This window comes from Mobula birostris, chromosome 4, assembly GCF_030028105.1.
Source record: "Mobula birostris isolate sMobBir1 chromosome 4, sMobBir1.hap1, whole genome shotgun sequence".
Lineage (NCBI taxonomy): Eukaryota > Metazoa > Chordata > Chondrichthyes > Myliobatiformes > Myliobatidae > Mobula > Mobula birostris.
Genome location: NC_092373.1, coordinates 72,464,662 through 72,586,557, shown reverse-complemented (window position 1 = coordinate 72,586,557; position 121,896 = coordinate 72,464,662). Strand labels below are relative to the sequence as shown.

General features: G+C 41.4%; 1 protein-coding gene, 1 long non-coding RNA gene and 4 other non-coding genes across 11 annotated transcripts; all 6 read right to left on the bottom strand.

The window, feature by feature from the left end:
• Positions 1-606: 606 nt before the first annotated feature.
• ngef (neuronal guanine nucleotide exchange factor) lies at positions 607-80,625 on the bottom strand. Of its 6 annotated transcripts, none has more exons than XM_072255554.1 (16): positions 80,611-80,625; positions 74,448-74,725; positions 61,634-61,781; positions 43,534-43,887; positions 40,271-40,365; positions 35,954-36,234; positions 32,803-32,963; positions 30,053-30,205; positions 27,185-27,314; positions 26,411-26,485; positions 21,049-21,138; positions 20,281-20,444; positions 19,256-19,414; positions 16,588-16,667; positions 10,386-10,490; positions 607-4,112 (listed from the first exon to the last, which is right to left on the bottom strand). In XM_072255554.1, the coding sequence occupies exons 2-16, from the start codon at positions 74,620-74,622 to the stop codon at positions 3,913-3,915; spliced, it is 2,370 nt and encodes a 789-aa protein (XP_072111655.1). In that variant the 5' UTR covers positions 74,623-74,725; positions 80,611-80,625; the 3' UTR covers positions 607-3,912. The 6 variants fall into 6 exon arrangements, with proteins under 6 accessions (XP_072111655.1, XP_072111652.1, XP_072111658.1 ...); XM_072255551.1 differs by lacking the exon at positions 80,611-80,625 and adding an exon at positions 77,950-78,107; XM_072255557.1 differs by lacking the exons at positions 43,534-43,887; positions 80,611-80,625 and adding an exon at positions 77,950-78,107.
• Positions 80,626-100,888: 20,263 nt separating this feature from the next.
• On the bottom strand, positions 100,889-103,544 carry LOC140195944 (uncharacterized). Its single transcript, XR_011885576.1, has 6 exons — positions 103,291-103,544; positions 102,989-103,026; positions 101,974-102,069; positions 101,547-101,601; positions 101,279-101,315; positions 100,889-101,110 (listed from the first exon to the last, which is right to left on the bottom strand). It is a non-coding gene; the product is annotated as an uncharacterized lncRNA (long non-coding RNA).
• LOC140197139 (small nucleolar RNA SNORD49) lies at positions 101,397-101,465 on the bottom strand. Its single transcript, XR_011885858.1, has one exon. It is a non-coding gene; the product is annotated as a small nucleolar RNA SNORD49 (small nucleolar RNA).
• On the bottom strand, positions 101,678-101,750 carry LOC140197143 (small nucleolar RNA SNORD65). The gene has a single exon (XR_011885862.1). It is a non-coding gene; the product is annotated as a small nucleolar RNA SNORD65 (small nucleolar RNA).
• On the bottom strand, positions 102,141-102,212 carry LOC140197144 (small nucleolar RNA SNORD65). Its single transcript, XR_011885863.1, has one exon. It is a non-coding gene; the product is annotated as a small nucleolar RNA SNORD65 (small nucleolar RNA).
• LOC140197138 (small nucleolar RNA SNORD49) lies at positions 103,107-103,176 on the bottom strand. Its single transcript, XR_011885857.1, has one exon. It is a non-coding gene; the product is annotated as a small nucleolar RNA SNORD49 (small nucleolar RNA).
• Positions 103,545-121,896: the final 18,352 nt, after the last annotated feature.

Below are 121,896 nucleotides of genomic sequence, written 5' to 3'. Positions count from 1 at the left end.
GTAGTTTTATGGTAAATCATCTGCTGCATGATAAATTAGAGTTGAACATTGGTGAGCTGTATTTGTACCACAATCAAATTTTAATCCTGATGGAAAAAAAGTAAGAGAAATCATGCTTCTTAAATAAAAGTAGTTTTGACAAACATGCCCATGGTTGGCTGGTTTTTAATCTATAGTTACAATGGCAGCATTCAGACTAATGCTTCACAAATCCTGTGTTGTTCAGTAACCATCTCCTAGCTGCAGGGGATGTTAACAACTGACTATATTCCCATTCTGTATAAGCTAGTAAAACCAATGACTGAAGCAAAATTTTAAATGGACCTCCAATGTGTAGGTGGTCTCTCTATAAATATTCACATGCTTAATATTCCTAATACAAATGGTAGCTTTAGAAAATTAATGAGACGAAGATGGAGGTATTCTGGCATAGCATAATCATAAAAATATGCCTTGTGGCTGTGTGACTTAGCTCAGATTAAACTTACGGTGCTACTTATCAGCTATGAGTTGAAGCGATTTTAAATCCTACAGGGATTGTAGATCAAATAAACATGCATAATTGCACGTTTGACAGACATAACCACAAAAACTTCACTGGACTGATTTATTATAACACTGCTATTTTAATCATCCTCTTCGTGTGATTACAGAAATTCTGCATCTGTGTAAAATGAAGGACCACTTAATCGACAAAACTCTTCACAAGTTGCCGAAACTGTTTTACAATGCGAGACATTAATTTTTGTTTGTTCTTTACTCATGTTTGTTGAGATGTTTGAAAATGCTTAACAGTTAACTTAATGACTAATTCAGAACCACAATATTTATATCTGTAATTTTACACCATTTTACTCTGAACCTCTTGGTGTGCTGCATCGCTGTTAAAGAGTTCAGCCAATGATAACACTCTGTAGAACATAGATAGGTCAACTTCCTCCATGTTTCTGGGTCATTATTTATGCTCAGAGGAAAATCTGCCCCAAATAATTATAACACTACAATACATCTGATAACAAATGAGAGTAGAGTACATCTCCAACCTACATTAATGCTAATAAAATTCTGACACAATTAATGCTGAAAAGATCTTAAATCTCCCTTCATATTGTTGTAAAATTTATGTAATTTCTTCTGTTCTTAGTGATCAGCTCCGCTGATACCAAGGAAGACATGCATTTATTTTAAAGCACGTCTTTCACAGAACATCCCAGATTATTTTATAGCCAGAAATACTTTAGAAGTAAGGTCACCAATTTAAGGTAGGAAAATGGCATTCAATTTACACTTTGCAATCTTCCACAAAAAAAACAATGCAATTCCTTCATTCTTTTACTGATGTTGGTTGAGGAACAAATATGAGCCAGGACAACAGGATATAACTTTTCTGCTCTTTTTCAAAGTAATGGTGTTGGATGACTCGCATTCACTTTAAAGTGAATAAAAGACTTAAGCTTAACATTTTATCTGAAAAAATGGGGCATCTATCCAACCCTTACTCAAACCTCTACTGGAGTCAGAGATTCAGGCAATATGCGCCTTAATGATTTTTTGGGATCATTGGATAAAGTTTTCAGCATGGGACTGGTTGGGGCACAGCAGATGCAAGCTATATTTTAGAGACTAAAGAATAGGCAGTCTTTGTGATGAAGAGGATTCATGGTTGGTTAAATGAGATCCCAAGGAAGGAACAGTCTGATTCATCCTGAGACGATAGCTATAGAGCAGGTGTTGCCAACTTTTTTTATGCCATGGACCAATACCATTAAGTAAGGGGTCCATGGACTCCAGGATGGGAACCTCTCCGATAGAGCGTATAAAACTGGCAGAAACTGAGCTGAAATTGGATTGGCGCTAATACCAGTTCTTTTCCCTTTCCTTTAGACTCTAACTTCAGTGCAATTAAATCAGTGATAACATAGTTTACAGAAAAAAAACCCTTATAGTCATCAGCCTAGAAATTCAATTTTGCATTAATGTCTTCTTCAACAATAGTGTTCAACAATTTGCAAATCAATATATTTCAAGCTGAAAGTGTTTCTGAGTGGTTTCATCTCAATCCAGCACTTGTAGACACAAGTCCTCTTGGTATCCTAAGTTTGATTTCCGTTATTCACTGAACATAATGTTTCTGGGATATTGTAGGAGATTCTGCCCAGTATGATCCCAGAGCAAACTACAAAACACACCTGAGCCTGCTACACTAGACTATGACTCCTCTCATTTTGGTCCTTCTCACTTTGTTTCATTGTGGACTCTAAATGGTCTGCCCATAACCCTTTACACCCTGATGTATTGCCAGTTCACCCAAGCACTCTCTCCTGAAAAACAGATCGTGACTCCAGGACACTCCACCTCCAGCCCTCCAGTCTCCTGACTACCAACCTCCTTTACACTAATAATGCAACCTTCTGATTTTCTGATCACCTTCTCCTTTTGACCTTCCGATCTCAAGTCAAGCCAATCTAACTGAAAATGGATTGCCTTGAGTACCCCAATGAAGATCTTAGTCTTCAACCTTAACTCCATCCCAACATCTCCTATCCCTTCAACACTTACCACAACATAGTGCTTGCTTCATTTCCTCCATACTGGGAACCCATCTTGTACCTAGTGCTTGGCTGCAATCCTTTTACAACACCTTCTCACGCTATTCCTGACCACAACATAGACATCAAATCCTCCTTCTGTTGGTAACCCCCACACCCCCCGCCCTAGCTTTGGCCTAATCAGCTTTGTGACCATCTGATTGTACTAGATTGGCATCTGATCCAAATCCTATGAGGTACATTTTGATTTTTTTTAATGTGCAATTCCCTATCAGTTGGCCCAGATACTTTGCAGACAATGGCACCCAACCACAGTTTTGGTGACAAGCTGCTGCATTGCCCATGCAACATGTCTTTTTGGGTACACTGGAGTGCTGAGGCCTTGGCAAGTTAACAGTTGCCAGTTTCCCTCCGTTTTTTAACCTTTAAAACTAACTACCAGAGTTGTTTTTTGGGCTATAGAGAAATACTAAACAGTAGTCATTTTCTCTTTTCTCTGACATGTATTGCATATGGATATAGCCACAGAGTCTATTAAGAAATTGAATAAATTTTCTTGGATATTTTGGATATATAATATACAGTAGCACCTTCCTGCCCAAACTTATATGTAAGCTTTTTGCTTTGTACTTTCACTTAATTTATTTATTTCAAGTACTGGTTTCATCTTGATTCTTGTAATCAAGATTAATTTATGAGCCTTGGTTTGAAGTTAGGAGGTAACATAGCAAGTAATAATGCCACGAGTTAAAAACCAGAATTAAACTAAATTCCACATATGGAAACTTATTTTTGTTAAATCCTACACAATATTTAATTGTATGGGCTTTTATAAGAACCCCAATGGCATCAGATTGAAAGCTCTACTTCATCTTCACTGTTGTGTAAAGAGATTTGCAGCTTTCAACTATATTGCAGAGTTTAATTCTTAATGGATTTCTTTCAAGATTCTAGCTGGGGCACTCAATCTTAAAATTTATCCTCTGAATATTTGTCATATAAGTTTTATCCCAGCGCAGCAAGATTTACTCTGATTCATGTATATATATTTTTTCTCTGTCTTAATAGCTGCCGTTATATTTCAATTGGAATTAACTACTATTTGGTTAAATAAAAAGTTCAAATAATTTCCCGTCATTGTGCTTAGTGGCTACATTCTGTCGATGAAACACATTCACTTCAATCGTGCTTTCACTGTGCAGAAGAAATAATTTAAAAAGGTGCAGCAGTCTGTAAATTAAATAAAAACTGTTCACAATCTGCAGTTTTCTGGCAAAAAAATTCACTGCTAGCACTGCCATGCAGAATGGTGGGAGTTTCACAACCTGCCAAAAATACAAGCTGAACAAAATACAAAATTTGATCACTGCTGTTGGATCACATTTTTGTTGGTAATTTTTCTCCCTTCTTTGCTTTTATTGCCATGGCATTCTTCTGCCTTATAGATTCGGTAGCATTCTTTTCTGTTCTGAGCTCGGAGCTGTGGATTCTTGATCTCTTCAACCATTGGGCTCGGGAACCAGCCTTTCTCTCCATCATGCAAGCGATCTCCTAATATCCAACCTAATGGACAAGACATGTAGAGAGAAGGTAAATTACATCAAAGTCTATTCACTGAGGGGCCAATCAAGTTATGCATTGTTATTTCCTCAATCCTTCTGAAATAAAATTTTATAGCTTGTCTTTTTGAGGTGGGAGATGTTAGAGGATAGCAACACATTTATCACTTTAGTATCTCTTACCACCATCACAATAATTATAGCATTTATAACTCTGATAGGGAACAAGCTAATCTCTTTTTGCACAAATTTCATTTCCAGGTTGGAGTGGAAGAAGACAATAATGGCACCAAACTAATCATAACTCAACAATCTTCTCAAGATAGTACAGAGAGAAATGTAACATACATCAAATTTTATTTTAATCTCTAATTATATTTCAGAATTCTTATGTTAGTACAATTCACCATTCAGTCCGTAACAGCCATGATGTAAATAATTTATTCATTGAAGATAATTGTCATGTGAAGAGTTATTTCAAAACTTATGAACTATGAGGAAAATTTTAACTCCCATATATAATAATATTAAAAAATTGAGCTTGGATTATCATGTGATATTTCATGATCACATCTTGCAATACAATGGCAGACATTAAGGGGAGAATTCAAAGTACTCATGGAGTTGTGTTCAATAGTCACAGATGGTAGAACAATAATTATTTTTGTCACTGACCCGCAGTTTGAAATTTCAGAAGCACCTTGCCATCTTGTTAGGAAGACCCCATTAATAGTAGGCAGCCGTCGATCCCAGGGGATCATGGGTTTGCGCCTCTGGTGGACTGTGTCCTCTCAAGGACACAAGCTTAGGCGGGAATATTTGAAGAACCGGCTGTTGCCCATGCAGTGGATTCCCCCTTTCTATGTCACTGATGTAGTCCAAGGGAAGAGAAAGTGCCAATACAACTTGGCACCAGTGTCGTTACAGAGGTTGCCAGAGTGAAGTTGTAAACAACACCAAACTGCCTTAGGGACCCCGGTTCCGGATTTCTTCCTTGGAGTCTACTCCCGAAGCCTTTCCCATGTGTGGGTATGGCTGCAAGGCAGCAGAGGTTTAAAATCAGAGTTTTCCTTCTCCTAAGCAGGTTGCTGTCCAAGGCTGCCTGGCCTCACCTGCCTGAAAGACCCCATTACATAACAGACGCATGACGTATTTCACTTGAGAGTGTGAGAAGACTGCTTTTCATGTGTGGTCAACATATCCTATGAGCCACTCCATTGTCAATGAAAATCCAGGTCAACACACACAAAATGCTGGAGGAACTCAGCAAGTCAGACAGCATCTATGGAAATAATAAGCAGTCGACATTTTGCACTGGGACTGGAAAGGACAGGGGGTAGAGCTTAGGAGACAGTGGTGCCTACGGCGATTCCTTTGCTTGCATCTTCAGAAGCAGCTCTATTTCTATCTTTAATATCTCTACTTTTCCTTTTCAGGTTCTTTTGAAGACCCTGACCTGGAGTTACACGCTGACTTCGGTTCTTTGCGGGAATGGGACCCACTCTCGGGGTCTCACGACTGGCCATTATTCAAGATACCAAGGACGCAGCCTAGAAGATTATCGTGCTTTCGAGTTTCGGGATTTTGTGGCTCTGGAGGTGGGCGGATTCGAGTTTGGTACCTCTGCTGGAAATCGGTGTGTCGAGTACACGGAAGACCGAAAGCAGCGAGCTGGCTGCTGGCTGTGAGCCCAGAGACCTGAGTTCTTTGGACACAGAGCTCGGAAAAAGCAACACAATGGACTTTTAATATCATAAATCAGTGAACTGCTTGTTCTGTCTCCCCTCTCACTGTGAAACAGACACACCTCTTTTTCCTTTATTAGGGAGAAAGAGAGCCAGTGGTATGTTGAATTACTGGGTGAATGAGTGGTCTTTGGGGTACTGCATGTCTGTGTCTTTATTGACACTTTGCTGCTCAATTGAATGTTTGGTGGGGGCGCTGATGCTATTTTTGCTGGTGGGGAGGGGTGATTGTTGTTTTGCTGCAGCTTACACATGGGAGGGGGGAGCTTTGGGGTTCTAACATTTAACTGCCATTCATTTTTGAGGCGCTCCTCTGTTTTTGTAGATGGTTGCGAAGAAAAAGAATTTCAGGATGTATATTGTATACATTTCTCTGACATTCAATTGAACCTTTGAAACCTCCGAAAAAGCCAAAATAAGAAGCTGGAGGGAGGGAGAAGAGGACCAGCTAGAAGGTGATGGATGAAGCCTTGGGTGGGGAGGGGGTGAAGTAAGATGCTGGGAAGTGACAAGTGGAAAAGGCAAAGAGCTGCTGAAGAAGGAATCTGATAGGAGAGAAGAGTCGATCATGGGAGAAAGGGAAGAAGGAGGGGCCAGAGCAGGCAAATGAAGAAGGGGGAAAAATTATTGGAATTTGGAGAAATCGATAATCATTCCATCAGGTTGGAGGCTACCTAGACAGAATGTGAGGTGTTTCTCCTCCGACCTGAAAGTAATCTCACTGAGGCAAAAGAGGAGTCCATGGACTGTCATGACAGAATGGGAATGAGGATAGTATTTGAATTGTTTGATCCCTGGGAAATATCTCCATTTATGGATGGAGCTGAGGAGCTTGACAAAGCAACTCCGGCCCCAGTCTATGTTGGGTCTCACCAATGGAGAGGAGGCTGCACCAAGAGCACCAGATACAGCAGATGACCCCCAACAGATTTGCATGTGATGTGTCTGGAACCCTGAATAGAGGTGAATGGGCAGCTGTAGCACTATTGCGACTTGTAGGCGCAAGTGCAGGAGGGAGATGAGTGGGGAAGGATCAATGGACAAGGGTTTCATGGAGGAAACAATCCCTGTGGAAAGCAGAGAGTTTGGGAGGAGGTAAAGATGTGCTTGGTGGTAGGGCCCCATGGCGGGAGTTGAGAATAATGTGTTGGATAGGGAGGCCTATGTGGTGGTAGGTGAGGATAAGAGGATGTCTGGGGAGGAGGTGTGGATGAGGGCAGCATCAATAGTGGAGGAAGGGAAATCCCACCCTTTGAAGAAGGAGGACATCTCTGATGTACTGGAAAGGAAAGCCGCATCCTGGGGACCGATGCGGCAGAGATGAAGGAACTGAAAAAAAGGGAATGGCATTGCTACAGGAGACAGAATGGGAAAAGCTGGAGTCAAGATAGCTGTGGGAATCACTGGGTTTGTGCACTGCACATTGTTGGACAGCATTGCACATCTTCAGTGACCTCTGAGGTTCTACTATTCTCCAAAAGATTAGAACAAAAATTTATGGACTTTACATTCTACAGTCTCTGAGTTTTATTCATATTTTAATTTTCAAGAACATTGCATCACATAGTATACCAAAACACCACGTGATACAATTTAGTTCCTGGATAGCAAGTAATCCATTCCTGGTTATGTAGGAACTTCAAGATGCAATATTTTATAAAATCTCATCTTACTTTTCTAATTTCTGCTCCCTAATGGTATTTTTTATCCTCAGCCTCAGCATTAACCAGATTTATTCCCCCATTTCCAAATTCCATTTTCCACTCCAGTCACTTACCTCCCTCACCACAGCCTAGCCCTTGGATTAAAATGACTTTCTTCCACCCTATTCTAATCTCCTACCCCATTGAGCTCCTTCCTTCACACCTCCTTCCTAATGCTAGTTCAAGCCAGCATTCATCACTAACCAAGCCCTTTTCCTTCCTACCCCAAATAAATAAGTGTTTTTCACAAAACAGTGACATACAACCTAGTCTCATAAAGTACTAACTGACAACATGAAATAATTGCTTAAATGCTTTTTTGAAGTTCCATTATTAATTGCAAAGAGAATTTAAAATCTAACAATGTTCCCAGACTTACCCTGAACTGATTAATACACGTCTAACTTTTCTCATTATTTTAATCTTCAATTTTTAATCCTTCAGAACATTCTGACCTAGATTTTTAGTTGCTATGACATTTTTCCCTTTGAGAAATATGCAGAAATTGCATAATCCGGGATATTTTCGGCTTTGAAAGGGACTAGGTCCAGGTAGCCCAACAATGAGTGGGCACGTGAAGCAGACAGACAGCTCTTAATTTACATAAATAAATGTTTGAACACCAAAAACATGTCCAGTCAGAAGGTTCCATGCCTTCCATTCTGCAGCATTAGGAAACAACTTCAGTGGCAGATAAACAAGCCCAAATGCAGCTCAATATGGAAGAATGTTAACAAGCAATACCACCCAGCAGAATGCATTTCTCAGAGAGAAGACAAAAACACACATGCCCTTGCTTGGCATACAGCATTGAACCAGGCCTCGTGAACCACTGACTCTATACTAGCCAACACCCATTTATACTAATCCTACATTAATTCCATTTAATTCTCCCTATATTTGCATCAACTCCCTGTTGATTCTGCCACTCAACCTGCAATTAAAAGGGGCAATTTACAACAGCTGATTAACCAATGAACCTGGTCGTCTTTGGGATATGGGAAGAAACTGGAGCACCCAGATTACAGCCGAAGCATGGGGACTCCACACAGACTACACCAGAGGCCAGGATCAATCCCAGGCTGCTGAGTCTATGAAGCAGTAGTTCCCTTGTCTCTAGTGACGTGTGTGGAATCTCAGGAGCCTCTGGCCCACGACTGCACAAAGTGTAGAAGGAGCAGCTCAAGGACAGGGGAACTGTGAAAACAATAGGAGTGACCACCTGCAAACTATCCATCTACCCTTCCATTGGAAGAATCTTCAGTTCTCATATTGGCCCCATCAGCAACCTCAGAATCCACAAAGCCAGAGTGGAAGTAGGTCACTCATGGTCCCAGGGGATGGTCTAGGAAGAAGAAGATCAGCGGAGGCCATTCTTCACCAGGGAAATAATGACAGTAGCTATGACAAAGACCTCGTGAACAATAAGAAGAGGAGACATATACTTTCTGTTACACTAAATTAAGCATAACCCTGAATTTTCTTTACTCCCTTCTGAAATGCCATGGGAATGCCATGAGTCACTTCAGTCACTCTGCAGGGAAGCAACATCAGAAAATGCTATCTGGTCCATTACAGGTGACGGCTTTCCACAATAAGACATATGAATGTAAGGAATAGGAGCAGGAACTGGCCATGCAGCTTCTCATCATTGCTTCTCCATTCAATAACATCATGCCTGATCATTTACCTCAGTACCACTTTACTGCATCAAGCTTATATCCATTGATTCAGTTAATATCCAAAAACCTGCTAATCTCTTTCATGCTTACTCTGATCTCCAATGACAGGAAATTCCAAAAATCCCCAGTTCTCTTGGGGGAAGAAAGTCCTCATGGCTGACTCCTTGTTCTGAGACTGAGATGCCTGGTTCCAGACACCCAGGGCAGGGCAAACATTATCCCTGCATCTACTACTGAGAAGTCCCATAGAATGTTGAATGTTTCAGTGAGATCATGCCGTAGTCTACATCACCTTACTTTGCAGTTTGGAAAGTAATTGTGAACCGTGTAGCAATACTTGGAGGAAGGCAGTCTATCTGCGCCTCCATTAATGGTGCTAGGAGGCTGTGTTGCCACAGTGTTCATGACCTCCTAGTGAATTTATGTGCACAGTGAAGATATTGGCCAAAAAGTGCAGCTTCCTGTCAGGTTTTGAGAGAACTGAACTTTTGAAAGGTTCTGAGTGTAGACTGTGGGTTGTGAGGAGGAGTACAATGTGCACAGACAGGTCACTGGGGGATGTTCGTTTACCCAAAGAGCTGACCTTCTAGGATTTTTCTGCAGAATATGGAATCCTGGTTTGTCCTTGTTTACAAGAACAGCCACAACTTGAGCAGAGCTGGCAACAATATCACACTAGGTGTCCACTGTTAATGTAGAAGGGAACAGGTGATTTTACACCTATAAGAGATTAAATTAATTGACAATACTGCTGGTGACCCACAAAGGCCATCCAGTGGAGTTGGCTATTAAGATCTGATTCTCCAGTTCTCAAATAATCAGGCTTTTGACTTTGTATGTGTTTTCCATTCTCACATCAAAATGCCTTCATTTAGTGATTTGACTGCCACCCCCGATTGTTAGGGAAGCTCTCTCGTTCATGTCTGCAGGTGTGCAATAATATCATAAAAATACCATTCAGCAGAACACCAATATAACTTCCTTTCACTGAATCTGTGTGCTTTGAGGCCATTTGCTACTCTGGCCATCTGTTTGGTCTATTACTATTTTAAAAAAACACAGATCCACTATATAAAGGGAACTAAAAATGTTGATTAGTAAAACTAGGATTTTGCAACTGTGCATTCCAGCAGAAAATTTTACTTACCGTCAGACGTCCATTCAACAACGCTGAGGATGTCAGCAGCTTCCAGTGAGAGTTCATCGGGTTCCTGTGCTGTGTATCTCTGGATGCACTGCACCTGAGGACAGTCTAGAGAGAGCACCAAACATGAGATTTCTACTTTTTAAAATTCATTTCTCAAGGCCTGCTCTTCACTGACAAGGCTAGCATTAATTACCCATTCATTATAGTTTCGGTGAAGGAACTGGTGGGCTACCTTCCTGACTGCAGCAGTCCTTAGAGTGAAGGCATGCTCACAGGACTGTTGTAGTCGTACAGGCCCAATTACCCATGTGGTCTATGCTGACCAAGATTCCCACCTAAGCATGTTCCATTTGCCCCTATTTGACCCATATCCCTCTAAATCTTTCCTGTCCATGTACTTGTCCAATTGTCTTTTAAATATTATTAGTATACCTGCTTCAACCACTTCCTCCAGCAGCTCATTCCATATACTACTGCTGTGCCACAGCCCCATGGGTGGAAATGTTGCCCCTCAGGTTCCGAGTAAATCTCTTCCCTCTCACCTGAAGTGAATGCTCTCTAAATTCGGAGTCAAGAGTCATAGAGCCGTACAGCACAGAAACAGATCCTTCAACTCATCTAGTCCATGTCAATTGTTAATCTGTGTGATCCCAGCATGGAACATAGTATATACCCTTCCTATATATACTTACCCAAACTTCTCTTAAATGTTGCAATCAAACCCACATTCACCACTTTCGTTGGCAGTTTATTCCACACTCATAATACCCTCTGAGTGAAGAAGTTCCCTCCCAGGTTCTACTTTAATATTTCACTTTTCACCCTTAACCTATGATCTATAGGTTTAGTTTCACACAACCTCAATAGAAAAAGCCTGCTTGCATTTACGCTGTCTATTCCCCTCATAGTTGTGTATACCTCTGTCAAATCTCCCTTCCTTCTCTTACACTCCAAGGAATAAAGTCCAAACCTGTTTAACCTTTCCCAACTCAGGTTCTCAGGTCCTGGCATCATCCTTAAGATTTGCTCTGTATTCTTTCAAGCTTAATAGTACCTTTCCTGTAGATAGGTGACCAGAACTACAGATAATACTCCAGATTTGGCTTCATCAATGTCTTATACAACTTCAAAATAACATCCCAACTCCAGTACCCAGTAATCTGATTTATGAAGACCAATATGCTAAAAACTCTCTTTATAACCCTATCTACTTGTGACACCATCTTCAAGGAATTACTGATTTGTATTGCTAGATCCCTTAGCGCTTTACCATTCACTATGTAAGTCCTACTCTGGTTTGTCATCCCGAAGGAGAACACCTCACGCTTGTCTGCATTAAATTCCATCTGCCGTTAATATTTATGCTCATTTTTACAGCCAATCTCGCTGCAAGCTTTGATAGCCTTTGTCACTGTCCACCACACCTCAATTTTTAAAAATCGGCAGTTTACCACTTTATCATCTATATAGATGATGAACAAAGAAGCCAGTAGTGATCCCTTGTGCACACCGTTAGTCACCGGCCTTCGGTCAGAGAGCTAACTATCTACTACCACACTCCAGCCTCTCCTGCTAAGCCAATATTGAATTCAATTGAGTATTTCATCCTGAATGCCAAGTGGGGGGGGGGGCACAGATAGAATGAATGCACATTATTTTTTCCCCAAAGAATGGGAAATCCAGAACTACGTTTGCAGCGGGAAGGGAGAAATTCAATAAGAAACAGAGGGGCAGCCTTTTCACTAGAGTGTGTTCCATATATGGAATGAGTTGCCAGAGGAGATGGTTGCGTCAGGTATATTAAAAACATTTAAAAGACACCAGGACAGGTACAAGAATGGGAAAGTTTTAGAGTGGTAAGCAGGCAAATGGGATCATCTTAGATGAGTATCTTGGACCAGATGGTCTGAAGGGTTGGCTCCATGCTCTATGACTCCATCGCACAAATTGGTACAAAATTTACTTGCCACCTGTCAAACCTTGCCTAAGCATTGTCTCAGTCTTAAGGTCCTACTGGATGTAAATTGGAACTCTTACATTTGCTAAAGAACTCAAGTAAAATTGAACATGAAATAAAATAGCATCATACCATTGGATTATAATTACTTTAATCACAGAAAGATAAAAGAAATTGAAAGAAACTTTTGAACATCCAAGGTTTGTGGTAATCTTTGTTTCATACACAGTACTTTGAACACAGTTGGAGAGGAGAGTTAAATATTAAACTGTGTGACTGGTCGTCACTTAGTATCAGATAAAAAAATTTCCTCCAATCCATAAAGGGCTAAATTTGGTGGTGCCTAGAAAGAACCATGTAGATTGTGATGCTCTTCCAACAGGGATCAAAGCTGTGTGCACAATCTCTATTAAATACTTCAGCATCCAGCCAACTTCAGCAATAATTTTCCACCCGTAGAAAGAGTCAACTCAATTTAATATTGTATGGAAAATCCAGGTTATACTTAGGAGAAGTTTCACCAGAGTGTTGCCTGGAATGGAATATTTGAATTTTGAGCAGTGGCACAGTAGCATAGTGATGAGTAAACACTATTACAATGCTTATGGTAAGATTGGAGTTCAATTCCCACCACTGCCTGTAAGGAATTTGTATGCTCTCCCCACGACTGGTTCCCTTCCACGCTCCAAAGTCATACAGCTTAGGGTTAGTAAGTTGCTGGTATGCAATTTTGGTGTCACAGGTGTAGGTTGATCCTTGCAGGCTTCCCAGCACAATCCTCACTGAATTGATTTGGCGCAAGTGACAAATTTTACTGTTTGTTTCAATTTATTGTGGCAAATAAGGTCACCTTTAATCTCTGAAATCTCTTTTCGTTTGGAAAGTAAACTAAGTGAGAACCTAACTGATGTATGGAGGGGTATAGATAGAAAGAAAACTTTCTTTGTAGCAATGGTGTGTTAAACAAGAGGGCATAGGTTTCATTAGTTCAGAAGGAATTAGAATAAGTTCACTCAGAGTGTTGTTAAGGTCTAGTACACACTGTGGGTGTCATGGTCTGGATCGGGGTCCCTTTAAATTTACCTTGTTTATGTTACGATCCGGACTGTTGATTCCCTGTTTTCCCGTGTCCCTCGACTTTGGTTATTATAGGCAATTAACACTCGGCTGAACCGCTAGTTTATAATCTTCAGCTTTCAGCCGTTCGGGGCGGGAGCGTCTGCAAGGTCTGCAAAGTCACGACGTGCCAATATCACCTGGCCGGAGCAAGCTTTGTCTCCGCCCGAAGTGAGTGCCGGTAATTTGCCTTTCCTCACCGGAGCAACCCTGTCCAGTTAACTCACCAAAGCGAGCTTGCAAAGTTTCCTCGTCAAGGTGGGTCCGTCAGTTAACCTGCCGGAGAGAATCAACAGCCGCTGTCTACTGTTCCTGGGTCGAGTCTAGAGCACGCCACTACCCGGATGTTCCAAGCACCATGTCCTGGCTCCGGCGGCGTTCAAGTACCATGACAAGTCCTGGCCCTGGCGGCTTCCCAGTTCTGAGTCAAGTCCTGGCCCTGGCGGTCTGTGATTCCTGTCCTACCCCCTTGTCTGAATCTCTTCTCTGCCCCTCTTGCCTCTAGCCCTCGTCTGCAGCCCCCGCCTGCACTTCAGTCTAGTTCCATCACCGGAGCTAGATAGGTACTGTCTGGTGTTCATTCGTGTTGGTCTTGTCTTGTCTTGTCCTCGCCTCCATGGGGTAAGTCTGGCCGTCTTGCCGTTGTCCCGTGGAGAGTCGTGTCTTGTCTTGTCCTGTCCTCGCCTCCGTGGGGTAAGTCTGGCCGGCTTGTCGTTGCCCTGCGGAGAGTCATGTCTTGTCTCGTCTTGTCCTCGCCTCCGTGGGGTAAGTCAGGCCATCTTGCCGTTGCCCCGCGGAGGGTCATGAGTCCCGGCCCTATGTCCTGTACCCAAGGAGGGGTCCTGACTCTGTGTTCTGTGTATGTGTCCATGGTTCCATGTACCTGCTCTCCCGAGACCGAGGCTCTGTTTTCTATGTTCCTCCTCTCCCTAGCCCATGTCATGTCCATGCCTGGTTCTGGGGTCCGAGCCAGAGGCAAGACCCAGGATACTGGGTCCTTGCCCAGTCCCTGGCTCAGAGTCCATACCCTAGCCTCTTCATGTCTCCTCTAGTTCTGGGAGCCGATTCCGAGTCCTAGCCCAGACCCTTGGTCCCAGCCTAGTCGTAGTCCTCAGTCCTTGTCCAGTTCGCTACTCCTGCTCCTGCCTAGCTCTCCTGATATCGAACAATAAACTAAATCTAAGTAACCTCACAAGATGTGTCTTGCATTTGGGCCCACCCTTGCTCCCAATGCCCCCACCTGGTGACAGTGGGAGGAAGCCCTGGAGGCAGGTACTCTCACGTCATTATGAATTTTCTTGATGAACACTTGAATTTCCGAGACTCGGAAGGCTCAGGTCAAGCGGGGCTAGTCTGAATATGTGCTTAATGGTTGTCATGAATATGATGGGGTGAAGGGATTGTTTCTAACAATCGTTGGCTTCCAGTTAAATAACACCTCTGGTTTGCTCATCCCATTCTGTTTAATCTCATCTAACTTTACAACTCACCTACCAGATTATTCACTGTCATTTCCACTTATTCCTTTAGTTGTCATGATTCCACATTCTGGAATTCCTTCACCAAATCTCTCTACTTAATCAGAATCCGGTTTAATATCACTGGCATATGTTGTGAAATTTGTTGTTTTGTTGTTATGTATTTACATACAATACATAATAATAAAACAAATAAATTATAATAAAATCTATATTTGTAAATATTAATTGAATTGAATTGACTTTATTACTTACATCCTTCACATATATGAGTAAAAATCTTTATGTTACGTCTCCATCTAAATGTGCAATGTGCAAAGTAATTTATAATAATTTATAATAAATAGAACAGTCAATGTAACATAGAATACACTCAAATCAGCATGAGTTAATCAGTCTAATGGCTTGGTGGAAGAAGCTGTCCCAGAGCCTGTTAGTCCTGGCTTTTATGCTGTGGTACCGTTTCCCGGATGGTAGCTGTTGGAATAGATTGTGGTTGGGGTGACTTGGGTCCCCAGTGATCCTTCGGGCCCTTTTTTCCTCACCAGTCTGTGTAAATGTCTAGAATCATGGCAAGTTCACAACTACAGATGCGCTGGACTGTCCGCGCCACTCTCTGCAGGTTCCTGCGATTGAGGGAAGTACAGTTCCCATACCAGGCAGTGATGCAGCCCGTCAGGATGCTCTCAATTGTGCCCCTGTAGAAAGTTCTTGGGGGCCCAGACCAAACTTCCTCAGCTGTCTGAGGAAAAAAATAAATAAGCAGTGCAAAATGAGGTCAAAAAAGAAATGTGAACGTGGGCCCACTGTCCAACCAGAAATCTAATGGCAAATGGGATGAAAGTGTTCCTAAAATGTTGAGTGTGTATCTCCAGACTTCCGTATCTCTTCCTTGATGGTAGCAATGCAACAAGGGCATGTCCTGTGTGATGGGATCCCTTCATGATGGATGCCTCTTTTTTGAGGCATCATCTTTTGAAGATGTCATTGATGCTGGGAGGCTAGTGCCCATGATGGAGCTGACTGAGTTTTCAACTTTCTGCAGTTTTTTCTGATCCTGTGTAGTGGCCTCTACATACCAGACGATGATGCAAACAGTTAGCATACTCTCCATAGTACATCTGTAGAAATTTGCAAAAGCCCAGGTGACGTACCAGCTCTCTTCAAACTCCTAATGAGTCATAGCCGCTGTCGTGCCTTCTTTGTAATTGCATTAGAACGTTGGACCCAGGATAGATCTTCAGAGAACTTTACTACCTTTCTATATTTTTAAAGATTTTTATAAATGCCTGGCTCTTTAAGCAAGGCATGTGGTCCTCTATAGCTTGGTATGCTTTCATGAAATGCCTTCCACATTTGTTATTGTTTGTATAACTATTATAATTGTTACTTCTTTCAATTCTTATGGTAAACATTAAGCAAAATTAATGAGATCCATTTTGGACACCTATTTCCACATCAAACAGAGTGCAGTTTAAGTTTGGGTCAAAGTCCTTCTGCTTTTTGGTGGAAAGGAATTCAGGAGCAGAATGCTCTGTTAATCTAATATGAGTTTAAGAAAATTATGAAGGATAAAATTTTACCCTGATCAAATATGAAGTTTGAGGTTGGTTAGATGCTTCAGTGAAGTAAATAATTTGTAAATCCTTACCCCAATGCAAGGAGCTGGGAGAAACATATTTAGTTCTTCGGTTTGGCATGAGTGCATGCACCCAGCGTTTCTTATCACTTCTACAAAATAAAAATGTAGACACATAAAATCAGTAAATAAACAAAGGTGGCAGGGAAACTCTAGCCCTTTAGTATCTATGTAGAATAGATTTGGAAAATAAGCAATCTTAAACATAAAAACCAAATAAATGAGGAACTGAGGAACAAAGAACTATTCTTTGGTTGCTCAGTTATATTTGCAAGAGACATATTCTTATCAGTTTCTTTTTATATTGTAAAAAGCTGTTGTAATTGTTTGTTCAATCATAAAATATTGGCTGATATCCAAACTGTCATATTGAAATAAAAGAAGACTTTGATAATTCTGAGTTGGATGACATTTCTGAAGAATCATTGAATCAACAAAAGGAGAACACAAAGATCACTCATCAAGTCTTTCAATCTAGTCACTCGCACTCATTACTTCTTCCCTCACATTCCAACAATAATCTGTCCTCATTTATTTATCTAATATACCTTTGAAGATAATAAATAAATCTGATTTTATCACCTCATCGAGCATTAAATTCTAAATCTTAACAACATGTGACATGAAAATATTATTTCATGGTACCACCTCTGTGTCCTGTGTTTACAACCCTTCAGCAAGAGGGAATATTTTAGATTTGCTCTATTCAGTTAAACAATTTTCAATTCTAAATTAATTGAGCATAACTCATTGGTTTTAAGTATTAAACACAAGATTCTGAATACCTTATTAACCTTGTTAATTTATCCTATCAATTTTGAAAGATTTGTTGAGAAAATCTCAGATCTCTGTCCATGACCTCCCCCACCCTTTAAAATTGCACCTATTAGTTTGTATTGTTTATTCTGATTCTTTCTACCAAGATGGTGCCACACCCTTAAGTCCAAATTTATATGAAAATGTTACAAAACAGCAGAGGTTGCTGTGCTAAACTAATGTAGGAGAGAGCATCTTCCTCCCTTCTGAAGAACACAATTTTGGCAAAACATTTTGTAGCCTTGCTGTTATTGCCCCAAAATGCTCATTGATATAATATGCATTAATTAATCAAATACCAACTTAAATACTATTTATTCAACACAACTACAGTCTATATCCTCTCTCTGTTATCCCATCAAAAAGTGTTAAAGCTGGTGAAATGGCTTTGCTCTCATTATTCCAGCTTGTAGTCAAGATAATTTGAACATTAGCAATAGCAGTTGAAAGCCTTGATAAACATTCTACAATATGTATTAGAGCTCTGTGTCTAATGTAATAATTCTTTTGGTTTACTCCACTATACAATACAATCATGGCCAACTCTTAACTTCAGTGCAATTTTCATGCATTACCTTAATATTTAGAATACCTTTAATTTTATAGATAATTTTAGTTACTTTAGATATTTAGTCACAATTTTGAATAAGGCCCCATGACATTAACTGGAGGCAGTAGTTCAATTAACTACTATATCTACAGAAGATGAATCGCAGAAGTGAAGACAGTGATATAAGAAGGGTGTGGAGACTGTGGAGAGGTACATAGGTGGTGTACCAGGATGCTGTCTGATTAAAGGGTATAAGCTATAAGGAAGAACTGAACAAATTTGGGTTGTTCTCCCTAGAGTGCTGGAGGCTTAGGGCAGACCATATAGAGGCTTTTTTTTTAATTACCTCAAACATCTTATCCTCAAACATCTGAGGATAAGTTTTGAAGTTTTGAGTGGAGAAGTTTAAAGGTGACATAAGGGATTGTTTTTTACACTGAGAGTGTTAGGTGTCTGGAATTGGGTATCAGAGGTGGTAGTGGAAATTGCTTTTACACATGAATATGAAGGGGATGGAAGGATATGGATGATACACAGGAGGAATGTATTTAATATAGAACTGGCACAACAGAGTTCTGTCCAGTGCTGTGCAGTTCCATGTTCTTATTGCTATTAAATTAATCAACTACGTGGATGTAGCACTGGTAACAAATGGCTGCATACACTGAGATTCCAAATAAAACAGAACTGGGAAGTGTTTTGACAACAGAACCTTTAAGAACTTCCATCTTGTATATTATTAGAATACCATTTGCATAACTTTTTAAACGAATAACTGTGTGGTGATTTATTTTCGTTTTGCTTCCTTCTGAGGCTAAGTGAGCTGACAGCCAGCCCTGCTGTTCTTAGAGATACTTATTATATTCACAAATAAATAACTGGGAGAAGAAAATAAGGGATTAATTTTGCTAAATATGTCACAATGCGCGAGCTGGTGTGAAAAAAACTTCAAGTTGTACATTATTGTCCAATAATTGTAGGTAGAATGATCTATATCCCATCATTATATGCATACAGATTCACAAAATCCATCAATCATCTGACAAATGACAGAGCTGAAATAAAATGAACAGTTCAAGCCCTGAAACGGTAAAGTGTTGGAAATAGAAATGGAAAATTATTCATCAGGATTATTAAAATCATGCAAAATACCAGCTTGCCTATTATTTCTGCAATCTGCACTCCTGTCGTCCATGAGAATAGTTTGGCAAGTGGATTTGTTGAAATCAATTTCCTGCTAAAGATTTTTGTAGCAGTGTGAATTCTGATGCACATGGCCAATTTCAGAGCCCTTCCTTCTATTGAGACACTTACAGTGACTTTGCTTTCAGCATATATTGAATCTCCCGGTCATTGCTATTCTCCAAGAGTCGAAGGGTGAAGACATTTGCTAGCGCCTGCCCTTGATCTTCCAGCTCTTGAACTCGAAGTAAACCGCGAAGAGCATAGTCAAACACTTCATATTTGTCACCACTAGAAAGGAGAAGTATCACAGTCATGATTGTCTACGCTGAGTAATTTAGGAAACAAGTTCAATAGAAATCACACAGTAATTCATTATTGTGAATGTAACTATTCACTAGTTAAATACAATTCATTATCAGCATGAGATAACACAGGTCTGTTCCTCTTACTGATACTCTGAGGTCTAAACTCTTAAGTAATCATAATCCACTTTCCTGTGTTTTTTACCACCTTGCATTGTAGTTAAAACGGCATCTCAAGGGATTCCATTGCTCCAATTCCTTCAGGGCTATTGGTGACATTGTAGGATTCCACAACAGCAGAGGAAAAACATACCCTTTCATTTTTGTCTGGATATCCTGTATGTACTGTATATTGAGGTGAAGATCGTTAGCATAATTTTCTCACTTTAGGCAACAAATGTCAGTAGCAACAATTCAAAGATTAGAAATAATGGCCAGATGTAGCGTGAAGCTACATCTGATTTGTCCAAACAAGGTACCTCCAAAGATACTTTCGACTGGGTCAGAATGATATCTTCCCTGTTTCTCACCTTCTGGTCATCCTTAGTTAAACAGCTATCTTACACAGAATTTAGAACAGTCTTGTGCTGAAGAGCCATGTACATAAACCATTGCATCACATTCATACTTCAACGCCTCACAAACCAGAAATTCAAGATAAAACAGCAGCAAATAATTTCAGATTTCAAAATGAAGCAATACCATAGAACAAAATCAACAGGCCTTCAATGAAGGACTTCTTAGCAGAAATACAAGTTTTAAAACCTATCTGTGTTATCTATAGCCACACATAAATTGACCTAATTCCTCCACGTTTCTGCTACCTTTGATGTTATTTTTTCAAGAACTTACTAGGATTGTTTCCTGGTTATTAGAAAAAGGTCATTGAACAAAATCAGGTAGACCGGCTTGAATAATTTCTTCTTCCGAAATGTTCGTGTCGCTTTCTGTACAGACATTTGTTCAAGTTCACCTTCCTTCAGCAGCCACCGGGAATGGGAGATAATTGGCACAGACTGAGAAAGGCAGATATTTCAATTAGATGCAATCTTTGGCAGTAATATGGTAGTTGAGAGCTTGTATAATCATTGCTGAAAAACTCTTAAAAGCTGTAATTCTGCACAAATCACAATTAGAAAATTGCTTTACTTATTGTAACAAACAATATTTAAAATTTCAAAAGGGAAATGTTTCATTTTATACCAGGCTGAAGGAGATTATGCTGCTGATGTAAGGTTCTCCAATGGACATCTTGCATGATAAGGTGGACTCTTGACCTCACAATCTAACTTGTCATGGCCTTGCACATTACGGGCTGCCTGCACTGCACTCCCTCTGTAACTGTAACACTATATTCTGCTTCCCTTACAGCTTTTCCTCTGTACCAACTGGATGTAGTGATATCATGAAACGGTGTGCCAGGGCAGCATGCCAAACAAAGTTTTTCACTGTGCTGTACATTGGTACGTATGACAATAATAAAACAATTTACCAATTTGTTTTCTTTTTTACCCTACACATTTCTTTCTCTGTTTTGTTCATTGCTTTCTGCTCTGATGAACTTTTGGTTTACTAGCCTTCAGATGCAGACGTCTTTATTAAATATTTTTCTGTACATACCTTGACTTTAAATTCTAGTTTCTTCTCAAAGTTGATCAACTGTTCAGTTCTGCTCATTTTTTTCACACGTTCACTGCACTCTTTGATTATCTTCAACAAAAGAAAAGAGGATTCTTAATAGCAGGCAAATTTCATGCAGTCAATGTATCTTTAGCTAATCAAATACAAAAATACTGAAGGATCAATTTTCTGTGATCACTTTTTTGTCACTGCTAAATAGTTTATTTTGTAATTTTGAACTAAATGACTGATTTATGCTCTTCATTAAAAATAATGTGTTAAATTGGCAAGATTTTCTTGGTAAATGCCACAGTTTGGAAACTACATCCAACAATGATGCCTGATATAGCTGCTGGTTCAAAAAAAGTTCAAAGGTTCATTTATTATCGAAGTAAGTATTCAGTATACAAATCTGAGATTTGTCTTCTCCAGATAGCCACAAGACAAAGAAAACCTTGGAAGCCATTTAAAGAAAAGCATCAACCATCCCACACAAACCTCAAACCCTCATCCCTTCCCTCGCACAAAAAATTAATAGTTCCTGCAAATGAAATTTGCTAGTTGGCCGACTAAATGATTAGTAGGATTATACACTGTGTCTTCGCTATTTATGAAGGATATGCATACTGACACCCCACACATATTAAATAGATGGCACTGAGGCATGGTCATGGTACTAAAGCGGCAATGATATACAGCAATCACTCCTTCCATAGATATAACGAATTTTCTGTCAGCTTCAGCTTGTCAAAAAAGCATGGGTTGAGGTCTGAAACACTTCAGAATTTCAGACATTAACCCACGCCCACACTCCTGGTCCCAGCACAAACCTACCCTCGTTGTTAACTGTGAGTGTTCCCAAATTTGGCCACACTGCAGTCATTGATATTCCTCTACTTTTCAGCACAAAGCATCAAAATCAATCAATCTCATGACATACACGAGTTATCACAGCACCAGGGTCTGGAGGAACACAGTATATTTACCAACACATCCAGTAGTACCAAGCTGACTTTTCAAATGCATGGATCCATGGGTAGTAAGTCAATGGATAACAAATACGGTTTATTGTGCATAAAATTAGAATGATGCCACACAGGAATGGTTCCCATTTCAAGCTAGAATCCCACATCAGTAATAGGATAAATTTCTGGTTCATTTGAATTATTTCTACAAGAAAATTCTTAGATATGTTTTCAATTGATTTCTTTTCATTACAACAGTTGCACGTATTTTGTGAGATATTCACATAAAGATCCATAACTTTGCAAAATATATTTATTTAAATACCAGGTATATTTCTCACCTAATATGGATTAAATATAAATAAATTTCAATATACAAAGGGTTTTTTAAATGATAAACATTTTTTTGTTTCAATGTTAGACCTGTTTTTTTTTTCCATTGTGTTTCTTTGATGGCCCTGGCATGTACTTGCTGGAGTTTAGAAGAATAAGGGGGGGGATCTCTTTGGAACCCATCGAATATTGAAAGGCCTAAATGTGGAAAGTGGGGGAGTCTAGAATTTGAGGGCATAGTCTCAGAATAGAGAGAAATCCATCAAGGACAGAGATGAGGAGGAATTTCTTTAACCAGGGGGTAGTGAAACTGTGGAATTCATTGCCACAGGCAGCTGTGGAGGCCAAGCCATTGGATATATTTAAAGCAGACATTGATCGCTTCTGATTAGTCAGGGCGTCATAGGTTACGGAGAGAAAGCAGGGGAATAGAGTTGAGGAGATAATGTCAGCCATGATGAAATGGTGGAGCAGACTTGATGGGCTGAACGGCTTAATTCCGCTTCTACGTTTTATGGTCTTATGGTCATGTGATATTTCCATCATTAATGTTCTGCTGAATATTTGGAATTATATGTCAAGTGCTAGCAGACATGCGTTTAACGCGAAAGGTTGAATGTTTAAAGGACATGTGGGGCAAGTTTTTTTTAAGCACGGAGATGGAAAGGTGCCTGGAAAAGGCTGCCAGAGTAGTAGTGGAAACAGATACGACAGTGGCATTTAAAGAGCTGTTCAATAGGGATGTGAATGCGTAGAAAACGGATGGATATGGATCCTGAGCAGGCAAAAAAGGTTTAGTTCAATACAGTATTTTTTTAAATATAGGCATCCGTTAGTGTCAAGAGACCATGGATTTGTGCCTTGGAAGGTTTCCAGGGTGCAGGCCTGGGCAAGGTTGTATGGAAGACCGGCAGTTGCCTATGCAGCAAGTCTCCCCTCTCCACGCCACCGATGTTGCGCAAGGGAAGGACGCTAGGGCCGATACAGCTTGGCACCGGTATCATCGCAGAGCAATGTGTGGTTAAGTGCCTTACACAAGGACACGAAACACTGCCTCAGCTGAGGCTTGAACTAGCGACCTTCAGATCACTAGACCGATGCCTTAACCACTTGGCCACATGCCAACAATACAGCATTGTGATCATTGTAAATATCATAGGCCAAAGGGTCTATTCTGTGCTCTACTATTCTATGTATGTTCTACTATTGTGGGACCATTTTTATTTATTAGTTGTGAGATACTTGCTTTTAAATATCAGACAGAAGAAAAAATAATTTAACCCACTTACTAATTGAAAAGGAATTAACTCACACCAGTCCATTGGAGCAAAAAGAGGATGCACTAAAAGGAATTCACTACCAACATACAAAGCCAGAAACAGTCCCTCCTCATTATTAGCTCACTAATCATCATTTAGCCAAACACGAAACAAGGCTTTGGTATATTGTGGCACTTGGTCATTCAGATACAATCTTGATTTCCTGAGTATTTAATATGGAATCTACCAACTATTAGCGAGCAATATTGCCTAAACAGGTTTGCACAGGATAAAGTGAGCATTAAAATAATCTGCAATTAAAAAGCAAAAAAAAAATCAGCAGCCAGAAATCTGAAATATAATTAGAGAATGCTGGAGGTATTCGGCATTAAGAGAGTTAAAAGTCAAATCTGTTTTATGATACCGAGAAGATGGAGAAAGCCATGGAATATCAAGAGCAACTGAATGACACGAGCGGTGGTGATGTCAGCTGAAAGAGGGCAGTAAAGGTTTGTTAGTCACAGTTGATCATCCTGGAAAAGATATAGGTGAAAGGAGATGAATGAGAACAGACAGGGAGTAAGAACATAAAAAGGATAGATTGATCTGTGTGAAGTAAAACACCGCAGGTGCTGTAATTCTGAAAGAGAAATATATGACCCAGTTCTGATAACAAGTCATTAGCTCTCATAGATGCTGCCCGACTGCTGGGTATTTCCAGTATTCTCTGCATTATTTCAGGTTACTGACAGCTATCCCACACTTCCTGCATGGATATGTCTTTATTTTCTCCTTCTCTGTTCACGTTCATGGTCTTTTACTTACATCCCCTCCAGACAGATCAGCTTGCTCAATGAGTCCCAGACACTCTCTCTTATTTACCAACACAACCATTATGTCTCTCAGTCTTTTTCATCTATTAGTTCCCCATATTACATCCTTCTCTACAACTTAAAACACATTTAATTTCTTCGTTTTCCTGCTGAAATATTAACTGTTTTTCTCTCTCCACAGATGCTGTCTGACCTTATTATTTTCGGCTTTCTCTATTTTAATTAATATTTACCAAAATCCATATTTTCCTTTCTGTCTGTGAACTAATTTGCCTGTAAAATATATGGATTAAATGCTAGCTTACATACAGTTTTTCCCTTTTCCCTTGTCTCTGAGATTTCCTAATCAAATATCACATACGATCAGAAATAAGTTCTAAAGAGGTGCATGTAGTGCTCAAGTGGAGATCTTAATGAAAGAACATATATGTATGTTTAAAAACGCAAACACGAGGAATTCTGCAGATGCTGGAAATTCAAGCAACACACATCAAAGTTGCTGGTGAACGCAGCAGGCCAGGCCAGGTAGCATCTCTAGGAAGAGGTACAGTTGACATTTCGGGCCGAGACCCTTCGTCAGGACTAACTGAAAGAAGAGCTAGTAAGAGATTTGAAAGTGGGAGGGGAAGGGGGAGATCCATAATGATAGGAGAAGACAGGAGGGGGATGGATGGAGCCAAGAGCCGGACAGGTGATTGGCAAAAGGAATATGAGAGGATCATGGGACAGGAGGTCCGGGGAGAAAGAAAGGGGGGAGGGGGGAAAACCCAGAGCATGGCCAACGGGTATATTCAGAGGGATAGAGGGAGAAAAAGGAGAGAGAGAGAAAGAATGTGTGTATATAAATAAATAACGGATGGGGTACAAGGGGGAGGTGGGGCATTAGCGGAAGTAAGAGAAGTCAATATTCATGCCATCAGGTTGGAGGCTACCCAGACGGAATTTAAGGTGTTGTTCCTCCAACCTGAGTGTGGCTTCATCTTTACAGTAGAGGAGTCCATGGATAGACATATCAGAATGGGAATGGGACGTGGAATTAAAATGTGTGGCCACTGGAAGGTCCTGATTTCTCAGAGAGCTCTGTCAGCAAGAGAAAGCAGGATCTCCCAGTGGCCACACATTTTAATTCCACGTCCCATTCCCATTCTGATATGTCTATCCACGGCCTCCTCTACTATAAAGATGAAGCCACACTCAGGTTGGAGGAACAACACCTTATATTCCGTCTGGGTAGCCTCCAACCTGACGGCATGAATATTGACTTCTCAAACTTCTGCTAATGCCCCACTTCCCCCTGGTACCCCATCCATTATCTATTTATATACACACATTCTTTCTCTCTCTCTCCCTCTTCTCCCTCTGTCCCTCTCACCACACCCCTTGCCCATCCTCTGGGTTTTTCCCCCCCTTCCCCTTTTCTTTCTCCCTGGGCCTCCCGTCCCATGATTCTCTCATATCCCTTTTGCCAATCACCTGTCCAGCTCTTGGCTCCATCCCTCCCCCTCCTGTCTTCTCCTATCATTTTGGATTTCCCCCCTCCCCCTCCCACTTTCAAATCTCTTACTAGCTCTTCTTTCAGTTTGTCCTGACGAAGGGTCTCGGCCTGAAACATTGACTGTACCTCTTCCTAGAGATGCTGCCTGGCCTGCTGCATTCACCAGCAACTTTGATGTGTGTTGCTTATATGTATGTTGTCACAGTTCTTCACAATATAGTGTGATGCCTTTGTCACATACAAAAAACACTAACGCATGTAATCAAGAATGCTAAATACTTGCTTGAAAGATGTAACGAAGATAAGAATAGAAAAGAGGAAGAACAACCGAACACTGGAATTCATGGCAGTGAATATCAGGAGATTTACAAAGAATATTAGGAGATTTGTACACATTTATTTCCCAAAGGTAATACCATAAAAAAGGAGTGAGGAAAGAAGGTCAATTTAAACTGTTAAGAGAGGTTAATCTTGTACCTTTTCAATTTCTCTATGTGCCCTCACGGCTGTGCTTTCTCTCTTTGACTCTTCTTCAGCTATTTTCAAGATATTCTGATGAACAAAATTGTATTCAGAGACTTAAATTACTTGGCATCAAATTCTTCAAAGTTTTGATTATTTGTAACTTTTTTGAACAAATACCAGTGCTTAGTGGACCAAAGGAAAGGCTCCACGTGTACTACATTCCCTCCCAGAGCAGGGAGGACATGACTGTATCTTACAGTTAAGAAGGAATGATCTTATTCAACCACAATAAGTGGTAGTAAAATGATAGCTGGCCTTACTGAGAATAATTCTCAGATATTTAAGTGGTTTCAGTTCACAGACAAATCAAAATTATGTTAGTTATTTTTAAAAAGTTGCAACTTCTTGCGTATGAATTTTATGAACATGACACGATCCCTTTGCAAAATGAGTGATCCATTAAATAAGCTTTAAGCAACAAAATGTTCATGTTACATCTGACTGAGCTCTGTGTGAAGGGAAACCTTCATTAAATAATTTTAAAATATATATATTATTTTCAATGGTTGTGAAATATTTACACATCCATAACATTTAATAGCTTTTTGTTAAATTACATTTTACTGTGCAGTGTAGAAGTGGAGAGGTACTTGACCCAATTCAGCAATTTGTAGTAATGTATTATTGATGCCCCATGAAATGATTGATTGCCCTTGTCATATAAAGTAATGATCACCACACTAATAGGCAATGAAATATCTCCATAAGATGTTCTTGGGTTGTTACCTGTACCAGTAGCTTTAAACGAGTTATCCTTTGAAAAGGCAGAATGAGAAAGGAGGGAAAGGGAAGTCCTCTACACTTCGGGTCTTTCTCGAGTTCAGCCATCACATTACGAAACTGAAGGTTATTCTCCCTTTAAATAAGAAGGTGCAGTGTCATGCCAGAGGTTAAATCTGCAAATCCTGTGGAACAGAACTCAATCTCAAATATGCCCACTTTGGGTTTTAATGGAGGCATTTTGAGAGGTGGGCAGCTAATCCAGTCTCAGGAAGTGGGCTTTTCAATATTATGGCTCAGGTTTTTTAACAATTGTTACATTTTGGCCCACTGGCAACTTGCTCCTGAGGGATTAGTAAACCTGACAATTGAAAGGAGGCGAGAACAGCTGTAGTTGTATAATTTTCACAAGCTCTGCAATGCTGTGTTAGCCAGAAAGAGCAGGAGTGTTTCCTCCGGATCAAACACTCTTCCTGTAAATTACACTTTTGTTCAGCCACTCTGTGCCCCAACTACCATCTGTTCTCTACAACAATCGAGTCTCTCTTCATGCAGCAGGGTCTCCTGAGTTAACCATTCCTTTGCATTATCTGACTTCTATTGTCCCTCGCACCACCCCATCATTATATGTACCTACAGTAATCTACAGCCTCAACTATTTACCAACACTTGCAGGCCTCAGCAATTTAGAATTTATTTTAATTTTATATCCATCCTACAATGTGAGGGAGTGAAAACCTTTGTGTTATGACTGTTGGAATGTAGAGACATGTGAATTTAAAAGTCTAATGGCTTGTAGAAAGAAGCTGGCCTGTAGCCTGTTGGTCCCTGCTTTAGTGCTTCTTTATAAACTGTTGAAGTAGAGTTTCTGGCCAAAATATTTCAGACCAGCCCTCAGGCTGTTGGCAGCTGGAAACTCCATTGGAAGGAAACTTGCAGTTGGGTTTAGCAGAAACTAAACTTTATATCTCAAGACAACCTCTTTACAATATTTACCTCCAGGTTAAAGCCAAGGTAACAGCTCTGTAAAATGAGAAACAATGCTAGTATGAATTTCAGCAACATCCTGCGTATTCCTTTCATTCAATGACCCAATAACTCAAGCTTTTGTTTCCTACATATGTATCCCAAAACAACTCTAAACATTATGCACAGGCTCATTCACCCAGAATGTGTTTAAAAGACAGATGGTGTTTGAGGCCAGACAGAAGATCTAGAAATAAGGGGAACACGAAACATTTGAAGCATTGGGGACCATGTCATGCACTCTCTATAGGTAAATGCATAAGGACTGTTTGCTAGCAGCATGCATACTCTGGAACCATGGTGGATTCTAATTAAAGAGTGATTCCATGAAATTCAGCATTTTCAAATGCAATTGTTACATTGTATATAGAATTTTGATTTTTAAATGCTCCATTTTGAACTTTTTCATTATAGTGGGAAATGTCAAGGTGCACACCCCAAGAATTCTTTCCTCATCAACGATATTTAACCAAGTAAAACAATGCTCATTGCTTGTCAGAACTACCATAATTTCCAAAAGAAATGGGAAATATCATTTCCTGCAATGTGGGAAGGTAAGTAGCCCAGACACTAAAATTGAACTAAAATTAGTAAAATGCTGGGAAGGCTAAGCAGGTCAGATTCTCTCTGAGGAGAGGGAATAATTCACATTAATATTTCATGTCTTTCAGATTATTAGATAAGACCATAAGATATAGGAGCAGAATAAGGCCATTCAGCCCATCAAGACTGTTCTGCCATTCCATTATGGCTGATCCCACTCAACTTCATACACCTGCCTTCTCACCATATCCTTTGATGCCCACGGACTTCACCTCACACAGACTGTGGCAGAGCGTTCCACAGAATCACTACTCTCTGGCTAAAAAAAATTCCTCCTTACCTCTATTCTAACATCCTCTCCACATCCTCCCTATCTAGTCCTTTCAATGTTTGGTAGGTCTTAATGACATCCCCCTACACTCTCCTAAATTCCAGTGAGTATAGGCCCAAAGGTGCCAAACACTCCTCATATGTTAACCCCTTTATTCCCGAATCATAGTCATAGTCATGCTTTTTTGATCCCGAGGTTTTTGTTAATAGTTGCACCATAAATAATTAAATAGTAATAAAACCATAAATAATTAAATAGTAATATGTAAATTATGCCAGGAAATAAGTCCAGCACCAGCCCATTGGCTCAGGGTGTCTGACCCTCCAAGGGAGGAGTTGTAAAGTTTGATGGCCACAGGCATTTGATGGCCGAATCATCCCCATGAACCTCCTCTGGATTTTCTCCAATGACAACACATGATTTCTGATATATGGGGCCCAAAATTGTTGACAATACTCCAAGTGTAATCCTTCACATTATTAGGTATATTTAAGACAGAGGTAAATAACTAATTGAAAGATCAAGGAAATGGGTTATGGAGAGTTAACATACAAGAGGAATTGAGGTGAACATGGAACACCCATGATTATATTGAATGGTGGGGCAGGTCTAGAAAGTTGAGTGGCCTTCTCCTGTTCCTATTTTCTTGTGTCTTATGACACATCATCAGAAGCAGTCTAGTGAAGAATCCTAAGACATGAATCCTTATCTCCTTTATCCCATTGTTGCCTGGTCTGCTGTGTATTTAGAAAATAACATGTTTCTTTGAAACTCAGATTTGTTTCCTCAGATTAACACCAGAAAATGTTATGTGTCTGGGTGAGATATTAGAGTTATTTTAGACTGCTAGTACAATTAGCCAGTCATGTGCCCAGGCATAAATAGACACACACACACAAACAAAGAAACACACATTCTAGAATAAATATTGCTTCCCTCTGCCTTTCAGACACAAAAATAACAGTGAAACATACATTGATCGTCGATAAGCCGCCTCTTGGTAGCTCTGGTTTGTAACATATGGGATGTAGACATTAAAGTAGCCAACTGTGTGTTCGTACACGATATCACAGACATCCGAGATAACAATGTCCTCTTCCACACGGTGCTCCAGGTCACGAAAGAATCTGAAAGTAATAAATAATCCATAAAGTGATGTTTGCTGATAATGATTGTGAGATATCTGCACATTTGTCGGTACTTGTTTTTTGACCTTTGTTGTTATGCTTAATATTTCAGAATTGTGAATTCCTTTGGACAGATATCTTGCTGGGAGAGCTCAACATGAAAAGACAAAGTTCAAATTGTGAAATATTGCGTGGGAGAACGGAATTATTTCCCTTCATAAATACATTAAGAATTTCTTTTACATTCATTGAAGTGCTCTGAAAGCTGCTGACAAAGCGAGCATTCACTGCCTTACCATTAGTCTTCCCTAAACTGCTCCAGTCCATCTAGAAAAGGATTAGCATTAAGCAGGAAGCTTCGGGATTTTGGTCAAGTAGTGACGAAGGGCCAGAAAATACATTTCTAGCCATGATAATGATTGACGGGATATTGTATGACACCACTATTTGCTGTCTAGTCCCAGGAGGTCAAGGTTGTGGGTTTGGGCGGTGCTGTTGAAGGAGTCTTTGTCTGTAACTGGAGCATACTGGAAGCTGTAAACAGAACTCAGCAATTCCATCATCTATGGATCCTCTTCAGTTTGGCCTTGTCCAGTCATTAACTTGAAGACCAAGAGAATACAAGAATTTTCCCATCTGCAAAGGTGGAGGCCAAGACATACTTCAGAACTACCTCACCTTTAGACAAACCGTTCAATGCAGATACCATTCTGGTACCTATCCATCAATGTTAACCACATCGGTTGGTTTGGAATCACCCGAGGTCAGATTGTATAAGGACAACACATTTCTGTACATGAAAGACTCTAGCCTGAGTTTCCCCAAGCATAATTAATCATAATATATTTTGTTTCATATGATAATTTAAATTGTGTCAAATTAATTTAAATTTTTCAGCTGCCATGACTTTGACTGGGTATTTCAGGCTTCTGTATTTTAGACCATATACAATTCCTGCAATGAATGGCTGGCTGTCTGACTCCACTATCCGCAAATCAGGAATGTGACATGATACTCTCCACTTGCCTATCAAAACTCAAAAGCTCAACATGATCCAAACTGAAGTAGCCTGATTGAGTGGTGACCTATTCATCAACACAGTTGTTCCCTCCCTCCACTACCGGCACAACATGGACATACAGTAGAACTAGTCTGCTTCATTCTCACAGGAGTTACAAGCTGAATGAAACATCATGCAATCATCTGCATCCATCCCTAGTCCTGACCTTACAATGGAAGGAAGGTCATTGATGAAGCAACTGAAGATGGTGAACATTGCCCTGAGAAACTTCCAAGAGTAATATTCTGATGAATTTCCAACAACCACAATCATTTGTAGAAGAATCAGGGGGAGATGAGGGAAAGATTTTTTGCTCCAAACATAGGATTCTGGAACTTACTTCCTAAATGGATGGTAGAAGCAAAAACCTTCATCACATTTCTTAAGTACTTGGATTTCAGGGCCAATAACCCAGTACTCGAAGATGGGATTGGACTGGAGAGGATTTTTGGCACAGACGCATTGAGACAGCTGGCCACTTCTATGTCATAAGCTGTCTATGACTTACCCAGGGCACATTTTGTGCCCTTGGTTCTCTTAGCACCATTTCCAAGTAGTACTTTGTTATACTGAAGTACTGATTGTTCAGCTTATAAATGGGTTGTATCTGTGTATCAATTATTTAGTTAATTGAATTTGATTTCCCAGGTGTTGTGGTCGGATTTGAACTTGTACATCTAGGTAATTAACAGGTCTCTGCATTACTAATCTTGCAATTCATCCTCTAAATTATTATTCTCAAGTAATCTTTACATAACTCATTTCACTTCAGGCCAATCATAATATTTTTGAGGCAGAGGCAATGCCACAAATAACAACTCAATGCCTTGGTAATCTGTACAAATTTGGAAGCTGGTAGATTGATATTAACAAAGCCATAGATAATTCTTTGATCTACCTCAAAATATATCAAGGATTAACTCAGATGTGAGAGAAGGTGTATCTCAGGTTGTATACCGTGTACACACTTTCATAATAAATGTACTTTGAATCCTTTGAAGTTAATAATAATAATAAGTAGTAGTTTATTGATCCCGAGCGGGAAATTATTTTGTTACAGCAGCAATATTTAAAAACACACTTAGCAGGGTGCAGACTTAACTAATAATAAAGTACAGAATAATGGTATACACATTAATAATCTACCAATGTGCGATAATAATCTACGAAAAAATAAAGCGGAGACTATTGTACCATGATGTGTATTCTCCTGTCGCACAGGGATGAACTGTTGTATATGCTTATTGCACTTGATAGGAAAGATTTTCTGTAACAATCTTTTTGACAGCAGAGCTGAATGAGTCTGTTCGAAAAGGTACTCCGCTGTTTATTCAGTAGGTCAAGGAGAGGATGTGCCAGATTGTCCATAGTGGATAACAGTTTGTTTAGTGATCTCCTCTCCACCACTAACTCAAAAGATTCTGGGTTTCACTATTCAAAATATGATTTATCCATAATGAAACATTTCACTAAAAATTAAACTAATGAAAATTTTTGCCAAGTCATAGATTTAGAAGACTTGGTGCTCCTCACTTACCTTTCACTAGCTGCTTTGATTTCAAGGATGTTGGAGAAAATATGATGTTTCTCAATGGGAGTGAGTGTCTCACTGAGTTGCTCAGATTTCATGAAGTGGAAAACCAAGATCTCCAGACTCTTGTAGTAAGAAGCTTCGGATGTGACAAGCTCAAACATTGCCTGAAGAAAATGCAATGAATATGAGTATCATGCCAAAATTTAATGCTGTTGGTTTGCTTGCTTTAGCTGCTGTATTCTTTTTATTGTAATTTATTTTTATTGAAGTTCATCATCAAACAAACATTTCCGTAAAATGTATTTCAGATATTGTACATATATATCATATAGTCATATATGCCACAAAACATTCCTTATTTTAGAAGCATTTCACTAAATGAATAGCTAAGATCCCACATATTGATTACAATGGGTATGCTCATAAAAAACACCCTGTCTGATGTGTAGCATCTTGGTATGGCAACACCTCTGCACATGACTACAAGAAACCGCAGAGAATTGTGGACACAGTTCAGCACATTGTGGAAAGCAGCTCTCCCCTCTAGTGACTCTGCCTATCTTCTTGCTGCATCAATAAAGTGCTGCTATAAGAATAATATATAGATCCCTAGTATAAGTTAGACTCTTGCCCTCACAATCTACCTCATTCTGATCTTGCACCTTACTGTTTACCTTCACTGTACTTCCTCTGTCACTAGTACATTTCATTTTGCATGGTTATTGTTTTAACTTGTTCTACCTTAATGCACTCTGTATTGGTCTGATCATTTAGAGTAGTATTGAAGACAAGCTTCTCACTGTATCTCATACATGTGACAATAATAAATCAATTCCAAGTCCAATTTATCTTTAGAGCAGGTGTACACATAATTCCATTGTTTGTACTGTGGAATATTGGAGCAGTTTGTACTTCACCAGAAGTCATTTTCTTTACCCCCACGCCCAGTTTACAAAAAGCAGCCAAACACTTCTTCTTGTTTTCAGGACTTCTCCACTCACATTTGGAAAAACTCCTTTTTTCCTTCTAATTTATTTTTCATTCCTTATTCAGACTTCCCTTCCATGCTACTGTTTTGTTCGGATTTCCAAATGTGATGCGCAGTGCAGCTGAGAATTTTCAAAGTAACAGCAAGAATTCAGAGTGATGAGGGACCATCAGCTGCACCAGGTAGGCACTGGGATTAAAAGAGAGGACACTGTTTGCAGTGTGGACCATTGCACCTGGTGATATTGGCTTGGTTGGTGATTTCAGCATGGGAAGTTTGAGTTCCTCTTGATTTTCAACTGTAAACGTGTAGACTCCCATATCAAATATGTATAAAATATAAATAGTTGACACATAACTCGTGTGTTGTGTTGCCATTCTGTAGTGAACTTTGTTCACCTACTGTCATTTATTTTTACATAAACATCATCAAACAAACCTCTAGAGTAGGAGTGGTGAACTTTTTGAGAGTGTGCTCCCAATTTGGAGATAATCTTTTGAAAATATTCCCTTGCTTGATGTGGTAATCTTGAGCAGAGTTTATCATTGATTAATGGATTAGTAACAACAATTATGGACTCATCCTCTTTTCTTTTAAAAAAAAGTCTATAATTATTGTTACTAATTCATGAATCAATGAAGATCTCTGCTCAAAATTACCATGGTGTGCAAGTGAATATTTTAGAAGTTTATTACCAATTTTAGGTTGTATTCACAGTTTTCCTATTAATAAAGGTATAATGCAAACTGAATGAAATAAAGTTTTTCAAAAATTATTAACATAATCTTTTAAAAAGACATTGAAAAATAACATCATATCTAAATAAAATTGTTATTGTGACTGTTCCCTTTCTAAACACTAATCTATACACAACGATTTCAAAACATATCATTCAATGTCACTTATTCTTGCAACGGTCTAGCAGGCGCCAAGCTGGCATGAGACGTTTCCTGTGAAAGCATCTCTCTGTTCTCTGGTGGTAAAAAAAATCATTCACTGCTACATTTGGCAGTAAAGATAATCATTATGTTTTTTTTATTGTGGGTGGGGTTAAACAATTGAGAGGTGGCACTGCATGCCGTATGCAAGCAAAATTATTTTTGATGAGTCTAGAGTAAGTGTAAGGTTTAATACTACCTGTTCGTAAATGCTCGGTATAATCAGAATCTCTACAGGATATATTTTGGTTATTTCTATATAACACTACTGAAAGGGACATTTCTAATTGTTCCCATATATGTACAGTATGTCATGATTATAAAATTCATGTGTTCTTAATTTTGAAGCAAATTATATAGATCAGCATTTTTCCCCTTGTTAGCTGATAAACTGTTAAATCACTATATTTAAATAAATTAAAAATTATTTCAAGAAATAAAACAAAAGATTTTTGTTAGGAATGTTAAAGTAAAACCAATGTTAGTAGCGAAGACATGGGATATTGCACGAAATGTAGAGAACCCAGAACAGTACAAAGCCTAGATCATCAGATTTGTCACCAGACAAATTTGAAATAAGTTACAGGATCTTTTGGAAAAATAACTCAAGCCAGTCCAGACCTTTAACTAGCCACCAGTTTGATTGCATCTTTCCAGCACTTTTTCAGGATACAAGGGATGCCTGCTGCCCTTGGGAAGATGATGAGTAAGCCTTCCTCTTGAACCACTGCAGTACTTCTGATGAAGGTATTGCTATAGTGCTCCCAAGGCAGTTTGTTCCAGGACTTAAGACCCAGTAACATTGAAAGAACAGTGATATGTTCCATGTGGTGTACATGTGTGAGGGGAATCTTGTTCCCAGAAACCTGCGGCTCTTGTCTTTTCATGGTGGAAGACATCAGTTTGGAAGATGGGTTTGGAAATACTGTTGGAGTATTTTGCATTATTGCTATATAAACAACAAAAACTTCTTTCTTTAAGTTTTGTTTCCGATATTGCTATACGATTTTTAAAAATTTACAGTGCTCACAGTACAGGTTTAATTTGTAGACCAAAAAACCTAACTTTTCAGATGTGTAATTTTATTCACTTTGCACTGTTGGATTTTGTAAAGTTATGAAATTAATCCACAGAAACATTTTACAGAATAATCATAGGGATTCTGGAATGAATAGCATATTGAAATAGAAAGCTACTCACGGGTCGTATTTTTATTTGTCTTTCTTACCTCCTGGAGTTTAATTTCTTTGCGACTGAGAGTACTCAACACTGTGCTGTTTCTTACTTTCTCTGTGTTCTGCCATAATTTCATGCCCAAATTATTTGTACTCGGACTGAGTTTAACTGGCTGTGATGGCACTTGAGTGGCAATACTGGAGTCAGTTTTTACTTCCTGGGGCTTGGCTTCATTTGCAAACTCTGATCTGTTCTTTTCAGTGCAATCCTGCATGCGTCTTTCCTCAATCTCCTGATATGTACTCTTTTCCCGATATTCCTGATACAGAAGTTCTAGGATTAGACAAATTAGCGCATTAGTTTTTTTTCAGCATTTGATGCCTTTGACTAACTAAACTTAGAAGCATTCTGTGTGATAGTAACTAGGACCCTCAACAGGCTGTCAAGTGAAGGGAACCTGTTAAGTCAAAAGAAACAGCAGACAAAGAAATCAATATTCTTACTTCTGACCTTAATATGCTGAATGGTCTTCAGTTAACAACTGCTATCATTAAAATGAAATCAACAATGACAAAGATCTCTCCCACAGGGGAGCGAAAGAAAACGTAATCATGTAGACCAATTATTTGTGTTTCCCAGTTCCCAAGTTCATGGCCAAAATCTGATTATTCATTCATCTTTCCAGTTGAGTTCCTTTCATTCATTTATTCACAGAATTTAAGCATTTCTGGCAAATGCAGCTTTTATTTTCTACCCATTATTTCCACCCAACCTGACCAGCATTAGCTTGTTAGGTCATTTCAGAGATGGGATAGCGATTTCCTTCCCTCAGAATTATTACAGAAGCAAATTCTTTAAGACAATTCAGTAGTTTCACTGTGACAACAGCTGCTTATTCCAGAATTACTTAGGAATTTGGATTTACATTCTCTCAACTGTCTTGAAGCAGGTACAAGCTCATGTCATTAGAAAATTTGTCTCAGTCACTGGATACCTAATTAATATGTCACCACCAGTCCTGCTATGTTTTTCATGAATTTCATCACTGGGGTAACCAATAAAGGAGAAAGGAAAGGTCAATAAAACATAAACAAAAATAAATGCCTCAAGACAAATACTCAGCACTCTAGGCTCTACTTCCTTTACCTTTGGTAATGCTGCAGTAGAATCAATAAAAATCTGGCCTGGATACATGTTGGGCACTGACATTGCCCTGGAGTTACCTTTGGCATCGTCTACACTTGGGAAGGTGTCAGACTTGTGGGGGCAGTTACCCTTGGAAACTTGGAAACAGTGCCACCTTGTGGAGGAGTTCCCTTTGTGGGAGGATACTTGGGGAGGAGCTTCTGACTGAAAATGTGGTAAAGGGATCAGTGCGAAAGATCGGGCTAGAGGAAGCCCAAAGGTCTTCTTCTCCCTTGAAAATATTGATGGGGGGATTTGTAAGTTGACTGGAAAGAAGTTGATGGAGAGAAGTTAACAGAATTGCCAGCCTAACTAATAGCCAAGACCCTATTAGAAGATTCATTAATATGTCTTCATATTTTGAAGGAAGCCACCCTTTCACCAGACTCCCCAGCCACCCTACTCTCCCAGTTAAGGATGGTTAGTAAGGGTCAGAGAAGATCACATGCTCGCCACCCTCCTAATTTGCACCCTGACTGGGCAAGCACATACCCGAGAATTGCCCCAGATAATGGTAATCTCTTGCAATATTTATGCTATGTGACCATGTGCTGACCTCATTTGAAAATACCAGTTGAAAGATCTTCTGTACGAGATTCCTTCAAGACCTTAGCTTCTGAGAGGGCGAGGACTAGGGTTAGCCACCCCTCCCAAATTGTACTTTTTAATGTAACCTTCTAAACTATATTACAACAAATATGGGTGCAATATCATGCAGAATTCGCAGACATAATTAGACATGCTCTGCAACTGTTAAATGTTGAAAAACTCTGTTTCTCCCCGATGTTAAAATGCTACTTACACTCCCTCTCCCAACTACCTTATGAGACGCTGCACTTTTCTGATGCTGGCGTTAACTTCACATTGCCCCCCCTTAGCCCCTTTATAACTGTAGTTAAATTTCGCTGAGTAATGACCTCTGGAATATGCCCAATCAAAACTTGCAATCTCTAATCATGGTTCTGCTTTGTAATTCTGGCATTATGATAATGAAACTGGCTTTACTTTATTGCTGTACTTAATGGCTTAAATAAGTAAGCAATTCTTATGCAGAAAGACCTGGTAAGAGACATTGTGTGGTATTTTTCAATAAAGCTGTTAAGTTTTAAGGGATGTCAACTTTTATCTTTTTGAATAAATTGTTATCTAATTTTATTTTACTATTTCTCATAAAAGATTACTGCTGTTGCGGGGCTAGTTGAGGATATATGGGTTAGACTAAGTACCATCTAGTTTAGTGTGTGACATAACCTCAGGTCATCCTGAAGTATTGTACACTTAAAGAAGTGCATTCCTTGCTGTAATGTACAACAGTCAATCATGTGCCGTAAAGTTCTGCAAACAATAATGAGAAAATAAACAGTAAATAGGGTTTTATTTAAGTAACTACCCACAAGTGTCAGCTTGGATCATGTGTTTAAATCCTGAGTGGGATTGGCACAACAACCTTCTGACTCATGAATCAAGAAAGCCACTTTGGTAAAAATTTCCCCCAAAAAAGATTAACTTTAGGAAAATATGAAAAATACCTTGCAGTAAAACTAGTTAAGTGGAACTTGGGGGAGGTGTGTGTGTGTGTGTGTGTGTGTGTGTGTGTGATGGCATTTGTATGTTTCTATGTATATATGTGTTTAAGTGGAATGGACTGTAAATATGTTTGTGTATATTCATTTATATGCTGTGTGCATTTTTTTGTGGTTTGTGCACATGGTATGCCTCTGTGTGTCTGTATGTAAGGTGGATGCTGAGAATGCTGAGAGAAATTGGCAAATTACAACCTCTCTCTGAAAGCAGTTATGAAAATAATGCATCGGTACCAACATCCCTATTGGTAGTTACCCACATGGAAATCTCAGAGCATGGCTCTGGCACGAGCCTGCAGTGGCATCTTCTGCTCCTGTACTACTGCTCAGGGTATTCTGTGGAGACTGCAGAAGGGGAACACTTACTGTTGGGTATCTCTGCTTTACCAGCTCTAGCATTACTCTCTGAGTGCTACCAGGGGTTAATGCAAGATTTCTCCAGCCATGAATTGCAGGTGCTGGAGAGAGAGAGAGGCTGGGATCAGTAGAGGGTTCAGGAGAGCAGTGGTTATTAGAAGCGATCCCAAGAGGTGTAACTCCATTACTGCAAAGTCCTCTTGTCCAGCATCAGTTGTCCAGGTCTAGAGAGAAGCAGAGATGGGGTATGGTGGGGTTGTAAAGTGGGAGATGTTAATTATTTGTAAATGGCATTGGATAGGAAACCCTCAATTTTCAATGATCCAAACATGTAAACAGCTTTACCGTGGGAAGGGCTTTAGTTTACACAGCTTCCTCTGCGTGTGGACATCTGAGAAGAGAGAAGCCTGCAGGACCAACCCCTGACAAAAATCCAGAGCAGAGTCCAATGCTGATGAGGTCAATTTTTCATTAAATCCTGCAGCCAAGCAGTTACCAATGCAATATTCTGCATTGCCCAGGATCTCATCAGAAAGGACTTTGATCCCAATATATTTTGCCTGGACAGTGCCCTGGAAAAGGATTTTCTCTGGAAATGTAATAACAAATGATTATGTCTTACACTGCTCTGATCATAAAGGTACAAGTTATCAGCCTCCCAAGGTTCATCTCTTAATTGTGCAATTAGCAGCAATAAGAGGAGCTGGCCCAGACACCTGACATTACTGACCATTTGCACCCATGCCTGTGTTAGGGTACAAATTGGCTGGACATCAGATAGTGGAGCGGGTGGCCAGCACAGGGACAGTGACGTGGGTCTGGTTTCCACTGCTTTCAACAGAAGATCTGGGACAAAATTCTGCTCCTCATTGGTTGAAAACTGTTAATGCAGGAAAACTTAAGCAACACACACACACACACAACGGAAATTTATCTTTCTGAAGCACCTAGCACTAATAACTATGTGCTATTGTTAATTCACCTTCCCACACATTGTCTGGCTCAGACACTCCCCCATGTCAACAGCCTTTGTTTCACTGATACACATTATAAAACCATCAAAGAGAGGGGAGTGGGAAACAAATAGGGGGTGAGGAACTAAGAAACAAATTGAATGTTTAAATCTACTCAGAGTTCGGAATACTTTTATTTCAGGGAGGAAACTAATGACAAAAGCCTCTATAAATTGCATAGAAGTAATAGCTTGAAATATTCCAAGACACTGATAATTCATAGTGCTGTACCTATGTTTTCAACAAAATGCCAAACATTCCTGAATCTGGATACGGAAGCATTTGCTGGAGAATTTCCATTTTGTTCTGAGCTTGTTTCAAGGAATCTAAAATGACACGGAAAGAAATGATAATGAGTTGCATAGAAATACATGACGAGCGAAATATCTATTTGCTTCCCTACCTCACTACATTTAACAAATATTATTTGCTTGGTTGCTGTGTGCATCAGTCTGTAGGTTATTTTTTTTCTCTAATTTACTAATTTAGTGTTTCTATTTCCTTCCAGCTGCTTTGCGGCATCATTACACTTTCCTAATGCTTGCTATCAGTGGCTTGTTCATCTGTGCAGTGATTTCTCCTAGGCCATTGATGCTTGTGCACAGACACACAGAAATAAACACTGTGCTCAGGAATAAATGAGATTTGTGAGATAACGTTTATTGCTCCTGAGGCACAGGTGTCAAAAAATTGGTAGTATAGATCTTCTATTCTGTGTGAGACTTACTTAGTTTATATAATATTCTGCTGATATCCGGGTGTGTCTGTGTCAGGACCAGTAGTTTTCCATTATCAGCCAAAAAAGAAATGCATTGTTAGAACCAGCACGGCTTGTAACACCATCAGAGACCCATTGCCTGTTTTAAGAGCATTTCCTGTAGCAGGATCCCTAATGGTGGAGGTCATCAGATAGACTTGGTCCATCCTTTAGCTTGATTTTGTTTTTGCCCAAACTAAAACTGAATGGTTGAGTTAACTAGCAGTGCAACACAAGAACAAAGGAATCTCCAAGCTGAGAGAACAAACCAAGTGATTGTCATTTAGAAAATGAGTCACACTTACTACTGATGCACTAATTTGTCAAAGCATTAAATGCGAAGACTTAGCTCTTTCCCAAATAAGAAAGTGAAGTTGGCTGAGGAGAGGATCAAGATTTTATTTGCACTGGAACTAGAATTGAGTGCTTCCCAATGACAGATACATTGCTATTTCTTCACTCAGTGGTGCTCAGGGTAGATCAGCAAACCTTAAAGGACTCTGCCCTATAAGAGTCACTCTCAAGCTACATAAAAATGATGCACTGGAGATGGCAAAAATCGCAGGGGAGGAAGGACGTGGTGATCATTCTTCTGTCTCGATCCTGCCCACAAAATCCATTGCCTTGATGAAGTCCAAAGTTGTGAGTGGTCCCATGAGATTGCCAGATCTGCGATCGTCGTTGCGGCAGAGACTGGGGGCATCATGATGCACTGAGGCACATGGAAAGAAAAACCTGTAAACAGTTAGGGAGCAAGGAAAGATCTTTGGAAAACACTCGGGCGAGTATACTATCAGCCTTAAAGAATTTTTGTCACTGTCTCATCGGCAGAATGAAGACCTTTTAATTTGTGCCTCACTGAGGATTTTAACTTGATGTTCTATTTGTTTTTACATGACTATTCAATAGTTATAGTTCGCACCTTTCTAATTTACTTTTGTGAGGACAGAAATGGGAGTTGCATGTTTAGTGACCACATAGTTCAAGCCTGACACTAGACAGGTGTCTAGGAGACTAATGTTAATAGTGCTAAGAAATATTGGGTTCAATTTCCTGATGGCCCTGCGGTCATCCAATTTATAATCACTGGCATGCTCTAAACAGGACCAAATCACATTTATGTAAAACAAGCATATTAAAAATAAGTGTTATTCCATCTAATTTCTAACTTTTACATCTCCCTAGATGATTAGATTAAAGAATTGACAAATAAAAGTGCAAAAGTGACAAACATAAATTAGACTGTGTCAAATAAAAAAAATGACAGGAAAGAGTTGGTTAAGTGAGAGAAGAAAAGGGACTAAAAGGAAAAATAAAATAAATGCAAAAAAAATGTTTTCAATTAACAATGAAAATCTGAAAAACTGAGAATCTGCACTTAATTTTCAATGCCTGAAAGGTTGATTAAGTAATAATTAACAAGTTGTTAATAAGATGTTTACATGTGTAATAACACAATTTAAATTTCTATGGCGAGTTTAATATTCTTCTGCATTAATAGAAAAACTTCACACATTTAATACATTAGAATGGTGAGACAGAAAGGCCATTTTACAGAGAAACACAGTGACCTTAGGTTATTTGTTCTTAACTGAACATCTGCTCCTCACTGGGGTTGTTGTGCCATTTGTCCATCAATAATGGTGATCAATGTCATCCACGCCTTTAAAGGGAGATGCTAATTCCGATAAGTTAAACTTAATGTACTATCCACATAGAGTTCCATTGCGTCAAATCTATTAATGGCTGAATGGGAAATAAACCTTTCTTTCCACATACTTAAATCCTGACCTCAAAAGGTTTTTCCAAAAACACCAGTGTAGATTTTTCAGTAAGTGTATGTGTTTTGAAGAGAAGTACACTTACAAGAAAAACATCTATTCAATGCTTGTGATTAGGATGGAGAATGGAGAATGGAGGGGATATGGTGGTGAGTGTTACTATCAATGCCATAGAGGAAAGAAAATATAGATCCTGCTAAAATGGGACACAGCAGTACAAAGTTTAGATAGCTCTGTAATATGTCATCATCATTTTTTGAGCAGTGTCCAATATAATGTTACAGTTCTGCGATTACTGGATACTGGGATCGCCTTTCATTTACACATGTCAACAACAGCAGAGCAACAGATCCTGTCTTTGAGTAAACATAAAAAGTAAGACAAGCTATTCAAGGGGCTCTGGGCATGAGATTTAACTTACATTTCCCCCATCTGAATTATGAATTCTGGGCCAGCGCTTCCTGCAAGTGCTCCTTCTTAAGGTTTAACACCAACCCTTGCATCCCTGAGATGAATGGATAATGTTCACTAAAGTACCACGTTATTTCCACTTGACATTTAACCAGTAAATGGTGAATTTAAGACCCATCGGATGAAGCAATTTCTGTCAGTTTAGGCAAATCGCTGGCAAGGTCGAGAGTTACATTCATTTTGAACCTCAGCAGGTGATTTCCAGTTCCTTCACTTGTTAGCTTTATGGACTCTAACTGACATTATCCTTTCCAAGAAAAAAACTTGTTGAAATGAGATGATTTTAAGAATATTTTCATATCTATGTTAGATTTCCCTATCCAATAAGAACTGCATCTAACATTCAACTTAGTGCTCATAAAACTTATAATGTCTGACTGAATCTGAATGTAGGGGTTCAAGATGGGAATACAGTATATAGTTATTGTAAGCTTATTCTCTTCTACACTTACATGTTATTTACTTCAGTCTCAGACATGCCTTACCTGCTTGAGTTTTCTTTCTCTTGAACATTTCCCAGTGAAGTTATTTTGAAGCTTCTTTCTTCAAGGGACTGACTTCTCTGTTGAGTTTCTCCGAGAGAGCAGGAGCCAAGATCACCGGTCAGAGTTTCTGTGCAAGTAACTTTACCCTGAATTGAAATGGAACTGGTTTCTTTTTTTAGATTTTCAGTGTTCGATGCCAATTGACAACTTTGGGAGTCACTGCATCTCTGCGAGTGATTTTCCTTTTGTATCTCATTTAGTCCCAAAACTGGCAAAGGCCCATAACAACTGGGCAGCATTTTTGTATCGCCACTACACCAGTCCTTAAGTCCAGTGTTGTTTGGTACCGATGACCTAAGCCAAAGAGATGAATGTTCTTAATGCAACCAAAGTATTAAAATGTATCTGTATTTTTAAATTAAATTATGTATAAGTTATGCAGATTTTTAATGTTATAACTAGCAGTTTTGCATGTCACCTTAGAACTAAAGGTAACCTAAAGTTAAATCAATCAACTTTAGCACAAAATCACTGACTGTCTCCATTATAATTATGAACAGCTACTGGATTGTTGCTCACAGTGTCTGGATTGATGGCAAGTATTTATCCATTATGTGATATTTTCTCTTTGAATATCAACTGTTCAAATGAGAACATTGAACACTGAGAGTGATAATTGCTGATTAGCTGATCAAATCAGATAGAATGGGATCAATCAATCCAGTCAACCAGTCAGAATGGTGCATGGAAGTGGTTAAGATAAAGCTGAGCGCATCTACCGGTATTGTTCCTGCCCAGTCTCACATTATCTACACTGACTCTGAAACTGCCCACAATTTCATAGCTTGAGGGTCAAAACCAAAACAGGATCAATGCTGCAAAGTGAGTTTTATAGAAAGGCTTTCTGATAGTAAAATTACCAGACAATTTGCAAATGCAGAGAAAATGGCCAGAAAACATTAAACAACTTGTTCAGAGGGATGGAATGAAACCTTCATGCTTCTTGTGTCTATTGCCTCCCTCTCTGTCTTCAGGGTGGTATTTGAGAACTGCTACCATTTTTACACTTACATTAAATCAGGTTGTACACCTGCACTTTTGTGACTCTCACTCCTACTCCTGTCCCGTCCCCTTGCAAAGACGTAGATCTGCTCATGTTCGGTTGGTTCTTTGGGAAGCAAAACATGCGTCCTGAACACGCTCTCATCACTGACCTGCAATAAGGTTCCCACTTACGCTATGCAGCTTTGCCTACAGGAATCTATGGAGAGAAGCAGCTCCATTCATCACCAAAAAGATCCGCGAGGTCTTCCATAAGAAGGTGGGGGGGAGGGGTGAAGGAATCTACCTACAAAAGTAAAGCTTGCCCATCATCTTAGCCAGCTGTGGAAAGTTTTACAAGTTTCATTCAGCAGACACTGTGGGCTCAGTACTGCTGAATGGAAACAACCTTAGCACAATCAACCAGAATGTTATGCATAGGACACTACTATCTTCCTTCTGTGCAGGCCCCTGACCTTTTCAGTCGACAGACACTTTCAGAACTATGCTACAGGAGTTTCCATGTTATCCTTCCCTACTGGTCTGTAAATCAAATGACAGAGCCATGGCAATTGCCAGATCTCCAGCATCAGCCACCGACCTCTATGCTGCTTGACTCTTGTGTTTTTACCTGAGAGCATTTATTTATTCTTGTCAACACAACAACTGCTTGCAAACTGATGAATTGCAGATGCATTGTGAATCATCGGCATGTATTGCCAAGAACCCATTGTTACTGTGTTTCTTTTTTACACTCTGCTAAGATCAAATCAGAGGGAAAGACCTGACTCATTATACTCTGACTAATTACTTGTAAGTCTAAATTTTAAAGGAGAGGAGAGGGTTGGGGGAGAGCAGTGCCATGTACCAAAGGAGACTTTCTGATCTTCAGTGACTGTGTTTATCTAAATAAACTTTCCCCCGAGAAACAAACAATGCCATTTTGACTTTTCCTATTATAGATTGTAAGTTCATTCCCATTCTGCATGCAGTACTTAGATGCAGGACTTGACCACACCAGGGCAGTTCTGCACTGCTGAAAGTGCCAGCAGCTTTCTGATGAATTGCTAAACCAAGGCTCTTCCTGTTCTCAAAGGAAAGAAAGAAATCCAATGGCAGTCATGAATTTGTGAACAATGTGCAATCACTTCAAATATTCTAGCTAATACGTAGCCCTAACTTGACATTAGTAAAAGTATAAATTTTGTTCGGATTTTCAAATGAATGTTTGTGGCAGTTACTGTGTGAAAACTGGCTGGTGTTTCCTTTGATACAACAGTGACTGTATTTTAGGTCTTCATCAGGTCTTCAAGATGCCTTATAAAGACACGACGGTCATTATACAAATATCTTTTTTGGTGTATTGAGGTCAGTTTAGATGTATTGGTGCATCCTTTGATCAAATTACTACATACAGTTTACAGCACGCGAACTGGCCATTCGACCCATCCACCTGTGCCCGACTTCATGCTCCTCATGAGGACCCACTTTTATTTCCAATGTCGGATGTGTTTGCAGTATGACCAAAGAAAGGTGCACTTCCAAGGCCGCTGACTGATGTGTGCTCATTCTGAATGGGCACTCAGATCAGATGGCAGACGATAAAATGAAGGGACCTTCCATCGCATCCATGAGAGGACTGAGGATGACCTATTTTCAGTTGAGTTACATAGAGGCGGCTGATAAGGCCAATACGGGACCGGAAGATTCTGCCAGTTTAAGGAGGCAGTACAAAAAGGGGCATGCAGGCAGGTCAGCTGTGTGCCCTTTCAACTATTTGCTGTTGGCCTCGATGTGCTGCTCTCAGAGAAACTCTAAGCGCTAGCTGTGTTCCAAGAAGCAGCTGCACCAGTTTGAGCAATCAGGGTTGGTGAGAATGTTACATTTTTCACAAAGTGGCCTTGAAGGTTTAAGAAAGGTCATGTGCAGTTGTTGGTGCTGATTTATCCTCTGATTTATCACATCGCGATCCTCTTCTCTGAGGATCACTACCTTCTTGTGTTGGAGGTGCTTGTGAGTTCCTCAGATCCTGAGAGCGATGTTGTATAGAGTTTCGTCATCTGGCGCTTGGCCCCTGATAGGATCATCCACGGCCGTATGGTCAAGGGGGAGGTGCCAGAGAGCGATCCAACCAAAATCTCAACGGTGGAGCCGGCGGAAGATGATGCCACATCACAATGGCGGTGAAGGAGGAGGAAGATGATGACACATCACAATGGCGATGAAGATGGAGGAAGATGATGACACATCGCAATGGCGGTGAAGGAGGAGGAAGATGATGACACATCACAATGGCGGTGAAGGTGGAGGAAGATGATGACACATCACAATGGCGGTGAAGGTGGAGGAAGATGATGACACATCACAATGGCGGTGAAGGAGGAGGAAGATGATGACACATCACAATGGCGGTGAAGGAGGAGGAAGATGATGACATATCACAATGGCGGTGAAGGAGGAGGAAGATGATGACACATCACAATGGCGGTGAAGGAGGAGGAAGATGATGACACATCACAATGGCGGTGAAGGAGGAGGAAGATGATGACACATCACAATGGCGGTGAAGGTGGAGGAAGGCTGCAGCAGTTCAGGGTACCCAGTTGCCCTGTATTCCATGCCACTAGGCCTTGACCACCTCCCCCCCCCCGTCTCTCAAGGACGATATGACGGTTGCCCTTGCATCAGCCTTCCCACATTAAACAAGGTCACACAGAGGATTCACCCTGCAGCCCAGTTAAGTCCACGGTGATCAGCAAGTGGCGAAGGGGACAGGATTATGAGATCTGAAAGATCCTCGTCCATATTGCACCAGAATATGTGGATCCTGGATCAGCCTCTATAGCCACAACACTGAACTGATTCCACAACCTATGGACTCACTTTTGAGGGCACTACAGCTTGTGTTTTTGATATTAATCACTTCCTTAATTATTTATTATTTCCTTTGCCTTTTGTATTTGTTGTCTTTTGCACATTGGTTGTTTGTCCATGTCTGTCGTGTGTGGTTTTTCATTGATTCTATTGTGCTTCTTTCTATTTACTATGAACGGCTGCAATAAAATGAACCTCAGGGTAGTATATGGTGACTGTATACTTTGATAATACATTTACTTTGAACTTTACAGCCAGAGGAGCAGGTATTTGAATAGGGTTCTCAGAATGACTCTTCCTGTGACAGACAGCAGGAACATCTCTCTATAATTATTGTGATTTTCTCTTTTCTTGAAAACAGTCATGATTAAGGTATCTCTGAAGCACTCTGGCAGATTCTTTTCAGATGAGGATTTGGGGCGGCACAGTAGTGTAGTGGTTAGCTCAATGTTTTGCAGCACAAGCCACCCAGGTTCATTTCCTGCTGCTGAGTGTAAGGAATTAGCATGTTCTCCCTGTCACTGCATGGGTTTCCTCCCACATTTCAAAGATATCCTTGCGGGCAGGTTTGCTAGAGCTGTTGGGAGTGCTTTAAACTAATATGACGGGGGGATGGGAACAAGTATGATAACGCTGAGGAGGAGCCAGCAGGTCTACAAGTAGATGATGTAATATGTAATACGAATGTAAGGAAGTCAATGATTTGGTACAACTGCAGACATAGCAAAAAGTTAAGTACCTGAGAGGCAAAATTTATAAGGGCAAAGAATGCAGAACTGATGAGTTGTATTTAAATGCTTATGGCATTCAGAATAAGGTGGATGAACTTGTGGCACAATTAGAGTTTGATTGGTATGACCTTGTGGGCATCATTGAGTTGTGGTTGAAAGAAGGTCATAGTTGGGAGTTTAACATCAAAGGATATACTTTGTATTGAAAAGACAGGCAGGCAGGCATAGGCGGTGGGGTTGTGACTGCAAAGGAGTTGGAAAGGACATGTGATAAGGATAATGACACATTTGTAATGGGGGCCTTCAATATGCTAGGGGACTGGAAAAATTAGGTTGGTGTCAGATCGCAAGAGAGGGAATTTCTTGAATGCCTACAAGATGGCTTTTTAGAGCAGCTTGTGCTCGAACCTACTAGGGGAAAGGTTATCTTAGATTGGGCGTTGTGTAATAACGCAGATTTTATTAGTCAGCTTAACATAAAGGAACCCTTAGGAAGCAGTGATCATAGTGTGATTGAATTCAGACTGCAATTTAAGAGGGTGAGGCATGAGTCACATATATCAGTATCACAATGGAATGAAGGGAGTTACAGAGGAATGAGAGAGGAGCTTGCCCAGGTGGATTGAAGGGAGATACTGGCAGGAATATCAGCAGAACAAAGGTGGTTTAAGTTTCTGGGAATAATTCATAAGGATCAGGATAGACCATAGACAATAGGTGCAGGAGTAGGCCATTCAGCCCTTTGAACCAGCACCACCATTCACTGTGATCATGGCTGATCATCCACAATCAGTACCCTTTTCCTGCCTTCTCCCCATATCCCTTCACTCCGCTATCTTTAAGAGCTCTATCTAACTCTTTCTTGAAAGAATCCAGAGAATTGGCCTCCACTGCCTTCTGAGGCAGAGCATTCCACAGAACCACAACCCTCTGTGTGAAAAAGTTTTTCCTCAACTCTGTTCTAAATGGTCTACCCCTTATTCTTAAACTGTGGCTTCTGGTCCTGGACTCCCCCAACATCGGGAACATGTTTCCTGCCCCTAGCCTGTCCAATCCCTTAATAATCTTATATGTTTCGATCAGATCTCCTCTCATCCTTCTAAATTCCAGTGTATACAACCCCAGTCGCTCCAATCTTTCAACACATGACAGTTCCGCCATCCCGGGAATTAACCTCGTGAACCTATGCTGCACTCCCTCAATAGCTAAAATGTCCTTCCTCAAATTTGGAGGCCAAAACTGTACACAATGCTCCAGGTGTGGTCTCACCAGGGCCCGGTACAACTGCAGAAGGACCTCTTTGCTCCTATACTCAACTCCCCTTGTTATGAAGGCCAACATGCCATTAGCTTTCTTCACTGCCTGCTGTACCTGCATGCTTACTTTCAGTGACTGATGAACAAGGACACCTAGATCTCGTTGTACTTCCCCTTTTCTTAACTTGACACCATTCAGATAGTAATTTGCCTTCCTCTTCTTGCCACCAAAGTGAATAACCTCACATTTATCCACATTAAACTGCATCTGCCCACTCACCCAGCCTGTCCAAGTCACCCTGCATTCTCATAACATCCTCCTCACATTTCACACTGCCACCCAGCTTTGTGTTATCTACAAATTTGCTGATGTTACTTTTAATCCCTTCATCTAAAATATGATATGTCCCACAGAAGAAGTTGTTCTCAAATGGCAAGGGTAGGCATCCGTGGTTGACAAGGGAAGTTAAGGATAGCATAAAAGCCAAGGAAAGGGCATATAAGTTAGCAAAGGTGAGTGGGAAGTTGGATGATTGGGAAGCTTTTAAAATCCAACAAAAGGCAACAAAAAAATCTGTAAAAAGGGAAAAGATGAAATATGAGGTCAAACTAGCCGACAATATAAAGCAGGATACCAAAAGATTTTCTGTTATGTAAAGAATAGAAGGGAGGTGCGAGTTTTTATTGGACCACTGGAAAATGATTTTGGTGTAGTAGTAATGGGGGACAAAAAATGGCAGATGAACTTAATAAGTACTTTGCTTCTGTCTTTGCCTCAGTCAGAAGACACTAGCTGCATGCCAAATGGCCTGTGAATGTCTGGGAGCCGGAGTGAGTGCCACTGCTATTGCAAAGGAAAAATGCTAGGCAAGCTGAAAGGCCTTGAGGTGGATAAGTCACCTGGACCAGATGGACTACATCCCAAAGACCTGAACGAGGTTGCTGAAGAGATAACAGATGCACTGGTCATGATCTTTCAAGAATCACTTGATTCTGGCATGGCCCTGGAGGACTGAAAAATTGCAGATACCACTCCATTCTTTAAGAAGGGAGAAAGACAAAAGAGAGGAAACTATAGGCCAGTTAACCTAATCTCAGTTGTTGGGAAGGTGTTCGAATCTATTATTAAGGATGAGGTTTCAAGGTACTTGGAGACTAATGATAAAATAAGTCAAAGTCAGCATGGTTTCTGTAAAGGGGAATCTTGTCTGACACATCTGTTAAGAGTTCTTTGAGGAAGTAACATGCAGGGTGGACAAAGAAGAGGCAGTGGATGTCATGTACTTAGATCTTCAGGTGCCACACATGAGGCTGCTTAACAAGATAAAATCCGATAGCGTTACAGAAAATATACTGGTATGGATAGAGAAATGGCTGACAGGCATGAGGCAGCAAGTGGGAATAAAGGGGGCCTTTTCTGGTCGGCTGTCAGTGACTAGTGGTGTTCCTCATGGGTCAGTATTGGGACTACTACGTTTCACATTGTTTGTCAGTGATTTAGATAGTGGAATTGATGGCTTTGCATCAAAGTTTGTGGATGATACAAAGATAGGCAGAGCAGTAGGTAGTGCTGAGGAAGCAATGCAATTGCAACAGGACTTAGACGAATTGGAAGAATGGGCAAAAAAGTGGCAGATGGAATACAGTGTTGGGAAATGTATGATAATGCATTTTGGTAAAAGGAACAATATTGCAGACTATTATCTAAATGGGGAGAAAATTCAAACATCAGAGGTGCAAAGGGACTTAGAAGTCCTCTTGCGATAACTCATAGGTTCAGTCTGTGGTAAAGAAGGCAAATACAATGTTGGCATTTATTTCAAGGGGACAGAATATAAAAATAAGGAGATAATGCTGAGGCTTTATAAGACACTAGTCAAGCTGCACTTGGAGTATTGTCAACAGTTTTCGGCCACTTATCTCAAGAAAGAATGTATTGTCACTGGAGAGAGTCCAGAGGAGGTTCACGAGGATGATTCTTGGGACAAAGGGGTTAACATGTGATGAGCATTTGGCACCTTTGGGCCTGCATTCACTGGAATTTAGAAAAATGAGTGGGGATCCCATTGAAATCTACCGAATGCTAAAAGGGTGGATGTGGAGATGATGTTTCCTCTGGTGGTGGTATCCAGAACTAGAGGGCACAGTTTCAAAATTTAGAACAGAGGTAAAGAGGAATTACTTTAGCTAAAGCATGGTGAATCTGTGGAATGCTCTGCCACAGACTACGGTGGATGCCAAGCCCACGGGTATGTTCACAGTGGGAGTTGATAGATTGGTCAGGTGTATGGGGTTGAATGGGATCTGAATCAGCCGTAATGGAATGGTGGAGCGAACTCAGTGGACTCACTGGCCTAATTCTGCTCCTATGTCTTATGGTCTTATAAATGGGTTGGTAATTATTTGGTCAAGTGGGTGTAATTGGGCTCATTGAGCCAGAAGGGCCTGTTACTGCACTCTGTCTCTAAATAAAATAAAATCTAAATCTGGCCACAAACTCATGCCAGAAGCATTTCTCCACCTTAACGGGGATTTTGTCTTCCTTGTTCTTTTTCAGTTTGGAATAATTCTTTGCAGCCTCTCAAAGTCACATCTCATAGCATGCAGTGGAATGGAGTCAGGGGTATTCCAGCCAAAAATGCAATATTGATTGAGTACCCCTGAGAAGTTTTCCTTCCAGCATACAGGGAGTCTTTCCTTCTTGGCTCTTAGTGTTTGGGTCATGGGTGGCCTCCAATAAGAGGAACATAGCGAATTGAAAGGATATTGAAGAATGAAAGTAAACAGCAGTCTGCCACAAAATAGTGCGTGCGCATTTTTTTGTTTTTTGGAGTGTGCTTTACAGCAATATTAACATTAGACATCTTTTCCACAAATGATTACACTAAGTTGTGATGTTCGTAAGGCTTACCGGTTATGTATTATCAGTGAGGTCATGGAGCAATTCATCTTTCCATCTGCTAATGACCCATAAAACAGAACACCTATACTGTACTTGTGAAAATGCTTCTATTTATGTAAGCCTAGCTTCAGCACACTGCTGAGGATACTTTATTCAACAAAATAATAATCCGTTTGGCTAGCATGTTTGTAGCTGACCTGGTTAAAGAGGAAGATAACAGAAACTCTGATTTTACATTTCCCCTGTGCCATGGGAAGGAAAACACATGGGTAAGCAGCACAGCCTAAAGCAAGAGATGTGGAGAGATAAAATCTGGAACTGGGAACCGAAGTGCAGAAATCTCGTTTTATTCTCTTTCTTTCACTTCTGTTCAAAGTAGGGCAAAGTACAGCTGGTGTATTTAACAAAATTCAGTTGAGGATGGTGGCAAAGGACTCGATAATTCAATAAGCGGCTTTTAATTGGGCTGAAAAGGTTTAATATAATTTTATAAAAATCTGCTTAATGTAGATGCCTCAAGTTTGGAGCTGAACTAGGAAACGGAATTGCTGTCTGAAGGGACAAAAGTTGAGATGAAGGAAATAGTACAGGGAAACCATCGAAATTATAATACAAGGAGGCTACAGGAAGTGCCTAAAATAATTTAGAAGACAACAGATATAAACTTCTATTATCATGAATCTTAAACAAAATAATAAAATATTCTACTGGCAGAAAATGGGAAAGGGCAAATCAGAACAATGGTCAGATTAAGACAAAAACACAATTAAATGGCTAGTAGAGATAGCAAAATGGCAGCAATATTTTTAAAAATATACCTTTCTTCACTATTTATTAGGAAGGCAGATCAGGTCCACATGATATTTGAGACAAAATTGAGAAAGATAAAACTGGATTTCAATTTAAAAGAGAAGAAAAGTAAGACAAAGTAATCAGACTTTAAAAAAACTAAATCCCCATTCCTCTGTGCATTTTAAGAGAAGGGAACTAACAAGTGGCAAAGGCATGATTACATATAGTTAATAATTCATCAGCAGTGCCTGAGGACTGCGTACATTTTTGAAAGTGGCAATACAGGTTGATAGAGTAGTTAGTAAAAGCACGTGGGATTCTGGGCATCATAGGCTGAGGCACAAGGACAGGGAGATTATACTGAAGCTTTATAAACATGAGCTAGGTCACAATGAAAGAACTGTGTCAATTTCTGGTCATTACTTGTTTTTGAAAAACATAAATGTCCTGGAGAGGGTGCAAAGGAAATTTACTAGATTGTTTCCAGGGGGACCAATATCCTTTCAGGGAGGTTTGTTAGTGCTATTGGGGAGGCTTTAAACTAGATTTGCAGGGGGATGGGAACCAGAGTGCCAGAGCTGACAGTGTGGCTGGGGTGAAAATAAATGATGTTGAAAGTTTAAGCAAATCCGCTGATAGAAAGGTTGTGAGTGGTGGTAAAAATCTTCTAAGGTGTATATATTTCAATGCTAGGAGTATTGCGGGGAAGGCGGATGAGTTGAGGGCGTGGACTGACACGTGGAATTATGATATTGTAGCAATTAGTGAAACTTGGCTACAGGAGGGGCAGGACAGGCAGCTTAATATTCCAGGGTTCTGATGTTTCAGATGTGATCAAGGCAGAGGAATGAAAGGTGGGGGAGTAGCATTGCTTGTTAGGGAAAATATTACAGCAGTGCTCAGGCAGGACATATTAGAGGGCTTGTCTACTGAGTCCTTATGGGTGGAGCTGAGAAACAGGAAAGGTATGGCCACATTAGTGGGATTGTATTACAGACCACCCAATAGTCAACGAGACTTGGAAGAGCAAATCTGCAGAGAGATAGCAGGCAACTGCAGGAAACATAAAGTTGTGGTGGTAGGGGATTTTAATTTTCCATACATTGATTGGGACTCCCATACTGTTAGGGGTCTAGATGGTTTAGAGTTTGTAAAATGTGTTCAGGAAAGTTTTCTAAATCAATATATAGAGGGACCAACTAGAGGGGATGCAATATTGGATCTCCTGTTAGGAAACGAATTAGGGCAAGTGACAGAAGTCTGTGTAGGGGAGCACTTTGGTTCCAGTGATCATAACACCATTAGTTTCAATTTGATCATGGACAAGGATAGATCTGGTCCTAGGGTTGAGGTTCTGAACTGGAAGAAGGCCAAATTTAAAGAAATGAGAAAGGATCTAAAAAGCGTGGATTGGGACAGGTTGTTCTCTGGCAAAGATGTGATTGGTAGGTGGGAAGCCTTCAAAGGGGAAATTTTGAGAGTGCAGAGTTTGTATGTTCCTGTCAGGATTAAAGGCAAATTGAATAGGAATAAGGAACCTTGGTTCTCAAGGGATATTGCAACTCTGATAAAGAAGAAGAGGGAGTTGTATGAAATGTATAGGAAACAGGGAGTAAATCAGGTGCTTGAGGAGTATAAGAAGTGCAAGAAAATACTTAAGAAAGAAATCAGGAGGGCTAAAAGAAGACATGAGGTTGCCTTGGCAGTCAAAGTGAAGGATAATCCAAAGAGCTTTTACAAGTATATTAAGAACAAAAGGATTGTAAGGGATAAAATTGGTCCTCTTGAAGATCAGAGTGGTCGGCTTTGTGCGGAACCAAAGGAAATGGGGGAGATCTTAAATAGGATTTTTGCGTCTGTATTTACTAAGGAAGCTGGCATGAAATCTATGGAATTGAGGGAATCAAGTAGTGAGACCATGGAAACTGTACAGATTGAGAAGGAGGAGGTGCTTGCTGTCTTGAGGAAAATTAAAGTGGATAAATCCCTGGGACCTGACAGAGTGTTCCCTTGGACCTTGAAGGAGACTAGTGTTGAAATTGCGGGGGCCCTGGCAGAAATATTTAAAATGTCACTGTCTACGGGTGAAGTGCCGGAGGATTGGAGAGTGGCTCATGTTGTTCCGTTGTTTAAAAAAGGATCGAAAAGTAATCCGGGAAATTAAGGCCGGTGAGTTTAACATCAGTAGTAGGTAAGTTATTGGAGGGAGTACTAAGAGACAGAATCTATAAGCATTTGGATAGACAGGGGCTTATTAGGGTGAGTCAACATGGCTTTGTGTGTGGTAGGTCATGTTTGACCAATCTATTGGGAGTTTTTGGAGGAGGTTACCAGGGAAGTGGATGAAGGGAAGGCAGTGGATATTGTCTACATGGACTTCAGTAAGGCCTTTGACAAGGTCCCACATGGGAGGTTAGTTAGGAAAATTCAGTCACTACATATACATGGAGAGGTGGTAAATTGGATTAGACATTGGCTCAATGGAAGAAGCCAAAGAGCGGTAGTAGAGGATTGCTTCTCAGAGTGGAGGCCTGTGACTAGTGGTGTGCCACAGGGATCAGTGCTGGGTCCATTGTTATTTGTCATCTACATCAATGAACTGGATGATAATGTGGTAAATTGGATCAGCAAGTTTGCTGATGATACAAAGATTGGAGGTGTAGTGGACAGTGAGGAAAGTTTTCAAAGCTTGCAGAGGGATTTGGACCAGCTGGAAAAATGGGCTGAAAAATGGCAGATGGAGTTTAATACTGACAAGTGTGAGGTATTGCACGTTGGAAGGACAAACCAACATAGAACATACAGGGTTAATGGTAAGGCACTGAGGAGTGCAGTGGAACAGGGGGATCTGGGAACACAGATGCAAAATTCCCTAAGAGTGTCGTCACAGGTAGATAGGGTCGTAAAGAGAGCTTTTGGTACATTGGCCTTTATTAATCAAAGTATTGAGTATAAGAGCTGGAATGTTATGATCAGGTTGTATAAGGCATTGGTGAGGCCGAATCTGGAGTATTGTGTTCAGTTTTGGTCACCAAATTACAGGAAGGATATAAATAAGGTTGAAAGAGTGCAGAGAAGGTTTACAAGGATGTTGCCGGGACTCGAGAAACTCAGTTACAGAGAAAGGTTGAATAGGTTAGGACTTTATTCCCTGGAGCGTAGAAGAATGAGGGGAGATTTGATAGAGGTATATAAAATTATGATGGGTATAGATAGAGTGAATGCAAGCAGGCTTTTTCCACTGAGGCAAGGGGGGAAAAAAACCAGAGGACATGGGTTAAGGGTGAGGGGGGAAACGTTTAAAGGGAACATTAGGGGGGGCTTCTTCACACAGAGAGTGGTGGGAGTATGGAATGAGCTGCCAGACGAGGTGGTACATGCAGGTTCTTTTTTAACATTTAAGAATAAATTGGACAGATACATGGATGGGAGGTGTATGGAGGGATATGGTCCGTGTGCAGGTCAGTGGGACTAGGCAGAAAATGGTTCGGCGCAGCCAAGAAGGGCCAAAAGGCCTGTTTCTGTGCTGTAGTTTCTATGGTTCTATGGATGAGAGATGGCAGTGGCAAGGTCAGACTGGAGAGGCTGGAGTTGTCCTCCTTACAGAAAAAATGCTGAGAGAAGATTTGATAGAGGTGAAAAATAGACCATGATGTGCTGACATCGTGGGAGAGGAGCAACAGAAAAGCCGCTTCCATTAGCAGATCAACAGATTGTTTAAAGACCAGAGAACACAACTTCAATCAACAGAAAAGCCGCTTCCATTAGCAGATCAACAGATTGTTTAAAGACCAGAGAACACAACTTCAATGTAATGGGCAAAAGATGCAGGGAGTATGTAAGGAAAATTAGGTGAGGGTGCTTATAATCTGGAACTCGCTAGGGTGTTGGAAGCGGAGTTACTCATATACTTCCAAAATAATTGGAAAGGCATTTGTAGGAAAGTAATTTAGTGTGACAGGGTGAGGGTCTGATTGGATTGCTCCACAAAGAGCCAGCACACTCTTGGTCTTTTATTTCATGTCTCTTTCGTCACAGAAGGCGCCCATGTAGCCCATTGGGTTTATACAGCCTCTCACTGCATTCCTATCCATCCCGTTGCTTCCACACCTGCCCTTTAACAACCCTCTGTTTCTACAGCCACTCCCTACACCATGGTCAGTCCACAGTGGCCAATTAACCTAGTATCACCATATCCTTAGGGTGTGGGAGGAAAGCGGAGCACTTGGGGAAAGCCACTGTGTCTCCAGAAGAAGATCCAAATTCCCCAAAAAGATACAAGTTCCACAAGGGCAGCACTGGAAGCCAGAATTTAAACCATATCGCAGAAGCTATGAGGCAAGTGCAGACTCTGTGAAGCAGGTGGCATGGGAAATCGGTGATTCTACCTGGCTGGAGCCATGATTATTTTTAAGAAGGGATGTGGTAAACCAGTGAGTTTAATGTTATTGGCACAAAAACTAATGGAATTCCTACTAAATGTGAAAATAAAAAAGAACACCATCTAATGAAAATTATTATAATCAGCAGCCATGCTGAATTTCAAAAGGGGCCAAGTTCTCTGAATTCTTTGAAGTGATGAAGAGGGAATGCAGCCTCCGTATTGTAGCAGCTGTCATATACCTATGTATCTATTAGATTTCTCAAAGTTAAAGCAGGGAGAATTGAATGACAAGAACAGATGGCTCCCTGGTTGCTAGGCAGAAAGCAGCTAGGAGAAATGCTTAACTGCAGAGGGTAGCATAGGGAGTTCAGGAAACATCAGTGTCTGAATCAGTTGTTCATAATTTATATGTCCAATTTAAATATTGAATCTAAAACATAATTGCAAAACTCGAAGATCAAAATTAGCATGGGGAAACAGTACATGTTTCCAATAGAAAGGAACTGCAATTCCAAAAGTATATTTCTCAACTTAGAAAACAGGCACATAATTAACAAAAAAAAATTCAAAACAATTGAATGCAAGTTATTATACTTCAGTTAATGAAAATATCATATTTACCTTAGAATCCAAATGGAGTTTGGAGATAGAGCAATCAAACATGGATAACTAAAGGAAATTATGTAGATTAACAAGCCTGGAATATTCTAGAGAAGACATTTTCCTGTCTCTATGGGTGACGTCAATTTCCCTAAGATTGATTGGATGGGTGACTTCAATTTCCTTAACATTAAACTCCTTAGTTCAAGAGGTTTAGATTGAGCAGTATTTGTTAGGTGTATCCAGAAAGGATTCCTGATGCAATATGTGGACGGACTGACTAGAGGAGAGGCTATACTGGATTCAGGAGACTGATCTCTGGTGGGTGAGCATTTCCAAGACAGTGACCATATCTCCCTAACCATTAACTTAAGAATACTTGCAGATGCTGGAAATCCAAAGCAACACACAGAAACTGCTGGAGAAACTCAGCAGGCCAGCTCGCATCTAAGCAAAAGAGTAAACAGTCGAAGTTTTGGGCCGAGACCTTTCAGCCAGTCCTGAAGAAGGCATACTTAAAGCTTTAGGAAGAAAAGATCAGGCAGGCCTCTTGCCAGTTATAAGTAGCCAGGAAGGAGCTTAAGAAGGAACATAGAACGGGACATGAGAATGCCTTGGCAAGTAGGATTAATGAAAACCTCAAGGCATTCCACACGTACGTTACACCTAGAGAGCAGGATACAAGTGACCGTCAACAGGGAAAAAGAGATAGACAGCTAGTGCAGAGTACCCCTGTGGCAGTTTCCCTTGACAACAAGGATACTAATTTGGATACTGTTGGTGAGGACGGTGAGCTAGCAAAGGAAAGCCGCAGCAGTGAGGTCTCTGTCCTGTAGCTCAGAAGCAGGAGTGGGGAGAAGAGGAGTGCAGTGTGATAGGGGAGTCCATAGTTAGAGGTGTAGACAGGAGATTCTGTTGACATAACAGAGATACACAGATGGCTTGTTCCCTGCTAGATACTCGTGTCGAGGATGTCTCAGACTGGGTCTACAGCATTCTAAAGGGGGAGAGTGAGCAGCCAGAAGTCATGGTACATATTGGTACCAACAACAAAGGGATAGACCCTGAAGAGAGCATATAAGGTGCTGGGTAGAAAGCTAAAAAGCAGGAAATCCAGGGTAGTAAATTCTGGATTACCGCCATTGTCACGTGCCAGTGAGGTTAAGAATAGGATGATTTCGCTGATGAGTACGTGGCTGAGGAATTGGTGCAAGGGGCAGCGTTTCAGATTTCAGGATGTTTGGGATCTTTTCTGGGGAAGATATGATCTGTACAATAAGGGACGGGTTACACCAGAACCCAAGGGGAGCCGATATCCTTGCTAGAGCTGAAGGGACGGTTAAAACTAATTTGGCAGGGGGGATCGGAACCAGAGTGATAGGACTGAGGTTGGGGCAGTTGGTATACAAGTGGATGCAGTGAGTAGTGAGACCATGAGGAAGGTCGGGCAGTTGAGAGGGCAAAAGTGCAGTCAGCCAGAGGAGTTGAAGTGTAAAGTTGAGAAGTTTTTAAAAATCAATGGAAGGCAACAAAAAAGGAGAGAAATGACAAAACATTTTAGATAAGCTATTCAGAAATACAAAAGGGGATACTAAAGGTTTTTACAAATAAATAAAGAGTAAAAGAGAGAGGAGAGTGGATATTGGATCATTGGAAAATAATGCTGGAGAGGTAATAAAGGAAGACAAAGAAATGGTGGACAAAATTAATAAGTAATTTTTGTCAGTCTTCACAGTTGAAGACAACAGCCGTGTGCCAGAACTTCGAGAGTGTCAGGGGTCAGAAGTGAGTGTAATTGCTATTTCTAAGAAGAAGGTGCTTGACAAACTGAAAAAGTCTGAAAGTAGGTAAGTCACCTGGACCAGATGGACTACACCACAGGGTTTTGAAAGAGGTAGCTGAAGAGATTGTGGGGGCATTAGTATTGATCTTTCAAGAATCACTAGATTCTGGAATGGTTCAAGAGAACTAGAGAATTGCAAATGTCACTCCACTCTTTAGGAAGCGAGGGAGGCAGAAGAAAGGAGATTATAGGCCAGATAGTGAGACTAGTGCTTCAATTCATTATCAAGGATGAGGTTTTGGGGTAGTTGGAGGCACATGGTAAATTACATCAAAGTCAGCATTTCTTTAAGGGAAATTCATGACTGAGAAATCTGTCGGAATTCTTTGAGAAAATAACAGGCAGGATAGATCAAGGATAGTCAGAGGATGTTGTTTTGCTTGGATTTTCAGAAGGCCTTTGACAAAATGTTGCATATGAGGCTGCTCAATAAGGTAAGTGTCCATGGTATTACAGGAAAGATCCATGTGTGGATAGAAGATTGGCTGTCTGAAAGGAGGCAAAGAGGGGAGATAATTTTGGGTTGGCTGCCAGTGGCTAATGGTGTTCCACAGGGGTCAGTGTTGAGACCACTTCTTTTCATATTATTTGGCATGTCAAAGACTCGGATGATGGAATTGATGGCTTTGTGGCCAAGTTTGCAGACAATACGAATGTAGATGGAGAAACAAGTAGTGCTGAGGAAGCAGGGGATCTGCAGAAGGACTTACACAGATTGGGAGAATGGGCAAAGAAGTGGCAGATGGAATACAGTGTAGGGACGTGTATGGTCATGACCTTTGGTAGAGAGAATAAAAGTGTAGTCTGTTTCCTAGTCAGGAAGAATTTCAAAAATCAGACGTGCAAAGGGACTTGGGAGTCCTCGTGTAGGATTCTTTAAAGGTTAAATTGCAGGTTGAGTAGGTGGTAAGGAAGACAAATGCAATGTTAGAATTCATTTCTGGAGGACCAGAACACAAAAGCAAGGATGTAACCCTGATATTGTATAAGGCATTGGTCAGACCACACTTGGAATGTTGTGAGCAGTTTTTGGCTCCTTAACTAAGAAAAGATGTGCTGGCATTGGAAAGGGTCTAGAGGAGGTTCATGAGAATTATTCTAGGAATGAAAGGGTTAATGTATGAGGAGTGTTTGATGGCTCTGGGCCTGTACTTGCTGGAGTTTAGAAGAATGGGGGTGTGGGGTGGGACCTCAGTGAAACTTATCAAATATTGAAAGGCCTAGATAGAGTCATGCAGAGAGGACTTTTCCTCTCGTAGAAGAGTTTAAGACCAGAGGGCACAGCCTAAGAATAGAGGAATGTCCATTTAGAACAGAGATGAGGAGAAATTTCTTTAACCAGGTGGTAGTGAATCTGTAGAATTCAATGCCACAGACGGCTGTGGAGGCCAAGTCAATGGGTATATTTAAGCAGATGTTGGTCACATCTTGATTGGTTGGGGCATCAAAGATTATACGGAGAAGGCAGGAGAATGGAGTTGAGAAGATAATAAATCAGCCATGATGGAGTGGCAGAACAGATTGGATGGGCTGAATGGCCTAATTCGGCTCCTATGTCTTATGGTCTTCTGATCTTATATCTATTTCAAGTGCTGCTTCATATTTTTCAGTAATTTGCATTCATTGGCTTTACTTTTGCTGTACAATTCAAAGAGAATTGATTACCTCTGTTCTTACCCAAGGTTGTTGCTGAACAGTGGTGATCTCTGCATGTGTTGAGGAGTGTTCATGGGGATTTTCCAGCAAGGCAATGAATCCAAGTGTTTGGGAGTGCGTCCTAGTTGAATTGGTCTTCCCTGCAGCCCATTATCCTTCATGCAGCTCTCTAACCAAATAAAGCCAAGAAGAGTTTCAATTTTTACATCACCATGAAATCTAAGTATAATCCAAGTAAAAACATATAATTAGTTTTCTGTAATCTTACAAATGCCACTTCCATCACGGCATCCAACCTAGGAGTATTATGCATTTTGTAACATGATTAAAAATAGCTCAACCTGTATGAAAACATATTTTCAAATTATATAGATTTAGGCTGTTTTATGTACTTTGTAATATATTTATATTAGTATAATTATAACAAAATTAGCAAACAACAAATATGCAGTTTTATTGGATATGGATTAAGTAAAGCTTTGTTAAATTAAAATGTTGAGCTTATTAAATCATATTTATTCAGCCTAATAGAGAAGAGACACACATATTACTTAATCTGTTTACCGAGATAATGGTGACAGGAAGTGCCGTCAATGGATCAACACACCAAGAAATTAATCCAGCTTTATCTTAGGAAAACGATTTACACATGTCAGGTCGAGAGCCTCAAAATTCAGGCTCAGGAAAACTACAAGGATTCTGAATCTACTCTAGCCATTTAGCATAGTTAAATGTCTTCATTCTATAACCCTTTACTCCACCTAATACCCACGCCAATATGGATTCCTGTACGCACGTGAACTGGTGTTTTTTATACTTACAATAGAAGAGAACCTGATGTTTGAGGGGAGAGCAAGTCAGCAGCAATGTCTACCATATAAATCATATTCAGTCTTCTCAACAACTGTGGGACTGCGTCACTGTGCACTCACCAGTGTTAGCTTCACATGCTGCACATTGTATAAATGGTCCTGTGATATATTAACAGAAGTTTCCATCTGATAATAATACAGCAGTTATTCGTGAAAGTCACTGCTACAATTGGTCAGCTTGTAAATGTAAAAATCTGAAATCAATTAAAGTATGATACAATGCTAACCTGTTAATAGCTCAAATTTTAATGTATATTTTACTCTTTATTTTCTACATTGAAAAACAAATGTTCAACTCATTATCCCTCAGAAGCCTTGTGGCACATAGTATCGTCCCATTTAAGAAGCTCAGCCAATTCTGTGAACCTTCTCAATTAACTGCATCCATGCCAGTTTTGTTGCTCCTCGATTCTGCTTTCCTTGTCGATGTTCTTTATTCTGCTTGCTTGCCCTTTCTATTGTCGATTCTTTTAGCCTCCCTGACACAGTTTATCCTTGTGCTCTAAACATATTGATTTTTTTATCCTCCTAGCATGGTTTCATCAATCCTTATTTCTGTTGCTTTTTATTTTTTATTCCTAGGCATTTTATGTCTCGGTACTGTACCAAATCAAGAAAATGTTGGCTGCACTTAGTAGGTCACACCATGCTTGGCCTTTTCAATACTGTCTGCGTCAGTACAAAAAGAAAAAATGTTCTAATTTACTATTTCTGGGGAGAGCCAAATTTACTAGCTCTGAAAATGGATTGCTGATTAAAATATGGGGTTAACTTATGTTTGTTGTCTCTGATGCAGAAAGCATTCCAATTTGATGTATTACCTAATTTACACGATTATTGTGTATAGCAGTGCTAACCATGCTATTGATTGGTGACATACCTCAGCAGTGGTCAGTGATGTGAATGCTGGTACCACTTAAAACTGCCCTACGCCACTTAATGCTAGCTTCCCCTACTTAGAGCTGATAAACGGTGCTGGAGCGTTCCTTGTGAATACTTAGACTGCCTTTTCACGCTAAGTCAAGGTGCTTCAGAGCCAATGTAGTACTTTCTGAAGTGTAGCCACTGAATTACGTAGAAGACAAGAAAAGTGATCTGTGAAAAGCAAGCTCTCTCAAAAGAACAATCTGATAATGAACAGAAGGCAGTACAATGGTGAGCTAGTCATTCAGTCTAGGCCTTTGGTGTTGTCTATCAGGAGCCCATGGATTTTTCCCAGCTGCTCTGGTTTCCTCCCACATTTCAAAGATGTGCTGTTTGTTAAGTTTATTAGTCACTGCATTTGTAAGTGATTAACAGAACTGTAGGGGAGAGGAGGGTGGCTATCAAAGGAGACTACGGGAATGTGAGGAGAGTAGTTTACCATGAAAATTAGTAGGAAAAGTGGAATTAATTTGTGAGTGGGCATCAGCAATGGGTGAAAAGGACTTACTGTTGTGTTGTAAGGAAATAGAGAATTTGAGGGTTAACTTGGCCAGCACACGAAGGTTTCTCTGGTCTTTCAGGAAACAGAGCCTTAGGGGCTTTGAAATCCATTTGTCAGAGAAGATAGGGTTTAGCTGAATACTTCATTTATGAAATACAGTGTAGCAGTCCCTCAACACTCTCCTGGCAATTTTAACATTGCAGTCTTTAAAGTGGGACTTGAACCCCCATCTTTCTGACTCAAAAGCTGGGAATGGACCCAAGTAAAGCACAGCCAACAGAATCATATTATAAAAATAACAGCATAATATGATATAACGTGGTTTCTAGGATTTACCAGCACTGCAGTGTGAGATGGATGAGATGGAGAGGAAGAGAAGAATGATCTATTTCAAGAGGTTAATTCTCAGAATATAAATTGATATCAATTTTACGAGTCAAGGTCTGATTAACTAGATGGAGAAAATACTGGCAAACGATAATTGGCAGGGCCACCAACTGCATCAGTGACCTTAGAAAATGTTTAATATTCCACAGGCCATCACATACTGTCCAGTAGTCTCCAAAAATCAGGACTCATAGATCTTTATTAACCACTTCTACAGGTTTCACATCCATAACATATAACCTATACAAACTGTTCAATATTAATAACAGTTTGTTTCCGAGTCAAAAAACCATGGGCTAAAAATTCACCAGAGACAAGTACAAAATTCAGTGGACTATGGAATGAGTGCTGAGCTAGTGAATGTGCAATTGTTCAAAAGAGAGGATCTTAGCTGTTTCTTGTGGCTGTAAAAATCCCATGGAATTACTTTGAAGCAGAACATAAAAACAATCATTAAACTTTGGTCAATTTGTATATCTCAGTCAACACCACTAGCGAATAAATTAGGGGACTGGATTATCGAAGACCTCCGCTCCATCCGCAAAAAGCAGAATTTCCCAGTGTCCAGCCATTTTCATTCCTATTCCCATTTTCACATGTCAGTCCACGGCTTTCTCTTTTGCCACAATTAGGTCACTCTCAGGGTGGAGGAACAACACCTCGTATTCCATCTAGGTAGCCTCCAAAATGATGGCCTAAAAATCAATTTCTCCTTTCAATAATTATTTTCCCTCATCCTTCATTCTTCTTCTATTCCCCACTCTGGCCTCTTACCTCTTCTCCTCACTTGCCTATCACCTCCCACTGGTGCTCCCCCTCCTTCCCTTTCTCCATGGCCCACCGTTCTCTCCTGTCAGATTCTTTCTCCTCCAGCCCTTTATCTTTCCCCACCACCTTCCTGCAAGTCCTCCTTCCCCACCCCACCCCCCACCTTTTTATTCTGCTGTCTTCTCCTTTCCATCCCAGTCCAGAAGAAGGGTCTCAGCCCAAAACATCAACTGTTTCATTTCTATAGATGCTGCCTGACCCACTGAGTTGCTTCAGCACTTTGTGTGTGCTACTATCAAATTAATTACCCGGTTAGTTACATTGTTGATCATAAAGCTTTCTGCGAGCAATTCGGCTGCCATATTTTCTGCATATAAACGGAGGTTACAAAATCACTTTAACAATGACAAGATAATTAGGCGTGCTACAGAAATCAAATCTTTTCCTTAAAATCCTTATCACATGAATTCAATGTGTGACACCTACTGACACACTCCTCTCTCTCATTTGCCTCCTGTAGGACAAATGTGACGCAGCAGCAGATACGGATCAGATCAAGTTTGGCTCCACAATGGTGGAGAAGAAACTCTGCACATATTGCTGAGATCATGTCAAGTCAAGGTCAGAACATTTTGAAGATGCTGGTATTTTTTCTACTAATCCTACTCCTCACATCCTGAATCTCCCTGAATCCTATGATCTCTTCTGACTTAGAAGCTGTAGATAGTGTAGGCATTTACCTCTCAATTTCCCACCTGTCCCTCCACTAAGCTATTATTTCAGACCAGTGTTCAAAATAGGAAAATTAGGATATTATGTACGTTGTGAGAGAGGAAGGGGTGGAGAGAACTGAGAGAAAGTCAGTGACAAGGTGAAACCCGACATCATCTACGTAACCAAATACTTTTATGCAGCATATGAGAGGAAGGCCGATCTTGTTAGTTGCAGCTGATCTCTCTGGAAGAGTGTAAATAGAGGACAGTGAAGGGAAAAGGAAAGAATGCTGGATCTCTGAGGAGCAGAACAGAGCAGTTGTTAATCTGAAATAAAAAAGAATGCTGTAATGGCTCAGCAGATGTTGTAGTTTTTGTGAAGAGGGAAAAGCAAAGTTAAAGTTACAGTTGCATAACTATGTATATAATCTGAATGACCCAATTCTAACACAAACAGGAAAGGCTGGTTATCTGAAATTGCAAAATTTGATACCAAGTCCCAACAGCTGGATAAAAGGTGAATTGATTTTCTTTAGCTTACAGAGGGAGGCCAAAGATAGAGAGGACAACCTTTGGGTAGGATGAAGAGTTAATGTGAAAGGCATCTGAAAACTCACCCTTATAGACAATGCAGACAGGTCCTGCAGAGCAATCATTCAGTCTGTCTTTGATTTCTCCATTGTAGAGGAGACCGCATTGCTAGCATGAACTAAATCAGAAGGTGCTTATTCCAGAGACCATAGACAACTTCAGTAGTTGGTAAGTTGATGGAGAAGATCCTGAGAGGCAGGATTTATGAACATTTGCAGAGGCATAATATGATTAGGAATAGTCCGCATGGCTTTGTCAAAGGCAGGTCCTGCCTGATGAAGCTGATTGAATTTTTTGAGGATGTGACTAAACACATTGATGAAGGTAGAGTAGTAGATGTAGTGTATATGGATTTCAGCAAGGCATTTGATAAGGTACCCTATGTAAGGCTTATTGAGAAAGTAAGGAGGCATGGGATCCAAGGGGACATTGTGTTGTGGATCCAGAACTGGCTTGCCTACAGAAGGCAAAGAGCGGTGGTAGACGGGTCACATTCTGCATGGAGGTCGGTGAACAGTGACCTTAGGGATCTGTTCGGGGACCCCTAGTCTTCGTGATTTTTATAAATGTTGCTGGGATTGGGAAGCATGCCTTATGAGAATAGATTGAGTGAACTTGGCCTTTTCTCCTTGGAGCGATGGAGGATGAGAGGTGAGTTGATAGAGGTGCATAAGATGATGAGAGGCATTGATAGTGTGGATAGGCAGAGGCTTTTTCCCAGGGCTGAAATGGCTAGAACAAGTGGGCACAGTTTTAAGGTGCTTGGAACTAGGTACAGAAGAGATGTCAGGGGTAAGTTTTTTATGCAGAGAGTGGTGAGTGCATGGAATGGGCTGCCAACGATGGTGGTGGAGGCGGATACAATAGGGTCTTTTAAGAGATTCCTGGACGGGTACTTGGAGCTTAGAAAAATAGAGGGCTATGGGTAAACCTAGGTAATTTCTAAGGTAAGAACATATTTGGCACAGCATTGTAGGCCGAAGGGCCTGTATTGTGTTGTAGGTTTTCTATGTTTCTATGTGCGAGTGAACTCCTGCTTCACCCAGAAGGACTACTTGGCTTCTGGTATGATGAAAGAGTTGAGGTGAAAAGGCAGGTGATACTTCTCTTGCTGTTCTATGGGAAAGTGCTGCGAGTAAAGAATTGGCTAAAATAGAAGAGTGGATCAGGCAGCAGCAAAGGGAATAGTCCCTCCATAATGTTGAAAGGGAATGGGAAGGGAAGACGTGCCTGGTGGTGGAATCTCAATGAAAGTGGTGGAACTTTAGTTTTTCATTAAGTGTTTGCAACCTTGATGATGTAGTTTATGTATCAATATTCAAAAGGTCAATATTGCACACTATTTCTGCTGTTATAGAGTCAGATGGGCACCCTACAAATTGAATTGTACACACAATAAAATGTTTGATATATATATTAGCAATTCATGGAGAATATCAAGATGTAAAACAACATACAGTCACACCCAACTTCATGATATAGCGATACATTACACAAAGTTAGCTTGTTGTCGTTATGGCTACAGAACCCAGTTTTCATATGGACTCCCAGGGTGTTATACAGCACTAAGAGGAGGAGCAGGTGTAAGCTATTTGTGCCTCCAAATCTTTACCAGATTTTCAAGGCGATTCCCATCAACAAAACCATAAGGTACACGCTATAAAATGCTCTGAAGGTTGGCGGGGGCAGAAGGATTAGGGTGAATTTGCTGCCTTCTCTCAAGATGGAAGCATGCACCTTTTTGTCTCTACATGTGCGCTTTGAATTGCACTCACTGCGATTGCATTACATTTGGTGCCTACTACATAAGGCTGCTGTCACTAAGACTCAAATGGTGCAGCCCAAAGACAGCTCTCCGAGATAAGAGCCACTCAATATCAATAGAATTGCTCAGTGTGATTAATGGAAGGTTTCACTGAAACATTCAATTTGATAGCACAGGCATCAAGCCACGTTGTACATCAATTAGCATTATGATCAGCCTACTCTGCACACTTTCACTTGGGATTAGTTCCATGCAGGCTAACAATCTCAGCAGCATGGTGCTGGCATTTTGGTGTCAGATACCATTTTAGAACCAAATAAGTGCTTGAAAAGCTCAAGCTAATAACCCAAACTTATAATAATTAGTTTTCCAGTTACTTGATTCTGATATCAGCCTTTTTAGCAATGTTTTATTTTCCATAAAACACAATTAAATTAATTTACTTCATTATCCTACATTCTGTATTTTGTTTGTTTAAAATGGTCAGTCTGCATGTTTCGCCTTTCATTAAAATGTTAAATTTTGAAATTTCACTAAATGAAGCTGAAGATAATGATTTTTATTTTTGCCCATTGTGTTCTTCTGATGTCAGCCTTCATGACTTAATTTTTCAAGTGATCTTCTGTTTCAGAATCTAACTTATATCCACTGAATAAAGGTTTTGATATTGTTTAGATTTTTTTTAATCAACTTTCATGTTAAACATGGTATTTGCACAAGCAAAAATATTTCATTTCAACATAATGGTATTTCATTTTTGTAATTATATTCAATATATAGATTCTCTATAACTTAAAGAAAAGTACAAAATATAGTACTCTTGAAATTGTGTAACCACCTAGCAAAAATAAGACTGAGGCTGACTGAAATACAGAAGCTTAATTAAATCTACAGCATCCACGGTCCAATTTAATGTAATATTAATGAGCATTTGGACAATATTTGGATGAATAATGTTGTACATGGAGATGTTTCCCAGTAAGACCCCAGTACATTAAAGCAAGAAAGGAGAGAAAATAAATTGGGTGAAAGAGAGAAGAGTTTGGATCTCTGCTCCCCCTTTCGGATCTCAATAAGCTCATCTTTTATCGTGGTAAATATTGTTGTGCTATCTTTTTGAAACTAAATTATCCCTTGCAACTGTGCTTCAAAACAGTATTCCCATTATCATATTTTCATCACTAATGTTGTATAGATTATTCACTTCCGAAAGTCCAGGCTGTATTCATTATTACCACATTCCTGACAATGTAAGTCCATGTCCAGCTTTCCGCAGTCTTAATCAACCAGCCTCAATTTTTTTTTTTTTTTGGTGAATCATGGACAATGCATTTTTTTGCCTCCTATGTAAATCTCTATCTGTTGTTAAACAATAGTACAAATGCAACCAGATTTACTTGCAATAATTCAGTACATCTCTCTACAGCACAACTGGAAAGTGTATGCTACACACCAATGCTTTGATACAATATTTAATAATTTCTTTAATTCAGTCATTAAGAACTGATATGAAATAAAAAGTGTAGATGCTTGAAATCTAAAATGAAAACAGATAATACTGGAAACACCTAGCAAGCAGGTCAGCAAAAAGAGAAACAGAGTTTATGCTTCAGGTCGAATAACCTTCATCTGAACTAGGGAGCATGTAAGCTTTAAGTTGCGGTGGGTGAGGGACTAAAAGTTTGATCTGGTGGGGCCAGAACTGCCATGGTGATAACTGTTGAAGAATTTATCTGGGTAATAGATTAATTACAGAGGATGAGGAAAATGAAAACAAATGAAGGGATGTGTAAAAACAGTAAAATGGATATCAGATCTGTAGGAAATTCTCAATCTGTGTCATGGAGAGAGCAAAATCAGAATCAGGTTTAATACCACTGGCATATCTTGTGAAATTTGTTGTCTTTGCAGCAGTAGTACAATGCAATACATAATAATAGAAAAAATGTGAATTACAGAAAGTATATGTGTGTGTATATATATACACACACACACATATATTAATATATATAATATATATATTAAATTAATTAAGTAGTGCAAAAATAGAAATAAATAAAGTAGTGAGGTAGTGTTGATGGGTTCAATTTCCATCCAAAAATCAGATGGCAGAGGGGAAGAAGCTGTTCCTGAATCACTGAGTGTGTGCATTCAGCTCTCTGCACCTCCTTCCTGATGGCAGCAATGAGCACAGAGCATGACCTGGGTGATGCGAGTCCTGAATGATGGATATTGCCTTCTTCAGACATCACTCCTTGAAGATGTCCTGGATACTACGGAGGCTAGTGCTGACTAAGTTTACAACTCTCTGCAGCTTATCTCGATCCAGTAGCCGCATCACCCGCCCCCCCATACCAGATGATGATGCTCTTCAGAGTATATTTGTATAAATATACGAATGTCTTTGGTTACATACCAAACATAGTAAATGTTAATGTTATAACATTTACCACAGAAGTAGCCATTTCTGAAGCCCATTAGCCTTGGTATAGCAGTGCATGAGGCCACAAACAGGGAGGACAGAAAGGTAGTGGAATAGAGAATTAAAGTTCTCTATAATGACCAATACAACAAGGCTCAATGGAAGCCTAAGCAATAGCAACTCATCTTCTGTCTAGGCACATTGCAGCCTTCCAGATTCAAGATTGAATTTTATGATTTCAGTAACTTGCAATACCTGCTTGCATCAGTTCTTCAGCAAGCTATCCATCCGTAATATCAGAGAAACACACGCAAAATGCTGGAGGAACTCAACAGTATAGGCAGTGACAATGGAGAGGAATAAACAGTTGACATTTTGGGCCAAGACACTTCATGAGAATGGAGGAAATAAAGGGGACAGAAGCCAGAATAAGAAGATGGTAAGTGGAGAAGACGTACAAGCTGGCAGGTGATTGGTGACACTAGGAAGGGGAAAGGAAGCTGCATGGGGAAGCGGGGAGAGGGTGAAATAGGAAGCTGGGAGGAGACAGGTGGATTGAAGGAGAAGGATTTCTGATAGGAGAGGACAGTGGACCATGGGATAAAGGGAAGGAGGAGGACAACCAGAAGGCTCCCCTATGTAGCTACCTTCCACATCATCTGGTCTCATCCACCACCTGCCAACATGTTCTCCTTCCCCTCTCCACCTTCTTACTCTGGCTTCTGCCCCTTTACTTTTCAGTCCTGATGAAAGGTCTTGTCCCAAAACGTTGACTGTTTATTCACCTCCATGGATACTGCCTAACCTTTTGAGTTCCTCCAGCATTTTGTGTGTATTGCTCAAGTTTTCGCAGGAGCTGAGTGCTTTTTATATCCAGCCCGTCAGCTTTACTGCTGATGGATTGCAGTATGATCCCATTCATTTCAATAAGGCTGCTAACCCTGGCTGAGAAGGTAAATGCAGAAAGAGATCTGATTTACTTTTCCTTGTTTTTATTATTTTTTTGTTTAATTTCATTACTTAAAATCTTTCAGGTGTTTCTAATTAAATTTATTATCATTTCTTTAGTTTTAGAAGTAATGTTAACTTATAAAATATATCTTAACCTTGTTGAACTGTTTTTTAAGTGTTTCATATTTCAATTCAAAGGTTCCAGACAGCAGCAGATTGTCAAAAGCTCAGCAGGGATTTCTGGAGAGAACTACCTGAAGCTTTCTTTTTCAGCGACTGTTTCATCTGACTGAGGTAGGCAATCTTAGGAGTCACATTAGAGTAGACTGACTAGGTTCGGATCCAGAATAATTGGGGAAATTAATGCAAACATGCCATAACTCACCAGATTTATATTTGTGTGTGCGTGTGTGTGTGTGTGTGTGTGTGTGTTTGTGTGTTGAATGGAGGTTATGATCTATTCCTTGCTCATAACCCCTTTGCACAAATCTCCATTCATTAGAACAGTAATCAAAAAATTCATGACACAATAACCATTGCTTAGGCATTATAATTTAAAATATTTCTTGCCAATTCTTATTCCACTTCTTTATCTTTTACAATTGTTCAACTAAAGGAAGTAACTACCTTACAGACAATGCTCTACACACATATATCATCTTCCTTGCTCTTCTTTCTTTGAAGTTATCTGACATTACAAATATTCTCAAAAACTAATGGCTCTCTAGACAAACTTCAGAGCACTCAAGACCCATTGCCAAATAATGTGTACAGTTACAGAACAGAATAGAATGGTTGTTAAATTCATGAATTAAGAAAATTATTATCAAAATATTTTAAAGTTTTCTGCAATTGTTCAGACTTTCTGCTGCCTTCACTCTCCATTTTCAGTAACATTCAAATAGACAACTTCACGCAAACCTATTGTTTTTAATTTACTTGCCTACAGCACTGTGGATTCCTTTCTAACATTTTTGCTAGTTTATTGCATTTTACACCTATTTAACCTCTTCATTTATATCCAAAATTTAAATGAATTACTTAGACTGATTTAAATTGTTTATCATGTTTTATTATTTCATCATCATAGAAAACTACCAAATTTAAACAAATCTATATTTTTCATCAAACATTTTCCCTGCTAACACTAAATCTGACTATCCTCTACATGCTTTTTGCATATCACAGGAAATTTGTTCATTAAGTCATTCCTGAAAGGATGAAAGGTAATTTGGGGTTCTGATGATTTTCTGTATATTTAAAATTGTAAATAAAGATGCAGCTATGTTGTTTTATACAAGACTGGTTTCCCTTATTACATAAGCCTGGCAAAGATGTCAATTCAATTCAGCATTTACACTGCAATATATCCTCAAAATATTTTCTAAATAATAGAAATAACACTTACTGCAATTACTAAATAAACAGATTAGCTCTCTTGATTATTCATTTGGTAAATACAGCATTTGTTAGAAATGTTCCACACAAAGGATATCTATTTTGAATTAACTGATCATTGATCTGCAAACTGTGCTCAACTGTGGCTAACCCAAAGAAAACAGCTACACTTCATTGCTCCTTTCTTAAAGTGCATCCGTACATAATGGAACAGGGTGGTAGAGGATAAGATATGTGAATCTACAATGTATCTTGTGGCTGAATTGTCTGTTTACACGTTCAGAAATAAAAAAAAATCAGCTGTTTAATTGTCCTAGAGCTGTAGAATCATTAGTACTTGTAATACTCGATTAATCATAACCAATGCTCCTATTCATTATTTTATATACTATCACTCATGCATTGATAAATTACATTATGCGGCAGTTTTCAAACCAAATATTTTGCTATATTGTAGTTCTTACATCAGATATCAGATTCTCAATTTATGATTGACTTTGAACAAAAACTGAAAGCCTATGTGCTCATTATTTTAAGTGCTTCGTGCATGAAAACAATTCTACTTACAAGAGCAGATAGAAACTGTGCAAAAACCCATCATCTTACCTGGATAGTAGGGCGGGTCTGAGTTCTGAAATCTGAATGAAAAGCATTGGAGGTGCTGCTTAGATAAACTGATTGATAGATTTATGCACTTGAAGTATTGCAATGTGAGCTGGAATCCTTTAGCTACTTGATTCTTCCACAGACAAGATTTTAAGGGACCACAGTAACTGAGAAAATGGTTGTCGAACCCTTTTCTGTGTTTACCAAATCCTGTAATGCAATGGTGCAAGTCCCTTCACAGAGCATTCCTGCGTCACAAGGATGTTACCATGTCACTTGCAAGCGACTTCACAACAACAAAAATAGTGGCTGATGTTCCTGCTTCTTTCACCAATTGCAGTGAGACATATTGGTTAACACAGTGAACACAAGAAATAGAAACAGTGGAGTACAATTTGTTTCCTAATGAGTGGTCTAGCTACACATGATCCATTGTTTTTATTATTAAGTCATAAATCCTACAATTTCTCCATCAATTGAGGTTCAATCCTGTGTAGCACAGACCGGCAAATTCAATCCACTTGGAATTAATATTCCCATTTATATCAGTCATTGAGTATAAATAGTGGTACTGACCCTAAACTAAGGGAAGCTCTCAGATTTGAGTGCCAGTCAGAGAAACTATTTACATACGTGTCAGATGAGAACATGATTCAAGATCCTTCCAAACTTCCTATGTCTTCCATGATTGAGTAAGCTGCTGTGACTGACCAGCTGGGTTCAGAAATTGAAGAACTGCTGGAAGGTTAGGCTGGTGCCCATTGATGCTTATCCTAATATAAACTGAGGGGCAAATTTACCAAAAGTGAAGGCACAGTGGCTCCTAGCTGTGAAGACATGACATGTATTAAATGTTACTCTAGTGGAGTAAAGTGTTATGAATAGTCCAAGCCCTCTCACTTTCAACTTATAACTTTATATATCTCAGTAACTTACTGTCAGTTTGTTGTGCAGTTTCATACTGACTCTTGGTATGCCGTTTCTTCCTCATAGATCGATAAAATAAAGAATTCCTGCGGATGGGCATGTGCTTCTGTCCTTCTCTCTCTGAATCGCCATTGTCACGTTGAGGGATATCAAGTTCTCTATTATCAGTATAAGCATCATCCATTTTCACTGCACCAGTCTGTTTCACTGTGCTTTTACTGCTTGCAAATATCTCACACTGATGATGTTTTTTGCTGTGTTATTTCTGCTGAATCCATGCGGGTACTCTTAGTAAGTGGAAAGAAATGTAAAATTATATTAATAATCCAAAGGGTATCCTGAAATTTTTTACTTCATGGGTATCTGTAAAATAGTTAGTTCTTTCAAATAAAATGCAAAACGTTTTCCGAAACAGCTATTGAAATAATTGTCAGTAACCAGGCATGAATTCATCTTCATTGCCATGGCAACTAATAGCACTGTTACTAAAGGAGGGTACAGTGGGTGGGAATGAGTTCCAAAAATCATCCTGTTCTGTTTGTTTTGGACCAATTAAGATAACATTTCTTGAAGCACAGAATGTTAGCATGTGTGATTTATACATCATAGCCTGTCCCTTTAAGAAAACTTCACAATGCCTATCACATACTTACTTGCCTTTCTATGTGAGCAATGTTGGGAAATTCTCATTTGTCACCAGTCATCACTCAAAATAAGCAGCTAACGTTATCTTTACCCTGGTTCAACATGCCCCCATCATACCTCACTCTGTTCTTTCTTCACCGAGGATGCAATGGGAAAGGGATTTTAAATATACAGATTGAAATGGAATTATCAAGTATCATTTTCCAGCTCCCATGGAAATTTCTATAAAAATATGGAGAAAAACAGTATGATTGATTGATCTAATTTCAACATGATGAGATGCATTTTGTCAAGCCCAGTTTTCTTCATTGCCCCTCCCTCTCCTTTCAGGGCCAATGCTTTCTTTTAGTTTGTGGAATTAAAGATTATTATACAGAGAACATGTTTCTTGATTTGTAGAATTATAGTGATAAAGAATGAATGAAAAGGCAGGAGTTGTTTTCTTTGGAGCAGAGAAGCTGAAGGGAGATTTTATTGTAGTGTATATAACTATGGTGGCCCTCCATTGGATATTGCATCCTCACTGCCTATACACAAGCCAGGGTAGTGGAATATGGAGAGCAAGATGTTGCCCATGCAGCAGGCTCCCCACTCCACACAGCTGATGAATCAGACTGGTACAGTTCAGCACCGGCTGCATCGCAGGAGTTACCAGTCAGTTTGACGTGGGGCTGCTTTAGGGACTCCAGCTCTGGATATCTCCTCGAGGTTTGCTCCTGAAACCTTCCCCAAGAGTGGGTATAGCCACAAGGGAGTGGAAGTTTAAGATCAGAGTTTTCCTTCTCCTCGATGAGCTACCAAACTCGATCTGCCCAAAGCTACTGGTTTTAAGGCACCAGTTACCTGTCTTTGCCCCCTCTCCTGTCAGTAGCAATGGTTCCACCAGGCTTAGTAGTCATATGTGAAGAACAGTAGCTGGACTTGGTTGTCAGAGATTATTTGAGATGCACACCATTGGGAGCATTTAATCAGTAGTGGGAGCTTGTCCCCACTACTCCCCCCACCCCTCCAATGGCTAGGACAGCCTTAAGGAGCTATAGCTATGAGAGTCCCAGGTAAAGAGGATAGAAAGGACTATTCTTCTTATGTGAAAAGTTTGTGAACATAAGGGACTAAATGATTCTAGGAATTTTTAATGAGAGATTATTTTTATTGTAGTGGATAGAGGCAACCTATATAACTCACTGACTATATGGTAGAGGAGAAAACTTCACATGTTTTAAAAGTTCTTGGATACACACTTGAGGAGCTGTAATCTACAAGGTTTTAGGCCAAGGGGAGAAAAGTGGGATTAAGCCAGATAAAATTCTAAAGTTGAAAACAGGAAGAACATCATTGGTACCTTCTTTCTCTCCTAACCTGGGTTTAAAACAAATTGAACATGAGGTTGTGATTCATTTTATGGTATAGATATAAGCGTCAGAATAATTGTCAAATATTAAACTTTTAATATTTACAGTGCTCAGTTGGCTGAATGAATCAAATGTCCAAAGTCTGTAGAGAAGGAGATTTCAGTGGAGATCAGTTTAAGTTGGCTACGTGTATATTATTGGGTCAAAAAAAATCAACATGTAGGAAGTCACCATCCTAGAATCTGCCTGTCATTTACCCAGACTGCTGGCAGCTAGGGGAAGCAACAGGCAGATTCCAGAAATGCTTTTATAGGGGTTGAAAAGGGGAGTTCCTCTGAGTATGACAACAAGAAACTAAAATTAGACAAGTTTAAAAATGTTGCACTATTTATTATAATGTCTCTATTATTGAATGAACCCAAGTTATTTTGTGGTATTTCTACCAGAGTTGAAAGGTAAGTAAAAACATAAATTGAATCAATTAAGATCTAGCACCTTATGATTTTTTTTCTAATTTGTGTATATGTTTGTACAGCTACAGCTACCAATATTTGAAAGTCAGTTTAATAAATTAACAATATAAATTGGAGCAAAGAATCCAAAAATGCAGTGAATTTTAGGGATGGACTTGAACCATGAACCATGGTGGTGCATCACTGGACAACTTGAAAAGAAATCTGATTTCTTCATTTAAAAAAAACTTTCATACATTCTCAAATATTTATAGGTAATGTATTTAAGGGAGGCCAAGCAATGATATTAAGATTATTAATGATCATTAAATTTAGCAATATTAATTTTAGCACTTATCCAGTGAAAGGCCTGTCTTGTGTGATGTAATTCGTAAAAGAGAAAAAATGTAAGTCCCATGTTAAAAAAGGGACAAAAATAATATTGTATTGAGAATATTTTATCTGAGGCAAAAAAACCTTTCAAAGAAATGTAAAAGCGTTACAAAACTCTGAAAAAAAACTTTCAAACAGCCAGTGAGGGACTAAAAAATTAAAAAAAATGGAAATTAATGGAAGTTTGTTTGACAAGAGTATTCAGGGTTACATGACCAAGAAGGGCATTTGTGGTAAAGATACAGATCATCCATAATCTAATTAAATGGTAGAATGTGCATTAGGCGCTAAAAAGTCTCTCATGGTTTCATACACTCAACATTGTGTAACAGGGAGGGGAAGAGTAGATACCTGTATAGTCAGCTCGTGCCACATTTTCGATCTCTGCTTTCCAAGCATTTCCTGTGTTCATTTTCAGCAGTGAATTCTTATAAAGTACTGACTATAATTCAATGCCTGCTTCAAAACCTTCCTACTTACCCATCACACCGTGCTTTGGAAGTCTGCTCCAACAAAGTTCAAGTAATAATACAGACAAAAGTTAACATTTCATCGCTGTAGAAAATAAGTTGTTGCTAGGGAACAGACTACGTACAATAAATGACATACAGTATTTTAAAAATATGAATACTTGGCTCTTAAAATAGCAGGTTTTTAGGAAGTACTTACACATTCTTTAAATTTTGGTTATCCTGAATAACTCAATCTTGTGTGTTTTTCATATACAAACATCCTTTTTTGTTAACATGAGTGGTGGCTGCGACAGGAATCACCAAGGAGCCCTTTGCTCTTTTCTGCATTTCATAGGTTTAATAATTGCTCTGCACACCTGCGTCACTCCTGTGAATACTAAAGTCCAGCGTAGCTTGTTTGCTTTATATTGTTATGCCATTAACCCTTTAAATTACTTACATTCAATTGCATCTGAATAGTAATAATTTATTTTTGGTGGACGCATTTGGGAAACCAGCAAATTAATCCAAAAAAAAACAAAATGATTTCAATGATTACAGAAATAACTTGTTAGCTTTTGAGGATTTCTAAGCAACATGGTAATGCCATTAGAGCATCCGTGGCATCTTTCAATCTGTCTGTTGAGCCCTGTTCCATGTTAAGTGGCAGAGCTGCCAATATCTACAAAAATAGCAATCTCCATGACTACAGAATGTGAAATGTCTGTTGATAAATCTGACCTTTAAGGAAATTTAGATACCTATAATGGACTATGCTACTGCTCCTATCGCTGATCCAGACATCAAAATTACTATGTAAAAATCACTTATTTGAATACACATTCCACTCGTCCACTCTGTCCCTATCAAAGGCACAATGCTTAACGTTCTGTTCATGCAAATGTGTCACATATATCTAAATTAATATATTTTAATACATGGCAGCCATTTCATCAGTGGGTAGTTCTCTTCTCTGAGTAAGGATGGTTCAAATTCCATTCGAGAAATTTGAACACAAAAAATCTGACAGACAATCTAAGACAATGATGAGGAAGAATAACTTATTTGAGTTGAAACATTAAGCCAGGCATCAGCTGTTCTCTCAGGTGGGTGTTAAAAAAACTGCATGGCATAATTTTGAGGAATTACATTGGAGGGAGGTCAGGCATTCTCACATTCAAGGTTTATCCCTCAACATCACCTATCCATTTTTATTTATTGACATTTGCTTTGTGCAGCTGCTGTGATTCCTATATTACACTCCTTTCGAAGTATTTACTTGTCAATGAAGAGCATAGAACTTCACGAGTTTGGCACTGTACAAATGCTTGGAAAAAGCATGTGGTAACCTCAAATATTTCTTTTTAACCCATGTTCAAATAGCATAAAAGGCAGCCAGTATTTGTTTTGTAGCCTCACACTAGAGTAAATTCCTAGGTTTCCCAAATTGATTTTTCCACACTATCTGTTTTCTTTGCTCATTGACAGGTACATTGGTATCTCCAGACTTGAAATGATTGTCAAGATTGCATTTTACAGTCAGTTGTTAAATTCATATTATCATTGATTGATCATTCTTGATCATGTCAAGCTAAAATATTTAGTTTATTATTAATGAGTTCTCTTAAGATAAGCAGAAAATCCATGCAAAGACATTCAATAAATTCACACCAGTTTCAAGTTCAGAATCAACACACTACAAAGATGCTAGAAACACTTCACAATTGTTATATTTATTGCAAGGTTTCGAAAATTCACCTCTTTCAATTGGAATTTATAGCAAATTAAAAGATTATTCATTGATTGTTGAAAACATTTAGTTAGATCATATTGAAGATTTATTGCAGAAATAATTCACATCAAAAGTGGAAGTCAAGTCACAGATACAGGCCCTTCAGCAAGACAAATTCATGCCAGGCACAGCATCCACCTAGCTAGTCCAAATTTCCTGCATTTGGCTTCTATCGCTCTAAGCCCCACCCCATCCATGAACCTATCCAAGTGATTCTTAAATGTCCCAATTGTACTTTCCTCAATCACTTCATTCCATATACTCATTCTATATATAGCTCATTCTATATACTCAACACTCTCTGTATTGCCCCTCAGGTCCCATAGTAATTTTTCCCCTCTCACCCTGGTTTTGGACTCCTCTACCCTGGGAAAATAGTTACTGTCCAGCTTATCTATGCCTCCCAGAATTTTAAACACTTCTATCAGGTCCCCTCCATTTCACCATGTTCCAAGGAATAAAGACCTAGTCTGGTCAACATCTCCGTATAACTCAGATCCCCTAGTTCTGGCAACATCCTTGCAAATCTTCTGTCTACCTATGATGACAGCTTCAATGAACTCCTAATCTGTTCCTTTACACTCACTGGTGCTCCTCCCTCAATAGTGTAAGTCCTTCATTAGTCCCAAAATGCACCACTTCACAGCTATCAGCATTGAAATCCATTTAGTCACCCCTTGGCCCACTTCTCTAACCAATCAAGATCCCTCTGTAATCTACAATAACCTTGTTCATTCACTATAAACAACACCTCCTAACTTTGTGCCATCTACAGACTTACTGGCCAAGACTTGTGAAAAATTATTTATATAAATAATAAGTGACTGGCCTCCATTCCAAGAAACAACCTTCAACCATCACCCTGTTTCCACTTCCATAAAATGCATTAAAAAAACAATTTCCTTTAACTTTATGAGAAGATTACATGAGGAGATGTTTTAAATTTTAGACTCTATTCCCTTCAAATAACATCATAATTTCCACTTAATGCAGAAGCCTTATTTTCCTGCGAAGAACTATTAACGGGCAAGTTAGTGGTATTAGATTTAGAAATAAAATCACAAAGAAGTAGTTTGTAACACTTACGTATATGAAGCTCTGTATACCTGCAACTAAAGCGCAAATTGCAAAGAAACGGATTCAAAATAACAGACAAAGCTGAAGAATATTAGGAACTTGTCCATTTATAGCAGCAAGAATACCAGATTGCAAAGCCATTCTAATGAGTTATTTATGAACAAACCAAAGATGAGAACTTACAATGCAAAAATAAATAGAATCTATTCCCAAACATAAGAGAACAATGTGGCAGGTGCAGTCATATTCATTGAAACTAATAAAGGAGGCAACTTTAATTAAACTGAGACCAATAAGATCTACCATTTTAATAAGATCACATGCAGATCAAAGCAAAGCAAGGATATTGGTTCCTGCCTGAGATCAAAAGGGCAAACGGAAGAAATAGTAAAAATATAATTTAATCTAGAACTGGGTCATTTGTATTAGACCTCTCTTGCAGCGGGGGCCACCTGCAATTACTGGTTACCAGATTCATTGCAAAGATATTTGTAGTATTTTCTTTATCTTAAAAAGAAGAGGGGGCAGCACCTGATAGACAGTGGCCTGAAAATAGGTGAGGACTGCACAAGAATCTTGGCAATTTAGATCAATTAATGAACATTATTGAAATAGGCCATTTAAGAGTGCTTAGATAGTAAAGTGGGTCCCTTAATTTAAATAGGAACTTCTTTGAAAATTCTGCTTCTTGTCAAATCACATCTTGTTTCAGTTGTCAGTGAACCCGGTTAGTAAACCTCCCCATTACTTTGATGGAGAGTGACATGAGCTCCACTCCTCAGTGTTTTATTTTCATCTCCCTTTTCTCTGCCGATATAAAGGTGGTCCCTACAGGGGCATCTTACACTACACATCTGTTGCACTTTTTTGTGCAGGAGGAGGGATATGGGTGGTTGATATGCCTGATTCATTTCATTCCTTTTTTGTGCAAGAGGAGGGTTCTGGGGGGGGGGGGGGGGGGGTTGATATGCCTGAAACAATTTTTTCATTTTTTTTGTGTTGGTGGAGAGATTCGGGGTGTCAATGTGACTGATCTTCCATTTTGTTCATTTTTTTGTGCGAGAGGAGAGACGGGGGTGGGGGGAGGTGGTGCAATATCATCATCATCAGGTGCTGTGCCCAGTTTGAGCTTTGACTGCCATGGCCCACACACTCCTGTTTCGGGTCAAGTGGATTAATTCATTGGTATTCATTTCCAGTTCTCTGGCTGCAGTCTCCATCATCATTTGTCTTTGTCTTCCTTTTGCTTTCTTCCCTTCAATCTTCCCCATAATTACCGTGCATTCTAACTCCTCTTTCCTAATCACATGTCCGATTAAGTTACGTTGCTTTTTCATGATCTCATATATTACTTTTCTTTATATGCAATATGCCTGATCCATTTTGTTCGTTTTTTTATGAGCAGGAGGAGGGATTTGGGGTTCGATGTGCCTGATCCGTTTTGCTCGGTTTCTGTGCAGGAGGAGGGATTTGGGCTTCGATGTGCCTGATCCGTTTTGCTCGGTTTCTGTGCAGGAGGAGGGATTTGGGCTTCGATGTGCCTGATCCATTTTGCTCGGTTTTTGTGCGGGAGGAGGGATTTGACGATTTCTTTCTTTGTTTCATGGCTACTCAGAGAATTGAAGAATTTCAGAGTTGTGTACTTTGATAATAAAATGAACCTTTGAACGGTTGAACATCATCCCTTTCTATCCCTCCAAACTTAACATTGTTTAGATAGAAAATTACACCTCTAGAGCAAATATCATAGCTATTACACAGTCCACACTAAACCTATACACAGGTGCCTAGAAAGTCATCCCTAATGTTAAAGGATAAATATAGTTTTATGGCTGGTGTGTCAAATAGAAGATCAATCAAAAATGTAGTGTGGATTTGGATCAGAATCAGGTTGAGCTCAATGTCTTTTATGCTCACTTTGACCAACGGATCATGGAAGCACCTTCACGAACTCCCAGAGACCCCAGTGACCCTATGATTTCAGGCTGAAAGAGCATCCTTCAGGAGGAAAGCATCTGGCCCAGAAAGGGCGAACCCCTGGAAAGCATCTGGCCCAGAAAGGGCGAACCCCTGGAAAGCATCTGGCCCAGAAAGGGCGAACCCCTGGAAAGCATCTGGTCTGGAAAGGGTACCTGGCCAAGTACTGAAGACCTGTACAGATTAACTGGCTGGCATATTCACTGATATCCTTAACCTCTTGCTAAGGCAGGCTTCAATTATACCGGTGCCCAAGAACGTGGTAACCTGTCTCAGTGACTATCATACAGTAGCACTCATATGCACTATGATGAAATGCTTTGAGAGGTTGGTGATGAAACACTTTTAATCCTGCATGAGGAGTGACCTGCATCCATTCTAGTCTGCCAACCACCACAACAGATCAACAGCAGATGCTATTTCACTCAACCCTGGAACACACGGACAGCAAAGACACATAAATCAGAAAGCTCTTTATCGACTACAGCTCAGCATTTAATACCATCGTCCCCTCAAAGCTAATCAATAAGCTCAATGACCTTGGCCTCAGTACCTCCTTGCGCAATTGTATCCCGGATTTCCTCACTTGTAGACCCCAGCCAGTTTGGATTGGCGACAACATCTCCTTCATAATCACCATCAGCACAGGCACACCACAAGGCTGTGTGCCTAGCTGCCTGCTCTGCTCACTTTATACTTAGGACTGTAAGGCTAAGCACAGCTCCAACGCCATATTAAAGTTTGCTGACGGCTCCACTGCCACTGGCCAAAGCAAATGTGGTGACTCATCAGCACATTGGAGGAAGATTGAAAATCTGGCTCAATGGTGTCACAACATCAACCTCTCATCCAATGTCGGCAAGACCAAGAAGCTCATTATTGACTACAGATGGAGGAAATTGGAGGTCCATGAGCCAGCCCTCATCAGGGAATGGAGATGGTTAGCAAATTTAAGTTCTTCAGCATTACTATCTCTGGGTCCTGTACATAAGTATCATAACAAAGAAAGCACAGTAGTGTATCTACTTTCTTAACAATTTCTGAAGATTTGGCATGTCATCTAAATCTTTGACAAACTTCTATAGCTGTGTGATGGAGGGTATACTGACTGGTTTCTTCACAGTTTGGTTTGGAACCATCAATGCCCTTGAATGGAAAAACCTACAAAAAGTACTGGATACAACCCAGTCCATCAAGAGTAAAGCCCTCCCCAGGACTGAACATATCTACAAGGAACAGTGTCGCAAGAAAACTGCATCCATCATCAAGAACCCACACCATCTCCACGCCATGCTCTCTTTTCACTGCTGCCATCAGAAAGGATGACCTTCAGGACCCATACCACCAGGTTCAGGAACAGTTATTACCACTCAACCATCAGGCTCTTGAATCAGAGAAAATATATTTTCTCAAATACAATCAGCACAACACTGAACTGTTTGCACAACCTATGGACTCACTTTCAAGGACTCTTCACCCAACGTTCCCAAAATTTATTGTTTATTTATTTATCTGTTTGTGAGTTTCTTTATTTATGTATGTTTGTTTGTATATATGCATTTGCACAGTATGTTTTTTGCACATGGGTTGTTTGTCCATCTTATGTGTGATTTTTCATTGATTCTATGGTAATGCTTTGTATCTACTGTGTACATCCACAAGAAAACTAAAATCAGGTTTGTATATGGTGACATATCTGTACTTTGATAATAAATTTACTTTTTGAATAAATAAACTTTTTGAACTTTGAGTTGAGAAAAATACAATTTACTGGTACTGAAGACCATTGTGGATTGCTTCAGTTAGGAATCAGCATGGACAGAGAGTGCCAAAAGAATTCTTCAATTAGAAGTTTCTCATCCAGGTGAAAATGCAATTAAAGGGACATCTCATAGAACATAGAACATAGACTAGTACAGCACAGTACAGACCCTTCGGCCCACAATGTTGTGCCGACCCTCAAACCCTGCCTCCCATATAAGCCCCACCTTAGATTCCTCCATATACCTGTCTAGTAGTCTCTTAAACTTCACTAGTGTATCTGCCTCCACCACTGACTCAGGCAGTGCATTCCACGTACCAACCACTCTCTGAGTAAAAAACCTTCCTCTAATATCCCCCTTGAACTTCCCACCCCTTACATTAAAGCCATGTCCTCTTGTATTGAGCAGTGGTGCCCTGGGGAAGAGGCACTGGCTATCCACTCTATCTATTCCTCCTATTATCTTGTACACCTCTATCATGTCTCCTCTCATCCTCCTTCTCTCCAAAGAGTAAAGCCCGAGCTCCCTTAATCTCTGATCATAATGCATACTTTCTAAACCAGGCAGCATCCCGGTAAATCTGCTCTGTACCCTTTCCAATGCTTCCACATCCTTCTTATAGTGAGGTGACCAGAACTGGACACAGTACTCCAAGTGCGGCCTAACCAGCGTTTTATAGAGCTGCATCATTACATCGCGACTCTTAAACTCTATCCCTCGACTTATGAAAGCTAACACCCCATAAGCTTTCTTAACTACCCTATCCACCTGTGAGGCAACTTTCAGTGATCTGTGGACATGTACCCCGAGATCCTTCTGCTCCTCCACACTACCAAGTATCCTGCCATTTACTTTGTACTCTGCCTTGGAGTTTGTCCTTCCAAAGTGTACCACCTCACACTTCTCCGGGTTGAACTCCATCTGCCACTTCTCAGCCCACTTCTGCATCCTATCAATGTCTCTCTGCAATCTTTGACAATCCTCTACACTATCTACAACACCACCAACCTTTGTGTCATCTACAAACTTGCCAACCCACCCTTCTACCCCTACATCCAGGTCATTAATAAAAATCATGAAAAGTAGAGGTCCCAGAACAGATCCTTGTGGGACACCACTAGTCACAATCCTCCAATCTGAATGTACTCCCTTCACCACCACCCTCTGCCTTCTGCAGGCAAGCCAATTCTGAATCCACCTGGCCAAACTTCCCTGGATCCCATGCCTTCTAACTTTCTGAATAAGCCTACTGTGTGGAACCTTGTCAAATGCCTTACTAAAATCCATATAGATCACATCCACTGCACTACCCTCATCTATATGCCTGGTCACCTCCTCAAAGAACTCTATTAGGCTTGTTAGACATGCTCAGCCCTTCACAAAGCCATGCTGACTGTCCCTGATCAGACCATGATTCTCTAAATGCCTATAGATCCTACCTCTAAGAGTCTTTTCCAACAGCTTTCCCACCACAGACGTAAGGCTCACTGGTCTATAATTACCCGGACTATCACTACTACCTTTTCTAAACAAGGGAACAACATTCGCCTCCCTTCAATCCTCCGGTATCATTCCCATGGACAACGAGGACATAAAGTTCCTAGCCAGAGGCTCAGCAATCTCTTCTCTCGCCTCGTGGAGCAGCCCGGGGAATATTCCGTCAGGCCCCGGGGACTTATCCGTCCTAATGTATTTTAACAACTCCAACACCTTCTCTCCCTTAATATCAACATGCTCCAGAACATCAACCTCACTCATGTTGTCCTCACCATCATCAAGTTCCCTCTCACTGGTGAATACCGAAGAGAAGTATTCATTGAGGACCTCGCTCACTTCCACAGCCTCCAGGCACATCTTCCCACCTTTATCTCTAATCGGTCCTACCTTCACTCCTGTCATCCTTTTTTTCTTCACATAATTGAAGAATGCCTTGGGGTTTTCCTTTACTCTACTCGCCAAGGCCTTCTCATGCCCCCTTCTTGCTCTTCTCAGCCCCTTCTTAAGCTCCTTTCTTGCTTCCCTATATTCCTCAATAGACCCATCTGATCCTTGCTTCCTAAACCTCATGTATGCTGCCTTCTTCCACCTGACTAGATTTTCCACCTCACTTGTCACCCATGGTTCCTTCACCCTACCATTCTTTATCTTCCTCACCGGGACAAATTTATCCCTTACATCCCGCAAGAGATCTCTAAACATCGACCACATGTCCATAGTACATTTCCCTGCAAAAACATCATCCCAATTCACACCCGCAAGTTCTAGTCTTATAGCCTCATAATTTGTCTTTCCCCAATTAAAAATTTTCCTGTCCTCTTTGATTCTATCCTTTTCCATGATAATTATAAAGGCCAGGGAGCGGTGGTCACTGTCCCCCAGATGCTCACCCACTGAGAGATCTGTGACCTGACCTGGTTCATTACCTAGTACTAGATCTAGTATGGCATTCCCCCTGGTCGGCCTGTCCACATACTGTGACAGGAATCCATCCTGGACACACTTAACAAATTCTGCCCCATCTTAACCCTTGGAACTAATCAGGTGCCAATCATATACGGGAAGTTAAAGTCACCCATGATAACAACCCTGTTATTTTTGCACCTTTCCAAAATCTGCCTCCCAATCTGCTCCTCTGTATCTCTGCTGCTACCAGGGGGCCTATAGAATTCCCCCAGTAGAGTAACTGCTCCCTTCCTGTTCCTGACTTCCACCCATATTGACTCAAAAGAGGATCCTGCTACATTATCCACGCTTTCTGTAGCTGTAATAGTATCCCTGACCAGTAATGCCACCCCTCCTCCCCTTTTTCCGCCCTCTCTATCCCTTTTAAAGCACTGAAATCCAGGAATATTGAGAATCCATTCCTGCCCTGGTGCCAGCCAAGTCTCTGTAATGGCCACTACATCATAATTCCATGTATGTATCCAAGCTCTCAGTTCATCACCTTTGTCCCTGATGCTTCTTGCATTGAGATACACACATTTCAGCCCTTCTACCTTACTGTCTTTACACCGTTTATTCTGCTTCTCTTTCCTTAAAGCCTCTCTGTATGTTAGATCTCAAACCCCTGATGGACATGACCCTCTCATTTTCATGAAAGACTTTTCAGATCAGAAGATAACTTTAATCAGCAATGTGGCCTGAAACAGAATATTTGTAACCTGGACTGTTACAAAAGCATATTGAAGAAGGGAGGAACTGGAACTTTTTTAGAATAAAACTCCTATGGGTGTAAATCACAAAGAAGTTAGCAAATGAAATACAGCAAACCCAATTATGCTGATTGTGCACCGCCCAAGTTTTTCCAGTGGTAAGCAATAACAACTTTGAAAATGAAGTAATATTAGTAGGCTGAGCAGAGTGACTGTACAGAATATAGCTGGTCAGCCCACTGTATCAAAGACAGGTGAGAAGGCCTGATTCCACGGCCTAAGCCACACTGAAGGGCTGCTCGACTTGGGAGAAGCATCAGGAAGCTGCATTCTATTTCTGCTCCTGATAAAAGCAAATATTAGAGAATAGGCAAGAGAATCACCTTACTTGAAAAAACAATGCTGAAACCTGCGACCATAGTTTTCAATGAACTCCAAATACCATTATTTACTAGCACATTTATTGTATTGAAGTGTGTGTGTGTGTGTGTGACGAAACTAAACCTAGGTTTCTGGAATGACTCTCAGATTGATTAGTGCTGAGTAATGCTTTGCTGATCAGTGTTGGAAATTCCTCCAATGTTTATATAACTCCTTAAGAATTTCTAATGATCTGGCCTCCACCACCCTCAGGGCAGAAAATTCCAAAGATTTACCAGCCACTGACAGAAGAAAATTTTCCATATCTCAGTACTAAATGACAAGCTGCTGATTTTGTAGTCATGGCGTCCCTCTGTTGGTGACTTTCCCAGTCTCCACACGTACCCTGCAGTTCCTTTATGATCTTATATATTTGAATAACTCACTCCTCATCCTTGTAAACTCCAAGGAATGCCTTCCCAAACTGTCTAGCCTCTCTTGAAAGGACAGCTCTTTCATTCCAGGAACTAGTCTGAACCTCCTTCAAACTGCTTACGTTACGATATTCTTTATAAAGTAAGGGAACCAAAGCTACACAATGTTCCAAGTTAGCCTCATCACAGACAAGGAGGAATCGGCAGATGCTGGAAATCGAAATTGCTGGAGAACTCAGTGGGCCAGGCAGCATCTATGGAAACGAGTAAACAGGCAATGTTTCGGGCTGACACCCTTTTGTAAGGACTGTAACACTCTATACAATTTTAATAAAATTTCTGTATACTTAAACTCCACCCTCTGCAATCAAGGTCAACCTGCTTAACTCATTGTTGGATCTGCCAACTAACCTTTTCATTCAAGCACTCGAACATCGAAGTCAGTCTGAACTTCACTCATTTGTTGTCTATTTTATTTAAAGAAATAGCTCAGTAACAGGCCCTTCTGGCCTACTGAGCCCATGCTGTCCACTTATACCTCTGTGACCAATTAACATACTAACCCATATTCCTTTGGAACCTGGAGCTCCCAGAGGAAACCCACACTGACTTGGGGAGAATATACAACCTCCTTAGAGACAAACTCCTGTTAGTCAGCTTACTGCTGATTAAATTCAGTGGATCCATCTGTTTCACAGCTTATGGCATTTCATATTTTATACTATATATATATTGTATTAACTGTTTATCCCTTATGGGATCTGTGCTGCTACTTCAGGGACAAGGCTATGCATTTTAAAACCTATTTATAGGACATACTGTACAGTACTTGGTTTGGACTGTTCCATCCCAATCTTTAAATAATAATTTGTCACTTTTCTATTCTGTGAAGCATTTGCTTTCTGTGCTATCATTCATACTGAGATGAAGAGGGTTGAAAGTTTCAAGTTCCTCGGAGTGAACATCGCCAATAGCCTGTCATAGAAACATAGAAAATAGGTGCAGGAGTAGGCCATTCGGCCCTTCGAGCCTGCACCGCCACTTATTATGATCATGGCAGATCATCCAACTCAGAACCCCGCCCCAGCCTTCCCTCCATACCCCTTGACCCCCGTAGCCACAAGGGCCATATCTAACTCCCTCTTAAATATAGCCAATGAACTGGCCTCAACTGTTTCCTGTGGCAGAGAATTCCACAGATTCACCACTCTCTGTGTGAAGAAGTTTTTCCTAATCTCGGTCCTAAAAGGCTTCCCCTCTATCCTCAAACTGTGGCCCCTTGTTCTGGACTTCCCCAACATCGGGAACAATCTTCCTGCATCTAGCCTGTCCAATCCCTTTAGGATTTTATACGTTTCAATCAGATCCCCCCTCAATCTTCTAAATTCCAACGAGTACAAGCCCAGTTCATCCAGTCTTTCTTCATATGAAAGTCCTGCCATCCCAGGAATCAATCTGGTGAACCTTCTTTGTACTCCCTCTATGGCAAGGATGTCTTTCCTCAGATTAGGGGACCAAAACTGCACACAATACTCCAGGTGTGGTCTCACCAAGGCCTTGTACAGCTGCAGTAGTACTTCCCTGCTCCTGTACTCGAATCCTTTCGCTATAAATGCCAGCATACCATTCGCCTTTTTCACCGCCTGCTGTACCTGCATGCCCACTTTCAATGACTGGTGTATAATGACACCCAGGTCTCATTGTACCTCCCCTTTTCCTAATCGGCCACCATTCAGATAATAATCTGTTTTCCTATTTTTGCCACCAAAGTGGATAACTTCACATTTATCCACATTAAATTGCATCTGCCATGAATTTGCCCACTCACCCAACCTATCCAAGTCACCCTGCATCCTCTTAGCATCCTCCTCACAGCTAACACTGCCACCCAGCTTCGTGTCATCCGCAAACTTGGAGATGCTGCATTTAATTCCCTCATCCAAGTCATTAATATGTATTGTAAACAACTGGGGTCCCAGCACTGAGCCTTGCGGTGCCCCACTAGTCACTGCCTGCCATTCTGAAAAGGTCCCGTTTATTCCCACTCTTTGCTTCCTGTCTGCTAACCAATTCTCCATCCACATCAATACCTTACCCCCAATACCATGTGCTTTAAGTTTGCACACTAATCTCCTGTGTGGGACCTTGTCAAAAGCCTTTTGAAAATCCAAATATACCACATCCACTGGTTCTCCCCTATCCACTATACTAGTTACATCCTCAAAAAATTCTATGAGATTCGTCAGACATGATTTTCCTTTCACAAATCCATGCTGACTTTGTCCGATGATTTCACTGCTTTCCAAATGTGCTGTTATCACATCTTTGATAACTGACTCCAGCAGTTTCCCCACCACCGACGTTAGGCTAACCGGTCTATAGTTCCCCGGTTTCTCTCTCCCTCCTTTTTTAAAAAGTGGGGTTACATTAGCCACCCTCCAATCCTCAGGAACTAGTCCAGAATCTAACGAGTTTTGAAAAATTATCACTAATGCATTCACTATTTCTTGGGCTACTTCCTTAAGCACTCTAGGATGCAGACCATCTGGCCCTGGGGATTTATCTGCCTTCAATCCCTTCAATTTACCTAACACCACTTCCCTACTAACATGTATTTCGCTCAGTTCCTCCATCTCACTGGACCCTCTGTCCCCTGCTATTTCTGGAAGATTATTTATGTCCTCCTTAGTGAAGACAGAACCAAAGTAATGATTCAATTGGTCTGCCACGTCCTTGCTCCCCATAATCAATTCACCTGTTTCTGTCTGCAGGGGACCTATATTTGTCTTTACCAGTCTTTTCCTTTTTACATATCTATAAAAGCTTTTACAGTCCGTTTTTATGTTCCCTGCCAGTTTTCTCTCATAATCTTTTTTCCCCTTCCTAATTAAGCCCTTTGTCCTCCTCTGCTGAACTCTGAATCTCTCCCAGTCCTCAGGTGAGCCACTTTCTCTGGCTAATTTGTATGCTTCTTCTTTGGAATTGATACTATCCCTAATTTCTCTTGTCAGCCACGGGTGCACTATCTTCCTTGATTTATTCTTTTGCCAAACTGGGATGAACAATTGTTGTAGTTTATCCATGCAACCTTTAAATGCTTGCCATTGCATATCCACCGTCAATCCTTTAAGTGTCATTTGCCAGTCTATCTTAGCTAATTCACGTCTCATACCTTCAAAGTTACCCCTCTTTAAGTTCAGAACCTTTGTTTCTGAATTAACTATGTCACTCTCCATCTTAATGAAGAATTCCACCATATTATGGTCACTCTTACCCAAGGGGCCTCTCACGACAAGATTGCTAATTAACCCTTCCTCATTGCTAAAAAACCAGTCCAGAATAGCCTGCTCTCTAGTTGGTTCTTCGACATGTTGGTTCAAAAAACCATCCCGCATACATTCCAAGAAATCCTCTTCCTCAGCACCTTTACCAATTTGGTTCACCCAATCTACATGTAGATTGAAGTCACCCATTATAACTGCTGTTCCTTTATTGCACACATTTCTAATTTCCTGTTTAATACCATCTCCGACCTCACTACTACTGTTAGGTGGCCTGTACACAACTCCCACCAGCGTCTTCTGCCCCTTAGTGTTACGCAGCTCTACCCATATCGATTCCACATCTTCCCGGCTTATGTCCTTCCTTTCTATTGCGTTAATCTCTTCTTTAACCAGCAATGCCACCCCACCTCCCCTTCCTTCATGTCTATCCCTCCTGAATATTGAATATCCCTGAACGTTGAGCTCCCATCCTTGGTCACCCTGGAGCCATGTCTCTGTGATCCCAACTATATCATAATCATTAATAACAATCTGCACTTTCAATTCATCCACCTTATTACGAATGCTCCTTGCATTGACACACAAAGCCTTCAGGCGCTCTTTTACAACTCTCTTAGCCCTTATACAATTATGTTGAAAAGTGGCCCTTTTTAATGCTTGCCCTGGATTTGTCGGCCTGCCACTTTTACTTTTCTCCTCAGTACTTTTTGCTTCTACCCTCACTTTACACCCCTCTGTCTCTCTGCACTGGTTCCCATCCCCCTGTTGTGAACTAACCTACTCACGCCTAGCCTCTTTAATTCGATTCCCACCCCCCAACCATTCTAGTTTAAAGTCACCTCAGTAGCCCTCGCTAATCTCCCTGCCAGGATATTGGTCCCCCTAGGATTCAAGAGTAACCCGTCCTTTTTGTACAGGTCACGCCTGCGTCAAAAGAGGTCCCAATGATCCAAAAACTTGAATCCCTGCCCCCTGCTCCAATCCCTCAGCCACGCATTTATCCTCCACCTCATCGCATTCCTACTCTCACTGTCGCGTGGGACAGGCAGTAATCCCGAGATTACTACCTTTGCGGTCCTTTTTCTCAACTCCCTATATTCTCCTTTCAGGACCTCATCCCTTTTCCTACCTATGTCATTGGTACCTATATGTACCACGACCTCTGGCTCCTCACCCTCCCACTTCAGGATAACTTGGACATGATCAGAAATATCCCGGACCCTGGCACCAGGGAGGCAAACTACCATCCGGGTCTCTGGACTGCGTCCACAGAATCGCCTATCTGACCCCCTTCCTATCGAGTCCCCTATCACAACTGCCCTCCTCTTCCTTGCCCTACCCTTCTGAGCTACAGGGCCAGACTCTGTGCCGGAGGCACGGCCACTGTCGCTTCCCCTGGGTAAGCTGTCCCCCCCCAACAGTACTCAAACAGGAGTACCTATTGTTGTCCTGCTCCAACCATGTAGACACCAGAGCCAATAAAGCTCAGCATTACTTCAATGTCTTCAGGAGGCTAAAGAAATACGGCACATCTCCTTTGACCCTCACTAACTTTTTAATCGAAGTCCCATAAAAAAAACATGTTATTCAGGTGCATCATGGCTCGTTATGGCACCTGCTCTGCCATGACTGCTAGAAACTGCAGAGTTGTGGACACATCTCAGAAACCTCCATGGACTCTATCTGTACTTCTCACTGCCTCAGGAAAACAGCCAACATAATCAAAAATCCCACCCACTCCCATCCAGCAGAAGATATAAAAGCCTGAAAGCACACATCAGCAGGCTCAAGGTCAGCTTATACCCCACCGTTATAAGACAATTTAACGGTTCCCTAGTAATGTGGACCCTTGACCTCATGATCTACCTCATTATGACCTTGCACTTCATGGTCAACCTACAGGGCACGTTCTCTGTAACACTTTATTTTGCATTCTTATTATTTTACCTTGTACTGTTTCAATGCAATATTGTAAAGAATTTATCTTTATGAACAGTATGCAAGTCTTTCACTGTACCACAGTACAACTATAAACCAACTTAACACAACTGAATATAATACTTATAACATTCACGATTATGCATCCCACAATAAAATTAACATACAACAACCCCAATATAGATTAACAGAACAATATAAAGCTTATTCATAATACACAAAGCATCACCATTTGGTCTTTGCTGTCCCATCTGTTCATTGAAATGCACTGTTGAGGACAATTCAGAATAGCAGATGCTTGTGTGCAAGTTCTTTAAATATCATAGCCATTGCAAACCAGTTATCAATGTTGGTCCAGTGATAAAGTGTAGCCCAGGGTCTGCAGTAATCTTAGTTAAAGACAACCTCCCCTGACCTGATCGTCTTAATCCACCTGCTTTTCTTGCACAAATGATATTGTTGCTTATCCTGTCCATTGTCAAAGTGGTACCACACTCACCATGGACAGATTGCTGAGTGTGCACATTCTCTATAATTGGAACCGCACAGTGCAGAGCCTCCTGGATCTTCCAATAAACCTCAGGTTATAAATATTGCTAGTGGCCCCACTGGAATAAGATTCATTCTTCAGGAATCTCCTATTGCGAGTTCACAAGATCTTGACCTTCCACTGTTCAGACCATGCACTAGAAAATACTCACAGGGGTAGATCTGTACCTATACCCTTTTCCCCACACCTCCAGCCTCCATCAATTGCACAGAAGCAGATTCAGAGATTCGGTAAGAGCAACAGAAGATGCTGATTGCCACTAATCATGTTAACTATTTATTTACAAAGAGTGAAACACTCAGCCAAGTTACCCATGCTTGCCTGAGTTACAAAACTTGACACTTCGAACTCAAACAGGTACTTTGTAAAGCCTCCCCCCCTCCCCAAGTTACACAACTGCAACACTAAACATTCAACAAACATGTACTTCATTAAGTGAGTGTGCAGTCCATCTTATCTGCAGCACGTTTTCCCAATGGTTCTTCAGCTCTGGTCGTGACCCAATCTGAAGGGAGCCCCTAGCTAAGAGACATAGTGTCTTGCACATGCTATTCTTATGGGAGAACTGGCCAATCAGCAAAACAGCTTTTGACCCTTAAGTTAACCCTTCACGTTACATTTCACCCCTTGGAAGATGCAACACCGTGACCTCAGGCTAGTAAAACCACTGAAAATACCTCACTAAACTACATATAAAATGCAAAACTACGATACCCAGTACCATAAGCCCAATAGTCACTATGGTAGTCCACCAACCTACTAGTGCCCCCAAAGTCCACCAGCTTCCCCCTGGAGTGTAATAAATATCGAATATTAATCTTATCCACCGACTGTCGGAGGTGATCAGCCAAGTGAGTGATGTTGGCTGACCCGTCAGGAATGTAATTGCAGCAGTCTTGGTCAGTAACAACACAAGTGCCACCTTTCTCGGTGAGCAGGGTAACCATCTGAACAGCCATCGTATTCGGGTCAGTGCATTCTTCGTGTGGGTGTCTCCTTATCCAGCATCTCCATCAACAAGGTCATAGGTATCGATTCCTGGGACAGTCTGGCTGTACCATACTGGGGAAAGGCTAACATCTAAAATCTTACTGCTTCTGTGACAACCCTCTTACTAGGCCGACTATCATAGGCAGAGTGTTCATCCAGGGCACTGAGTTGGTGTATGTATGGCACCACATACCCCAGATAGTAGCAACCATACCACCTGGGGACAGACGGATAAGACTGGGAGTCGCATATCTGGTGAGTGCCATTCAGTGCCCACCTTCACAGCCCCATTCGGTGTAGACACAGTTGTCCCAGGATACCGCTTCTATTCACACCCGCTGTGTCCCACTGACTGATTGGACCGGTACTTATCAAATCACTTAACCAGCAGTCCTTTCCCTCCCTGCCTTGTTGGCTGGGGAATCACTTTCAAGGTCGGGATGGGCTAAACAATTAATAAATAGGGATATACCAACCCTGGTGGGGCGGGGGGTGCTCCCTAAGGCTCATTTTTTAAGGACGTTACTGTATAATTGTGTGAGGTTGACTGGAATGGACTACCTCCTCCCTGTTTCCCCCAAAACAGCATACCAAAGTTGGTGGAATTGAACAAGTTCTCTGACAGTTTTTTCCCTCGTCATCAAGGACTTCTGGTTAAGACGGCTGGCGCCTATGTACAATACTTCTTCGGTCAACATCTTCTGGGTAGAACATGAAGCCATACATTTCACTTCTTTTATGTTAGTTTTTCACCTTGAATGTGATTTGCAGTTTGGAGATCGTTTGGGTGTTTCATAGAGGATTCCAGGAGGCAGAGGCAGTGTGTGGGAACCCTGCAGCGTGGGTCAGAGTCTTTATACATATCCAGCAACCCAACATATTGATCCTGGTTGCATAGTCATAGGATCTCTCACCGTAGGTCAGCATCATCTCTACTGTAGCCAGTGACCACCACTTTGCCATTTGGCACACTCACCCCTCCTGGGAGGTGCATGGGTGACCTCTCCGGGGCGCCCCTATTGGAAACATATTCTGGTGGTTGCTGCACCCAAACCTTCCCCGATTCCTCTTCCTTATCTGGTTTTGAAGCACCTGTCACTGCTGAATGCTGGAACAGCGGCGACCCACCCACACGTGCCGGCTGGGAGTTCAGGTGGTCCACCGCTTGCTGCAGCACGCCCAGCCAGTTCTGGAGGACGTGGGTAGGGGTCAATAGTTTAATCCGCTGCAGCAACAACCCATTCATGTGTTCAATCAGTGCCATCGCCTGGGTGATATGGGATGTGAATCATCCATGAAATGCCAGTTTCTGCAGCCCAATCCTGGACATTAGGATTGAAAATGTAAGCCATTGTCTGATTGAATCTCCAAGGAGATCCCATAGATGAATAACAAGCACTGAAACCCTTTTATTGTGTTTTTCTGGTCAGCATAGTCACATGGTACTGCCACCAGGATTCTGATGTGTTGACCATGACCAACACATGCTGTTTTTCAACTTTGTCCCGGCAAAGACGCAATATAACCTTCCCCTATAATCTGTCTGTCAGATCTAACCAGTTCCTGTACTCTTCCAGATGTATCCTAAGGGACCTGCCAACTATCATGTTAACACGATGGCAGCTCAGGCAGATTACGGCTACTGTTTTGGCCTCGTAATAAATTAACACCACCCCTCAAGCTTCCACCCATTTCCTTGCCCCATCCACCCCTAATTGCCCACTCTTGAAGTGTACCCAGAACACCAGGTCCTCCTTCTCCTCCCCAATCACACCGTAGCCAACTTGATCTGCCCCGCTCTACCGACAGTGGCGTTATGTATGGCCTCCTCAATGTCCCGAGAACTGTGGGCACCTACATGGTAAACTGTAATCTGCTGCCAGATGTTCAACCCTCCAGGTATGTTCCCAATAGGGGCGCCCCAGAGAGGTCACCCATGCACCTCCCAGATTTGCTTGTGCCGCTAAAGCATCCACACCATGCCATTGCCTACCGCCCAGAAGTCGGTATAAACTCAAACAGGTCCTGTCTCTCCTAGGAGGGGGTTGAGTCACAGCTGGACTCCTCCCCCCCACAAGGTGAAGAGCCACAGCCTTCCACTACTGCTTGCTCACCCCATCAGGACCTCTCTCTGCCCTGTCAGCAATACACCATTTAATGATTGAAGACCCCCTTTGGAGACACATTGCCAGATTTCACCCACTGAACATTCAGAAGCCAGGAAGGCCCACTAGCTGGCCAACAACTGCTTCTTGAAGTGGGTGTATTGTGTCACTACCTCAGAGGAAATGTTTGTCTAAAAAGGGAATGCAACTCCCCATGAAACACCTGCAACTGGCTCCACTCAGCCACTTTAGGGATAACTGAACCCTGTAGCTCAAGGGTATCCCACTCTGCATAGGGGCTAATAGAGCCTGTTGAATCCATAAACACGACCTCACTGCTTTAATTTCCTATTTTTTTTGCACTACTATCTACACACAAACTGTAATTCAGTTTTCTTTTTTCTATAATGTATTACATTTTACTGCTGCCACAAACTTAACAAATTTTACAACATATGCCGGTGATGTTTAACCAAATTTGGATGGCGAACTGGTCTTACGACTCCGGACTAAGGAATGTTGAAAAAAGTATGATGCCTCCTGGGATCCAGTACTGCTTGGGGTTGATCACCCTCAGGAGGAGTGCAATCCCACTTGTACCTTTGACTGGGCCATATAATCCTTACTTCTTACAGGGATCTGCCCCTCAGCACATTCGTATCCAGAATGCACGCGGGAGAAGCAGACACAAAGGCAGTTATGGGTCCTGGCCTGATGGCCACCTGTAGGGTAACCTCACAGGTGAGAATAAGGAAACCACTTCGAACCTCTGTTGTGGCCAGGAACCCCACCAAGTCAGGTTAACCTGGAATTTTGGTACGCTCAGCACTAGTGTCCACTATTGCCATTCGTTACTGCGATCATCAGACAAAGTCAGCATGGATTTGTGAAAGGAAAATCATGTCTGACGAATCTCATAGAATTTTTTGAGGATGTAACTAGTAGAGTGGATAGGGGAGAACCAGTGGATGTGGTATATTTGGATTTTCAAAAGGCTTTTGACAAGGTCCCACACAGGAGATTAGTGTGCAAACTTAAAGCACATGGTATTGGAGGTAAGGTATTGATGTGGATAGAGAATTGGTTGGCAGACAGGAAGCAAAGAGTGGGAATAAATGGGACCTTTTCAGAATGGCAGGCAGTGACTAGTGGGGTACCGCAAGGTTCCGTGCTGGGACCCCAGTTGTTTACAATATATATTAATGACTCAGATGAGGGAATTAAATGCAGCATCTCCAAGTTTGTGGATGACACGAAGCTGGGCGGCAGTGTTAGCTGTGAGGAGGATGCTAAGAGGATGCAGGGTGACTTGGATAGGTTGGGTGAGTGGGCAAATTCATGGCAGATGCAATTTAATGTGGATAAATGTGAGGTTATCCACTTTGGTGGCAAAAACAGGAAAACAGATTATCTGAATGGTGGCCGATTAGGAAACAGGGAGGTGCAACGAGACCTGGGTGTCATTATACACCAGTCATTGAAAGTGGGCATGCAGGTACAGCAGGCAGTGAAAAAGGCGAATGGTATGCTGGCGTTCATAGTAAGAGGATTGGAGTACAGGAGCAGGGAGGTACTACTGCAGTTGTACAAGGCCTTGGTGAGACCACACTTGGAGTATTGTGTGCAGTTTTGGTCCTCTAATCTGAGGAAAGACATTCTTGCCATAGATGGAGTACAAAGAAGGTTCACCAGATTGATTCCTGGGATGGCAGGACTTTCATATGATGAAAAACTGGATCGACTAGGCTTATACTCATTGGAATTTAGAAGATTGAGGGGGGATCTTATTGAAATGTATAAAATCCTAAAGGGATTGAACAGGCTAGATGCAGGAAGATTGTTCCTGATGTTGGGGGAGTCCAGAAAGAGGGGTCACAGTTTGAGGATAAGGGGGAAGCCTTTTAGGACCAAGATTAGGAAAAACTTCTTTACAGAGTGGTGAATCTGTGGAATTCTCTGCCACAGGCAACAGTTGAGGCCAGTTCATTGGCTATATTTAAAAGGGAGTTATTTATGGCCCTTGTGGCTAAAGGGATTGGTGGTATGGAGAAAAGGCTGGTACAGGGTTCTGAGTTGGATGATCAGCCATGATCATACTGAATGGCGCTGCAGGCTCAAAGGGCCGAATGGCCTACTACTGCACCTATTTTCTATGTTTCTATCCCCTTTCCCCCAATGCACAGCAATGGGTACGCAAGGCATCGGATCACCCCGACTGGGAAAAGGCCCGTGAGCATATATGCCAAGTGCCTTGACTCCAACCCTGCACCCACCCACAACCAACCCCTGCTGCTCTTGGGAGATCGGCCAGTACATTAAGATGGGAATGGGAATCCTGTCAACCAGCTCCTTCTAGACCCTACCCTAAGCAGTGCTAAAAACATCACAGTACAGCATCCTCCACTCCCATCTGCATATCCAACTTCCAGATACGGCTACATGTAGTTCTGTCATTAACTAACCCATCCACCAACCAAATGCTGCATTTATGGATCCCCTGACTGCTGGTCCTATTAAAGATAACACTTTCAGTGAGGAACTGCTATTCTAACAAAATGCCTTACTGTGGCTGGGATTAGTTCAGAATCTACCATCAGGCTATACCGATTGCTGTATAAATCTGTAATTAGAGCCCACTGGCAAAAGGCTCTGCTCAGGGATTTAAACCTCACTCTAGGAGGGAAGGTTACCTGACCTGCATCGCCACTGTCACCTAATCCCATAAGGATTTGCTCACAAGAAACAAGCAGCACTACTTACCACTTGTTGGGATAACCTACTGCCCCCCCCCAACATCCTTTTCTCTTATTAGATGGCTCACTCCAGATCCCCCCCATTCTATATCCGTGGAACAACCACATTGACAGAGGCACTTCGATCTTCAGCCTATACCTATCCCCCAATCCCACCAGTTCCCTGGTCTCTATTGACACAGAGGGACCATGGACTAAAGCCCCCTCCATTGTCAAGTATGGGACCACATGGTCACCATCTGCCCTGTACTGCTCAGATGCATATAGGGAAGGCAATCACTGAGGGAACTCTTCTCTTATCCATCCTTACCACCCAGCTTGATATCCTCAAGGATTGAATTCACAGCTTCTGTCCCAGTTTGAGGTAAACTTCAATAGAGGCAGTGAGGTCTGTACTAAGTTTTCACTTTCCACCTTTGATGAAATAAAAGGAACCAGGCTTGCTGGCCGTGATCCAAGATACAGTAATATACTTTTCCCTCACTGTATTTTTCTTGCACTGCCATAATTGAAATAAAATTGAATGTTAATATGTCAAGAGCTTGCATTAATAGCATGTCCTAGAATTAATCTTCAATTAATTCACCTTTCTCAGTACACTTAGGTCAAAGGACCTAGACCAAGTATGTACTATGGTCAATCTATTTTGGCTCGAACTTCAAAAACTTTTCAAGACTGTGAAAAAATATTCATGCAGCTAGGCATTCTAGTCACCAAGTCACCATTAAGATCACAGCCAATGGCTGCTTGGAAATTCATACTTTCTTAGCCAATATACAGCTGTAACAAACCTATTCTGTTCCACAATACATCTACACAAGCTAACACTTCAGTACATTGGTACAGATGTGGCCACATCTATCGCTTATCTAATGATTTAAGGGACCAGCCCACCTCAAAAGTGTAAAACACAGAAATGTACAATTGGATTAATGTGCAATTCACCTGGTATAGAATCAATAATGCAAATCAGTACAGGTATTGGTTATTTTAAAGTTTAATTGGATTCAAGTCATATTCAACACAGTCAAAGTCAAATATACAATTATTGTAAATCAACATTACAAAAAAATTTACAAGTTTTCCTAGTGCCACTGCTAGCTAACCAAGCTTCCATTGTGTAGCACCATTAAAAATCTTGCAACTCCAAATTTATATGGATTACAGTTTATATTTCAGATGTTTTCAATAGCTTCACTTGTACTGCAAGAGGAAAAAAGCAAAATATTGAAAGGTCAGACATTCGAATTGCAATGCTTGATACACAATCAAATTAAATTACAACCATTTCAGAATATTAAAATATGATTTAGACTAATTCTCAGAAAAAAGTATTGAAATGTAGTTCTATTCAATACAAATAACACTCACCAAAGGAATATGCAAGTAGTGAATCTGTTCATCCCAGCTGCCGAGAAAACACAAGTTTCAGAAAATGTAGTAATTTATATATACTATATGCAAGGGAAGTGTTTACACCCATCTTGTAAATCAGAATGTAAAGTTTCATCTGTTCTCGCATCTGACGGCACTTCCTATTTACATTATCATCATTTACAGACAGGTCCAGTGATAATTAGTAAATCCAATGATATTTCGATGTTTAAATATTAGATTAAGATATCACTTGTAAGCTTACCTGTAAAGAATCTTTCCAGGGTACAAGCAGGCATTTGGCACAATACCACCACAACCTAAAAGACAAAGCAGACATCCTTCTGAACACTTTTTTTTAAACAACTTGTCATACAAGAAACTTATACCAACAGCAATCAGAAAACCATTACTCAACACTGAACAATCTGACGGTAATTCCAGCAAATTGAGTTAGGTTTCATCACAAAAATACAAGTGTATTAAGACTTGAGCTAAAACACCAGGGAGTACAGCAAAACTATGCTTTAGCATGGCAACATTGCCTGATTTCTCAAAATACACAAGTTTACTTCATTACCAAGAATACCAAGTAGGCCAGATTTGAAAGAAGTGGTCACCACTGGAGACCAACAGCATTTCATCATAATTGAAAGATTTATAAACGAAGTAAACTGAAACAGCTTAAGTACCTGAAGCCAGTCTACAATGCTCATTCAGGTCAGTCGGACATGTTCAGCTCAGATGGTTTCACATTAGAACCTCATTTTTGAATTATGTAAAGTGATCTGTGTTATGGAGAGAAAACAATTTAGAACAAGAACCATCAACATCTCATTTGTATCAAAGAAAATGACATGATCAGAAAACCACTAATCAACACTTTCCAATCTGACGGTAATTCCAGCTGTTGATTTTGGTTTCATCATCTCCAATCATTCACTTTGCAAACCAACAGGAAAGCACAAGGCACATACAACTCAGATAAAAAAAAATAGAAAATGCTGAAATACTTTGGCCAGGCAGTAGCTGAAAAGTTCCTGGCCAGACTTCATTCCAGGTGTGGTCTGACATAACAGAATCCAGTTATTATTGATTTTCCTTTTGTACAGTTTCAGAAAAATCAGTTAACCTTCTCTTAAAAGGTAAAGGAAAGCATATTTGCAGCCACTTGTACTAAACTATATATAACCAGGTATAGGAAAGGAATATACCGGTAGAGAGAACAGTCCTAACAGAATATCATTGGTACAAATTATTACTCAAGGGTCTATCAGGGGATAGTGCCATGGAATATGTCAACAATTACTTCAGTGAAGAGTTTTAAACAAATAGCAGCTTTCCTCATATCAAAGTTTTACAGAAAATCTACAAGCCATCTCACCAGTCTGCACCGCCCAATTACACCTATTAACGCGACATTTTTGGAATGTGGGAGGAAAACGGGTACGGGGTAAAGTACAACTCGTAACAGGTAATGATGGAAGGTCACTGGCCAGAGCCGCTACGATACCAGCTTTGAACGTTGTTACAATGGATATCGTCAGTATTGAGGGCCCGTTAGCTTATTAGTACTGTTTAAGCAATACATCTAATGCAAACTTCAACATAGCACTAGTCAGTTCAACAGGAATGAATAAATGCGTCACTATTGTCCATTAAAGACAAGTAATTTTAACGCTGACAGAATCATTAGATTCAACTTACCAATTCAAATTTATCACAAAACTGGCCGTGATCCATTGCTGAAAGAGAACAAACGGTAATTAATAATTCCGACTCAACTAGGGCATTTTCTACACAACAAAATTTCAATGTTTGATAAAATCAGAGTTTAAATAGGATCATCAGTTTTCGCATCTGACGGCACTTCCTATTCGGTTTTCATCATCCAGAAGAGCTAATTTAAACCCAACAGAATTCTAAAGGAGTGAATTATCTTACTGTTGATCAGCCCACGTGATAATTAAGAAAGTCACTACAGAATCAATGCATCTCTTCATAAGCACCTTATAAAGATGAACTAGAATCACCGCATCACGTGCTGCCGAGACGAGGTTTAAGGCCCCGATAAACGAAGGAGGGACTCATCGCCTGGGTAAAGCGGCCCTTCGCTTCCCTTTCCACACACGTGGCCCTACCGCTAAACACCTGGCGGGCCAGCGTGCCGTTTGCCCCAGAGATCGGGGCAGGGCGCGGAGCCCGAACCGCAGCGTCCTCCCGCTCCGGAGCCGCAGCCAGAAAGAGCGAGCGGTGGCTCGTCGCCTCCCGACAACCTCTGCGGCGGCGGATCGGTGACGTCACGACAGTCGGCCCCCTTTCATCCCCTAAACAAATTATCAGGCAGCAGAGGAATCGATGAAATCCCTATATCCCCTGTATATAATCCAAATAAAAAGTTAATTCTTTTTTCAACGCGGGATTTTTCATCTACGCACTCGCCAAAGCCCGGACCGGCGCATGCGCGAAAGCCATTCCCACGGAGCCGCGACTTTCTCCGTACTTCCACAGGAATGTCGACTGTGCTTCTTCTTATGGATGATGTATGGCCTGCTGCGTGCCACCAGATTCCCTCTCTTCCGTCTTCTCGGAGGGCTACTGCACAGAAATACGCTATTCGGCGTACAGAGCGTGTCCACCATCACCCAGCCTCATTTACACCAATTTATTTTCTGCTTACACTCACGATTGTCCCCAGATTCGAGCTCTACCGACACAACCAGGGCAATTCACTGTGGTGCATTAACTTAGAATCCTACGTGTCTTTTAAGACGTACCACGAAGTCACAGGGCACGCAACACCCGATGGTAGGATAGAGCTATGAGGCAGTGACTCCACTAACTGGACCACTGTGGGGCTCTTAGTATAAGTAATACAACAGAAGCAGAACTTTTGGTCCATTGTACTCTGCTTACCACTGAATACTCACCTGCATTAATCTCATTTGCCACCCAGCATCCTGATACGGTGTGGCAGAGTGACCCATGTTAAATTCTAATCTCCAAGTGCTAGCTGTACTGCGTTTGCGTTAACATGTCCAGTTTCCTCCACACATCCCATAGATCGGCAGATTAATGGATGAATTACAGTAGTCAGTTTTAATCGTCCCTAGAGTACGGCTGAGAAGTGGATGGGAATGTGGGGGAGAATAAAATGGGATTTATGTGCTTGATGGTCAGCACAAACTCATTTTTTACATGTTGTACAACTCCCATTACTGCAATATCCCCACCTCCCCTGCTACCCATCTATTACACTAGAAGCAAATTATATTTGCGAGTTAAATCTTCCAGTCTGCATATTTTAGGGAGCTGGATGTACTCAGAATCATCTGGGAGTCTGAAAACTTCATAGATGAAACTATTGCTGAGCTGGTCATACTAGAGTGTGGGCTTCAGATAGTAGATGGGTGAACACTAGGAGAAGTAAGCAGGCAGTGCAGGGTTCCCCTGTGGCTATTCCAAAGATGGAGTGATTTTAAAGAGAATGACACAACCGTGGCTGACAAGGGAAGTCAAAGACAGCACGAAAAGGAAAAAAGAGTGCATATAATATAGCAAAAAATAGTGGAAAGTTGGAGGATGGGGAAGCTTTTAAAAACCAACAGAAGGCAACTAAAAAAAAGCCATAAGGTGAGAACAGATGAAGTATGAAGGTAAGCTCACCAATAATATTAAAGAGGATACAAAAAGTTTTTTCATATATAAAGAGTGCATGTTAGACTGCTGGAAAATGATGCTGGAGAGGTAGTAATGGGGGGCAAAAAAATGGCAGACAAACTTAATAAATATTTTGTGTCAGTCTCCACTGGAGTACACCAGAAATTTGAGAAGTGAGCAGGAGTGAGTGCTGCGCTAATATTAAGAAAAAAGGTGCTTGGAAGCTGAAGGGTCTGAAGGTAGATGAGTCACCTAAACCAGATGGACTACACTCCAGGGTTCCGAAAGGGACAGCTGAAGTGAGTGTCTGTGGTGGCATTGGTATTGACGTTTCAAGAATCACTAGATTCTGGAATGGTTATGGAGGACTGGAAAACTGAAAATGTCACTGCACTCTTTAAGAAGTGAGGGAGGCAGAAGAAAGAAAATTATAGGCTAGTTGGCCTGATTTCAGTGGTTGGGAAAATGTTGCAGTCCATTATTAAGGATGAGGTTTTGGAGTACTTGGAGGCACATGATAAAGTAGGCCCAAGTCAGCATAGTTAACAGGAAATCTTGCCTTACAGATCTGTTGGAATTCTTTGAGGAAATAACATGCAGAATAAACACAGAGGCAGTGGATTTTGTTTACTTGGATTTTCAGAAGGCTTTTGACAAGGTGCCACACATGAGGCTGCTTAACAAGATAAGAGCTCATGGTATTACAGGAAAGTTACCAGCACGGATGGAAGATTGGCAGACTGGCAGGAGGCAAGGAGTGGGAACTCTCCTGGTTGCTGCCAGTGACTATTGATGTTCCCTAGGGGTCAATGTTGTAATCCTTTCATGTCATATGTAGGTAGTGTTGAAATAGCAGGGAGTCTGCAGACAGGCTTCCACAGATTGGGAGCAGGGACAATGAAGTGGCGGATGGAATATAGTGTAGGGAAGTGTAAGGTTATGAACTTTGGTAGAAGGAATAAAGACAAAGGCTATTTTCTAAATGGGGAGAAATTTCAAAAATCAGAGATGCAAAGGGGCCTGGGTTCCTTTTGCACAATTCCCTACTGTTTAACTTACATGTTGAGTTGGTGGTAAGGAAGGTAAGTGCAATGTTAGGACAGAATATAAGAGCTGATGCTGAAGCTTTAAAAGACTACACATCTGAGTATTGTGAGATGTTTTGGGCCCGTTGTCTAAGCAAAGATGTGCTGGCATTGGAGAGGGTCCAGAAGTTCACAAGAATTATTCTGGAAACGATGATAGCTCTGGGCCTGTACTCGAGTTTAGAAGAATGATAGGGGTTCTTATTGAAACGTATCAAATATTGACAAATCTAGGTAGAGTGAATGTGTAGAAGATGCTTCCTATAGTGGGTGAGTCTAGGACCAGAGGTCTCATATTAGAGTGATGGTCATTTAGAATAGAGATGTGGAGGAATATCTTTAGCCAGAGTGTGTTGAATCTGTGGAATCTATTGATGCAGATGGCTGTGGTGGCCAAGTCATTGAGTGTATTTAAACTGGAGGTTGATAGGTTCTTGATTAGTCAGGGCAATCAAGGTTACAGGGAGAAGGCAGGAGAATGGGGTTGAGTGGATCATAAATCAACCATGATGGAATAGCAGAGCAGATTTAATGGGCTGGATTAACTGATTCTGCTCCCCTGTCATATGATCTATGGATGTGGGAAGAAACAAGAGCACTGGGAATCTGAAAAGCCCATGGAAACCATTCGTACTCCACCCGAACTCCAAATAATGAAGGAGCAGCTTTAGCCATTGTGCAACTCTGCCAGTCGAAGTGTGTCCTATGATCCTTATCCTTGCTTATTTCCATGTATCCTTTACATACTGTTTTCTTCAAGTGGCCATCTAATTTTGTTTTTCATAGCCTAATTGATTCTATCATTGAGTTCCAAATCTGTGTTAAAAAAAGCTTAATATTCCATCCTCCTTGGATCCACTGCCCCATCTTTAGATCTATGTCCTCTGTCCTTGAACTAGAAACACGTTCATTTTATCCTATCGAACAATGTCATCATGAAATATTATTTCAAAATTATTTGCTTCAAAGAGTAGCATCACAGTGTCCTTAGTTTAATTTTGCAGTTCAGATCCCTCATCTTTGCAACCATTCCATTTTAGAAAATAGAACTTTCATACTTTCCTCAATCTTCTGACCAGAAGAGAATGCAATATACCAGTTGTGACCCAACTAGGTTCAATACATCTTCTCTGATTTTGTACTCTTCTTGAATCCCAGTATCCATATGTTTTACTAATTCTCTCAACAGCCCACTTCCTATGATTCATGCACATGTACGTGCAGTTTCTTCTGTTGAAAGAAGTTTTAATCAGTCACCAGCTATTTCAGTTTAAACTTGTGACTGTGGCATTTGACTGAGTCATTATTATTCTGCAACATATAGTTAGGTACTTCTGTTGTCTGATGCTGCGAATATTAAGAGAAAGCTTGAACTCAGCTGTAAATACTGCAGAATTGTCAAGGCACCCACGCAGTGTATTGCATACAAATTTTCTTTTAAAAATCCAGTCTCATCTTCTGAAGCTGTACAAAGACTATAATTAAAATGAAAAGAAAGCTCAAAGCAGAGGTCATAGCTCATTAACTTAAAAGCAAAAATTATAGATGCGGGAAATCGGAAATAAAAACTTAACATGTCGTTTGACCTGCTGAGAATACCTAGCAATGTTATGTTTCTCTTTTACTCAGTCCGTTTGGACTGGCGTCAAACTGTCACGGTCCCGACCGTTAATTCCCCATTTTCTCCTAATTACCTTTGATTGCGTCACACCTGGTTTTCATCAAGACCTGCAGCATGAGAACCCCGGCTTTGCAACCACTAGTTGTCAGATCATTGGCTTTGCCTGTGGTAACTAACGTCTCCTGGCCGCTTAGGACTGTGTGTTCTAAGTTTTGCTTCAGTACTGAGAATTACCTGTGAAACTCAGTCTCTTCATGTCAAGATAAGTTTTCTAAGTTCTACTCTAGTTCTGAAATTTACCTGTGAAACACAGTCTCTCCGTGTCAAGATAAGTCTTTTAAGTTTTACTTCAGCACCGAGGTTTACCTGTGTAACTCTGCCTCTCAGTGCTAAGAATAATTTTGTCTGCCAATTCCCTTTCTACGCTCCGTGTCAAGATCAGGTCTCCTGTCTTCCTGCATTCTGTCTTGTTTGCTGATCAACGCTCACGCCCGCGTCTACATCCTAACGCAACCTCCGTGCCTGTGTCCTGCGCTTGTATTCGCCTCGTTCATTGCAACAGAATGATCTGGCCACCATGGATCCAGCGGACACAAATATCCTTCAGCAAGCCCTCGCCAGCCAGGGCTCCCTACTGGGACAGCATGACCAACTCCGGGAGGTCATGGAGAACCTCCGTTCCCTGTCTGCTCACATCACGCAGATCAGTGACCAGGTGGACCGTTTATCCACTCAGTTTACCCAACCCACTCCTGGAACTCTGTCTAACCAGCCCAGCCAGCCTGTAGCGGCAACCCCCTAGGTGTCAGCAACACTCCCGCCAAGACAGCCTCATGTACCTGAACCGGAGCACTACGCTGGAGATTCGGAGAAGTGCCGGGCCTTCCTTCTTCAGTGCTCCTTGGTGTTCGAATAGCAGTCATCCACGTACTCCACGGATAAGTCAAACATTGCTTATATCATGGGGTTGTTGCGGGGAAGTGCCTTAGCGTGGGCCACAGCAGTCTGGGATAACCAACTGGATATCTGCTCTTCTTTTGCCACCTTTATCACGGAAATGAAAGAGGTCTTTGACTACCCCGTCCGTGGTAAAGACGCCGCCAAGCATCTACTCACTCTGTGTTGCTGAATATTCTGTGGAGTTCCAGACGTTAGTGGCTGACTCGGGGTGGAACAATGAGGCACTCCAAGGGGTATTTTGGAATGGTCTCAGTGACATGGTAAAAGACGAGTTGGTGGCAAGAGACGACACCGGCAGCTTGGATTCCTTGACCTCCCTAGCCACCAGGTTGGACAATCGTCTCTGGGAACGCCATAGAGAAAGAACTGGTCATCCACCATCTTTGGCCACTCATCGGCACTCATTTCCGCCTTCTGCCAGAACAAGCCTCTCTCCTCCCAGCCCAGCCCAGCCGTTTCCACCGCCCTGGGAGAGGAACTCATGCAGCTGGGAACTCATGCAGCCTTTCCCCCACAGAACGACTCCGGAGATTGAGAGCGGGTGAGTGTCTATATTGCGGCCAGTCCAGCCACTTCCGCGCTACGTGTCCTCTTCGGCAAAAAGGGAAGGAACCAGTAGCAGGGGGGACCCTGGTAAGCCAGACAACATTCCCTTCCGTACCCTGACCCCAGAAGCAGCTTCAAGCCACTTTGGGTTACAACCAACAGTCCTTGCCTCTGTTAGCACTAATGGACTCCAGCGCTGAGGGAAACGTCTTGGATGAAAACTTAGCTTTCTAGGCTGGAATTCCTCGTGAGCCTTTGAGTACCCCCCCTGGGAGCCTGGGCACTGAACGGTAGACTACTGGTCCGAGACACACACTGCATACCACCCGTCTCTCCTTCTCTCTGGAAACCATCGGGAACAGGTACGATTCAATTTCATTTCCTCTCCTCAAGCTCCTATAGTTCTTGGTTACCCCTGGTTAAGCCGTCATAACCCCCAGATTGACTGGTCCACCGGGAGGATAGTTGGCTGGGGTTCATTCTGCTATTCCACTTGTCCGCAATCAGCCCTTTCCCCAGTGGAAGTCACCGCAACCTCGTCTGCCTCTGAACTCCCTGACTTATCGAAGGTTCCAGTAGAGTATCACGATCTGGGAGAAGTGTTTAACAAGCAACGGGCTCTTTCCCTGCCTCCACATTGCCCTTACAATTTCTCCCTGGAGCCCCTCTAACCACCAGTGGGCTGTATAACCTGTCCCGATCAGAAGGGGAAGCTATGGAGATGTTTGTAAATGACTCTCTCGCGGCTGGCATTATCCGACCCTCATCTTCCCCTGTAGGTGCAGCTTTCTTCTTTGTGGGGAAGAAAGACGGCTCACTGCGCCCCTGCATTGACTATCGGGGCCTGAACAGCATCACCATAAAGAATAAGTATCCCCTGCCCCCTATGAACTCTGCTTTCGAGCCCCTTCACGGAGCCACAATTTTCTCGAAGTTGGATCTACGGAATGCCTATCACCTGGTCAGGCTAGGAGAGGGAGATGAATGGAAAACAGCTTTTAACACCCCCCCTCAGTCATTTCGAATATCTGGTCATGCCATTCGGTCTCACTGATGCCCCCTGCGTCTTCCAAGCCCTGGTAAACGATGTCCTTAGGGACCTTATTAACCATTTCGTTTTCATTTATTTGGATGGCATCCTAATCTTCTCCCGCAGTCTTCAGGAACACACCCACCATGTCCGTCAGCTTCTGCAGAGGCTTTGGGAGAACAAACTATTCGTGAAGGCAGAGAAGTGTGTTTTCTGTCCGTTCTGTCAGTTTCCTGGGGTACATCATTGAGAGCGGGCAGGCGAGGGCAGATCCCGAAAAGATCCGGGTGGTGGTGGAGTGGCCAAAACCCACGGCGCTCAAACAGCTCCAATGATTTCTGGGGTTCACAAACTTCTATCGTCGCTTCATCAGGGATTACAGCCGGGTGGCAGCGCCCCTTACTCGACTCACGTCTCCTGTGACCCCTTTTCACTGGACTCCCGAAGCAGACTCAGCCTTCTCGGAGCTGAAGAAGCGTTTCACCTGCGCTCCCATCCTGGTCCAACCTGGTCATTGTGGAAGTCGCGCCTCTGACTCTGGGGTGGGAGCGGTCCTCTCCCAACCCTTCGTCCCAGACCAAAAGCTCCATCCCTGCGCCTTCTTTTCTTGCCGGCTATCCCCCGCCGAACAGAACTACGACGTGGGGAACTGGGAGTTACTGGCTGTCAAACTCACCTAGGAGGATTGGAGGCACTCACTGGAGGGAGCTGAACATCCATTCATCGTCTGGATGGACCGTAAGAACCTGGCATACGTCAAAACCGCTAAATGCCTGAATTCCTGCTAAGCACGCTGAGCATTATTTTTTGGCCGTTTCAGATTCACACTCACCTATTGTCCTGGTTCCAAGAACGGGAAGCCCGATGCTCTCTCCCATCAATACGTCTCCGAGGAGGGCCTTCCCAACCCCGAGACCATCCTTCCACCATCCTGTCTGGTGGCTGCCCTCACCTGGGAGATTGAATCCATAGTCAAAAAGGCCCAACGGACTCAATAAGACTCAGGCAATGGACCCCCCAATCGCCTCTTCATGCCTGACTCTGTTCTGTCTCGGGTTCTCCAGTGAGGGCATGCTTCTCGTTTCGCCTGCCATCCCAGAATCGATCGGACTCTGTCCCTTCTGAAGCGACATTTCTGGTGGCCCTTCATGGATGCTGACACTCTCTCTTTCATCTCTGCCTGTTCTGTGTGCTCGCGGAAAAGCGTCCCATCGACCACCTGCTGGGTTGCTTCGTTTCCTGTCTGTCCTTAGCTGCCCTTGGTCTCACATTGCTCTGGATTTCATGACTGGACTACTCAGTTCACATGGGAACACTGCTGTACTCACCGTTGTGGATCGTTTCTCCAAAGCTGCGCACTTCATAGCCCTTCCCAAACTCCCTACAGCCTGTGAAACAGCTGACCTCCTTGTCCATCATGTCTTCCACCTACATGGAATTCCCTCTGACATCATTTCTGACTGTGGCTCCCAATTCATCTCTCAAGTCTGGAGGTCCTTTTGTCAAGCCCTTGGAGCCTTAGTAAGTCTATCTTCTGGTTTCCATCAGCAGACTAATGGTCAAATGGAATGAGCAAACCAGGATTTGGAAGCAGCACTGCGCTGCATAACCGCCAACTACCCGTCATCCTGGAGCACCCATCTAACTTGGGTGGAGTACACCCACAACTCCCTGGTCAGCGCCATCACTGGAATGTCTCCCTTCGAATGCTCCCTCGGCTACCAACCCCCTCTGTTTCCTGCTCATGAAGATGACATTGCTGTGCCTTCAGTTCAGGCCCATCTCCGCCGATGCCGCAAGGTCTGATCAGAAAGTTTGGCTCTCTTCTAAAGACATCCCTCTCAAGAATGAATCCAAGAAACTCGTCCCTCGCTACCTCGGACCATTTGAAATTGAGAACATTATGAACCCCTCGGTGGTCAGACTCAAACTGTCCGGACCCATGCACATTCATCCCATGTTCTATGTCTCCCAACTGAAACCCATGTCTGTCAGCCCTTTGTGCCCTCCTGCTGAACCTCCCCCACCCACTCGGATCATTGACAACTACCCAGCTTACACCATCCGGCAAATACTGGATGTGCACCGCCGAGGCAGGAGTTTCCAGTTCCTGGTCGATTGGGAAGGATACGGTCCTGAGGAGCGCACCTGGATTCCCAGCTCCTTCATCTTAGACCCTTCCTTCATCTGAGATTTCCATCGAGACAATCCAGACAAGTCTGGTGGTTCGCCTGGAGTCTCCCATTGGGGGGGGATACTATCATGGTCCCAACCGTTAATTCCCCATTTTCTCCTAATTCCCTTTGATTGTGCAAGGCGACCGTTAATTCCCCCATTTTCTCCTAATTACCTTTGATTGTGACATACCTGATTTTCATCAAGACCTGCAGCATAAGAACCCCGGCTTTGCAACCACTAGTTGCCAGATCGTTGGTTTTGCCTGTGTGGTGATTAATGTTTCCCGGCCGCTTAGGGCTATGTGTTCTAAGTTTCGCCTCAGTACCGAAAATTACCTGTGAAACTCAGTCTCTTCGTGTCAAGATAAGTTTTCTAAATTCTACTCCAGTTTCCAAGGTTTACCTGTGAATCTCAGTCTCTCCATGTCAAGTCTTTTAAGTTTTACTTCAGCACCGAGGTTTACCTGTGTAACTCCGTCTCTCCGTTCTAAGAAAACTTTTGTCTGCTGCTTCCCTTTCTACACTCTGAGTCAAGATCAGTTCTGCCTGTTCTTCCTGCACCCTCTCCAGTTTGTCGTTCAATGCTCATGCCCGCGTCTACATCCTAACGCAACCTCCATGCCTGTGTCCTGTGCTTGGCTTCGACTTGTTCATTGCGACACAAGCAAGTCTGTTCAATGTTTTCCTCAATCTTTCTTTCCACCATTCTGCACCTCTAAGTAACTTCCCATAGGAAGGTGTTAATCTTCAACACTAGTTCAATCTATGTTCACCACACCTGAGGACCAAGATTAACTAGACCTCAGTTGAACTGTAGTATACAGATGATGCTGGCAACTAATCAAATTCAAAAGCCAAGATCCCAGTGAAGTGACTTATTCACTCAGCTTCCCCAAGACAAAGGTTCTGTTCCAAACTATTCTCCAGTACTACACTGCCTGCCAACAAGAAAGGTTCACAACAATAGCATGGAATAAAATGGACTACTTCCATATCTTTAAAACATCTCAGGTGAAGGAAGATATTGATAATGAAATCCACCATTGCCTTCAATGTACGACAGTTGACTGAGAATGATCATAAAGATCAAAATATTAGGAACTAGCACAAACTCATGGCAGAACTGATTCCTACCCTTCTGCATGCTTTTGAAACCTGGTTTATCTACAGCAAGTACGTCAAGGCAATGCAAAATAACCCAACGCTGACAGCAAACTCTTCCAGCTTTACTGGAACAATATGCAAACCAACACTACCATCTTCTCCCAGGCCAACATATTCAGCGTTGAGGCCTAAGTTTCTCTCAAGCTCTCAATGGAATCTGGCTCATCACCTACATATCTGCTCATCTCAACATCTATCCTATCCATCTGAGAGTTGCGAATAAAGGTAATTAGGAACAGGGAGAGGAATGGAAGATACGAATAAAGGAAGAATGTACCCAGGTATACTGGTGGGAGTGGGAAAAAAATACAAAGATGCAGATCACTGGAACCTGGAAAATTCAAACTGGATGGTGTGGGAATGAGAAGATGAGTTGAAATAACATGTAAACAGGTGTTCACATTGAAGAGTACAGGTGCTCTGCAAAATGGGCACTTAGTCTACACTTTGTCTCTGCAGTGGTGACGGAGGAGTTGTGAGGACACGTTGCAAGGGAGATGCCAGGGGACAGGGAGGGCTAGGTGGGAAAAGATCAGTGGACCAGGGCGTCGCAGAGAGAGTGGTAACTGGAAAAAATGGAAGTGGGGGAAATCCTGTTGGACCTGGCAGAAATAGTGGAGGATGACAAGCTGGATACTGGGGCTAGTATGATGAAAGGTGAGGGCCGGACAATCTACATTCAATCTGTCTCAAGGATGGTGAGGAGGTGTGGTGGTGACAGCAGACACGGAAAACGGAGGGAAAAGATTCATGGATATGCTCAAAGTTTCAGGAAGAAACTCAGTATCCCCACTGAGCTTTGACAACCCATGAACCAAACTGCTCAGTGTGGAGAAGGAATGTTTATTATGGTCATGCAGTAAGAATGTCATACTGCACAGAAATAAGCCATATGGCCTACTGAGTCTATGCTGAAGTCAAGCACACATCTACACAGATCTTACCATATTATTGGATACCACAGTGGTGCAGCAGTTTGTGCAACGCTATTTTAGCTGGGGGCATTCCAAAGTTTAAAGTTCAATTCTAGCTCCGTCTGTATGGAATTTGTACATACTGTACTTCCCGTGAACCACATGGGTTTCCTCCGGGTGCCCCGGTTTCCTCCCACAGTCCAAATATGTACTGGTTAGTAGGTTAATTGGTCATTGTAAATTGTCCTGGGATTAGGCTAGGGTTAAATAGGTGGGTTGCTGGGCGGTGTGGCTCGATAGGCCAGAAAGGGTTGTTCTGTGCTGTACCTCTTAATAAATACACAAATTCTCCCCAGGTTCTCAATTCTCCCAGGGTCAAGAACAACTTCTATCCACTGTTATGAGACTCTTGAACGATAAGATGGACCCTTTACTTTACAATCTACGTCATTATAGCCTTGAACCTCACTGACTGCCTGCACTGCGTTTTCTCTGAAACTGCAACTGTATTCTGCTTCCTATTACTGCTTTCCCTTGCTCTACCTTAAAGCACTATTGTAATGGAATGACATACAAAATACGTAGCATGCACAACAAAATTTTCCACTCTACCTCACATTTTGTGAAAATAATTTTACTAATTTTCTGCAACTCACCTACACATAAAGAATAATTAATTTTAAACATAAATCATTAACTTTAGTGTTTGTCAATATTCTTTCATTAGCAGGTATTTAATTTACTGATTTTTACTGTAACACAACTGACACTTTAGTGTACATGTCCATAAGACCACAAGACAGGCTGGAGGAGCAGAAATAGGCCAATTGGCCCATCGTCTGCTCTGCCATCCCTTCATGGCTGATCTATTATCCCTGTCAAATGCATTCTCTGGCCTTCTCCCCATAATCTTGGATGCCCTTATTAATCAAGAACCTATCAATCTCTGCTTTAAATATACCCAATGACTTGGTCTCTACACTGTCTGTGACAATAAATTCCACAGATTTCCACCCTCTCGCTAAAGAAATTCCTCCTCAACTCTGTTCTAAAGCGACATTCTTCTATTCTGAGACTGTGCCCAGCTGGTCCTAAAGAACCCCATTAGAGGAAACATCAACTCTATGTGGCTCCTTCAATATTCAATACATTTCAATTAGGTACCCCTTCATTCTTCTAAACTCAACAAGTACAGACCCAGAGCCATCATATGCTCCTCATCTTTGTTATGAGGAAGTATATAAGCCTAATAGTCACTACCCAGTGTACCATAGCAGTCTACCAACCTCCTGGAACTCCAAAAAACCAGCAGCTGCACCCCAGAGTGTAATAGCAATGAAACTGGCCCCCCACTTTCTTAGTCTTATCCACCTACTTACAGTTGTGATCAGCCAGATGAGTGATGTTCCCCGACTTGTCAGGAATGTAGGTGCAGCAATCTTGACTGATAACAGCACAACTGAGCAGGTAGTCTAAGGCCACCCAACTCGGCAAGGCAACCATTTGAATAACCATCATTTCAGCTGATACTTGGGTCAGCGCATCCTCTGTGTGCTTGAGCACTGTGGCTCTCTCATTAGCCAGTTTCTATCACAGAGGTCATAGGTATCAGTTCCTGGGACAGTCTGACTGCATCATACTGGGGAATGGCTCCCATTCAAAACTTTGCTGCTGCTGTGAGAGGCCTCTTGCTTGTCTGACCATCATGGGCACCTTGGTGACCCCTGTGGTTGCTGCAGTCAAACCTTCCCTGACTCCTCTTCCAACTCCACTACCTCTGGCTTCGGAGGGTTCGACACTGCTGAATGCAGGGACATTGAAGACCCACTCAGACTCACTGGCCGGGTGTTCAGGAGTTCCATCACTTGTTGCAGCACACCCAGCCAACCTTGCAGTGTGTAGGCAGGGATCAATAGCTTAATCTGTTGCTTTAACAACTCCTTTATGTGTTCAGTCAACCTCATTGCCTGCAAATATAGGATGTGAAACACCCATGAAGTGCCGAATTCCGTGGCCCATTCCTGGACCTTAGCTCTGACAAAATGTGAGACATTGTCTGATTGAACCTTCCAGTTTGGCTTGTTTCATTGCGGCATCCATATCTCCATGTCTTTTGGCCATTGTCCTGGAGTTGGTACAAACTCTCATAGGCCCCCTCGCCTCAACAAAGGGCAGTTGCTATTGCCACCAAATTAGTCGGTTGGTTGAATTCCCTCCTCCCTCCTGCATGCTGACTTTGCTCATCACAGGGTGGAGAGTAGTGCTTGCTGCCCCACCAATGGCTGGAGCCTTGGTGAACTATACCTGTTGCTTCTCCTCAAGGGTCAGATCATCAAACAGCTTACCACACGGTTTTTATGAAGATCAATTGTATGGACTTTGTCATGGCTGCAGTTGTCATTATCGGGCAGGGACATAACCTGTTCATAGAGATGGCTCACCATCTCAGCAAGTTTCCCTGCACTGTGTATGATACATTATTTCCATTCAACAATTGAAGACCATTGGGCATGGTCATCCTTGTGAGTCACATTGTTTGACATTCACGCACTGCACGATAGCGAGATGTGCTCACGGTATGACTGGTTCAGAGGTTGTCTGTTGTTCGGTGGCCTGGAGGGCCCACTAGCAGGCAAACAACTGCTTCTTGAAGGGGGTGTATCAGGTCGCCACCTCAGGGAAAGTTTTTCTTCAAAATCCCATGGGGACGCGACACCTCTTCAACACCTGCCAAAGCTCTACTCGGCCACTCTAGGGATAGCTGAAACTTGTAGCTCCAAGTGTACCAGCTCCATCTAGGGGCTAATATGAGAGCCTGTTCCGCTGCCTACTTGGCAGTCTCAAAGGCCCTTTGATGTCATAAAGAAGGCAAGACAGCGGCTATACTTTATTACGAGTTTGAAGCTATTTGGCATGTCAACAAATACACTCAGAGACTTCTATAGTTGTACCGTGGAGAGCATTCTGACAGGCTGCATCACTGACTGGTATGGAGGGGTTACTGCACAGGACCTAAAGAAGCTGCAGAAGGTTGTAAATCTAGTCAGCTCCATCTTGGGGACTAGCTTACAAAGACCCAGGATATCTTTAGGGTCTCAGAAAGGCAACGCCCATTATTAAAGACCTCCAACACCTGGGGCATGCACTTTTCTCACTGTTACCATCAGGTAGGAGATACAGAAACCTGAAGGCACACACTCAGTGATTCAGAACAGCTTCTTCCCCTCTGCCATCCGATTCCTAAATGGACATTGAAGCTTTAGACACAACCTCACTTTTTTAAATATACAGTATTTCTGTTTTTGCATATTGTTACGTAATTATTTATTATGTTTTATTTTATTTATTGTTATTATTAATTTTTTTCTCTCTTTGCTAGATTACGTATTGCATTGAACTGTTGCTGCTAAGTTAACAAATTTTATGTCACATGTCGGTGATAATAAACCTGATTCTGTTGGGCCCCCACTGGAAAGCAGTCTTTTTGCAGAAAGCCTGGTATAGGGAGCGTGATATCATGGTCAGATATACCATTTGGTGTTGACCACCCGCGAGGACAGCATAACCACCAAAGGCTCCCACTAGGCCAATCCCACCAGCACCTTCGCCTGGGCCATGCCAAAGGCAAAACGGCCCTTACTTGTTTGCTGAGATATACCTTTCAGCATATTCGTAACTGGAATGCATGCAGGAGATTCTGACACCAAGACAGTCATGGGTCCTGGACCAATGGGCACCACGGTAGTGTAGTGTGGGCCTATCACAGTTCGGATTGTTCTGGAGTTCGGAGTTCAATTCTGCCGCTGTCTGTAAGGAGTCTGTACATCCTCCCCATGGAATGTGTTTGCTTTACGTGGGTTCTACGGTTTCTTCCCACAGTCCAAAGATGTACCAAGTAGGTTAATTGGTTATCATAAACTGTCCTGTGATTAGGGTAGGATTAAATTGGGGGGGGTGCTGGGGTCATGTGACTCAAATGGCCAGAAGGGCCGACTTTACACTGTATTGCTAAATAAATATTTAAATTAAAAACCTCCTAGGCAGGAAGAAGGGCACTCCTTCAACCTTCTATTGGTGCACCGAGATCCCAGCAGCTGTCAGGTTTACCTGGAGTGATGGTGTGTAGCACCGGCGTCCACTAATGCTATCCATCGCTGCATATTCACTTTAACCCAGTGCACTGCAATGGGTACGCAAGGCTTCACGTCCCCCGCTGGGAAAAGGCCACCGAGGATATCCGCCAGGAGCCCTGATCCCATCGCTACGTGAGAGGGGTGCGAGGGCGCCACCCAACTCCCGACCCCTGCTGCTGCTGAAGGTCCACCAGTGCCCTTTGTAGGGCCTCCAGTGAGAGATATAGGGAACCCTGGTCGCAAAATGACCCTGATCCAATGAGGGCTTAGAAGATGAGCTCCCTCCCATAACAGTTCCTTTGACCGACTTCCCTCCATATCGCATAAAGAGTGGGACTGGAAACCAATTGACCTGATCCTTTGGGGACCCCTGCTGTAAGCAGTGTTATGAACATCTCCTTACGGATCACACAGGATTCCCCCACTCCCTGTCTGTTTATCCAACTTTCAGACCTGACTACGCGTACCTTCCGCCAGGTACTCTAAACTTCCAGCAACTGAATGGCTGCATTTTATAGTACCCCTGACTACTGGCCCCAATAAAGGTAGCACCTCCTTTTAAGTGGTGAACTGCTGTCTTAACCAAGTGCCCTACTACAGCTGGGGTTAGTTCAGAATGCTCTGGTGGGATATCATTAGCAGTGTATAAACCTGTAATTAGAGCCCACAGGTGAGGGGCTTTGGTCTCTTCCTCTACTGTGCCCTATTCTCCTATTCAAGAAGGGAGGGGTACCTGACTTTGACTGTCACTGCCACCTGATCCCATAAGGATTTATTACCCTCACGGGGACAAGGTGGCATTCTCAGGGCATTATTGACGACACATGTTGGAATGACAGACTCTCTAGGGTGCCCATCTCTCTCTTAGATAAGCTCACTCCAGTACCCCCGCCCCCACCCCTCATCCCAAATACTCAACAACCACATGGCCAGAGACTCTCCTGGCTTCTGCCTATACTTATCCACCAATCCCGCCAGTTCCTTGGCGGGGAACTCACTGATCTCTTGTTATCTCCTAGGGGGCTATTGTACTCCTCCACCCACGTTCCTCATTCTCCTTCTGATCCGTGAGGGTCAGAGGGGGCCATGGGCTTTAGTCCTCCATGCTGGGCATGGTCACTGGTCTGGTCTGTACTGTTTCAGATATGTAGAGTGGAGGATGATAATTTCGAGGGAGAATCAAAGGAATCTGATCTACTCTCTCTTCCTGTCTTTTGCTTCTCTTCCTTCTTTAAGAATGGGGTGATAGTCATGATTTTCCAGTCCTCCAGAGCCATTTCAGACTCTAGTCCTAGGGTGCCGTCCATCTGGTCAGATGAATTATCTACCTTCAGAACTTTCAGTTTCCCAAGCACCTTCTCTTTAGTAATAGCAACTTAACTTACTTCTGTTTTTTGATATTCTCAAATTTCTGGCATACTGCTGGTGTCTTCCATAGTGAAGACCGATGCAAAATACTTAAGAGTTCATCCACCATTTCTTTGCCCCCCATTACTAACTCTCCAGCATCATTTTCCTGTGGTCCAATATTCACCTTCACCTCTCATTTATTCTTTATATATCAGAAAAAGCTTTTGGTATTTTTTATATTATTGGCTAGCTTACTTTCATATTTCACCTTTTATTTCCTTATGGATTTTTTAGTTGCCTTTTGTTGATTTTTAAAGCTTCCCAATCCCCTAGCTTCCTATTATTTTTTGTTATACTGTATGCCCTCTCTTTTACTTTTATGCTGTCCTTGAGTTCCATTTTCAGCCACTTTTGCCTCATCCTCCCTTTAGAATATTTTTTCAATGGGATGTATTTATCCCGTGTTTTTTGAATTACTCCCAGAAACTCAAGCCATTGCAGTTTTGCCATCAGCCCTGCTAGTGTCCCCTTCCAATCATCTTTGCCCAGCAAATCTCTCTTGCTTCTGTAGCTCCTTTTACTCCACTGTAATACTGATACATCTGATTTTAGCTTCTCCTTCTCAAACCGCAGGGTGAATTCTATCATGTTATGATCACTGGCTCCTCAGGGTTCTTTTACCTTAAGCTCCTTAAATCTGGTTCGCTACACAACACCCAATCCGGAATTGCCTTTTCCCTAGTGGGCTCAACAACAAGCTTCTCTAAAAAGCCTTCTCACAGGAATTATACAAATGCTTTCTCCTGGGATTCAGCACCAACCTAAATTTCTCAGTGAAATTCCCCCATGACAATTGCAGTATTGTTCTTTTTACATACCTTTTCTATCTTCTGTTGTAATTTGTACTTCACATCCTGATGATAATTTAGAAGCCTGTATATAACACCCATTAGGGTCTTTTTACACTTGCAATTTCTTAACTCTACCCACAAAGATTCTACATCTTCCAATCCTACGTCACTTCTTTCTAAGGAACTGTTTTCATTTTTTTTAACCAACAGAATCACCCCACCCCCTCTGCCTTCTTGCCTGTCATGTTGCTATAATGTGTATCCCTAGATGTTAAGTGACTTATTTGATCCACAACTCAGCGAAGCCCTCAACGTCATACCTGCCAATCTCTAACTGTGCTACAAGATCATCTATCTTATTTCATACACTATGTGTAATCAATATAATACATTCAGTCCTGTATTCAATTTTGCCCCCCATTACTGGAAGCTAAATTCTTATACCTTTCTAAACTACACAATGCCTCCACTTGCATACCAACCGCCCCATCCTCTGCCCTATCAGAGTGATTACTAACCCCTGCCAAATTAGTTTAAACCATCCCCAACAATTCTAGCAAACCTTCCCACAAGGATATTGGTCCCCCGAGTTCAGGTGTATCTTGTCCTTTTTGTACAGGTTATACCTTCCCCAGATGTGAACCCAATGATTCAGAATTCCGAAACCCTGCCCCCTGTTCCAATTCCTCAGCCACACATTCATCTGCCAATTCATCTTATTCTTGCCCTCACTTGGCACAAGCAACAATTCAGAGATTACTATCCTTGAAGTCCTGCTCTTCAGCTTTCTACCTAACTCCATATTATCTCTCTTCAGGACCCGATTACTTTTCATATCTATGTTGTTGGTATCAATATGTACCACAACTTCTGGCTGCTCACCCTACCCCTTTAGAATGCTGTGGATGAGATATCCCTGACCGTAGCACCTGTGAGGCAACATACCATCCAGGTGTCTCATTCATAGACACAGAATCTTGTTATTTAGGGGAACAGCCACTAGGGTACTCTGTACTGGCTCTCTATTTCCTTTCCCTCTCCTGATAGTCATCCTTGCTACCTGCCTCCAGCAACTTAAGGGTGACCACCTCCCTTAGCTCCTTTCTGTCGCCTCCTCCTTCTCT

What these genes read in the sequence shown, in the direction of transcription:
- ngef (XM_072255554.1), bottom strand. Translation starts at nt 74,622, where the DNA reads ATGGATGATGCTTATACTGATAATAGAGAACTTGATATCCCTCAACGT. An exon ending in AAGAAATTAAACTCCAGGAG is followed by an intron (nt 32,964 to 35,953) that starts GTAAGAAAGACA and finishes CATTTTCTTCAG; the next exon opens with GCAATGTTTGAGCTTGTCAC. An exon ending in ATGCTGAAAGCAAAGTCACT is followed by an intron (nt 16,668 to 19,255) that starts GTAAGTGTCTCA and finishes TTTATTTTGTAG; the next exon opens with AAGTGATAAGAAACGCTGGG.